This window comes from Anolis sagrei, chromosome 4 (genome assembly GCF_037176765.1).
Source record: "Anolis sagrei isolate rAnoSag1 chromosome 4, rAnoSag1.mat, whole genome shotgun sequence".
Lineage (NCBI taxonomy): Eukaryota > Metazoa > Chordata > Lepidosauria > Squamata > Dactyloidae > Anolis > Anolis sagrei.
In genome coordinates, this window is record NC_090024.1 from 76,280,960 (window position 1) to 76,402,855 (window position 121,896).

The 121,896-nt window shown below is 40.6% G+C and overlaps 1 protein-coding gene across 1 annotated transcript; it reads left to right on the forward strand.

Moving 5' to 3' along the window:
* Positions 1 to 24,325: 24,325 nt before the first annotated feature.
* On the forward strand, positions 24,326 to 121,650 carry KCNG2 (potassium voltage-gated channel modifier subfamily G member 2). Its single transcript, XM_060774939.2, has 3 exons — positions 24,326 to 24,946; positions 96,380 to 97,212; positions 119,599 to 121,650. The coding sequence occupies exons 2-3, from the start codon at positions 96,457 to 96,459 to the stop codon at positions 120,406 to 120,408; spliced, it is 1,566 nt and encodes a 521-aa protein (XP_060630922.2). The 5' UTR covers positions 24,326 to 24,946; positions 96,380 to 96,456; the 3' UTR covers positions 120,409 to 121,650.
* The last annotated feature ends 246 nt before the right edge of the window (positions 121,651 to 121,896 follow it).

Here is a 121,896-nt window from a genome sequence, read left to right on the forward strand (position 1 = left end):
TTCCATAAGTTATTTATGTGCTATATGACAAAATTGTTCCTTTTGCCTATCCTGAACAGTTTGTCAGCCAATTTCCTTGAATCATGGCCTTGAGTCCTAGTACTTGAAAAAGGAATAAAATTCCCCTTTGCGTTATTTTTCTTTTATACATCTCAAACATTTCTCTTCTCTTTTCTTTTGAACTGAAAAATCTTCAGTCACTTTAACCTCTCTTGTAGGGAAAATGTACCAACCCCTGACACATTTTAGTTGGATATCTGCATACTTATCTAAGCACTCTCATAGTCTTCTGTTGTTTTCCCACTTGCTGGGTTGCTGAAATCTATCTGCCCTCCTGCTTCCTCTTTATGAACATTAGTTCGCAGTAAAAAGGTCACAGAAGGCAACCTTGGATCAGCAAATGGATCATTACAATACTCTTAACAAAGAAGAGGATGTGTATATCACAAAGAATCTCTCTATATTTTAGTTTTAAAAGCTCAAAAGTCTCCATCAGATTAATGATCCCTGAATGGAGAGTGTCCTGCATTGCTTTGCAACATGAAATAGTGGCTTTCAGGAAATACTTATGTTTTCTGGTTGCAGATTAAAACCTAGTAAAGAATGCATAGTCTTTTCAGAAAATAAACCTTGGCCATGGCTGAGTTTTAAGTAGTTGTTTCTACTTTATTGCAAAGAGTATTTTAAAAATCTGCAGCCTTGGAAAACATTGTTTCAAAGTGGGGAGGCTGGAAGATGGTTCTTCAGTGGATGGGTTGTGTTTTTATCCCACCCACTCAACATGATTTGGCTGTGTAGCCCACTGAATTCCCTTATGTAATTTAGGACTTTATTACATGATGCCACAATCCTGCACTATTCATGCAGTCAGGAATAGTGGCAGCTTATCCACATGGGGACAATAATTAACAATTGCTGCTAGCATCACACAACTGCCGCTTTTTCCACTGCCTTCTGTTTTACCAAAGATTACGGTCAATTCTGGTGAGCCATGTCTTCTTAGGATGTGTGATGGCATGCCGGAGTCTTTGGGGAAACTATAATGTCTGGCTTTACTCAGGGGCTATCTGTATACCTTCTGTTAAAATTAAGAGCCCTTAACACAAAGAGGCACTTTAGGCAAGGTGAAAAGATAACCAAATAGGTTTACTGCAAACAAGATGAATAAAGGGTTAACTCTGCCCGGTACTATCACTTAAAACAATATTTTACAAAATGATATTTTGCTGGATGCAATCATCTCTCTGGAGTCTTGGAAAGTTTCCTGCCTCTGGTGCAAAGCAATGATTATAAACTGTCTCAATCTTCTTTCTTATGAAGCATAAGCTGGTCATAAGCTTCTGTTGTCCTTTGGACTGCTGGTATAAAAATACTGCTAAATGCAGGTGCTAAGGATGCCTGTTTGAATTGCTTGGGCCTAGGATTACCACACAATCCCAAGCCTAAGTCACAGTACCTCTGCCGTAGAAAAGTCCAGCAAGGAGCTCTATACAGGGAACTGGAATAGACCAACTAAGGCTGGCCTCTAGCAGGTGTTATGCTCCACCCAAAAACTAATACAACCGAAGGTATCTACACTATTGGGAAAATCTATGAAAAGGGGGAACTAAAGCAGAGGAGAGGAAAAGGCAGAGCCAAAACTTCACAGGATGTGACCAAGGTACGACAGTCTCGGGGCACATTTACATTGATGAATTATGGGTTGGAAATTTAAAATATATAGCAACAATGTAAACGGCCTCAACTCCTCCAATAAATGAAAAAATTGCACCAACTAAAAAAAGGCAGTTATGATGTGATTTCGTTGCAGGAAACACACATTTTACACAAACACATTGCCCATCTAGAGCAAAATGCACTGGGTAAAATGTTCTGCACAGCTGGACCCCACAAAAATGGTATAGTGATGTATATAAATGAAAAAATACCATCAAAACTAATGTTCAGGGACCAGGAAGGGAGAATACTAGGGATAAAAGTAGAGATAGAAGGCAGAGATCTTTTGCTTTGCATCATATACGCTCCAAATACGACAAAAGACAGCTTTATCAATAAACTAAAAAAATACATAGAAGAACAAGAGTATAAAGAATTGATAATTATGGGTGAATTTAATGGTGTATTAGACCCAGGAAGAGACAAATCTATAAATAAGACAAAGGCAACCCCAAAGCGATCAGGAATGTTACCTATAAACTTTGTAAACTTAAAGGAAGATTTAGGATTACACGATATTTGGAGACACCAACATGAAAGCGAAAAAGACTTCACCTTTTTTTCTCACAGGCACAAAACCTGGTCCCGCATCGATATGATCTGGGGAACTAAAACATTACTACCAAATATAACGAAATCCAGGATATTGCCGATGTTAAATTCCGACCACTCTTAATGTAAAAGGGCCCCAGATTTGCTCTATGGCAGCCAAACACTGCACAGAGCTGATCCGGGGTAATGTGGGCCAAGGCCACCATATGTAGGCCAAGACCTAGCCCCACATTGACCAAAGTTGGGGAATACTCCGAATTCTGACTTTGGGTTTGTATAAACAGTTGGACTGCTTCTGAGACAGAATCTGCTGTTTCCCACTTTTATGTTCCAATTGCCAAGAAGTCATACCTTGATATGTGCTCTATTTCCTTCTGGGCTCCACCACAGAATCTTTCGATTTCTTCCTCCTCCTCTGTAGCTGGAACATAAACTTCATTATTTATTTATTTTTATTTATTTATTTAAAATTTTTCTATCCCGATCTTCTCTACCTCCGTAGAGGGACTCAGACCAGCTGAGTGATCAGTTTTATTTAAATGATTTGTTTAAACTTTTTTCCTATATCCTTTGACTGCCTTTGCTTATTATTGGATAGAACATGAAAACTTTGTGTGCCAGAAACTTCATGAAATCGGTGGAGGGCACATTTTCTCCGGCCAGGACAAAGTTGTCAACCGGTAGTCAATGTTGTACATCTTTTCACAATAAGAGCAACCAGGAACAGAATATATTACCCAGGAACAACACCCTGTCTGCACAGATGGCTCTCAGCTTATATAACCCAGGAACGAAAATAATGATATGCATCTTAAAAAAAACACCAAAATTTCTGCAAAATTCTGCAACAAAGCAGCAAGTGTCCCATTTTTGTTTGTTTGTTTTGTTTTGTTTTGTTTTTTGCCCCTGACTAAAGTGCACAATTTACTAATGTCTGGAACCACCCCATAGTTTGTGAAACTAAAATTCCCAGAAACACCCCTCGTCCTAACTAGCACATACCCACCAACATTTCACAAATGTAAACTGGACACATGTGATTGGGCAACATCAGAATATTGTGAAGATGGCACAATGCTCTGATGTTCTTAATGAGAAAGAACACACAAGCTAGAAGAGTTTGCAGCAGTTTGTTTTTGCCTGACTCCAAGGAAAGAGCAATATTCTGCCCCCTTCACTCTAAACTTCTTGCTGTGTTGAATGAAAACCACTTTTGCAGTAAACTGAGCACAAGGGGAAGAATGAAGAAAACTTCAGAAAAACTGAAACAATTTATAGCAGCTGAAAAAAATGGGATGATGCTTTCTGCAAAACTGACAATTGTTCCAGTTAAAGAGAGTCCAGCCTACTCCAGAAATATATGGAAACAAGAATTTGGACAGAAAAAGCTTCTTTATGCATTACTATAAAATAAGAAGTTCTGCTTGCACTGTCCTCCCCTACCTTAAAACTATAAAGAGCACAAGAGACCAGTTTAACCCAGAAACTGTTATTCCTAAATGCTTGGTATGGGAATCTAATCACAAAGGGTAATTGGTTTTGTTCAATTATTTACTTGAAAAAATGAGATAAGGAACAGGAGGAGGAGGACAGAGATTTTTTAAAACCTATTTTATATATTTTTTTCCCCCTTGACTCATCACATTTTCCTGTATCCGGCCTATAGGGTCATAGCGGGGCATTCGTTTAGTGATGTTTCAAAGTACCCCAGCAGACTTCGTGTACATTTTTCATATACACAAGTTGTTTTCTAAATTAACTAGTGCTTTTGAGCAGCTGATTTTATGGTAACTGTGAACAGTTCGATGAAGATGTCTGCTCAATCTTGCAAAAGTAGGTAAAAATAAACCCCAGGTGGAATAGATGGATGCATTTTAAGGACGCAAACATAGCAGAAAACCATCTTAACAATATTGCTTAGATTAATGCTATGGCTGCATATGATACGGCTAAGTGCCTTTTCCCCAAGGTCAATAGTTGAACTTCAGACCACTGTAAACATAACAAGAATTTATCAACATCTAGGACTGATGGTCTAAGCATAATGAACTAGGAAGCTTGGTAATTATGCCTTAAAGGCTTTATTTTCACATGAAGAAACACTGAAAATACATTGAGAATAACCAGGACCATACCCAAAGGAAGTATTATTGCTCATTGCAGAACAAAAGTGATGGTAAGCTTTAATTCACTCAGCTTTGGCCATGTTCATTTCTTGCAGGACTGCAATCTTTTGCTGGCCAAACAATTAGAGCAAAATAAAGTATGTCCTTTATTCACATTTTATGCAAACTGGCCATCCAAAGGGGCAGTAGGCAATGGGAAGCCATGCTTGTGCATTAATTACTCGTCCTGGCTTTTCTTCCATTGGAAGGCTGATTCGTTTCCAGAAAGCATTGCTAATCTGAAATTCTGGCCAGTTCTGCCATTAAAATAAAAAATGTGGGAAAAGTGGAATGCAAAGTATATTCCAAAGGGTCAAGTCTAGCTTGTGTGCATGTTCTGTTGCAAAAAGGGTTGTGCGGAGAGCTCATTTGTTTGTATTGGTCATCAGTGCTTCCAATAATGCTCTGCCCAAAAAGTTGACAAAGTCAATAGTATCTTTTGGTGGGGATGAGGGAGAGGGCCTTCTCGGTGGTGCCCCCCCCCAGCTTTGGAATACTCTCCCCAGGGAAATTAGGCAGGCCCCCACACTGTCCTCCTTCCGTAGGGACTGAAAACGTGGCTGTTCAAACAAGCTTTTGAGAATGTGTAGTCCCTAGTTGTTCTATGCAATAGTTATGCAGCCTTGCATTTCATCCCATGCCCTCCTTCCATGGTGACAGCTCTGCACTTATCCCATTCCCTTCTCCTATTGTTTACAGCCTGGCCATGTTTACAGTAGCTTGCGGCCATTGGAGGATGAGTGCTTTTTAAATTGAGTCTTAAGTTGTTGTTTTATATTCCTATAAGTTTTATTCAACTGTATTTTATATGATGTTTTGTTTTATGCTCTGTTTTTGGACAACTTGTGCCATGTGTAAGCTGCCCTGAGTCCTTTTCAGGGAGATGGTGATGGAATACAAGAATAAAGTTGTTGTTGTTGTTGTTGTTGTTGTTGTTGTTGTTATTATTATGTTGTCAAAGGCTTTCACGGCCAGAATCACTGGGTTGCTGTGCGCTTTCCGGGCTGTATGGCAATGTTACAGAAGCATTCTCTCCTGACATTTTGTCCACATCTACAGCAGGCATCCTTAGAGGTTGTGAGGTCTGTTGGGAACTAGGCAAGTGGGGTTGTCTGTGGAATGTCATGGGTGGGAGAAAGAACTCTTGTCTGTTTGAGGGATCCTCTCACCTGTGCAGGAGTCTACCATATACCATGGCTACCAGCATTAAAAAATGCTAAAATCAGAACAGGAAAGAAAGAACAACACTCAAAAACAGACAAGAAACAATCAGGGCAAGCAAATCACCTCCCAACAAAAGATTCCCTCAGGCAGGAAGCAGCCAAGCCTTGAAGCTACAAGGCTTTTCAATGCTAATCAAGGAGAGAATGCTTCTGGAACTTAGCCATATAGTCCGGAAAACTCACAGCAACCCTATTATTATTATTATTATTATTATTATTATTATTATTATTAACCTTTCTTACTTTTATAGGGCCATTTTAACCTTAGCAACAGTTGAGAAATGGAGCAATACTCAGGAATTTGTTTTCTGATTCTGTCTTCTCTCTCTTTTGGCAAGAATCTCAGTACATATTAGATCACTTGGTAACTAAATTTTTTAATGAGACATTTGTTAAAGATACATTATATCCCCTAGTTCTTTACACCCACAAACCCTCTATTTTCACTATTTATCAAACCCCATATATCATTTGTCAAAGCAAAGTCATTACAATAGCAACAATCAATGCAAAGCATTAGAAGACAATTTGAATAGCAGTACAAATTAAGCCACTATACAAATAATTAATAGCCATAGGAATTTGAATCCCCAAGTCCATCACATCTTTGCTGATTCATATAAACCACATTTCTCCTTAATGGCCATAAAGTCATACAGACCTTTTTCTAAAAAAGAAAATGTCACAATATTAATTAGGCTCCTTATGAAGTCAGTTCCACATTCTGGCTGTTCACTCACATAATAAGTACAAAGCTTGCCTTTGGTTTGAACAAGCTGTTGTCCCTCTTCTCTCAGACTGCAAACTACGGAACAAGGGTAATTCAAGGTCAGTGTTATCATTAAATTCCTCACAACTGTCCAAGTGCTTCTTTTTCCACAAGCAAAATAGCAGAAGCCTCAAACAGTATGTTGTGTATTTGTGTCAGATCTTCAGAAGTAAAAAAAAATGGAAAAAGTAAAGTGTATCACACAACAAGCATATTTGATATTGAGCTGAATCTTTTCCAATTAACAAAATAACAGGATAGTTTTGTAATCTGATCGGGTTTAGCTCATGGACTTTGGCCCCTTAGTGGAAACTTGTGAAGGACAGCAAAGATAGACAGCTAGATAGTTAGATAGTTGAATAGTTAGATAGATAGATAGATAGATAGATAGATAGATAGATAGATAGATAGATAGATAGATAGATAGATAGATAGATAGATAGATAGATAGATAGATAGATAGATAGATAGATAGATAGATAGATAGAGGTGCACACAGAGATACACCCACCTTGGACCGAGGAGGGGGTGGGCAATAAAGTTCAAGACACACACACACTATAGACAAGCAAAATAATATCATTAGACTACTATGCGGTCAGTCTCACCAGGGAATTATCAATTAGAAGTATACTAAATAATAAAACACACACACAATTAAGGCCACTGTTGTAGTTGAACTGTCCCAGCAATATCAAAGGCTGTATACAGGCTGTCCTAGATGCATTTACTTGGAGTAAGCTGTTCCGAATACATAGAGAGGACTTCTCCAGTCAAGCCATCATAACAGCTAGCCGAATAGGCACATTTATCATCCATTAGCATTCAGTATTAACACTTTTACAAGGCATACTTAGTCTTGATACAGAATGCTAATGGATGATAAATGTGCCTATTCAGCTAGCTGTTTTGATGGCATGACTGGGAAATTCAGATCCCACTAGGTAGATAAGATATATGACATTCTTCCAACTATCTAATATGCAAGAAAAATGAGTTCAAACAAAATCTGAAAATAATTATTAGTTGGGTGGCTTTCCTACCTTTGACAGCCCTAAGGTGAACCTAACTTGGGGTTGTCTTGGCAAGATTTGATCAGATGAGGTTTGCCTTTGCTTTCCTCTGGCAGGGATTTGAATCCTGTTCTAACACACAAATTACTGTACCAGAATGGCTATCATAAAAAATATCTTCCTTAAAAAGAGTATCAGCCTTACTGACAAAATGTATGCCATTTTAAAGGTCAGTTCCAAGAATTCACTATCAGTAAAGCTGGTATTCAGTGCCATTAAAGCAAGTTATACTGTATATACTGATACAGAAATATTGGTGACTATGTGAATGTGTGGGTACATATTTTCACATTTGATGGTCATGTATGAAGACTTCTAGGAAGGTAGGAAAATTACAAACCAACCCTAAACCTAATCCCCTTGCATGGGAAGAAATAAAAAATCATGCCATCAAATTCCAGTCTCATGGTTGATAGCAGTGTGATTTGGAGGAATCTAGAAGTCAACCCCCACAATTTCAAGTCAACAAGAGATTGCTGATATTTATGAGAAAATTCATAATCCAAATAATAGCAGACTCTTAATGGATATTAATTTCTAGTAAAGGTTTGCCTTGACATTAAGTCTAGTAAAGTCTGACTCTAGACGGTGGTGCTCATCTCCATTTCTAAGCTGAAGAGCCAGTGTTGTCTGTACATGCCTCCAAGGTCATGTGGCCGTCACGACTGCATGGAGAGCTATTACCTTCCCACCAGAGTGGTACCTATTGATCTACTCACATTTGCATGTTTTCGAACTGCTAGGTAGACAGAAGCTGGGGCTCACAGTGGGAGCTTACCCTGTCCCATAGATTCGAACCGCCGACCTTCCAGTCAGGAAGTTCAGCAGCTCAGCAGTTCGGCCCGCTGCAATTCTACTTATGTGAAAATGATGTCCATCCAGCAGACACATATAATAACTTTTGGTGGAATCTGTCTGTATAATTGATCTGATCAAATATATATGTATTCCATTGCTGCTATTATATAACATTTTGAGTTACATTTTATTATATTAATTATAGTTTGTTTTTAGATAATATTGTGGCTTTTTAAAAAAATAATAACAAGGCATTTTAAGTTTTATAAAAGTTGTCAGACACAAGATGGACTTCTACCTGTTCCAGTGATTCAATTAAGGCCTATGTTAATTTGCTTGCACATAACTTTCTCCAGTAAATAAGTGAGTTTTAGAATTTTGGATGATTCTACTGAACTGATAATTTAAATACAGGTTTTAATGTTGATTGAAGTCTCCAATGCTTTTTTTTTTTCAAGTCAAGCTACATACTGTATTTATTCTACATGCAATATTTTTGTCACCAACAAAAATAGCATTTTAAAATGGACGACAGAATGCTGACTGGTATTTAATAAAAATCACAGAGATTGGCATGTAATGATTGATTGATATGCAGTTCTCTGTTTCTGAATATAATCACAGACAAAGTGAAGCTTAGGGAAAATCAAGTCTCCTAGCAAAGATGAACAGTTTAATTTTATTATCATGTTTGAAAATTCAATATAATATTGAGTATGGTGAAGTGTACTGATTTCAACTAGTTTAAAATAAAAATATTATTAATATTTTGTTTTCATTTAACCAATATGTGCCGCCAGAAGCACATTTTCATGGTAAAAGAGCTACTATGTATTTGGAATGGAAATGCTTTGAATTATTTTTATTTAATTTTTTGCAGATTCTGTTCCCTCTTAGTGCTTTAAAATGGGTTGAGTTCCAATTAGATGTGCATTCACTTCTGTTTGTTCTTATGTTGCATGCGAGTGGGAAAGGATGCAGAAAATTATGCCATGCAATTATTCTCAGCAAGGTACCTGTATGATCAGGTATTTGGCAGGCATTCCTTGAAGTAGATTAATTTCCAAGAAGCATAAAAGTGAGTAGTTTCATAAGAATTATTTGAAATAGTTCACTTTGAATATAAAAAAGCATTTATCATAACTATCAATTTACATAGTTACATAGTTTATATATAGCTGCAAAAAATAACTTTGTCTAGGTGACATGGAAAAGTATGAGCTCTGTATGAATATTTTGTTCGGGAACAAGGAAGGCTTGAAGAGACAATAAAGGTAAAGCTTATTACAGGAATCTGCACTTTTTTCATAAATGAGTACTGCCCAGGGCTATGGACCTTTGTTTATTCTGTGGTTTTAATTTTAACTTATTTTATTAGACTGAGTAAGAAAAATATATATATTATAAGTAGCTGATGGTGCTGTAAAATCTTCCTTGGTTGCTTCAATCATATTCTCAGGGACCTCAAGAAGGAAAGTTCTCAGATTTCTAAGCAACGATTAAGTTGAACAAATTTATTATGCACTTCTTTTTTTGTTTCTCAGTTTTTCACTGATTTGAATATTTTTCTTTTTAACCTATTGCGACTGCTCTGAAGACAGTTGTTGGAATATTCTGTTATGATCATTATGCAGGCAGCCTGCTGGTCTTTTTATGTGTAGCAATGAGAAGGAGCCATTACTAAACAGAAAATAAAAATTCTAGGTTTGGATGAATATGGTGATTGTTTAAACTAATGCCATCGGGATACTATTATGAAGCAACTCATCCCAGAATGGTGATCGAAGGCTCCAACATTACAATTAAGGATGATAGTAGGATGTTCTTGGGAACATGTCAGAAGCAGACAGTGTCTTTGATACTTTAGGACCCTTCTCCGAAAGCCCAGAGGCAAAATCCAGGGCAGGTGGATAGAGGCCAAAATAACACACATGGCCACACAGGATTTTAGCTGGTAATGACCACAACTTTTATTGCTTACAGGTGTGGCATGAGGCAAAGATTCAGTCTCCAATAAACAAATAACTCCAAATATTCACCACTCACCAGAATCTTGATCCAGATCAGGAATTGGGAAAAGGAGATGGCTCCTGTGAAGCCACTATGACAGTTGTTCTCAGCCTGTGGGTCCCCAGATGTTTTGGCCTTCAACTCCCAGAAATCCTAACAGCTGGTAAACTAGCTGGGTTTTCAACACCTGGGGACTCACAGGTTGAAAACCACTGCACTAAGATGTGTGGTGCTCATCCATTTGAGAGGGAAGCAGGTTCACACAAGCCGGAGCCCCCAGTGGCACAATGGGTTAAACTCTTGTGCCGGCAGGACTGAAGACCGACAGGTCAGCAGTTCAAATCCAGGGAGAGCACAGATGTCAGCTCCAGCTCCCCATGCGGGGACATGAGAGAAGCCTCCCACAAGGATGGTAAAACATCAAAAACATCTGGGCATCCCCTGGACAACGTCCTTGCAGATGGCCAATTCCTCCACACCAGAAGCAACTTGCAGTCTCTCAAGACACTCCTGACACACACACACACACAAAAAAAAAAACCCAATAAACCCATACCTGTGCCATCCCTCAATGGGGACTCATGAATTTATTTACTGTATTTATATACCGCTTTTCTCATCACTGGGGGGGGGGGGGGTCAAAGCAGTTTCCAACATACTTATAGCAAAAACTTAATGCCAAACATACATGTGAAAAACAAAACATAAAATCAACCACAATATAAACTATGAATTAAAACTATAAAACCATATAAAACCATAAAACATAAGCCACATTTACACATTAAAACATAACATTAAAACATATTAATGTAAAAATTAAAACCAAAAACTGTAATCTGAAACCATTCCAAATGTCAACTATACATAACCCCTGTTCATTTCTTGCACTGCTTACTAACCATGCATTTATGTGGCTTCTGGGCAATGAACTGATGGGCAATGTGCTACATGGCATAACTCCTGCAGCAATGGATTCCACTCTGTGCTTTTCCACCCCCAAACATTGTGACAGAGGGCTAACAAGTGAAATCACATCAACAAGTATGCATTAAGAAAGAGGAAAATAAAAACACATGACAATTCCAACACTCCAGCAAGCCAAGGAGGGCAGGTGGGAAGCCTGTTGAAACAGAGTGCAGCACTCCTGCTTAAGTGCTACTCAGGAGGACCTGAGAGAAAACTGCATCCTTCAAGTTGCATGTTTGAGAAGCCCTTCCACCTTTAGGCCTTGCTACCTCTCCCAGGCATCCAAACAGTGCAGAGGAAAAGAAGAAGAAAACAATCTGTGCCATTGAAATGGTGGTTTTCCCCACTTGTGGCATTACTACAGCTAACAAGCTTTTATTAGGTAAGTTTGGGGAGTGCCTCTTTCTTCTAATTAAATAAATAAATAAACTTTATTTTTATCCTGTCCTATCTACCCGAGGGGACTCCCTCTAAAGGGGCAACAAAGCATGCTAAACCTAGAGCTGATATAAGTATTTCACTTTTTATTTAAACTAATGAGAGTGGGAAAAAATTGAAAAATAACTGGGAACAGAGGAAACTGCCCTTCTCCTCTAGTTACTGTGAACTCTGCAAGGTTTAGCAAGTGATATTTCCTCTATGACTGAAAAAGTACTTCTACTTCCTGGCTACATATGTAAGAGAAAGAGATGAGTAGTGTTCTCATGAAATTCAATGTTCTTCATATATTTCCTTAATTCATTGGTGTTGCTCACTAGGGGATTGTGGAAACTGTAATCCAAAATGTAGCTTTTCTAAACTCTGTTTTAAACTTCTTGAATTAAATTTTAATTGATTTAAATCTGTCTCTGTGTAAATTATCAATTCCATTCAATAAGGATAGACTTCGTTACCAGCATTGATCCCAATGCTTTGAAACCAGGAGGAATCAGTCAAAGTTGAAAGTTATAGGGCTGCCATAACATATAAAAGTACATAATGATCAAAACGCCATTGTTAATCCAACTAGAGTAAGCACATTATAAATGAGATTTAATTGTGTGTTGATTCTCCAGTCAACAGTTGATTCAGTGGTTTATTCCAGATAGAACTAATGGATTGGATTCAGACCAGTATGTCCAACTTCGGCAATTTTGCAACTTTCTTTAAAGCTTCAGTGTATGAAACTAAAAACTATTTAAACTCATGTCAAACCAGCTACTTTTGGTGGTTATTAATATTTTAATAGTTTATTCTCAACAAAGTGACAAAACCTGATAAATCTGGATCTGACCAAATTTATTTAACAGGTTATATGTCATGTAAAGGAAACCATAGGCACCAGTATGTTCATATAAATTTTATGTACTGCTGAAATTACAGTCTTCGTACTTCTGGACTGTTGACAGGTACCTAGGGTTTTTGGTTCTCCTGTTCACATGATAAGCACAAATAACTAGAGAAGCTACACCTGGAGATGTTATCTGTTGCTGAATGGCAAACCATCTCTCAGTGATCTCATGTACAGTAAAAAAAAATAACATGTCAGGGAAACTGGAGAAACAGTGTGGCTTTTTAGATATTTCACAACTGCAAAGAAAAAGGAACAGTAGGGACAAGGTTTTTGTCTGAATTTAAAACTGCAGCTGCAACAGAAAGATTATAGTATGAATTCCTAGTAGAGAAGAGCTTCCAGTATCACCATCCACTCTGTGATGGCACACCCAAGTCTTTGACAAAACTATACTGTCTAGTTTTACTCAGGGGCTATCTGTATATCTCCTGTTAAGATTCAGGCCCTTTCACACAGAGGCACTTTAGGCAGGGTGAAAAGATAACCAAATGAGTTTACTGAAACAAGATGAATAAAGAGTTTACTCTACTCAGGACTATCAAAAAGTAACTTAAAACAGTACATTACAAAAGGAGACTTTGCTGGTCGTAGTCATCTTTCTGGGGTCTTTCCTGCCTCTGGTGCAAGGCGATGGTTATAAACTGTCTTAATCTTCTTTCCTGTGAAGCTTAGGCTGCCCAAAAGCTTCTGTTGTCCTATGGACTGTTGGTACAACATACTATTAAATGTAGCAGCAGAAGCAGGTGCTAAGAATGCCTGTTTTGGATTGCTAGGCCTAGGATTCCAGACAGTATCCAAGCCTCTATAGCTCTACTGTAGAAAAAAGGAGGAGTCCAGCAAAGAGCTCTGTGCAGGAAAAAAGGAATAGACCAACTAAGACTGGCCTCTGAGGGGTATTTAAGCTCCACCCAATACAGAGGAAGATAACTACACTATTGAAAAAGCCTATAAACAGGGGAGAACTAAAGCAGAGGAGGGGAAGACAGAACCAAAACTTCACACACTCTGAGCTCCAACAAACAAGAATGGAAAGACTCGACAGAAATACTTTGGACCATACATTCTCCATTTGTCAATTTCTAGAATACTTTTATTTTAGATAAGCTTTTTTTTCGCCCACTCCAACCCCATTATAAAATGCAGTGAAAAGTATCCAAGTACTCCCCCCTCCAAACATTTACATAAGGGAGAGAATGGACTTAAAGCATCAGTAGCTTAAGTCAAAGGGAAATGAAGTTGTGAGAGTGCAGGCAAGCTTCATTAAAATTACAACACAGGGTCAAATGGTGTTGTTTTATAGACTCAAAAATAATGTGTCCTTCATTTCTTTCCACAGACCAAATTGGCTTGAAACTAAAAAGAAAAATCAATCTACCACCATGTAAATAGTGTTATTCATAAGGAACACAATGCTTTATTTTAACAAATGTGTGTCTCTTCAATGTAAACACACCATTGAACTGTATGGGGAAGTTACAAATCAGAAACACACTGAGATTAAACAATACACGAACCAAGGTAAGTACAATAGTCTACTATAAACAAAACAAGAATAAATAGAACTAAAAGAGACAAAGGCCATGATTCGCAAATATGTAGGCAGACAGAAGAAATGGGCATGCAGCCTAAACTTTGTTTACATTTGTCTCTCCAGTGGTTTGCTCTTCTAAACAGGCAGTGTGATTTTAAAATCCATAGTAGCCCCTATTGTAATGAAAGATCGCTTTGATTCAACATGCAGTCCCCTACCAACCAAAATGAAGCGGGACGCAGGCTGATAGAATTTTGCCAGGAAAACTCGCTGTGTATAACGAATACTCTCTTCCAACAACCTAAAAGACGGCTTTATACATGGACCTCACCAGATGGTCAACACCGAAATCAGATTGACTACATCCTTTGCAGCCAAAGGTGGCGGACATCCATCCAGTCGGTGAAAACAAGACCTGGGGCTGACTGTAGCTCAGATCACGAACTCCTTATTGCCCAATTTAGAATAAAACTAAAGAGATCAGGGAAAATACACAGACCGGTTAGATATGATCTCACTAACATTCCTAGCGAATATACAGTGGAAGTGAAGAACAGATTTGAAGGACTAGATTTAGTAAACAGAGTCCCAGAAGAACTATGGACAGAAGTCCGCGACATTGTTCAGGAGGCGGCAACAAAGTACGTTCCAAAGAAAAAGAAAACCAAGAAGGCAAAATGGTTGTCTGCTGAGACACTGGAAGTAGCCCAAGAAAGGAGGAAAGCAAAAGGAAACAGGGATAATGGGAGATATGCCCAGTTAAATGCTCAATTCCAGAGGTTAGCCAGAAGAGATAAGGAACTATTTTTAAACAAGCAATGCATGGAAGTGGAAGAAGACAACAGAATAGGAAGGACAAGAGACCTCTTCCAGAAAATTAGAAACATTGGAGGTAAATTTCAGGCAAAAATTGGTATGATAAGAAACAAAGATGGCAGGGACCTAACAGAAGCTGAAGAGATCAAGAGAAGGTGGCGAGACTATACAGAAGATCTGTATAGGAAGGATAACAATATCGAGGATAGCTTTGACGGTGTGGTGAATGAATTAGAACCAGACATCCTGAGGAGTGAGGTTGAATGGGCCTTAAGAAGCATTGCTAACAACAAGGCAGCAGGAGATGACGGGATCCCAGCTGAACTGTTTAAAGTCTTAAAAGATGATGCTGTTAAGGTGATGCATGCCATATGCCAGCAAATATGGAAAACACAAGAATGGCCATCAGACTGGAAAAAATCAACTTATATCCCCATACCAAAAAAGGGAAATGCGAAAGACTGCTCAAACTTCCGTACAGTGGCCCTTATTTCTCATGCCAGTAAGGTAATGCTCAAGATCCTGCAAGGAAGACTCCAGCAATACATGGAGCGAGAGCTGCCAGATGTTCAAGCTGGGTTTAGAAAAGGCAGAGGAACGAGAGACCAGATTGCCAACATCCGCTGGATAATGGAGAAAGGCAGGGAGTTTCAGAAAAACATCTACTTCTGCTTCATTGACTATTCTAAAGCCTTTGACTGTGTGGATCATAATAAATTGTGGCAAGTTCTTGGTGGGATGGGCATACCAAGCCACCTTGTCTCTCTCCTGAGGAATCTGTACAAGGACCAAGTAGCAACAGTCAGAACTGACCACGGAACAACAGACTGGTTCAAGATTGGGAAAGGCGTACGGCAAGGCTGCATACTCTCACCCAACCTTTTTAACTTGTATGCAGAACACATCATGCGATGTGCGGGGCTGGATGAATGCAAAGCTGGGGTGAAAATTGCTGGAAGAAACATTAACAACCTCAGATATGCAGATGACACCACCCTGATGGCCGAAAGCGAGGAGGAGCTGAGGAGCCTTCTAATCAAGGTGAAAGAAGAAAGCGCAAAAGCCGGGTTGCAGCTAAACGTCAAAAAAACCAAGATTATGGCAACAAGAATGATTGACAACTGGAAAATAGAGGGAGAAACCGTGGAGGCCGTGACAGACTTTGTATTTCTAGGTGCAAAGATTACTGCAGATGCAGACTGTAGCCAGGAAATCAGAAGACGCTTACTTCTTGGGAGGAGAGCAATGTCCAGTCTCGATAAAATAGTGAAGAGTAGAGACATCAGACTGGCAACAAAGATCCGCCTAGTCAAAGCCATGGTATTCCCTGTAGTCACCTACGGATGTGAGAGCTGGACCTTAGGGAAGGCTGAGCGAAGGAAGATCGATGCTTTTGAGCTGTGGTGTTGGAGGAAAGTGCTGAGAGTGCCTTGGACTGCGAGAAGATCCAACCAGTCCATCCTCCAGGAAATAAAGCCCGACTGCTCACTGGAGGGAAAGATACTAGAGACAAAGTTGAAGTACTTTGGCCACATCATGAGGAGACAGGAAAGCCTAGAGAAGACAATGATGCTGGGGAAAGTGGAAGGCAAAAGGAAGAGGGGCCGACCAAGGGCGAGATTGATGGATGGCATCCTTGAAGTGACCGGACTGACCTTGAGGGAGTTGGGGGTGGTAACGGCCGACAGGGAGCTCTGGCGTAGGCTGGTCCATGAGGTCACGAAGAGTCGGAGACGACTGAACGAATGAACAACAACAACAACCAACCAAAAACACCATGCTCAAATACAAATAAAAAGGAACCTGAAACAAGTTTTGGAATTGTGTTAATCCCAAATGTTTCAGCATTTAGGAAAGATTCGGTTATTCATTAGGATTTTAAGGTCCAATTGCTACCTACTTCACAAAATGTAATGGTGTATCTAGCAATTGAAGCTATGTTAAAAATGTATGGTTCAGTTGCTATAGGGGTTAGATGTTGGTCAGCTGTTTTAATTTTAAAATACAGATCACTGTGTGTTTATTGAGCAAATTGCCAAGGCTTGGCAACATGCACTCCTCCCTCCCGGCTGCAGGAGGAACAGACTTATCATAGCTGCAAGTGTCAGTGCACATGGCTTAGCAGTTAAATGTTTCGCTGTCCCTTGGCCAGTCCAACATCCAGACGGGGCTACAATTGTAAACAGCTGGAGAAAAGAAATGGCTCAGGCCCCTTCTACCCTATATACCAGGATCTGTTCCCAGATTATCTGCTTTGAACTGGATTATATGAGTCTACACTACCAAGTAATCTGGGATAAGAAGATAATCTGGGATCAGATCCTGGGATATAGGGCAGTGTAGATCCAGACTCAGTGGCATTTAAATGACATGTAGATGCTCTGAAATGTTGAAGAATTTTATAATGACTTGGGCAAAAATGCTAAATACGGATCCAAAATTCTGAAAAAGGGAAGAAATGGCAAACAACCAGATTTGAGAATAGCTGATATTTTCATAGAAATGCAAAGAATAAGAGAGAAAAAAAGTCAAATAAATAACTAAACCAGGGGAAATGTTATCTTTCACACTCTGGAACTGTTGTGCCCCATGAAGACCCTCAACCCTAGTTAAGCCCTTTTTAGTTAGAGGGATTAATATTTTATGTACAGTTTCTGGGAGGTCAGTCCAGACAGCCTTTTTGCATTTGAAGCCTCCATCTCCCTGCCCCTTTAAGAAACACCTCAGGGGCAGAGCCTCAGGCAAGACACTTCTGGTTCTTGGAAGAGTCTGCATTTTTTGTGACTGGAAGGCGAAGAGAGCAGAAGGCCAGAATGTCTACAAAATAGCATGTCCAGTCGGAGCTGTATTCAACTCCAGCCAGAGTTAAATATTGAGACCATCTTAGAGACAGTTGAACACCATACAAGAAAGAGACAATAAGAAGAGCCTCAGTTCATCCAGAATTGTATCTATTTCTCAAAGTCTTTACCTCTCTTCATAAAGACTTTGTAGTGAGACTCAGGAGGAGAGAAATTCTTGTCAGTTAATAAACTCTTGTTTGATTCAACTATATAGTCTCCGATCTGTTCCCTGTGTAGCCAGTTCACCTTCCAATTAGTTAAGATAGCATGGGGGCAGAACAGGAATAATATATAACATGATTAGGTAGAACAGTACCTTCTGTAAAGTTAGGTTTATAGAGTCATGACTATAATACATGTTGTACTTTTAGACTAGATAATTTAATTATTTTTAATTTTCCTTCCTTTGAGTCTTTATTTTAGATCCATAAATACAATTTTCAAACATCTTTCTTCAGTTACGCAAGAATAGTAAATGTCCTGATCCAGCTGTCCCCATGCTCTTAGTGCTCTCATGTTGTCCTTGATCACCCAACACAAATTATGGTTTTCTGCAATTAGTACATAGGTTGGCATCTGCAGAAGCCACCTACAAGATTCTAGCCTCTGTCTACCAGGATGGCAGCATCCTTATAATGAACAACTAAGGGAACTGGGTATGTTTAGCTTGGAGATGAGAAGGCTGACAGGCAACATGATGGCTATTTTTAAATATCTGAAGGAATGTCTTGCAGAAAAGTGAGCAAGCTTGTTTTCTGCTGCTCCAGAGACTAGCACATGAACCAATGGATTCAAAATACAAGAAAAGAGATTCCACCTAAACACTAGAAAGAACTTTTGGGGGGTTACGAATCAGTTTTTGGTCAACTTTAGATTCGGTTTGGTTATTTGGGGTGCTGATTCAGAAAATTGCATTGGATAGACCACATCAGCTCTAGTTTCTGATACAGAACACATTCCATCCAGTAGCCGACATATTTAATAATCTAGAGCTGATGTGGCAGTAGCAATCTTTCATGAGTAGTCAGCCTCTCCCCTGCTGACATCCCTGCTGCCTCGGCACTATAAGAGGGTTTTGAGAAACCAGTTACTCTCATTGCCACATGGTTTCAAGGCAAAGGTGTAATAATGGTGAGGCCACGGACCATATTTTCATTCTTGGGGACCACTGGTGGTCCATGGACCACAGCTTGGAAACTACTGCTGTACAGCAAGGGATTGGAGTAGATGGTATTAATGGACTTCCAACTCTAAGATTTGATGATTCTTAATTTTCTAGCCTGTTTCTGTTCCAAATAAGATATGTGTGAAGATTCCAATTGGTTGGTTCAGTTGTAATTTTGCCTTTCTTTGAAGAACTTGGAAAAGCTACTTTTGTAGGTTGCACTACCCAGAATCCACCAATGTCTCGAATTGGCTGGAGCATTCTGAAAGTTATACTCTCAAACTCAAATTTTCCAAGTTTTTGTTTTACCTTAAGGAACTTTAAAGGTAAAATATTTAAAAAGTTAAATAATATATCTCAAGTAGGTATGCTGAAGTGTTGTAAGTACAGTGCTTCACGAGCAGACTTCTATTATGCGTTTGGAGCTGTCTTTTGATACAAATATGCTGGTCTCAAGTGGCCATGTTTATGTATTTATCAAAACAGCTAGGTGTTGCACATAAATTAAAGATTAAAAACTCTACCTGTAGACTTTGCAGCCTTCCAGTAGTGAAGACACTTTAGGTGGGAAAATAATGAAAATAATAAGGAAGAAGAACCAGTCTGGATAAGCTGCAGTGAACCAATGGGTTGAGGTACTTAAATTCTACATGACTTCCAGTTTTCCCATCAATGGCTTTAGGTGATATAAAATTCTGCTTTATCATTACATAATATCAACAATATTTATTATTCATACTACTTGTATATATCTTCTAATCCTGCAATGAACATTTTATCTTTTTTGCCTAGCAGATATGCAGTGAATGGTTGCCACTGTTTAACTCTTTCACAAAATATTATCTCTTGTTAGAATAGTTAATGTGTACATTTGAGCTAAATCAAAAAAATTATCAACCAGTCTGTATTCTTCCACTTTGGTACAAACAACAATCTTGAGACCATGATTTAGCAATCTTCCATTAAACTTTTCTCATTGTTCATCCAGTGGTCAGTTCCGGCTTCAACTGAACGTTTACCTTAAGAGTCATCTGCATCATGTTGTACATTTTATTCCAGAATTATTTTGCTTTCTTTCAGGTTCACCGCATATGGTAAAAAGTCCCTTTCTGTTGATTCTATTTCCAACATGCATAATATTTTAGCCATTTTTTGAGCCAAGTATCAACAGTACAACATTTTATTAAAAAATTCTCCTTACAGTCATAACATGGGGGTAAACTTTAATCTTTTCTCCCATTTTTCCTAGTGACAACTGCTTGAAGAGTTCGGACTGTGATAGCTGCAGCTGCAGAAAATCTTGCCATCTGGAAGGTTAGCAGTTCAAGCTGTGGGTCAGGGTGAGCTCCCTCCATGAGCCCTAGCTCCTGCCTACCTAGCAGTTCAAAAACAATAATTTAAGTAGATCAATAGGTACCACTTTTGTGGAGAGGTAAAAAGGCACCCTTGCAAACATGCCAACAATTCAATCAGGAAGGCATCCATGATCAACAGACTCCTAGGCATGGAAAATAGAACAAGAGCACCTCCCCATGGCTGGAGTCAAGCACAGCCTTCAGATGCTGGAGATGGAAAGAGGAAAGCCTTGCCTCTGTCTGTGTACTGTCTGTCTTTGTTGTTAATTGTATAATGGCACTGAATGTTTGCCATATATGTATTCTGTAATCCACTCTGAGTCCCGTCGGGAAGATAGAGTGGAATGTAAATAAAATATATTATATTATTATTATCTATAATCCATTTAGGCTTTCTTTATTTTTGGCTACTGATAGTATCTTTTAGCATCCCTGTCTGACAACATCTCTGGCTTCAGTCCAGTGGCATTCTGGCTTCTGGACAATTAGGGTTAATAGTGCAAATACATATTTTACATATTTTAGTTTTATGGGAATGTAGTTTGACAGAATTGTAGGTTTGGTGTTTTCCTTTAGTTTTACTCTAATTTTTGGTAACTGCCTCACGTGAGCATATCACCCCACTACTGTGGAAATGTAGCATCATTGGCAGGAGAAAATGAAGAGAAGATAGAAATAGATTAACAAGATAATGAAGATGAGTGGGTTGGGTTCATAAGTGCAACATCAAAGAGAAGAACAGGGACACTGTAATCATCAAAATGTAAGTCATTAGTAAATTATCCAATTGGTTTCAGTGGGTGTGCTATGAATATGAGTAGACATAACCCATTAAAACAAGAAACTCAAAGATGTATGAAAATGGAGGATATCCCAACAAGAAAAAAATCCAAATGATTAGGACTGGTATATATACTGCAAAGTTACAGCAATTCAAGGCCACTTTAGCTTCTATGGTTTTGACTAATTGAATCTTGGGATTTATAATTTTGAAAGGGACTTCTATCTAATGCCCTGGAGTAGCAAAAAGTTTTGAGTTCCTCAACAAACTACAAAACCTAGGATAGCATCATGGCAGTGAAAGTGGAATCAAACTGCTGTAAGTGTCTAATGTGGACACCCTCTCAGAAGTAGAAATGGCAAATAAACAACAGCTTCCCAACAGAGGGAAGACTTAAGAGTAAAGAAAAGGTTTAAGAGTAAAGAAATGGACCCCCACAAAAAATCAGTACATAAGATAAGAGATAAATCAACTAAAAAAATTAACATTTCTGGAATGACAAGATAAATGAAGTCTGGGAAAGAATAGAATCAAAATAATCTCCTATGACCCAGAACAAACAGAAACATTACACGAAGAAGAGAAGCTCACACCATGAAGCTTCTTTTTAAGAAGAGAAAATCAAGCCAAAGTACATTGTTGGGTTGTCGTATGTTTTTAGGCTATATAGCCATGTTCTAGAAGCATTCTCTCCTGACATTTCATCTGCATCTATGGCAGGCATCCTCAGAGGTTATGAGGACCTCACATATGAGGACCTGCCATAGATGCAGATGAAACATCAGGAGAGAATGCTTCTAGAACATGGCCATATAGCCCGAAAAACCTACAACAACCCAGTGATTCCGACCATGAAAGCCTTCAACAATACAAAGTACAGTGTACTTCTGTAGAGAGTTTCATCCAGCCTGAGAGAAATCTGTTCTGTTTGTCTGTTTGCTTCAGTATAACAAATTATAAACTGCGCTTGTAGCCTTGGCATTATAGAAACATTTTGAATAAACAGACACAAATATTGTCAGAAAGTGATGTTGACAAGACTGAGATGCAGAAGAAAATACAAAGCTGGATTTTTAAAAAACAGATTACAGGAATCAAGGTGAAACCTAATGTGTCAATATTGATTTTAAGAATCTTGAAGGTGAAATAGCTTTTGTAGGTTGCAAAATCTTTTGATGACCCCAAACATTATTTTGACATGATGGTATTAATATGCTTCATCCTCTACAATTATGGCATAGGCATTCAAGGTTTCATAAACAGCACATATGGAACATATGGTTCACCAGAGGAATGAAAGCATCATTTCTGCTGAATTGTTCAAAAAATTGGCTGCAGTTTTCTCATACCAGATTATCCAGTGTAGTACCTTGAGAGGTCAAAAACAGCTATTTAGTATTTCTTGTTTTTATGAAAAAATAACTCACAAAACCCCATGTTTTCAATTTTTGCCAAAGTCAAATGAAGGACCGCATGATCCCAGCTGCAGAATTTTGAGATAACGTTTATAAGTTTAGTCTAACTTTGATGGTGAGAAAAGCATTGTGAGAGCAGAGGATACTGAGCAGTTACAGGAAGAGGGAAGCTCACAGGGCCAACCCATATTGAGGTGACTGCCACAGACAAGGTGTTGGGTGAGCAGGGAGCAGTACTAAAGGACTTTCTTGTGCTGCCTTGAGTTCACCTACTACCTGGATGATTGTTGTAGGTGTTGTTATGTGTCTTCAAAGAGACTTCAGCAGTGTAGTCAGGTGCATTCCCTTTCACTTTGACTCAATGTGGGAGAGAAGCAACCTGCACATTCTAGCCCTCGTGCTTCCTTACCTGCCTCTGAAGCCACATAGGCAGCAGCAGGCCAGGGAGGCAGGCCTTCCCCACTGGGCCTCAGGCCACTGCTCTGCCAGGGCAGGCCTAGGGTGGCATCGGGACCTTCAGCAGGCTGTGTCCCTGCCTGGACTGTGGAGGAGGACAAAGCACGTTCGTTCGCAGCCCGAGCCACTGATAGAATGAGCAAAAAAAGTGACAGGACATGAGGGGCCACACACTGGCCTCTTTTTCTGATGCCCATTGTAATATAAATATTTTATATAAATATTTATTTAAAAATCTGCAAATCAGTGAGTTCACGTAAAGCGAACAATGAAGTAGCGAGGGAGTACTGTATTGTGGACTTCCTGCCTTGATATTCTGGGTGATATGGCTGTGTGGAAGGACCCATAAGGTTCTTGCCAGCCCCGGTAGTGAAGAAAAAACAGTGAGCAAGGGGGGGGGGGGACGGAGAGAGGGGGGGAAGAAGGGAGAGGGAAAGAGAGAGACAGGGAGAGGGAGGGAAGGAGGAAGGGAGGGAGAGGGGGGAGAGAGGGGGAGAGAGGGGGGAGGGAGGAAAAGGGAGAGAGAGAGGGGGAGAAAGAGAGGAGGGAGAGAGGGAGGGAGGGAGAGGAGAGGGAGGGAGGGAGAGAGGGGGAAGAGAGGGAGAGGGAAGGGAAAGAGGGGGAAGAGAGGGAGAGGGAAGGGAGAGAGAGAGGGGGAGTGAGCAAGGGAGAGGAGGAGAGAGAGGGGGAGAGAGGGAGCGAGAGCGAGAGGGAGGGGAGGGGGAGAGAGGGGGAGAGGAGGGAGAAAGAGGGAACGGGAGAGGGGGAGAGAGGATGGGAGGAGAGAGAGGGGGAGAGAGGGGGGAGAGGGGGAGGGAGGGAGGAAAAGGCAGAGAGAGAGAGGGAGAAAGAGAGGAGGGAGAGGGAGAGAGAGTGAGGGAGGGAGGGAGAGAGGGGGAAGAGAGGGAGGGGGAAGGGAGAGAGGGAGGGAGAGAGAGCAAGGGAGAGGAGGAGGGAGAGGGAGCGAGAGCGGGAGGGAGGGGAGGGGGAGAGAGGGAGAGAGAGGGAAAGGGAGAGGGGGGAGAGAGGGCGGGAGGAGAGAGAGGGAGAGAGAGGGGGATGAGAGAGAGGGTAGGAGGGAGAGAGAGGGAGAGAGAGGGAGGGAGGAGAGAGAGGGGGAAGAGAGGGAGAGGGAAGGGAGAAAGGGAGGGAGGGAGAGAAAGCAAGAAAGAAGGAAAGAGAGAGGGGGAGAGAGGAAGGGAGAGAGGACGAGAGGGGGGAGAGAGTGGGAGGAGAGGGAGAGGGAGGGAGAGGGAGAAGGGAGAGAGAGAGGAAGGGAGAGAGGGGGGAGAGAGGGGGGGAGAGTGAGGGAGAGAGGGCGGGAGGGGGAGAGCGGGCATTCTGGGTCCCATTTTTAGCAGCACCATGGACTGCGAAAATGCGTAGAACTTTCCTCCAGCACCACATTGCCAAGGAGTTGATTTCCTTCCCATCCGCTTTCCTGGCTGTCCCGCCTTTCCCCAGAAAGCGGGGCAATAGTGCCAGGGACCCTTCCTAACTTCCACTGCTGTCTTATCCTCGGTTTGGCTCCAGTCTCCAGCGAGCGCAGCAACGCGGGTCCGCTTCCCCGCCTTGGGGCGCAGGCAGCCTTAGCGACGGAGCGGCTGATCCCAAGCTCATTCCCAGGAGGAAGCCCTCCAGGACAAGAAGAGCCTTTCTTGGGGGTCTTAGGCGCCCAGAGGGGCTCAGAAGGGGGGCTCAAGGGGGCGGCGCCTCAGGAGAAGCAGCAGCAGCAGCAAGGGCGGCACTCCTCCTCCGACCCGCCTGGTTTCTTGGCGGCCGCCTTCCTCTCTCCTCTTTCCCTGTGTCTTTCTTTCTTCCTTCCTTTCTTTCTCCTCCTCTGCCGGGACTTGGGAGAAGCCGGGAAGCAAGCCACCTCCTTCCTTGCCTCTCCATCCCTTCTCTTCCTCGTCTTCGGGGCAGAAGAGAAACTCCGTCCTTCTCTGGGGAGAGAGAAGAGCGTCTGGCGAGGGGAGGTGAGGCTGGGTCTCAATCTCTTGGCAAAGGCGAGAGGGAGGGAGGCAGGGAGGCAGGGAGAGCGGGGGGAAGCTTTGCCCTGCCAGGCAGACCCTTTGCCATGGAGCCAAGCCGTACATGGGGCTACCCTGGAGAAGTGCAGCTTGACGCCACTTCCATTGCTCTGAGGTTTGCACGCTTGGGCAGAGAAGGCGAAAGACCTCGCCAAGCTATCCTGCCCAGGATTTCAAAGCACCGAGCCCGGGCGTTGGAAGTAGTGTCAAGGCTGCCTTCACTCTGCTGAGTTTAGAAAGCGCTGGGAAAATTGGATAAAGAGTCGGGATAGAATCTCTTGTTTCACCTGCTTGCATGGGCAGAATGAGCATCTGCAAACCTAGATTCCCTCTGGAGGTTTACCAAACCCTTCTTGGCTTGGCTGCTCATCTTGAGCTTCTCAGGGTGCAGAGTTTGCTCCTCTGACAAGGGAACTTTGTCAGGATGCCTGCCATAGTTGCAGGCGAAACGTCAGGAGAGCATGCTTCTGGAACATGGCCATACAGCCCGGAAAACTCACAACAACACAGAACTTTCCTCTGTCGCCTTTCCTTTTCCTTCCTCCTTTTTAGCTACTGGTTCTTGGCTCCCTTGCTGCTGGGGATCTGCTTGCATCCTACCTCCAAACTTGGGACACTCTTCTCTCACCCCGTTATCTTGTGCTCTTTATTGGCAAGAAGGAAGCAAACTTCAGGGAAAGTCTGAATGCTATATTTATCCTTCCTACTTTGTAAAGCAAATAAGAATGAAAAAGTGAGATGGTTTGCTTATCTTTCTTTCTCCAAAGGTCCAGGCACTCTCTTATTGGGAATCTACTTCCAACTGGTGTATCCTTACTGTTGGAGCTGAACCCCACACTGCCCAAGTCTCAGGTCCTCATTGAGGAGCAGTTTAGTTAACTTAGAATAGGCTAAGGCAGCATTTCTCAACCTGGGAGTCGGGACCACTGGGTAGGTCATGAGGGAGTGTCAGAGGGGTCTCCAAGGCCCATCACAAAACACAGTATTTTCTGTTGGTCATGGGGTTCTGTGTGGGAAGTTTGGCCCAATTCTATCATTGGTGGGAGTGTAGAATGCTCTTTGATTGTAGCTGAATTATAAATCGCAGCAACTACAACTCCCAAATGTCAAGGTCTATTTTCCTGAAACTCCACCAGTGTTTACATTTGGGCATATTGAGTATTTGTGTCAAGTTTGGTCCAGATCCATCATTGTTTGAGTCCACAGTGCTCTCAGATGTAGGTGAACTACAATTCCAAAACTCAAGGTCAATGCCCACCAAACCCTTCCAGTATTTTTGTTGGTCCCAGGAGTTCTGTGCGCCAAGTTTGGTTCCATTCCATCATTGATGAAGTTCAGAATGCTCTTTGATTGTAGATTAAGTATTTATCCCAGCAACTATAATTCCCAAATGACAAAATCAATCCCTCCCGCAACCCAACCAGTATTCAAATTTTGGTGTATTGGGTATTTGTGCCAAATTTGGTCCCGTGAATGAAAATACACCCTGCATATCTGATATTTCCATTACAATTCATAACAGTCGCAAAATTACAGTTATGAAGTAGCAACGAAAATAATGTTATGATTAGGGGTCACTACGACATGAAAAACTGTATTTAGGGGTTGCGGCATTAGGAAGGTTGAGAACCACTTGGTTTCCCTTCCCACATGTCTCCTGTTTGACAGTTAAGAAGGTGTCTATTTCTTCTCTCCTCTCTGTTACTGCTCTCATTCCAATTGGTTGTGTATCAAATGGACACTTTTCTACTGCGAGCCTTTATTTGGACTTCTGTTTCTTACATCTTAGTATGGAGAGTGTGAGCTGTGTGCTTTGAGATCTCTTTCTTCGTGTGTGTCAAAGAGATGTAGTGACTGGTGTTTTTCCCTCTCTTTGAAACCTTAGAAGAGATGGGTGCTAGAGGGCTCAGACCCATTTCTTTCCCATTAAGAAATGCAGTTATCCTTTCTGATGTAAATAAATCTTTTGTGATTTTTTAAGATTGGACTCTGCATCTTTGCCTTCCTAAGCCGCCACAACCAATGGCACCTCGTATTCTGCTGGCTAATGAGCTGAATGCTTAACTTTTAGTATCCTGTTTGTGTTTTGGATGCTCTGCTATAGTTTAGGGTAGTCTTTTCCTAACACTTAATACGTTCCTGGCCAAACATTTGGAAGTAGGTGTGCAGCATTGAGGAGTTTTATTTGACACCCAGCAAACTCCCAGCAGAATCCTAATAATTTCCTCCTGACCTATCATGACGTTGTTGGCATTTATAGTTGCCAAATAGTGTGTTTTGGAAAGTTATCCACATATGCATGGCATTATAATAGTTGTGTGTGTGTGTCATTTTTTGTTATGATATGCTTTGAGAGCCGAGTTCAAAAGAGAGGGTTTTATTCTCTTGCATGTAGAGAACACACCAGATTATGTAGCGTAATTGATAGTCCCTGATTTTAGCTTTCAGGTTCTTTTTGTTTCATGGTGGCAGATCCTAATGGTTTTCATCCCTGAACGATTCTGCCTCTCTGCATTTCTTTATGCAATTGTATCTTAAGCACATGGATAATCAAGGGAGACCTTTGGGGAAAAAATTAGGGAGTACAGAACACATCAGTGAGCTGTGTGTTGTCAAAGGCTTTCATAGCCAGAATCACTGGGTTGCTGAAAATTTTCCAGGTTGTATGGCCATGTTCCAGAATAATTCTTGCCTGATGTTTCGCTCACATCTATGTCAGGCATCCTGAAGAGTTTGCGAGGTCTCACAACTTCTGAGGATGCCTGCCATAGATGTGGGTGAAATGTCAGGAGAGAATGCTTCTGGAACGTGGCCATACAGCCCAGAAAACTCACAGCAACTCAAATCAGTGAGGCTTTGCTCTTAAATGCTCAATATGTGTTTCAAGTAATCCGCGTTTTAAATTAATAACTGGACCTCTTATATAGGGACTCTATGTTCTTTTTACTGCATTGCAATTATTTCGTTTAAGATTTCCTTTCTGTCTGAATCTCTTGCCTGTCGCCTATTGCTTGTCGCTCTTTTTAATGCCTGGCATTAAGTTCTTGCTTGTGATAAATATGATTTGTTTTCTTTCTGTCATATGCTAAGAACTGAATGTTGCAGATGCAAAAGCACAAAGTACTTTCTTCTTATATTTAGAATAAACTTATTTCAGTTTTATGGTACAGCGTATCCTATACAGAATATATTTTTCGTAGGATTTACATTAAAGAAATATGATAAAGAAGCAGTCTTTAAATGTGTCTCTTGTATATTTTTTGAGAGAGGTCCTAATTGAGTGTATGTTTAAGTGAAAATCAGTCTAGCCAAAGTTTGAAAGATAAGATTCTAGTTTGTTGCAAAGCAGATGTCAACCTCTATTATCAGCTTTCTCTGAATTCTGATGAGATTTCCCTTTCTGTGTGTGTGTGTGTGTGTGCAGCGTTGCTGGGAGTCTCTCTGCAGCAAACGACCCTGACTTTCCATTACTTGGATTTCCACTTCAGCCTCTTCATATCTCCGCATACTTGGTTGTTAAGTTCCATTGTATAGTGTAGTCAAAACAATTGCTATGATACAAGACATTTTCATTTGCAGTAATTATTTAGTACACAAAATGCATTGTTTTATTTGTTTATTTCCATTTCCCCCGATGAATCTATTCTGTGAAATAGGTTAGATTGAAGCATGGTGCTTGGCTCATAGCTTTCCAATGGTTTTTCAATCTGTTCCAGGACTTATCTAGTAACATATTGATCCCCAGTGACCCTATACTGGTTTTCAACTAATGCTTTTCTAAAAAAATTCTTATACCATGAGTACGGATACATATTTAGTTTAAGTATATGCATTTGCACGAGTGGTTCCCAGCCTTTTTTTGACCAGGGACGACTTTGACCAGGGACCACTCTCCAACATTAGTACCAAAAGGATTACAAATCAGTTTTTGGTCAACTTTACATTTAGTTTGGTTATTTGGGGTGCTGATTCAGAAAAATTGCATTGGATAGACCACATCAGCTCTAGTTTCTGATACAGAACATATGCCATCCAGCAGTCGCCATTTGCTTGCTCACAGAAAACCATATTTTATCATCTAGAGCTGATGTAGTGGTAGTAATCTTTCATGGGTAGCTAGCATCTCACATCCCAACATCTGCATTGCCTCGGCACTATAAGAGGGTTTCGTGAGACCAGTGGTTTTGAGGCAATGGTGTAGTGATGGTGAGACTGTGGACCATCTTTTTATTCTTGCAGACCACTGGTGGTCCATGGACCACAGGTTGGGAACCACTGATTTACATAGTAGCAGAAGAGCCTGTATGGTATACTACTCTGAGTATTGGACTCCAGGAAGCCAAGACTCAAATAATCCAAGCAGGATTTTCATGACTGAACAGGGTTTAGTCATGAAAACCCTACTTGGGTGATTTTGAGCAAGTCATGCTATCTCCACCTAAAAGGGTGGCAATGGCAAACCTTCTATGGAAATAAATTCGGAAGTTAGTTTCATATATTTATACCTCCCCCCCCCCCCCCGCTTCTGCTCCCTCACCCCCTATTGTATTTATATTTACATTTTTATTTATATACTAAATGTACCAAGTTCATATGAGAATGTGACTTTTATTTCCTGTGCTGGTTTATGACTAAAATAAATGATTTGATTTTATATCCCCCATTGGTGAATCCTCAGTAGAGTTCTAAGATAGGGACAGTCACACTTGGAATAGAAGACAACAGTTAGGGTCCCCCCCCCCTTGATTCTACCTTTTCCTCCAGACTCTTGCAAATCAGAAAATCCATCTCTGAAAATTAGCTCCAAAGGTTGGGGCAACTTTCTGAGAAACGTTAGGTTATTATGCAAAGGACTGCTCAAAGAATTTCCTCCGTTGTGTTGTCGAAGGCTTTCATGGCTGGAATCACTGGGTTGCTGAGAGTTTTCTGGGCTTAATGGCCATGTTCCAGAAGCATTCTCTCCTGATGTTTTGCCTACATTTATGGCAGGCATCCTCAGAGGTTGTGAGGTCTGTTGGAAACTAGGCAAGTGGGGTTATATATCTCCTCCTTCTTCAATGGTGGTGGAGAGAAGGAAGGAGGAGATACATAAACCCCACTTGCCTAGTTTCCAACAGACCTCACAACTCAGTGATTCCGGCCATGAAAGCCTTCGACAATGCAGATTTTCAGTGTTGGGTTGCAGAAACATGTATGTGATTTTTTATTTTAAAAATCCCATAAATCTTTAGTTGGGAAAGAAAAGGATTATGTGTTGTAGCTGCATGTGCCTGCCAACAGCAGGCAAATTCATACAGCCATTGCCAAAATCACATGTATGAACAGCCAAGCATAGGGAAAGGGGAAAGGGGATAAGCCAGGATCAGCATCTAACACCCACCATTTTTTTAAAAAAAAACCTAGATAGTCTGTCCATCAAAATAGAAATCATAAGTGGAGATTGGTGGAAAAAACTGTCCCTGGGAGATTTCATTTGGTCTCTAGAAAGTTCAAAATATTTTGTTAACTTATGCAAGACTTACCTGACCTGGTTGTTTAATTTCATATGCACATATTCATTCGTTTTGCATAGAATGCTTGCTGAAGCATGTTGACCTGCTCTTCTTTGTGGTGTAGGAACTTGTCCCAATCCTTCCTAAGGTATTTCTGCCTCTGATATCACATTGTCTGTTAAAGAAGTCATGCCCAGGAACTCATCTACTTTTAAAAAATCTTAGGTACATCTGTATATAGGCATGACTCACTTAACAAAGCCTCTGACAAAGAAGCTTCTTTTTATATAGTCTTTTTATGCCAGTCTAGCTCCCCTTTTCTTTCTCGTCCTTTGTCTAGTTCAAAGGCATTTTTAAAGGCTGAATCCGCATTGAGAGAATGGCACAGGAGAAGTTCCAGTGCCAGGTTGTAAAAGTATGCCTATAGTAAACAATGGAATAAATCTTCATCTTGGAAAGAATGAGATTTTACTCCAACTGATCTTCCTGTATCTGTATATGCCTGCCTAAGCCTGGTAAGGTAAATAGCAGCTGACCCCAGCATCTTTTACTGAGTTGTATGAACTACAATACAGAAAGAAAAATATAGACAGATAAGTCTGCCTGATCAACTCCACTTAAAGTAGTGGTTCCCAATCTTTTTTGACCAGGGACCACTTTGATCAGGGACCACTCTCCAACGTTAGTACCAAAAGGGTTACGAATCAGTTTTTTGACCAACTTTACATTTGGTTTAGTTATTTGGGGTGCTGATTCGGAAAATTGTATTGAATAGACCACATCAGCTCTAGTTTCTGATACAGAACATATACCAACATAGTCACAATCTGCTCGCCCACAGAAAACCATATTTCATAATCTAGAGGTGATGTGGTAGAAGTAATCTTTCATGGGTAGTCAGTCAACACCCCCATTGCCTTGGCACTTAAGAGGGTTTTGCAAGATCGGTTGCTCTCATTGCCACGTGGTTTCGAGGCAATGGTGTAGTAATGGTGAGGCTGCAGGCCATATTTTCATTCTTGCGTATCACTGGTCGTCCACAGACCATAGGTTGGGAACTACTGACTTAAAGCATAGATCTATGAGTTTCACCATCAAAATGGTAGTAATCACCATTTGCAGTTTAAAATATCTAAAGAGATGGCTATATCTCCATGACGATATCTTTTGGCTTGGCACCTCCTTGAGTGCTGATGAAGTTGAAGGCTTATGAAGTGCTGCTCCACATTTGGGGACAGCGGTGGGCACTGGTAATGTGTAGTCTCAGATAAGAAAAATAGAATTTGATGAACAAAACAAATGTCCCTGGATGCATTTTGGGAGATGGCTACAAGTGGTCTCCAGAAGGTTCCAAATTTTCTCTTTTGCTTATACAAGGTTTACCTGACCTGGTTGTTTCACTTCACCTGTGCATATTATTAGTTTTGAGTAAATAACTTTACAGAAGTAATTTTCTTTTTTTGTGGTGCAGAAAACTATCCCATTTCTTTCCATGTGCTTCTGGTGCCAAATGTTATGTTAAATTGAAAGAACGTAAAAGAAGGGATCTACTTTGTTACTGAAATTTAGTGAGCCCTTGATATTTGCAGGCGTTTGATTCCAAGACCCCTGTGAATACCATAATCCATGGATGTTCAGGTCCCATTATATACAATGGTGTAGTAAAAAGATGAAAGTCAAGGTTTGTTTTTTCGAAATCTTTATACATTGTTTTCAAGCCATGTGTAATTGAATCTGTGGATACTGAATTTGGATACAAAGAACCAACTGTAATAGAAGCTCCAGGAAAAAAAAGTGTAGAAAGAAGGATATGCTGCTCTTTTCTCTGAAAGTTAATGATAATTTACAACCTAAGTAGAAAGATGCAAGGCAATAATTTGTCACAATGTAAATGGTGACAGATTAATGGGGAATAATAATTTTCTTTTGGTGCTTCTTTCAGCACTTAAAGATGGGCATTTATAGCCCAGTTTTTGTTGGTCATGGAGGTTCTGTATGCCAAGTTATGTCCAGGGCCATTGTTAGTGGGGTCCAAAGTGCTCTTTGATTGCAGGTGAACTATAAATCCCAGTATTTACAACAGCTATAAATCAAACCTCTCCAATATTTTTCTTAGGTCATGGGGGTTCTGTGTGCCAAATGTGGTCCAGGTCCATTCTCAGTGGGGGTCACAGTGTTCTGACTTGATGCAGGGTGAACTGCAACTTCCATCATGTGGAGCCAATTCCTCCAGTATGTTTGGTCACTGATTAGTTCTGCTCTGTTTGTTTGTTGTGCAGACAGAGTTGAAAAGAGTAGGAAAGTGTTAAGGGAGAGGCAGTTGGCGGGTGCATGCAAATTCCACATCAATGGAGAGAGTAAGAAACACTGGGATATCTGTGGTGGAGGAAACATGTAAAATTTAGGCTGTAATTGTCTCCAAATGAAAGCATTCTTTGGGCGGTGGGCAGTTTGGTGTCTGGGGAGAACATTGGCAGGGTTTTGGCTACATGTTCATGGCGCTCGCTATAACCTGAAATGTCATTGGAGGGAGACTTTTGATGGCTCCTCAGCACTGTGAATTAAGGCTGTTTGTGGAAGTTGGAGCCTGTCTGTGGAAGAGGGCACCTCAGCCACACACATACATACATATTTTCACTTTTATTATGTGTATACATTAAGATCTTTTCGTAACATGTAACTTTTCCAGGCTCTGAAAGTGGGAATAAATATGATAATTTTAAATTCAGTTGATGTTTAGTTTAATACTATTACAAAGTCAAAACTCAAAAGTGACTCATGCTATCAAAAATTATTACCCTTTCTTATGCCTGGAACTATGGAGCTGTCTAAAATGTTTAATCCTTTTCTCAGAACAACTCTGCATATTTGGTGTAGGTGGGCTAAGTTTTTAGCTATAGCTCCATCACTCAAATTGTCTTTTTATTGATCACCCAATGTTTGGGCTGATAAAATGAAGAGGCAATGAAGGAATTGGAAAAAGGGGGATTCTGTAGACATAAAGATCTTGTAATGCCAATATGTCCATCTCTTTAGATGTTATACAACACAAATTATCTCATTTCCAAATATCACAGTTGAACCATTTTTAAATCTATAGGTTTTTGAGGGATTTGTCTAACATGCCAAGAACAATTATACCCGGCATTGGTCTCTCTACAGGATTTGATACTAATGGCTTTTAGATCATGCTTATAACTTTGCAGGATACTGTTAATCAGAACTAAAATCAACATTCACTGAAGCTGAATGTTACTAGAAGGGACCTTATGGATTATGGGTTCCAACCCCCAGTTTACTGCAAGATCTCCAGCTAAAGCACCCCTAGCAAGTCACTGTCAAATCTCTTTTTGAAGATATTCAGAGGAGACCCCGCCGGCACTCTAAGAAATTGGTCATTGGCAAACATCTTGAACTATCAAGAAGTTTCTCCTAATGTTCAGTTGAAATCTACTCTCTTATAACTTCAAAACACTAGACTTAGTCCTACCCTCTGAAGCAGCAGGTAGTCCATCTGCATCCTCCTCTTTCTGGCAACCTTTGAGTTATTTAAAAAGTTTGATCATAGCACCTCTTAGTAAAGAGGTGCCATGATTGCCAACATAGTAAAGAGATGACATGATCCCCAACTTAGTAAAGAGATTTTCTTTTACCAAGTTGAACATGCCCAGCTCTTTCAACCTCTTCTTCATCATCATCATCATCCTTATTATCATCTTTATTACCCTCCTCTGAACTTACTCCAACTTGTCTCTATCCTTTTACAAATGGGACACCCAAAAATGTTGTTGAGGCCTAACCAGTACATAATACAGTGATACCTTGACTTAAGAGCTTAATTCATTCCATGACTGAGCTCTTAACTCAAAACACTCTTATCTTAAAGTGAATTTTCCCATTGAAATGCATTGAAATGCTCTTAACCCATTCCAGCCCCCTGAGCCCCCCAATTTTCATTACATGTTTTTAGATAAAAATATACTTCATAAATAACAAATAATGCATAAATGTACATTCATATGGAACAATAAAAAAGAAAGAATAACTTTGAAATAGTAGAAGCACAAAGCTGTGGTAAGGAAGCACAAAGTGAGGAGGCAGAAGCATCATTTTCTTCATACTGTGCTCATTCTAGTCTCTCTCCCCCTCTCTTCCCCCCCTCTCTCTCTTCATGAAGCCAAACATACCAGGGATAAAAACTACACAAAATCAACTAACCCAAAGTTCTTCAAAGTGGGGAAGAGCATGAGGTACGGTGACTGCTCCCTTGAAGCCCTAAAGCCCTGTGCCCTGGCGCTAGCATTCCCGCTGGTGCTACCTCTTAACTCAAAATTCTGCTCTTATGTCAAAGTGAAACCCATGCCAAGCAGCAGCTCCTAACAGAAAATGCTCTTAAGTTGGGATGCTCTTAAGTAGAGGTGCCACTATATAGTGAAGTAGTTGCTTCCCTCAATTTGGAAACTATGCTGGCTATGACAGCATTTGCCTTCTTTTTCTGCAGAATCTGACTTCTAGCTTCTGATCAATTCTACATCAGCAATAATTCCACGGTCAGGTTTATTTTTAATGTGTTTTAGATATGGAGAAGGGAATGGATTTTTTTTTTTTTGTAGATAGTAATAATTAGGTATAGAATATTGTTGGTGTGGTGCATGCTCTATTATTAATGTTTTCAAAAACTGATAATAAAACTTTTAAAACAGAAAGGGAAAAAACAATTCCAAGGTCTTTTTTCACATGTAGCACTGCAAAGCAAGTATTTCCCATTGTATCCCTTTGCATTTGGTTTTTTGTGACCTGTATGTCCAATTTTGCCATTTTTGCGATTAAATTTCATTTAATTCATTTCAGCCATGTTGGAGGTCCTTTTGAATTCTGTTGCTATCTTCAAATGCGATAGCTTCCCCTCCTAGTTTTGAGTCATCTGTACATTAGATGAGAATTCCCTCTATCCCATCATTTGAATCATTTATGAGGAGTAAAAAGGCTACTGTTCGGAAGGTAGGAGTTGAAAATATATTCATGGAACACTGTATGCCACACATGGATTCCTAACCCACATATTGGTCCTAGTATCATGGGAATCCTGGATCTTCTCTTGATTTTGTAGCTGTTCCTCCTACAGTTGTATCAAATAGTACAGGAGGTCTATCAGCCTAGAAACTCTGAAGGAAAAAAACCCAGCACCCAAAGAGCTCCATTAAGTCCAGAGCAAACTAGCTTTGCTGTACCCACAATGGCAGGTCCATTACTTTCTCCCAGTCTTTGAGTGATACAATAATTGGGTTGTTGTGTGTTTTCTGGGCTGTATAGCCATGTTCCAGAAGCATTCTCTCCTGGCGTTTCACCTGCATCTATGGCAGGCATCCTCAAAGGTTGTGAGGATGCCTACCATAGATGCAAGCGAAACGCCAGGAGAGAATGCTTCTGGAACATGGCCATACAGCCCAGGAAACACACAACAACCCAGTGATTCCAGCCATGAAAGACTTTGACAATACGTGATACAATAATTCACAGGCTATTTTATACTGCAGTATGATTTCAGGCTGTTCCTCTCTAATACACAATTGCCTTTGTCAGGCAATTAAAGCCACGTGTCTCAGAGATGTATGTCTTGTACTTAATGACAAACAGCATTTTCATAAATGATACCGAGAACGGCTTTTAGTCTAAACACATCATGTTTTAGTGTTGTTAATGTCAGATAGAATGTCTTTTTTAAAAAATGAGTGTACACTTCTAGCCAGTGAAAGCTTTATAACTTGAATCACAGATGTCAAGAGTTCATAAACTAATAGAAACCATACTTGTGAAAGTGGCGAGAGGCTCCATACTGCCTGAGGAAATACAGTTGTCAGTTAAGAGTGCTTGAGTCTGTAAAATCTCACCGCAGTGCATGTGTCAGGGATGGATAAGAGAGTTGGTAGATAAGGGTGGATGGGCCAGCGAAGCATATAGGAAAGCATGTCGAGCAGAGAAGGAGAGAGATTTTCTTACAATGCATTTGCTGAATAAGTAGGTAGTGGCTGAAGGATTGTGGAGAAAGGAATTTACAAGCCAACACCATGGCTGCAGGCTGCTATTTTTATTTTGACGTTTGTTTAAAAAGGTGCTATGATAGCACAAGTCTCATGGAAGTTGGCATGACTTGGGCCAACAAAGAATTTTGGCGCTATACAATGTTCTTGGCTTACAATGCTATTCTGGAAATTGTTTAAGCATTATACTTTTTTGTTTTGTTTTGACATGCTTTTAAAAACTTGTTCATAATATTCTTGAGAGACGGATTGCCATTTTTGTGAGCATTCTGCTCTTGCTACCACTGTTTAGAGCAGTTGTTCCCATGGACCACCAGTGGTCCTCAAGAACTAAAAGATTATCTGTGGCATGACCATTACTATATTGTTGCAACGAGAGCAACTGGTCTCGCAAAACCCTCTTATAGTACCGAGGCTTATTAAATATGGTTTTCTGTGGGCAAGCAGATGGCAAGCAGATTTCTGATACAGAAAGCAGATACTGATTTCTGTATCAGAAATTAGAGCTGATGTGGTCTATCCAATGGAATTTTCTGAATCAGCACCCCAAATAACCAAACCGAATCTAAAGTTGTTGAAGGCTTTTATGGCCAGAATCGCTGGGTTTGTTGTGGTTCAGCGTGATTCTGGGCCTGAGATGTTCTCTGATGATGAGGATGATGGGATTCAGATTCCTGCCTCTTTTTCTGTGTCTCAGATCTCTAGGCCTGCTCCTAGGTCTTTTTCTGAGGCTCCCACAGACAGTGCAGAGTCAACACAGTGGTTCTCAGAAGAAAGGAATGTTAATGAAGTAGATAGTGAACAGGTGGAGAGGCCTTTGCCTTCCCACACTGATAGTGAAAGTGCAGAAAGCCTTGATAGTGACCTGACCCGGCAAGCCCATCTTGATTTGTGGGTCAGGAGGAGTTCTCGCCTAGCCAGCAGATGAGAAGCCAGCTCAGGGAAAAGTCATCGCAATGCTTTCATGTTGGTGAGAGTATAATGTTTCATGTTAGCAAAAGGTATTTAGGCTTCTTGCAAGCAGAGGGAAAGTGTCAGTTCAACATAGCTTGTTAGCCTGAAAGCTTCATGGAATAACCTTAGCTGGAAATCAGCACGCTTGGGGTTTCTTGCATTGTGATTCTTGGGGCAATTGTTTCACTGCTTGTACCATGGACTCTGTTTTCAACTTTGCCTATAGGATTGTACCTCTTGTTTTTACCTGAAGATCTTTGGAACTATATTCTGCATTTAACCTAAATCTTTGGAACTTTGCAGTGCTTATTCTTTATTTTGACTTGGACTTTTTCCTCAATAAACTATAAAACTACAGATTTTGTGTGGTGGTGTTTGGAAGCAAGGCAAAGCTTACTCTGAGTTGCAACAGGGTTGTTGTGAGTCATATAGCTGGAAAACTCATAACAAACCCAGAATCTAAAGCTGGCCAATAACTGTTTTGCAACCTTTTTGGTACTAATGTTAGAGAGTGGTCCCTGATCAAGTGGTCCTGGTCAAAAAAGTTTGGGAACTACTGGTTTGTTGTTGTTTATTTGTTCAGTTGCTTCCAACTCTTTGTGACTTCATGGACCAGCCTGCGCCAGAACTCCCTGTCGACCGTCACCACCCACAGCTCCTTCAGAGTCAAGCCAGTCCCTTCAAAGATATCATCCATCCATCTTGCCCTTAGTCGACCCCTCTTCCTTTTTCCTTCCTTTTTCCCCAGCATCATTGTCTTCTCCTAGCTTTCCTGTCTTCTCATTATGTGGCCAAAGTACTTCATCTTTGCCTCTAATATCCTTCCCTTCAATGAGCAGTTGGGCTTTATTTCCTGAGGTATGTATTGATTGGATCTTCTTGCGGTCCAAGGCACTCTCACAATTTTCCTCCAACACCACAGTTCAAAAGTGTCTATCATCCTTCACTAAGCCTCCCTTATGGTCCAGCTCTCACATCCATAGGTGACTACGGGGAATACCATTGCTTGCTTTAACTACTACTTTGGAGAATAACAAATGGAATTGTATTTCTAAAGAATAAGACTGTTATTATTTGTGGGGGGTTTTTTTGTGCAAGTCTGTGACTGAAATAAAAATTGTACTTGAAATTTATTGGTTTATTTTACAGATTTATTCTAACTTTTTAACTACAACAGTTGTCAAAGCAACTGTGAGAAAAAATGTTGCTCTTATATTAATTAACATTGGCATTAGCTATATTACTGCACTTTAAAAGCCTTAATTGGAATTACTGACTATTAATAAAGAGGGCCTGATTCCATGTTTCTCTAAAAAGTGATATAAATCAGCATATTCATCAGTGGTCTTAGCTGCTGATTTGCACAAACTAATTAGCAAATAAACAATAAGATCAATAAACCTCACCTCAAAACTCTCTGTTATCCACTATTAACGCATCTGCTCAGAAGAAGTCTCAGTGCAGAGTTATAGCCCAAGCCTTTGGACACTTTTTCGGTTATAAATGAAATTAAACTCAGCAGGACTCATTTTAGAGTAAATGTAGATAGAATTCAACTATATATTGAGCAAGCAAAAGTCAGTGCCTAGTGAGTTTAAAGTAGACAGTACAACCTCTTCTTTTTAAACGGTTTTAAATTGTGTATTTTAATATTTTGATAAATGTTTTTTAATGTTTATGTATTGTATGTGAATCTGTGTCCCGGCATTGAATGTTTGCCGTGTATATGCTGTGCTCCGCTCTGAGTCACCTTCGGGGTGAGAAGGCGGAATATAAATGTTTTAAATAAATAAATAAATAAATATTGAAACTTTGAGGGAAGATTTAAAAGGATAATCTCTTCTCCTCCAAATGATACCTACTGTTTTATATTTGAGTCCACCGCCCTCCAAAGTAATATATTCCACTGTTGAACCGCCCTTACAGTCAAAACATTCTTCCTAATGCTCCGGTGGAATCCCATTTCTTATCATTTGAAGCCACTGGTTTGTATTCGAGTCTTTGAAGCAGCAGAAAACAAGTTTGCTCCATTTTCCCTGTACTTTACAAAGACAGATTGCTGCTGATGGAGTGGTCAGAGTATGCACCTGCCCTGTAGAATTAATGTTGTTTGATACCGCTTTAACTGCCATGAGTCAATACTATGGAATCCTGCGATTGGCAGTTTGGTGAGGCCACAGAACACTTTGGGAGAGAAGGGTAATTATTATTAGTAGTAATAGTAGTATTAATAATAATATATAAATATAATTTATAACATTTATATTCAACCCTATCTCCCCATGGGGACTCAGGGTGGATTCCAGTATACAAAGGCAAACATTCAATGCCATCATAGAACAAACAAATACAGACATAATAATCCCAGAAAAACCCCACATATGAAAACAACATTAGAACCTAACATCATTAAATTAAACAAAACGTAATCAAACAAAAATTATATAACGACATAAAATCTGAGCATAAAGCATCCACATTGATTTACAAAAACCAACTAAAGTTCACAACATTATGTGGGTTGGTTGTGTGGCCAGTTATGGTAATTGGGCTAGCATGGACTAGCAGAGCCCCTATACAATAATAGTTTTCAACCAGAGGCCCGGTAGTGGTCTCTCATTGTATAATCCTCCTTTTCTCCCTATGCTAGTGAGCAAAGTAAGTCTTCCATTGTTTTTTGAAGGACAGGAAGGAGGGGGCCAGCTCTATTTCTTTAGGGAGGGAGTTCCAGAGGAGGGGGATGGCCATGGAGAAAACCCTCTCTCGTTCCCACCAGCTGTTCTTGAGGTGGAGGTGGGCCCGAGAGCAGAGCCTCCTCCGCTGACTGTAATGCCCAAGCTGGTTTGTAAAAAGAGATGCAATCGGTTAAGTAGCCTGGACCCAAGTCATTAAAGCTAAAGGCGTAAAAGTACAATTCCTGTGATTCCATAGCATTCAGCCATGGTAGTTAAGTTGGTGTCAAACTGCATTAAATCTACAGTGTCAATGCACCCTCAGTCTATAAAAGCTTATGCTACAAAATTCTTTCTCTAATCATTTTCCAAGGTTCATGCTTTACATAGTGATTCACACTAACACACTTATATCTTTGAATTCTATGACATCCCTTCAGATTTTGAAAGATTGCTGTCATATCACCTATCATTCCTGTCTTCTCCAAACTAACACATATCCAGGTCCACAGCTTACTTCTTTTAAGGGTTGGATTCTAGACCTTTGATCTTCTTGGTCATTTTTCGCTGGACCTATTCCAACCCATTAATATCCTCATTGAACTGTTGTTCCCAGGACTGGACACAGTATTCCAGGTGAAGTCTGACAAAGGCAAAATAGATACTATTGTTTCCCTTGATCTTGACACTATATTCCTATTCATGTAGTCCAGAATTGGATTGGCTTTTTTTAGCTACCTCATCACACTGTTGACTCATTTTAGCTTGTGATCTACTGAGAGCCCTGGATACTTTTTGCATGTACTACTTTCAACTCTTCCGAAACTTGTGCGTGTTGTTTTTCCTGCCTATATGTTACATTTATCCTTGTGTCATTTCTTTTGTTAGTTTTGATCCAGCTCTTCAATGTATCAAGATCATCCCGAATTTTCTTCCTGTTCTGTAGAGTCTTAGCTATCCCACACTAATTTGGTATCATTTGCAAATTTGATAAGCATGTCCATCATATTCCATAATCTAAGATGTAAAAAACAGTGGCCTCAGGACAGAACTCAGAGGCACTCCACAAGTCACTTCCTCTTGAGTTCAATCTGTAAATAAATTACAGATCCACCTAATGTAACACTGTTTAGCCCACAATTCACCAGCTTGCCCTCAAAAACATCATGAGGAGCCTAGTCAAAAGCCTACTGTAATCAAGATATACTACATCCACAGCACTCCCTTTATCTACCTAGTTTCTAGTTCTATAAAAAGAGAGAGATAAAATTAGCTTGTCATATGCTGGCTCTTAGTTATAGCATTTCTTCTGAAGTGCACACAGACCAGTGGTTAAATTGTCTGTTATGGAATCCTTCCTAGTAATATCAAGCTGGCTGATTGGTCCTGATTTTAGCTTTTTTTGAAGGCAAGGACAACATTTGCCCTTCTTCAATCTGCTGAAACCTCTTTTGTACTCAAGAACTCTCAAAGAGGCTCTGAGATTACATCTCCAAGTTCTTTTAGTACTCTTGAATGCAGTTTATCTATTTTCACCAATTAGCATACTGTTATCTTGTTGATAGAAGACTGAAACAAAGAAAGTATTAAACAGTTTCCCCTGCCTTCTCAAAGACTGTCTCCCTCTCCTATGTAACTCAATATAAAGCCCTGTTGATCAGCTTTGCAAATACATTTGTTCCAGTTTACAAAGTCCCACCTATCTCTTGCCAGACATCTTTCTTTATGGAAGAGCAGGGCAGATTAAAAATTAAAATCTTTCTTGAAGGCACCATCAAGAGCCAGTGGTCCCAGCATGCTTTTCTTTGTCAGTTACATCCTTCTGCTGGAAGTAGTGATAAAATAATAACCTACACCCCAAGATCTTTTAGCTTCCTCTGTAGAGACTCATAGTCTCTTGTAATATGCTGAAAGCTCTATCTTGTGATATCAAAAGTATGGTAAGAAAAAGATGAAAAATGCAACACAGGAGGGCTTCAGATTGAACATCTTAGCCTGAACCCTATTGTTAGACCCAACTAGAGTAGATTCATTAAATCAGTTCAATTTATATAGGTTTTTTATCTATTATTCAACACTTGATTCAGTGGGTGTACTTTAGGATTTTGGCCAGTGATGATGGGCCTTCTATAAACTTTAATGAAATAGTGGCATTGCACAGTAAAAGCATGAGCAGACACAAATTTTGGAAGCATAGGTTAGTTAAGTAGGCGACACATATTTGAAACCTGACCCTAAGATAAATTTGCATATTTATGTTTCAAGAGATGTCCTAGTAATACAAGAGCTAGCAGATTGTTGGTATGAAACCTTGGTAGTCTTCTCCTCAAATAGCTGGTAATGTGCTTGCATTTGAGTGAAGGACAAAAAGGACAGATGATATCCCATGTTTCATTTAAAAGGTTCTATTTGTATGAACGTCTTTTGAAAAGAAATACTTTTCCATGTCTTTCAAGTCAAACTGTCTCTAAGAACAATAGTATACCATATCTCCTGGGATGTGTTGAGTGTATTAATAGTTCAGGGCTCTTTAAAGATTTTTATACATCTGGTTTACATTTCTGAAGTTTTCCTCGCAATTGTGCCATCTAGAGACTTAATTATTTCTAAGGAAAACTCGGATGGTGAAGAATAAGGCGTTTGCTTCAGAGAAGTGTTGATATGCTATACTGCTATGCACTGGCTGCTTCGTTCCCTTGTTATACAGAGAGCAAAGAACAAGAAATACAGATTAAAGGCAGAACAGATGGCCTTTGGGAGACAATTTGGATGGTGGTGAGGGCAATTTCTTTTTTTTTCTTTTTTTAAATTTTTAATTAAATTTTATTTCGAAAAGATAATACACCAACCATATATGTTGCAAAAATGTACACATACACAAACAAACACACATACACAAACAACCCTCCATACAGTTACCCCTCCACCCACCCCCAGTGCTACCCACCACCTTGACTTCCGTCACTAATCCACGCAGGATTTATGCACAACTTATTTAACCCTCTATACTTGTAATTCAATAAATTCCTCTTGTTTTTATTTCTTTAGCTCTCCCGTCAAGTATGCTAAGGCCAGCTTCCAGTTTCTTTCAATTATTTCATTATTTTCATATTTCAAATTGCTTGGTGAGGGCAATTTCATCAGGGTGTTCGGACTACTGAGACTACAGAATGGTGTCCGGCAGTCTAGTCTGGTTATAGGATCATTCATTGCACAAGTTAATATATGTAACAATTCAGGAATCCTATAGGTATTTCTCGTGTGTTCTATTATCCTATTTCTCCACTGAGTTAGATTTTTTAAAATAATAATGACAGTCCATAACCCACAGCAGTATACTGAATTAGTCATTTTAGTCTATCATAGTAATTTGTATATTCTATCAGTAGTTTTCCTTCAGCTGGTACCCCTCAGATATCATTGAATCATAGGGTTGGAAGAGATCACAAGGACTATCCAGTCCTAGCCCTTGCCTTGCAGAAACACACAATCAGCATTTCCAAGAAATGGCCATCCAACCTCTGTTTAAAAACTTCCAAAATAAAAGACTTGATCACTCTCAGAAGCAGTATATTCCACTGTCAAATGGTTCTTACTATCAGGAAGTTCTTCATAATGTTTAAGGATCTCTTTTCCTTTAGTTTGAATCTATTACTCAGTGTCCTAATGTCTGGAGCAGTAGAAAACATGTTAGCACCATCTTTATATGTCATCCTTTCAAATATTTAATCATGGCTGGTATGTCACCTCTTAACCTTCTCTTCTCCAGGCTAAACATATTCATACCTTCTACCATGCCAGCCACCCTCTTCTGCATACATTCCAGCTTAACAGTGTCCTTATTGAATTGTGCCCAAAATGGTCACAGAATATCAAGTAATGTTCAACCAAAGCAGAACAGAGTGATACTATTCCTAGACACTATATTTCTATTGACACAATCTAGAATCACGTTTGTTAGAATTTGTTAGAATCACTCATGTTTAGCTTGTGGTCTACTAAGACCCTTAGGCCCCTTTCACTTGTACTATTGTCAATCAGAAATCATCTATATGTTGGAATTCAACTCCCATAATCCAGCAGAACTGTAGAATAAATACAGTGAATAAACAATAATAATTAAGAAGACTCAAGTTTAACCATTCTTGATTCTGTGTTGCATTGAAAGTCATGAAAATAGCCAGTGATTTTACTGTGTAAATCTCTATAGACATTAATAAACTCAGTGTTTCTCCAGTAACATATTATATCAGTATTGCTTATGTATAATTCAGAATCTAAATTTCTTCATCATACTTTTGGAGCCATATCTTTCAGATTTAGCAACAGTGAACTATAAATATAATGTTCTGTGGGACTTGTAGAAGGGTGGTCCAAAGGAATTTGTGGATTTTTTTAAGCAAAGAGAAATTGGTTTAACCAACTGCTTTAATTAGTATATGTGATAATATTATTTTTGAACTTAAAATAAAATGACCATATAGAATAAGCACAAAATAATAATGAAAGTTAGAAAATAAGGTGTTCTTCTATAGCAATGGTTCCTAACATTTTTTTGACCAGGAATCACTTGACCAGGGACCACTTTGATCAGGGACCACTCTCCAACATTAGTACCAAAGGGGTTACAAGTCAGGTTTTGGTCAACTTTAGATTCAGTTTAGTTATTTGGGATGCTGATTCAGAAAATTGCATTGGATAGACCACATCAGCTCTAGTTTGTGATACAGAACATATGCCATCCAGTAGTCACCATCTGCTCACCCACAGAAAACCATATATGATAAGCCTTGGCACTGTAAAAGGATTTCACGAGACCAGTCACTCTCATTGCAACGGTGTAGTAACAGTGAGGCTGCGGACTATACTTTAGTTCTTGCAGACCACTGGTGATCCACAGACCACAGGTTGGGAACCACTGTTCTATAAAGACATATTTTTCAGAATATAAAACAATAAATTTCCAAAGTTGTGTTCTGCAGATTACCCATTTTTGACAGGCTCTGGAAACTTTTAATACCATTGATTCTTCCTTGCTTATTGGTGCAATAACCTAAGTACCCTAAAGGCACCAGATTCCATCTCATCTTGGAGGGTGAACAGGATCGGTCCTGGTTAATACTTGGATAGGAATACCAGGTGCTGTAGCCTATATTGCAGTGGAAGGAACTGGCAAAGTGACCTTTCTTGTCTAAGGAAATTCTGTGAAATTCCCAGAATTGCCATAAATTGACAGGCTACTTGAAGGCACATATACACACACAATAATTTTGTCTGGAGCAAATATGCCCAGTTTTAATACAACAATTTAAAACATTGACATGTCATTGTAGTCATCAATTTCTGAAGACACAGACACATACCTTTTCAGTTAAGGGTCTGTGGTTTAATTAGAAGTCTGTCTCATGGACCAAGCAACTAATTTGTAAAACTCTATCACAGATACGCCTGTTATCCTTGATTGTAAAAACAACAGCTTTATTTTAGATTACTGCCACAACTGTCCTCGTGCATCCTTTCCCCATATCTTTGCCAGTACATCCCCTGATGGAGGCAGATGAAACAGGAAGGAAAAGGCTAGAAGCACAAATGGTTCTCATCTTTCTCTGAAACAAGCCAATTGCTGTATATATAATTCTGAAAAGATGGTGCCAATAACACTGATGGCTGCCAAGTAACCTTTCTCCTTGGCTGTCAGTTTGCCGGCAAAGTCTTGTTCAGCAGATCTGTTTTGGTTGCTCAACAACAACAAAAAACAATCCCACCCCACCCGAAGATAAGACCAAATACAAAGAAACAGAAGCAAGAATCAAAGTGCCTAAAATGGAAAGGTAATTTAATCATACTTTGACATGACAGACATAGTTTGGTCAATAATGTCTTCAGGAGCAGATAGGAAAGTTGTTTTATTAGTAGAACTGTATTGTTCAACCTTTGAAGAGGTTTTCTATTCTTTTATCAAATTTTGTATCTTTCCCTCAATTGGATGCCTGTTTCTTTTTTTTCATGTGGTGAGTGAACTACCTAATAAAACAGGTATTTCCCTTTGAATCATGAAATAGATGAATTGTTAGCCACCTTGAGTTCCCATGGGGAGAAAGGTGGGGTATAAATAAAGATGATGATGATGATAATGATGATGATGATGATGATGATTTACTGTATTTATATACCACTTTTCTCACCCCCCGGGGGGGGGGGGCTCAAAGAGGTTTACAACATAATGTTGACAAAATTTAATGCCAACATACATGTAAAACCAAATAATAAAATCTAAACAAAAATCATATAACTATGCGTTAAAATCAGTAAGACCATTAAACAGAAGATATAAACAGCATTAAGACATGAAAACATAGAAGTAAAAACACCTAATATAAATGTTAAAATCACATGATTCAAAATCCTAGTCCAGGCCATTCCAAATGTCAACTGCATATATTCCCTATTTCTTTCTTGCACCGCATTACTTTACTGATATGGATGTTGCACCCTGTAGTGTATATGAAATTATTTTGCATTCAGTTCAACTTGGAAATTGCAATTTCTAATCCAGGGTTTGAATATCCAACATCTCAATTTTTGTCTTGTTTCTTCAGAAAATTTCCAGTTAGTTAGTCAATCAATCCTTCCAAAGCAAAATATACACTTAATATGTACCAATATGTACCAGTAGTTGTGGGAGGGTGGCTCTTCATTAATCTCTCTTGAGAAAAATGTCAGGCAGCCATAATTTGCATGGGTTTCTGCTCAAACTTCTGTTTCCGCCCTTACCTTCTCAAAAAATACCATTGATTGCTTTTGAATCTCGTCTGATTTCTCAAACTGTAGTATATTCATTTTCGCACTGAACAAAGAAGCCTCATGTTGCATTGAGTGATGCTCTGACTTAACTCCAAAATCAAATCTTTGGTTATAGAAGAGTGTTATCTCAGTGGCATTTCAAGACACCTTAAAAGGTAAACTCAAAATGACATGAGTTCTACATTTTCAAATGTATCTCAGGGTTTTGTACAGAAGTGTACAGCAGAAACTGCTTTCCATTGAATTTTCCTGCAGTCTTCATGCCATTAGTCATGGCATGTTAGTGATACAACAACCGCACATTCAGTGGATTTTTCAGTGATTCTGCTTGGTTAGAAAATCTAGAGTAGTGATGCAGGCCTGGTAGACAACTCATTAAGATGTTTCTTTGTGTATCATGCAGAGATATAGCCTGTGACAACCTTGTTCTTGTATACTGGTGCCATCATTAGTCTCCTAATTTTCTCTGAGCTAAGGCATGCGGTGGACTACAAATCAAATACATTTCTTAACAATCATCTAAAACACATCAGATCTCCACTTCAGGTATACAGCAGTTGTTGACAAGCTGCCCATGGGCTTGTCTCAACTAGCTGACAGACCAAAACAGCATGCTATTCTTGCAACTATTGCCCATTTCAGAAAGCAGCCATCAACCACTCACAGAACTAAAGCCAATCTTTAACTGCTATTTTCCTTCCCTTCTGAAGTGCTTTTTTTGTCATGAGCAAAATGCTTATTCCAGAAGTATTGGCTGTACTCAGCACAACCAGGTCTTCGGCATTTTCCTCTGGGAACCCATGAGAGCAGGAGATAATGTATGTTTTCTAAAAACTGCCATTCCAAATCTCTATAACTTCTATAATCTTCTGAGTCATCAAATGTATCTAGCTGAACAAGTCATATAGATAAGCAAAGCTTCTTTGAGTATTTTAATAAGACAGCCTAAAGTTAGTTCTTCAGTCTAAATAGTCATCACATTTTAACTTCTTTATCAAAACCAAACACTTTGAGAAAATTAAAATACTAGGCATCTAAGAGCCACATGTAATAACGTTACAATGCTAGGATCTAAAAAGATTCAACAAAACTTTTTAGTAATTGCCCATATTTACTTGAATCTAAATGCATCATCGAATCTAAGCGCACCTCAATTTTTCAAAACACTGAAACCAAAAAAGCATTTGTTGTCAAATTTAACATGCAGCAGCAAAAAAAAAGTGCTCTCTTTGTCATTTGGTCAAAAAAGGTGCGCATTGTGGTGGCTGCCTGCTTAGAATGTCTTCATGTTAAACCAGTGGTTCCCAACCTGTAGTCCGTGGATCACCAAAATGTAGTCCGCGGCCTCACCATTACTACACCATTGCAATGTGCCGAGGTTTATTAAATATGGTTTTCTGTGGATGAGCAGATGGTGAGTAATAGATTGCATATGTTCTGCATCAGAAACTAGAGCTGATGTGGTCTATCCAATGCAATTTTCTGAATCACTACCCCCAAATAACCAAACTGAATCTAGAGTTAACCAAAAGCTGATTTATAACCCTTTTGGTACTAATGTTGGAGAGTGGTCCCTGGTCAAAGTGGTCCCTGGTCAAAAAAAGGTTGGGAACCACTGTTTTAAACAATTATGTTAGAACACCAAAGCTTCCAGCAATGGAAAGCAAACCTTGGGATGCATTTCTGCTGTAGAATTAATCCATTTTAATTCCCTTGATTCAATACTATGAAGTCCTGCAGGCTGTAGTTTGACAAGGTTTTGAGACTTCTCTGGTTCCTCGCTAAACTAAAAATCCGAGGATCCCATCACATTGAGCCCTGGTCATTTAATTAGATATTTCTTCCCTCAAAGAGGAGCTCCGAGTGCAGCTCCTGAAACACCTTCCCTTTTTGATTTGGCTCAACACTAAGATTACTGTATGACGTTAATCTAATGCAAACCCCAATTTTGGCAAGGTCATTTAGCCAAAAAAGGTGAGCAAATACAGTAGTTTTCCAGTTTTCTGTTTTCATTTATTAAGAAGAGCAGCTAAACGAATAGATTGCTGACAGTTTATTATGTTTGGGTTGCTGATACTGATTTTAAAAATCTAAAGGTTATTTTTAAAAAAAAAACAAAAAGGTGAGAGGAGACATGATAGAAATATGTGAAAAAATGTCATAAGGAAGAGGGAGTAGACTTGTTTTCTGCTCTCCTGGAAACTAGGACTCAGAGCAAAAGGGTTCAAATTACAATAAAAGAGATTCTTGAACAATAGGAAGAACTTCCTGACTGTAACTGTGTGCCTTGGAGTGTGGTGGAAACTCCTTCTTTGGAGGCTTTTAAACAGAGGCTGGATGGCTATCTGCCAGGGGTACTTTGATTGTGCTTTTCCTGCACGGCAGGGGGCTGGACTAGGTGGCCCATGTTGTCTCTTCCAAATTTATGCTTTCATGAATTTAAGAGAGTATAGCTTATACAGGAGGCCCTGAGTGAATCACTAAATATGGAAACCATGGATAAGTGAAGCATTATATATTGGTTCCTCTATAGCCTTGCAGGATAATTTTCTGGGCATAGATTTCTTTCCCCGTGACTCTGAAATCTTGGCTTTTGACCAAGAATGCTTAGTCTCTTTGCACAAAATGCCTTTGATGTATGTATTATTGAATTTTTTAAAAAGAAAGTTAACTCTTGGGAAGCAGAAAGAGCCTCCTTGGAGGCTATTTGAAAGTCTATTTAGCTTTTAATTTTGACACCTAATATACTTTCTTATAGACTTGCCAAAGCTTTCAGCTAACTTATTTTTTCTTCCTGTTTAACAAGCATGCGAAGCATAATTATTTTTATAAGGAAGATACAGAAAGACCTACATACCTTGCTATGTTGAAAGCTTCTTTGTGTGTATCCTTTTCCCTTGAAATATCAGGCTCACGGGTTTGGGAGAACGGTCCTGCTCTTCTGTTTGATTATACAACTGTTATGGACTCAGTGTGCTTTTGTGAAGTTCCCTCTTGTTTTCTAAAAGTCCCATCTTTCCTGGGTGTGATCACTCATGCATTGGTCACAGGAAGGTGAGATTGACATAGAAAAGTAGTGTGGGTGCTAAAATGTTGTCTTCAGGATCCCCCCTTTAAAAGGGGAAAAGGGAGCTAGTCTTTAAAGATGAGAGTTAGAGGTGGGGTACCAGAAAGATGTTGTAGGCTTTGCCACTGTCAATGGATTTATTTTGTATCAAAAGATTTGCATAAATTAGAATAAAACAGATAAAAGTAGAAGGAGCACAAGTGGTTAAATATTTTTTGACCAAAAACAGACCACAGCAACGGCATTGTCTGTAGCCTCAAACAGTTTTTCCGCTGTACATGACGCTGGGCATAATGGACAAGCATACAGATGCGGAGTTGTCTGTTCTGCTCCACAGTCACACAGGTGGGGAATTATTTTAGGTAGTGCCATTTTGCCAGGTTGTCTTTTGAATGACATATGCCCATACCATGGAGTCTGGTGAGCAATATGGCAGAGCTAAGGAAGGGAGTGTTTGCTTTTCAGGTGCATAAGACAAGTTGCCGCAGCCATTCTGTTCCTCAGACAACCTATGGGTTGTTGTTTTGTTTAAAATCCGTATGCAATACATTGAAAATATACTAGAGTATAATGTGGAGACATCAAAGAAACATAAAACACAAGAAAAACACAACAATCCAACAAGACTTTGCTCTGTTTCCAATTCTGTTTTAAAGCCAACTACAGTAGAGTCTTGCTTATTCAACCTTTGCGCATCCAACATTCTGTATTATCCAACGCAATCTGCCTCCCACCTGAATCCACAGCTGTTTCAATACATTGCAATGTTTTGGTGCTAAATTCATAAATACAGTAATTACTACCTAACGTTACCATGTATTGAACTGCTTTTTCTGCCAATTTGTTGTAAAACACAATGGTTGATGCTTAATTTGTAAAATCATAATGTAATTTGACATTTAATAGGATTTTCCTTAATCCCTTTCTTATTATCCAACATTTTCACTTACCCAACTGGCCCGTTTATGTTGGATAAGCAAGACTCTACTGTATCTTCTAATCAGACCTGAAAGAAAAGTGGTTTTAATAAATTCTGGAATAATATAGCAAGAAGATAAAAAAGGACAAGTCTACAGATAGTCTATATTTAACCTATAGAAAAATAACTCTATAATAACCAGAGAAAAAATGTCATAACAGAAAAATGTTAGTTGATAAGCTGTTCACAAAAGCTTGGATAGTCATCTGTTTTGGATGCTTTGACTACAGGGTGACTTGAAAAAGGGGTTCTACTGAACCTTCCTCAGCCAACTGCTCACTAATAAGTCTTACTGTATGTGACATCATAATCATATCTCTAAGAATCAAAAGTACAAAGGCAAGTTACATAGAGTTATTTCCGCTCTTTCTAATAAAGTGTTTGGATTTTTTTTCTAAAGCTAATGTGCTGGGTAAGCAAAGCAAGATGATAACTCAGTCATTTATTTCTTCCATTTGCTGCAGTCAACATCACAGTTTTTTTGCATGAAATCACAATTGCATGGACTTTTAAACTTGAAAAGGCGTTTTCTGAAGGAATAAATTATTTACCAATCTTACAGCTGTAAATTATTCAAAACCCTTAGGTTTATTATATCAGTAAGTGCATTCAATACTTTTAATAAGCATTGTACTTATTTAGGATTTGATGAAGCATGATTATTTAAATCCCAGAGCATACATATTTCATTTCAACTGTCAATAAAATATATACTAAAATATAAACAAGGTCTTATTATGTAACTGTGTGTGTTAATGTTTAAAATTCTCTGTTGAAGACTATTTTATCATATTATGTAAAATAATAAATACACAGCTTTGATCTAAAACCCAATAACTGTACATTTCAATGGCAGCTCAGTGCTAAGGTTTGAAGAGAAGTTACAGTGGGGCCTTTGTATTGGAGTATGGTCCAGAAGCCCCCCATGGATAACAAACCATGGATATGCAAGTCCCAGTATATCCAATAGCATGTTAAAATGGCATCCTTTATACAAAATGACAAAATTAAGGGGGTGGAATTCATTTTTTTTTCAAATGATTGAATCAGTGAATACAGAATCCATAGCTATGGAGGGATGATTCCATATTAAAAACATGTCCTAAATTTGCACAAAAAGTAAAGGTTATATTTAGCTAGGGTGAAATCTGCCATCTCATCAGTAGTTATAAGAAACTGCAGTATTCCAAACACTTTGTGTCTTGACCCTTGCAGGTTGTAAATTGGTAAAGGAGACCTGTTCAGAGAGTTTTAAATTATGAGTTTTTACATTATGAGTTGATTTTATTTAATATGGCAAGATTTTCTGTAGCTGACAGTTTAACAAACTGTGCTAACTGCAGCTAACTAATTAAGTATTTTTCAATTAGCATTTGAGTTTTTAACTGTTACACAATAGACTCACAGTTAACTGAAATGCAAGCAAACAAAACTCTCAAGCAACAGGCAGGCAAAAAAAACCCCAATACATTAAATTAAATTAAAATGATGTTACATTGAGTTAAATCTGCCTTTATTTGTCTTTATTTACTTTTAATTACTGTATTTCAATATTAATATAAAGTAAATACAGTTTATGGTATGGTATAGCATTAGTTAAGCCTATTTTTAACTGTAACTCTCAGACAACTAGAAACTACATTTCTCCAGCATCTGCCAATCCCGTTGAGTGCCAGTTAATTTGAGAGCTTACTGTATGTCTCTTTATGGCTATATTTCCACAATAATCCATAGGGAGAGGCAAGCAATAAATAAATGGATGAGGATGATTGCCCCATGGAATTGCCAATTAGAAATGAGCTAAAAACGGAGTTGTGTGGGACCAATTAACAGCTTCTCTTAACTATAGGTACTTTGTCCATCAAGAACAGCAGTGATAGTTCTCCTAAATGTGCTCTTGTTGATAGTCTCATTGGAGCTTTATATTGATTCATTCTTGGTCTTCCATGAGACAGAATTAAGACTTTCCCCAGCAATTTCAGAGATGATAATGATGACAATGATGGTGGTTAGGTTATATTTATTTCCCACTTTTCTTTCCCACATGAGACTCAAAGCAGCTGACACTAAAAATCATACAATATGTAAATTAAAACACAGAGAATGCAAACATTAAAATAGAATTAAACTCAGGAATTGTTTTAAAATGCATAGTTAAAACCAATAAAACCATTTTAAACCCCATTAAACTACATAAAACTCATAGATTAGAAGTATTTATTCATTCAATCCACCCATGGATTTATCTATGGCTATTACTCGCTTCTAGTTCATCTTGCAAGATGTCCAAAAAGAATAATCACAGAATAATGTTGGGGTGGTTAATTTGGGCAGTCATCTATATACAGATGGTATAATTGGCATTCGGCCTGATGCAGATTTACATGAAATTCACATTGTTTTCTTGTAATCATTTAGAGAGGGGGGGGGGGAATTAATGCTAAAAATGGGTTATGTGGCAATTTCCTGGTCTTACTTTGATTAACACTGTTCTGTTTGTCCAGCCATGTTTAAATTTTTTTAAAATAACTTGTTGAACAAAGAGCTCCACAAAGATATTGGAAATCGTTGGAAGCCATCTGTGGCACTTCTTGGAACTGGGATTCTTGTTTCTGCCAAATCCAAATGAAGACCTAAGTTTTGTTTTGTTTTTTTCGTGTCAGGAGTGATTTGAGAAACTGCATGTTGCTTCTGGTGTGAGAGAATTGGCCGTCTGCAAGAACATTGTCCAGGGGATGCCCAGATGTTTTTGATGTTTTACTATCCTTGTGGGAGGCTTCTCTCATGTCCCCGCATGGGGAGCTGGAGCTGACAGAGGAAGCTTATCCGTGCTCTCCCCAGATTCGAACCTCTGACCTGTTGGTCTTCAGTCTTTCTGGCACAAGGGTTTAACCCATTGCACCACTGGGGTCTCCTACTTAGGTTGGTGAGGGGCAGCTATTCGTTGTGTCTCATCAGCTTTAGGCAGAGCCTTCATGTTTGTTCCATGCAGTTAAATCTGAAACTGTGACTGTTTTCCTGCCAAAGTGATATTAAATAATAGCTAATAAAATCCTAAGTATAACAGATCAAACACTAAAATCAAATTAATCTGCTTCTGATAAAAATACATCGGTTGGCTCTGCTGATTAACTTCCACTGCCCCCTTTTAAACTTACACATTGTTCCCCCAAGAGAACATAGAGCATGGTGATCCATAATAGGTTTTCACTTACTAATAGCTTTAAAAGTGTGAACTTAACCTTGATTTCTGAGAAATCCCACCATTCTTCTCAATCGTTTTTGGAAGTGCCTGGCTTTGCACATTAGGTATTGTCATTAACTTCAATACAAAAACTAGGGCTTATTTGTTCCTTTCCTTTTTTAAAACAACCTGGTTATTGCATCTCTGTCGTCCTTGGTTCACGTTTAGCCATCTAAATCAAATCTACTGAGAAGAGACAGTGTACAGATAATATTATAGACAAAGTCAATAAGATAACTGTGACAGATAGAAATCAGTTTTGGAGGGATGGTTTATTTTGTTACACAAAATGAACTCCTGTCCTGTGGACAAGTGACAGTTCTTAACAAGTATAGGATGTTGTCTCGCTGTTTCCAAGCAAGGAATGAGATAAATGGTACAGGCTGCAAAGACCAAACATTAAATAGTTCTATACTTTATTTTAATCAAAACTGGTTTTTTTTTTCTATTATTATTATTATTAATTTCTGGGCTCTCCTCATGGCTCAAGGTGGGTTACAACATAGGCAACAATATATTATCATCGTAAACATTATTTAAAATACACGTATTAAAATGTATTTCTGTAAAATACTTATTAAAATACACAGAACAAATATTAAAACACAAGACACACATTTAAAACTCATGATTAGAACTGAGTGGGTATACATGCATATACATGTGTGTGTATATGAGTGGGTATACATGCATATACATGTGTGCGCACAGAACCTTGTGCCCACAGGTTCTGTGCGCATTCAGAAGAAGATCTACAAGCCACTCTCAACACCTTTGCAGAAGCATACACAAAGCTTGGCCTGTCACTGAACATCGAGAAAACCAAAGTGCTGTTCCAGCAGTCACCAGCCATCCCCTCTCCAATGCCAGAGATACAGCTTAATGGTGTAACATTAGAAAATGTCGACCATTTCCGCTACCTTGGCAGCCACCTCTCCACCAAAGTCAACATCGACGCCGAAATACAACACCGCCTGAGCTCTGCAAGTGCAGCATTTTCCCGAATGAAGCAGAGAGTGTTTGAGGACCGGGACATCCGTAGGGATACTAAGGTGCTTGTCTATAAAGCTATTGTCCTCCCAACCCTGCTATATGCCTGTGAGACATGGACTGTCTACAGACGTCACATGCAGCTCCTGGAACGATTCCATCAGCGCTGCCTCCGGAAAATCCTGCAAATCTCCTGGGAAGACAAGCGGACAAACGTCAGCGTGCTGGAGGAAGCAAAGACCACCAGCATTGAAGCGATGGTCCTCCAACATCAACTCCGCTGGACAGGCCACGTTGTCCGGATGCCTGACCACCGTCTCCCAAAGCAGTTGCTCTACTCCGAACTCAAGAACGGAAAACGGAATGTTGGTGGGCAGGAAAAGAGATTTAAAGATGGGCTCAAAGCCAACCTTAAAAACTCTGGCATAGACACTGAGAACTGGGAGGCCCTGGCCCTTGAACGCTCCAGCTGGAGGTCAGCTGTGACCAGCAGTGCTGCAGAATTTGAGGAGGCACGAGTGGAGGGTGAAAGAGAGAAACGTGCCAGGAGGAAGGCGCGTCAAGCCAACCCCGACCGGGACCGCCTTCCACCTGGAAACCAATGCCCTCACTGCGGAAGAAGATGCAGAGCAAGAATAGGGCTCCACAGCCACATGCGGACCCACAAGGAAACCCATGATGGAAGACCATCTTACTCGTCCAACGAGGGATCGCCTAACAACAACAACATGTGATATACATAAAGAGGAAAGTGTGAATCTTGTGATACAAGAAAAAATGCACCTAGAATAAGTTAAGCAGTTGACTATATTATACATTTATTCCTTCTTTCTGTGCGTGTGTGTGTATGTGTAAGCATCTGGGTCTTTTCCACCATCTAACTCAGTTCTGTTTTAAATTCCTGCTGTGGCAGAATTGTTGCAGAACTTATCTTCTCTACAAAATAGTCTTTGCCTCCCGCTAGGACCACTTACCAGAATGTGTCCTACTGCTTCAAATAAGCGATTTATTGATTTATTGTATTTTTCTTATTATCTCCCAGCTCACAAAGTCTTCTGATGCAAGGGACAAATAAAAAAGTGTTTTAATATATATATATATATATATAGAGAGAGAGAGAGAGAGAGAGAGAGAGAGAGAGAGAGAGAGAGAGCACATTAAAATATTATGTAAAATACCCTAAAAACAATCCTTGGATACAGTTTTGAAACAATTAAAAGAGTGATTTCAGACACTGAATGCCATGGGAAATAACATGGCTTTCAGTAGCTACCAACTGGAAACATAAAAGGAAAGGGACCAGCCTAACATCCTTGAATAGGGAGTTGTACAGTTGAGATGTTGCTGCAGTGAAAGTCCTATTGTGTGTAGTCACCACCCAAACTTCACAATGTGTTGTGAGACACAACAGGAGCCCCTGTAAAGATCTCAAATTTTTGAGGGACTCACGTGGAAGGAGTAGACTTTCAGATATCCTGGCCCAAAGTCATTTAAGGAGTTTTTAGGTCACCACCAGTACCTTGAACTGAGCTCAGAAACAAATTAAAAGTCAGTTTGCTATTGTTGTTGCTTTTCTGTACCAGGAATTGGTGACAGCTGTAAACAAGAAGAAATTCTAACATTTTTTAAAGCAACAACAAGCACAAAACTGATTTCACCTTTCATTATTTATTAAAACAGAAAAAAAATTCTTCTGATTGTAGATATAAAAGAAAAATTACATAGATTTTCAATGTTGTATGTTGGTCATTTCAGGGGAAGAAGTCAGTTACAGTGCTGTACTATATGCATAATTTAGTTCCTTCCAAGTGAATGAAAAGAGATGCTATTTCAAGCAGGGAAGCAAGTGGCAACATATTCAGATTAAAGCACAAAAGACTAGTTTTCATCCATATTTTTTTTAAATAACCCTAATCATTTTAGTGAAAGGTGTGGTGTGTCTGGAAACAGAATAGCTATCTTCACCTTGATTAAGGGCCCATCTATACAGGCCTGTACAGGGAGGGGTGGCCTACAAAACACAATGATAAATGATAAAAAGGATTGCATAAAATCCGATATCAGGTGAAAATGCCCGGCTACAGAGCACTGTATATCCTAGCATTCCCCCCAAAAACAAGAATTCCTTGCTGTATGCTGGTGTGAACTGCTTCAGTGCTTATATTCATTTTAAAATCCTGAAAAATCTGACAGATGGATGGAAACATATGGGGCCCGAGACACACAGGTGGCTAAATGGAAGCACAAGAGGAAAGCAATTCCCATGAAAACACTCTCTAACTACTCCTTTGTTCTCATTTCCTTTGTATTACTGAAAGGAATCAGAGCTTGAAATTACACACTGGGCAGCAGCACATTGCAGGCAAGTGACCCCAAAGGGAAATGGGGTTCAAGAGGGCAAACATGGAGGCACTAGGATTGAGGGAGTGTAGAAATAACAGAAAATCTGCTTGTGCGTACTTTATTATATCTGCATCAGCGTTGTAATTTTGACAAAATGCTTATGAGGTGCAGCAAATCTCAGAGCATCAAAGAGGAAAAAATTAAAAGAAAACCGTACCTTCTGCAGTTTCCTTCAATCTCCATTAACTAAACCTTTCTGGATGCCATGGGACCATTTCCTGGGACTAGGAGTTCTGTGTGTTACCAGGATGTTTAATCCTACTTCCTTCCCACAGATTAAGTGGCTAAGTCTGGATCTAATCCTGTTAAATGTATTTTATAACATAAAATGGTGTATTGTTAACTTAATATTAAATAAGTGGTGAACTACTTATGTCAGGTTCAGATAATTGAGAAAAAGTATAAGAAGAGTCCAAAGTAAAACTATTATATTTATAAGTTTGTGGGTTCTTTGAGGAAAAATCCCACTTAGCTGTAGAAGTTCTATTTTAGTCTTTCCTAATCTTGGTGCTTCCACATGGCAGAGGGTCAGGCCCGTAGCCAGGATTTTGATTCGGTGGGGGGGGGGGGCTGAGTTTGATTCGGAGGGGGGCTGAGTCTGAGTGAAAGAGGGTCTACCCTAGCAAACCTTTTGTATCATTATTCCAATACCCCCATACATATGGGATATGTTGAGTATGGTGATCAGATCATGATATAAATAAACATAACAGTTTAAATAATGCACCAGTAAGGCCTTTTCTCAGACCACCATGAGAATTTCGGGGGGGAGGGGCTGAAGCCCCCAAAGCCCCCCCTCCCCCCCCCCCCCCGGCTACATGGCTGCAGAGGGTGATGGAGTTCATAGCCTAATACACTGTTATATGACAGGGTAGGAATGACTGCTTAACTGAAATACATCTGATAATTTCAATTAAAAGGAAGAGGAATTCATCCCAGCTTGTTGTATGTGCAGGATACATGATGAAGCAACTACTTGATGAATTCGGCTTCAAGAGAGACTTTGCAATTTAACCATTTGATGGCTGCTAGGTAATAGCAAAAGATAACCAGGATTCGGGAAGACTGCCAGAAATGAGAGATGAGTGAAAATTGTGATGTGTTTAAAATTTCCCAAAGTTTGTGAAACTTAATAAAAATTCAGTGCAAAGAACGTCAGATATTTTAAAAATATGAGGAATAATAAAACTGATAGTTTGACTCATCTAGTGTTTGGTTTGTGAAAGTGTGAATCCCAATGTTTTCTATCATGTTTAGGATGCCTCCCCCTTTCTTACGGGGACAATCTGTTCCTTTTCTAGAAATAGCTGTATGTGTTGAATTTGGTTATTGCAGGTAATTGAGAATTTATTTTAGTTTATTTTTTATTGAAACTTATCAGAATTTCCAAATTTCTTTCTAAATCTGACAGGGAAAATTGCAAGCTTTAAAAATTAATATAGAAAAAGCAAAACCAACTTTGCAACTTGAAAAAAACAAATTTGTCTTAGTGCTTTGGAACCTGCAGCTAACTGAATAGTAAAATCTGGACTGCAATGTCATTTTGTATTTTCTTGGAGGCCAGTAATATTAAACAATCACAGGGTTATCTCAGTTTCTTATTTATCAACTATCTTTTCATGCAGACTTGATTTCTTGTTAAAGTATAATGCATTAGATATGGTCAATGGACTTGGGTGCTCCTTTGGGAAAGATCCAACTCAGCATTTGATCTAGTGCATTATATAAGGTTTCTTAAATCAAAGAGTTGTTTGTTTTTTTGTAAAAACCTTTGAAAGCCAAAGCCACTGAACTATGAAGTACTGTTTATGAGAAAGTCAGCTGTATATTTTGGTTTTATAAAATTGTGACTCTTGGTATTTCTCTGCAGTCCTACTCAAAATGATTGTACAGGTATAATGGAAGAATATGCATGGAGAACAGTAGGGTAGCATTTGACCTGCAGAATTGTTGTTTCCAATAGTGATTCCCATTTGATGTGAAGAGTCTTCAGGGAGTTTGCAGAAATTACAGCTGGAGAAAAGCAAGACCTTGTTTAGAAATCGCGTTCCTTTGAGATTGCAAGGACATACAAACAGTGCTATATGGTGTTCTATTTATGAAGCCAATTTCCAGTATGTTAGTTTGGTTTTTCAAATAAAACAACAGCATGCATTTCATCCACTGAAAGATACCATTGAGTGAAATGAATTGAGATCTGTAGTGCCAAAATTGTATTGTTGCATCAACAAGAAACTATTCAAAAAGCCTTTCCAGATACCAGGGACGTGATTAAGGTTTTTCAATGCGACAGCTATAGCAAATTGCCATAAAACATACAACACCAATTTGAAAAGAGTTTTGTTGGCTCCCAACAGGTATCTGAAATTTTGGCATTCAAGTCTATAGCTGTTCCAGGTTCTTAGCATCTAAAGTACTACTTTCTCCGATATAAACATCCTTGCTCTGTTCAGTATATTCGTACCAAGTGAAGAATGGTGGCAAGGTTACCTAAGACAGGGCCTTTTGACCCTGGGATCAAAACTTTGGAAAATATTCTTAGCTGAGAATTCAGTCTATGCCTCCAGCCTTCAACACTTAGCAAATGCTGCTCACTTCTGCAGAAGATAAACTGTGCTCTGAATTTTGGATAGATTCAATAACGCTGTCCCCTCGGCTATTTTTGTTTAGTAAAAGGTAAAGGTTTCCCTGACATTAAGTCCAGTCATGTCCAACTCTGAGGGGTTGGTGCTCATCTCCATTTCTAAGCTGAAGAACTGGCATTGTCCATAGACACCTCCAAGGTCATGTGGCCAGCATGACTGCATGGAATGCCGTTACCTTCCCGCCAAAGCGGTACCTATTGATATACTCACAGTTGCATGTTTTCTAACTGCTAGGTTGGCAGAAGCGGGGCTAACAGCGGGAGCTCATGCCTCTCCCCGTACCTTTTGATCAGCAAATTCAGCAGCTCAGCTCTTTAACCCACTGCACCACCAGGGGCTCCAAACCGGGATAAGCAAAGTTTAAATAGAGCCTGTAATGTGCAGCAATGTGGAAAGCACATTGCAAGGTAAAACAAAAATCCTCCATGACCATAAAGCTGTGGATACTGCGTATCCTGGAACTGGTTGAAGGCCAGCCTCTGTGGCCTGTGAAATCACCATCCATGTCTTGAACTGGTTCCAGGAGTTCTACACATTTACGCTGACTTACGTTGGCTCCAAACTAGAGTAGCTGAAACCAGTTTCACAGTGAGGATTATTGAATTGACTTCCATTGGACCTATTCCAGACCCGAATGATGATTACACAAAATACAAAAGCTAGCCTCAAACTGGTGACAGAACCTCAATATACACACTTGACAGCTACAAAGTGTGGCACTTTGAGTGTCTGCACAGCAATTCACATTCTGTAGAATGATGTGATTTTATACTAGCATGCGCTGATGTGCATTGCTGACTCTATTTTTGCCTCTCCTCTGAATTCGATCTCAGTTTAAAAGGCTTAAAGCCCACTACAGCCTGCTTTTGCAGTGTGTGTTCTACAGCCACCACACTTTGGCTACAGCTGCATTAGATGGTCAGTTGATCATTAGATTGGAGCCCCCGGTGGCGCAGTGGGTTAAAGCCCTGTGCTGGCAGGACTGAAGACCGACAGGTCGCAGGTTCGAATCCCGGGAGAGGCGGATGAGCTCCCTCTATCGGCTCCAGCTCCTCATGCGGGGACAAGAGAGAAGCCTCCCACAAGGATGACAAAACATCAGAAATCATCCGGGCGTTCCCTGGGCAACATCCTTGCAGACGGCCAATTCTCTCACAACAGGAGCGGTTGCTCCTGACACGACAAAAAAAAAAAAAGATGGTCAGTGCAGATGGGACACTACATGGTCAGTGTAAACTTCCCCAAAATTTGAACATTTCCAAAAAACATTACAGGATCACTTAATGTGAAGCTTAAACATCAGCACAGAATTGGGATTTTTATAATCTGTTATGTTTCCACTTTAATAATTGGATTGATTGACTCAAAATTATATTAACTCAAAATAATATAACTCAAAGCTGTAATTTATTATTCCAATTGCTGTTTTCCCCCAAGGGACTTGTAATGTGTGTGTCTGTTATATCTGAAAAAGTTAAACAACACCATATTTGATTAGACTCAGTTTTGAATTACATGTCTCTGCATGTGGGTTTGTTTGCAATAATTAATCTCTTTTCTAATGAACCATCTATTTATATGTTTACAATGTGCATATGTTTGCACTGTGCATTTATAAACAGCTATATGTGAAAGTATGTATGTGAATGCATGGAAGTGGAAGAAGACAACAGAATAGGAAGGACAAGAGACCTCTTCCAGAAAATTAGAAACATTGGAGGTAAATTTCAGGCAAAAATTGGTATGATAAGAAACAAAGATGGCAGGGACCTAACAGAAGCTGAAGAGATCAAGAGAAGGTGGCGAGACTATACAGAAGATCTGTATAGGAAGGATAATAATATTGAGGATAGTTTTGACGGTGTGGTGAATGAATTAGAACCAGACATCCTGAGGAGTGAGGTTGAATGGGCCTTAAGAAGCATTGCTAACAACAAGGCAGCAGGAGACGACGGGATCCCAGCTGAACTGTTTAAAATCTTAAAAGATGATGCTGTGAAGGTGATGCATGCCATTTGCCAGCAAATATGGAAAACACAAGAATGGCCATCAGACTGGAAAAAATCAACTTATATCCCCATACCAAAAAAGGGAAATGCGAAAGACTGCTCAAACTTCCGTACAGTGGCCCTTATTTCTCATGCCAGTAAGGTAATGCTCAAGATCCTGCAAGGAAGACTCCAGCAATACATGGAGCGAGAGTTGCTAGATGTTCAAGCTGGGTTTAGAAAAGGCAGAGGAATGAGAGACCAGATCGCCAATATCCGCTGGATAATGGAGAAAGGCAGGGAGTTTCAGAAAAACATCTACTTCTGCTTCATTGACTATTCTAAAGCCTTTGACTGTGTGGATCATAATAAATTGTGGCAAGTTCTTAGTGGGATGGGCATCCCAAGCCACCTTGTCTCTCTCCTGAGGAATCTGTACAAGGACCAAGTAGCAACAGTCAGAACTGACCATGGAACAACAGACTGGTTCAAGATTGGGAAAGGCGTACGGCAAGGCTGCATCCTCTCACCCAACCTTTTTAACTTGTATGCAGAACACATCATGCGATGTGCGGGGCTTGATGAATGCAAAGCTGGGGTGAAAATTGCTGGAAGAAACATTAACAACCTCAGATATGCAGATGACACCACCCTGATGGCCGAAAGCGAGGAGGAGCTGAGGAGCCTTCTAATCAAGGTGAAAGAAGAAAGCGCAAAAGCCGGGTTGCAGCTAAACGTCAAAAAAACCAAGATTATGGCAACAAGAATGATTGACAACTGGAAAATAGAAGGAGAAACCGTGGAGGCCGTGACAGACTTTGTATTTCTAGGTGCAAAGATTACTGCAGATGCAGACTGTAGCCAGGAAATCAGAAGACGCTTACTTCTTGGGAGGAGAGCAATGTGCAGTCTCGATAAAATAGTGAAGAGTAGAGACATCAGACTGGCAACAAAGATCCGCCTAGTCAAAGCCATGGTATTCCCTGTAGTCACCTACGGATGTGAGAGCTGGACCTTAGGGAAGGCTGAGCGAAGGAAGATCGATGCTTTTGAGCTGTGGTGTTGGAGGAAGGTTCTGAGAGTGCCTTGGACTGCGAGAAGATCCAACCAGTCCATCCTCCAGGAAATAAAGCCCGACTGCTCACTGGAGGGAAAGATACTAGAGACAAAGTTGAAGTACTTTGGCCACATCATGAGGAGACAGGAAAGCTTAGAGAAGACAATTATGCTGGGGAAAGTGGAAGGCAAAAGGAAGAGGGGCCGACCAAGGGCAAGATGGATGGATGGCATCCTTGAAGTGACTGGACTGACCTTGAGGGAGCTGGGGGTGGTAACGGCCGACAGGGAGCTCTGGCGTGGGCTGGTCCATGAGGTCACAAAGAGTCGGAGACGACTGAACGAATGAACAACAACAACATATGTGAAAGTAGACAGAGCCCTAATTGACTGCAAGTAAAATAAATCTGCAATTCTTACATGAGAAAGTCAGACAGCTACTTATTTAGAAGACTGAAAAGTTTTCCTAGATGTGTTTTCTGCCATGAGAGATAATAAGGAATCTTACTGTTATTGTTCATATGGAAGGAGATGCACAATATCATACTAGTGAACAAGCAGAAAAAGTAACAATATTGCTTGGAGTGTATTGTGAATTGTTTTTCTGGCCCTTGCAAGTGATGCTCACAGAGCCTGCTCAATCCAATCCTCACAGAATTATCATGAAATATGTGTCACCAGGATTATTGTTCACTTCCTAGCAAAAATGCCTTCTTCTCTTTCCAAAACATGTTTTCATTTCGGCTTTTTACAACTGAGTATCCAATTAAAAAACAGTGTTATCAAAAGGCTGTTTGTCAAATGATATTGTTTACTACGTTTGGTTTTTTTTTTTTAAGTGCATAGATTGTTTTCATCTAGGATTTCATTTCTGGAGTTCTATCTGAAAGGATTTGAATCTCTTCCAGTGACTCACTCTGTTCAGCATCTGCTGCTGAAAAATTGAGATGAGAGCATTTTTATTTCTTTTCAGAGATTTCTGGCTTCTAGTACATTTTAAATCCATTCTACGTAATTGCAGAGACAGTGTGGTGTAGTAGTTGGCTCGTTGGGCAACAATTCTGGAGACCAGCGTTCAATTTCCTTCCCAGCCATGAAACCCTCTGGGTGACTTGGGCCAGTCATGTACTTTCAACCTTAGAAAACCCTGTTAGGATCATCATAGGCCAGAAAGACTTGAAGGCACACAACAAACGACCGTATCTAATTGGGCATCACTTGAAAGGGTGAGAGCTAGGAAACTCTGATGGTAAGTTTTGATAGTGTTTCTTCTAATGCATGCCATCAGTTTTAAATGGAGCTATTTATTTTCCATTATACAATGTTGATACAGGACTAATCTAAACTGGGCAGTTTAGAAGTTAATTGAGGTAACCAATGGAAACATTTGGAATTGTATCTCTATAATTTGAACACTATACTTTGGGACTTTGTTTAAGAACATTTGTACAAAAATCTACATGGTTTTGTTTGTTTTGGTTTGTGCATACAAATTGTTAGGGATATACAGTTGGTACAAAAATATTTTTTTCTGCACTGATTCATGCACTAAATAATATCGTTTATTCCTTGCAGGCATTAAACCATTACACTTACATGGCATAACTGAGGGCTTTTCAAGTATTGATGTGGCAGACTGGCAATTTCCCTCCAATTTGTCAGAAACTAACACCATAGTCGCCCTATGTTATTGTCGTATTGACTTTATTTCCTGGGAATCCTCCATGGCTCAGCATGAGTCTTCAGCCTACCACTTGGAGTAACACTGCTATAATATGTGTTTGGGATTGCTTAATCCAGTTGCTTATATAGATATACTTTTTTAGCCATTACCAGGGAACATTTTACACCTGAAAGTGGTTTCTTTTGACATTTTGCATCTTTTAGCCTTTGACTTTAATGCCCTGCCACCATCATGGACAGGGGATGTTAGATATCTTCTAGGTTAACTAAGGCCCCATCTACACTGCTATATAATGTATTTCATAATGCAGTTTAACTGCATTGGACTGCATTATATGGCAGATTAGGATCATATAATCCTATTCAATGCAGTTAACTGCATATTGAAAATTATATGGCAGTTTAGCTGCAGCCTGGGTTAGGGTGTTCAGAACTATTATCTGATGTGTGACAAGTAACAAGAAATTAAAGAGATGTAACTTTTCCTGGCATATGAAAGTGGAAGCAGCACTTGCTGGTAGCCTGTCTGTATTTCTTCATGACAACCAGAACAAACTTTTGAAGCTCCAGGAGAAATTTTACCTGCAGAATTTTCAGTGTTACTCAGATATTACAAGTCCAAGCAGAGTAGAAGATAAGACAAGCGCAGCTGGTGGGGATGAGGGAGGGGGCCTTCCCAGTAATGACACCACCCCCCTCCCCGGCTTTGGAACACCCTCCGCAGGCAGATTAGGCAAGCCCCAAACTGTCCTCCTTCTATAGGGATCAGAAGATTTGAATGTTTAAACAAGCCTTTGAAAATGTCTAGCCCCAATGGTCTGCAATCAATGACGTAGCACTGCACTTTCATCCCATGCCCTGTTTCTTATTTCCTTGTCTTGGTAACAGTTTGGCCATGTCTTATGATAGTTGTCACCATAGGTCAGTGTTTCTCAACCTGGGGGCCGGGACCCCTGGGGGGGGTCATGAGGGAGTGTCAGAGGGGTCACCAAAGACAATCAGAAAACACAGCATTTCCTGTTGTCATGGGGGTTCTGTGTGGGATGTTTGGCCCTATTCTATTGTTGGTGTGTTTCAGAATGCTCTTTGGTTATAAATCCCAACAATTACAACTTGCAAATGTCAAGGTCTATTTTCCCCAAACTCCACCAGTGTTCACATTTGGGCACATTGAGTATTTGTGCCAAGTTTGGTCCAGATCCATCATTGTTTGAGTCCACAGTGCTCTCTGGATGTAGGTGAACTACAACTCCAAACTAAAGGTCAATGCCCACCAAACCCTTCCAGTATTTTCTGTTGGTCATGGGAGTTCTGTGTGCCAAGTTTGGTTCAATTCCATTCTTGGTGGAATTCAGAATGCTCTTTGATTGTAGGTTAACTATAAATCCCAACAACTACAACTCCCACATGACAAAATCAATTCCCCACACACAACTCCACCAGTATTCAAATTTGGGTATATCTGGTATTTGTGCCAAATTTGGTCCAGTGAATGAAAATGCACCCCGCATATCAGATATTTACATTATGATTCATAACAGTAGCAAAATTACAGTTATGAAATAGCAACGAAAATAATTTTATGGTTGGGTGTCACCACAACATGATTACGTTTATTAAGGGATCACAGCATTAGGAAGGTTGAGAACCACTGCCATAGGTCTTTGGGCGTTGTTTTGAGTTTTAAATTGCTATTTTTACATGCTATAGTTTTTACTTTGTATTGTACTGTGTGTTTATTTTATGCTTTGTCTCTGCACTTTGTATGCCACACCGAGTCCCTTCAGGGAGATGGAGGTGGGGTACAAAAATAAAGTTATTATTATTATTATTATTATTATTATTATTACTTTTATTAAGGTTTGGTTTTTTAAAAGACAAATTAATAAGGAATCAAGAAACTGTATGTGGATCTAAACACCATATTAACATTTTCCAAATAAATCTGCCCAGGATTTTATTTGGAGGCTTTTCTGGAGCAGACCAGAAGCTTAGGACCTAGGAGAAGCCTTTTCTGGAATTGTGCCCTACCTCCGTAACTCCTTCTAAAGCATCAAGTCTGATAGTCTTTCACACTGCAGTATAAGTAGGATTTTTTGATGCATCCTGGCCATTAATGCTGTGTGTGTCTTTTCTGCTTTTAAGAAATATATTTAATGTGTTTTGCTGTTTCAAAATTTATGCTGATGGACACGTTGAAAGACCTTGCCCTGATAAAATAAGAAACGTTTGTAAAGCATAAATTATTTAAAGATCCGGCAGCTACAAATTTAGTGATAGGAAGAGGAAGAGGGAGATGCAGGTGCCAGGGGCAATGGTTTCATTCTCTCTTTTTTCAAAGCCCCCCCCCCCTCCAGTTTATGAAAAGAATGATTGTTCGATATCTTCAAATTAAACTGCTGTTTCATGAAAAGTTATTGGTACATCTGCGAGCTCCATTGCTTTGTAGGTTCTGTGTATTTCCAAGACATTTGTGTTGGATATTAAATTCAAATCTTGCCCTACTGGGGCTGCCTTTTGCTTACTTTTTCTCTGTATTTACTGAAGAAAGAATTGCATTTACAACTTTCAGACTGGTTTTTTAAAAAACAGAAATTGACATGATAAAATTAAATGCATTTCTCATAGCCAAAACAGCCCTCGTGTTAAGAAGCAAAGGCTTACTCTTAAATTATGTAAACGTATATGATGGCTAAGTTTTAAGACTAGTATTTCTATCGTCAAGCTGCTTAAATGCCCTAAAGGACTTCAATTTAGTCTATTAATTTAGCATGAGAAATGTAGATATTGGGGCAGAGGGCTGGGAGATTAACAAATGAGGGCATTGTCCTCCAAAGAAGAATTCTACCCTCTACATTAAATTTTCCTTCATTTATCAACTTGTAGTAACTTCATTTTTCAGCTAAGCATTTAGAAACACAATAAGGCACCCAAATAACAAACAGTCATGGAACGTTATTGTTTCCATTTGATGTTTGATGTTTTGTCTTATGTCTATTATATCAGGCTGTGTTTTTATTTAATTTTAGTTGTTAAGTCATAATTCGTGTTTATATGTTGGGATGTTTAAACTTTGTTAGTATGGATGCATCGTTGTTGAATTCGGGCATTGAATGTTTGCCTCTTATGTTTAGAATCCACCCTGAGTCCCTTTGGGGAGATAGAGCTGAATATAAACAAAGTATTATTATTATTATTATTATCCTTGAAGTGACTGGCTTTTTACCTTGAAGGAGCTGGGGGTGGTGACGGCCAACAGGGAGCTCTGGTGTGGGCTGGTCCATGAGGTCACGAAGAGCCAGAAGCGACTGAACGAATGAATCATAGAATCAAAGAGTTGGAAGAGACCTCATGGGCCATCCAGTCCAACCCCCTGCCAAGAAGCAGGAATATTGCATTCAAATCACCCCTGACAAATGGCCATCCAGCCTCTGCTTAAAAGCTTCCAAAGAAGGAGCCTCCACCACACTCCGGGGCAGAGAGTTCCACTGCTGAACGGCTCTCACAGTCAGGAAGTTACACAACAGCATTATTATTATTATTATTATTATTATTATTATTATTATTATTATTATTATTATGTCTCAACATTAACATTTTACAGTCTTACTAAAACATGGCATAGGTCCAGAGACGTCTTTCTGTTCATGTGTACATTATATATACATTCTACAATTCACCTCTGATGTATCTACAACTTGTGTAAAAATTTATTCTCGATTTTGACATATATGCCCTCACCATATAGGCATTCATTGCTTCATCAGAGAAAAATCAAATTATGTAATTTTGGCTTTTCAAAGTAGAATTGCCAAGTGTGCACCAGAGGTTTTCATGGTGCATTAGCTTTTATTAACAATTCAAATCATTATACTACAGGAAGGCGAGCTGCACAATATGTTTTTATTTCCTAGTCATAATTATTTAGTTTAAACAATTAATGCATGTGGACAGCATTATATTTCAAATTGATATGTGCTTTTTGGAAGCTTTTCAACATGCTTTCTAATTGAAATGCATTATTTGGCACTTATATTTTTCACTACCTGTGAAAGATTTTTTTTAAATGTATTTTAAAGTGAGTGTCTCCTTATTTTTGCCTCTGGAAGCCCTTCCGTCCCTGCAAATCGTCTTACTATTTCTTTGTCAACATTATGGGCTCTTATGAGGATGGAATCAAATTAGCACTAGTATGGAGATAGTGTGAGAAGACATGATTCTTTAAAGAAACAATGATGCTTAGTACAGTATGACGGAAAGTGGTAGGAAGAGAGGAAGACCACATTCCATGCCTAAGAGATATGATCATGGTTGTGGAAGATGGGGTGGTTTGGGGTGCATCTCATTCATGGGACCGCCCAAACAATTGTTTAATCATATCAGAAGCAACTTGAAAAACTGCAAGTTGCTTCTGGTGTGAGAGAATTGGCGGTCTGCAGAGACGTTGCTCAGAGTATACCCGGATGTGTTACCATCCTGTGGGAGGTTTCTCTCATGTTCATGAGAGAAGTCAAAGTTGACTTGATGGTAGTTAACACCTAAGTCATTGTCATAAGTGTGGTAGTGGTTATAATAATTTTTAGTTGTGTTGATCACTGGAAAGATCAACAATGCAAGTAATTAATGTTAAATAATAATAATAATAATAATAATAATAATAATAATAATAATAATATCACAACAGTCCTCGACACTTGGGGAGTGATCAACTTGTGATTTTGTGATACGAAATCCAGCATATATATCTCGTTTGCTGTGGCATACTGTGTTTTTGTGTCACAATAATAATAATAATAATAATAATAATGTTGGAAGTTGGCATTTCCCACTTTATGGTGCATTTCTTTGCAGATTTTACTGAGTGATGTGAATTTTATTCCAAACTAAGTGTATCTGCTACTATATACTGTGCAGATGTCTTATTGACTTACACATGCTGTATTCAGTTCCATTCAACAGTAGAGCAGACCCATTCAATCCATTAGAAATATTAGTAGACTCACCATTTAACAGTTGCTAGAATAAATCTACTCTTGGGAGTAAACAACAGAATGCCAGCTAGATTTTGTAGATAAAACTTAGGTCATTGAGATCTAGTCATTAACACATTGGCTTTATCAGCATTAAGCAGAAATCAGTTATAACTAGGGCCATAGTTACTCCACTGAGCAGATTTCAGGAGCCCTTTAAAGTCCACTGTAACACTTTAGCGTTTATGCTTATATTATGTTCATTTGTTAGGAAATCAATTTAAACTAAACTGAAGAGTGTTCTTTGAGAGGCAAGATTGTGAGAAAGAGACATTTTTCTTTTCTGTGAACCGTAAGATAAATGACATAACAAGGAATGCTTGTTTCACATTATAGCAATGTGTTGCAATTTGCTAAAGATCAGTCCTTAGAGTTTCATAACTGAAAATATTAGACTATAGATCTTACAGTCCCATCCCTAGTACATTTACTAGGAAATATATACTGCTGATCTAGCATCAAACATCAAGTTGCCTCTATGTATCATCTGTATTTTACTGTGCTTTCTGGCTGTACCTGTTAAAAGTCGTTTCTCAATTATATATGCATTTGAGAATATTGCAAGGAATGACCTGTATTTCAATTCAACTCTCTAGTGCTTGAGAAAATGTAGTGAGAATAACGGAGGCACCCACACACACACACACACACACACAAAACAAATACAGAGAAAAAATCTTGTTCTTGTTGTATACCTTCAAGTAATTTCCAACTTAATAATGTGGTGAAATTATAACAACTCTACCATGGGGGTTTCTTGGCATGATTTCTTCAGAGGGCGTTTGCTTTTTCTTTCTCTTAGAGTAAAGAATATTAACTGATTGAGAATTAGGACTTCATCCCACAAGAGAGGGAAAGTGGGTGGTATCATTTTCTTTCTGTGGCATTTCATAGGGTTCCATTTTTAAAGATGCCGGATACTCCCCATCACACAGGATCGCCTCCTCCCCCTTCTAGCTCAACTATTTCAAGGATCTCAGCACCCTTTTATAAACAGGCATCCTTTTTGAGACACTGCTTTCTGTGGGATCATTTCCCCTTTTTTTGGTCATGTCAGGAGCGACCTGAGAAACTGCAAGTCGCTTCTGGTGTGAGAGAATTGGCCGTCTGCAAGGATGTTGCCCAGGGGACACCCGGATGATTTGATGTTTTGTCATCCTTGTAGGAGGCTTCTCTCATGTCCCCGCATGAGGAGCTGGAGCTGATAGAGGGAGCTCATCCGCCTCTCCCCGGATTCGAACCTGTGACCTGTCGGTCTTCAGTCCTGCCAGCACAGGGGTTTAACCCACTGCGCCACCGGGGGCTCCTATCATTTCCCTTAATCTCCTACACTAAAGGAGTCAGGCACACATTTTAGAGCACTTCTTTCAATAGGACTCACACCATCTTTAAACCACTAATGGAAACAGATGGAGCATTAGCAGATCGCCCTCATGAATGCCCACACTGAAAAGTCCCAATTAATCAGATAAATCCACCACTTCACATCACAAGGAAAAATCCCTGTTTTGAGGCATTTCTGCACAGGAAAAGGAATAGTTGATTTCTGCCCATTTTTGAAATCCTTCCATTTCTACACGCAACTACTGGAAGCAGTCCTGTGTTGTTTGATAACCTCCCATAGGGTCTCTTTGAAGTATGTGGAAATGGGAAGAAATTGAGGAAAACTTTCATATGATGAGGTCTTTAAACTACACAATATAGTACATTAAATAAATATTGGGCAATTAACAATGCTGCTCATTTTTACTTTATGGATAATTTGAGTGACAGGGAAAGAAAACTAGGAAAAAGGGATGGAACTGCTGAAATCATAAAGATAAGGTGTCTATGCCCAATCTTTTTGTTACAGAGTCCCACTTAGTCTTTGCATATCTGATGTCCAGGTGCTGTTGGTTTTATGGCATAATAGCATAGCACACAAACCGGCAGGAGCCCCCAATGGCGCAATGGGTTAAACCCTTGTGCCGGCAGGACTGAAGACTGACAGGTCAGAGGTTCGAATCCGGGGGAGCGTGGTTGAGCACCCTCTGTCAGCTCCAGCTCCCCATGCGGGGACATGAGAGAAGTCTCCCACAAGGATGGTAAAACATCAAAACATCTGGTTAACATCATTGCAGACGGTCAATTCTCTCACACAAGAAGCAACTTGCAGTTTCTCAAGTCATTCCTGACACAAAAAAACCCCCACAAACAGGCAGGAAATGTTTGGGAAAGCATCTATCTTTGCAGAAGTATAAAAAATACTATCTACACAAGTGGAACCCCAATAATGATATCACAAGGAGTAGCTGCCATAGATTCTATTCTGGGGAAAAAGCTGGATATAAATTCAATAAGTAAATAAGCATTAGGCATTTCTGTTGGAGAGGGGGTGATGGAAAAAAATAGGTGATGGAAGCAAATATTGGAAAGGGAATAATTTTGTTCTGCAAATTTCTGTTGCAAGTTTGTTCTTTATTTCCTGACTGACCATGAAAGCTTCTGAAAATATGCCATTAATCACCAGATGATCTCAGCTTATTATCATATATTATGTAAAAATTTCCAGTTCACATTCTTTAGTTGACCACCAGGGGTTTAGCTGAGTGCTTTTTCTTCCCACTCTCTTTTGCAGTCAGTGCAAGCCTATTTGCTTTTATCTTCTATTTATTTCACACTTTGCTTCCCTCATAGATCTTATAGCTATCGTTTATCACCACAAAATTGGCCCTGTGAATACTACATGAAAGTAGTAATTTAGTGTATGAGCAATGTGAATTGTAAATACGGGAAGGAATTCTTATCCACACCTTGCCTTTTATTTAACCGCAGACATTTCAGTTTTTGTTATGCCTAAATGGAATGGCAGCAGATAATATTTTTAGTATTTTTCCCTTCCCCATTACTGAAATATTGGGGTATTATTAGTAACCTCCTATTCTGCTTTGGTTAGACCCCACTGGGAAAACTTTGTCCAATTCTGGTTGCCACATTTCAAGAAAGATATTGACGAACTGGAATGTCTCCAGAAAAGGAAGACCAGCATGGTTAAAAGTCTGGAAGCCAAACCCTATGAGGAGTGGCTTAGGGACCTGGGTATGTTTAACTTGGAGAAGAGAAGGCTGAGAAAGGGCATGATAAATAAAGATAAAGATTTCCCCTGCCATTAAGTATCCAACTCTGAGGAGTGGTGCTCATCTCAATTTCTAAGCTGAAGAGCCAGCATTGTCCTTAGACACCTCCAAGGTCATATGGTCAGCATGACTGTATGGAGCACTGTTACCTTCCCGCAGAAGCGATATGTATTGATTTACTCACATTTGCATGTTTTCAAACTGCTAGGTTGGCAGAAGCTGGGGCTAACAGCAGGAGCTCACGCCACTCTATGGATTCGAACCACCAACCCTTCAGTCAGCAAGTTCAGCAGCTCAGCAGTTTAACCCGCTGTGCCACCAGGGGCCATGATAGCCATGTTTAAATATTTTAATGGATGTCACATTGAAGAGGGGGCAATCTTGATTTCTGCTGCTTCAGAGACTAATATGTGGAACAATAGATTCAAAGTGCCGGAAAGGGGATTCCATCAAAACATTCAGAAGAACTTCCTGATGGTAAACGTTGTTTGGCAGTAGAATATGCTGCCTCAGCACGTGGTGGGATCTCCTTCTCTGGAGGTTTTAAACAGAGGCTAGATGGCCAATAGTTGGGAGTGCTTTGAATGTGTGTTCCTGCATGGCAGGGTGTTGGAATGGATGGCCCTTGTAATTTCTTCCAGTTCTATGATCCCATGGTTTTGATCATCCCATGTGAGGCTTTCCGATCAGATCTCATTTGTTTGCAACAACAAATTATGTTTATGTATTTGACAAAAATTGAAATATCTGCAGCTTCTATTTAGTTTTTCAAGTTATCCTTTTCAACTCCTAAATCCTTTCCCATTGAACTTATTCTTATCAGGAGTATGAAGAAATAGCTTGCTAAGTTCTCTCCTTCTAACTAGGAGGCATCCGTGAGTTACCATCTCTTCACACGGAGCATTTTTGCCTCGTTTTGCCACTTTGCTTCCCGGGAAGGACAGGATCTGCCATGCACCATCACTGAATGCATGGCAGGTTCTGCCCACTTTCCTCCCAAAGTCGGGGGGGGGGGAAGCGCCAAAAGGAAGGAAAGTGGTGTAGCTTGGGTTGCTGCCCTTTCTGCCGTCTGATGACGGGAAGGAAAGCACCCTCTCCCATCTCCTCCATGTAATGAGAAAAAGAGAGGGTGCACGGGGTGCCACGAGCCACCCCGTGAGTGCGCCTTCCCTTATGTGCTTATGTGGAGGGGAAATTCCTCCTGCTTATGTGGAGGGGAAATTCCAGCACCTGTAACACATAGTGTGGGTCCAAATCCAGAGTTCTGCAACACAGCAACAGCACATCTATGCTTGTTATTAAATTCACAAGGTCACTAAGGACCCCTTCACATGGTGTTTTTGGACTGGCAACCACCAGCAAAAGGGAAGGCGCGCGGGGTGGCCTGTGACCTTGTGAATTTAATAACAAGGGGTCCTTAGGGATCCTTAGTGACCTTATGAATTTAATAACAAGCATAGACATGCTGTTGCTGTGTTGCAGAACGCTGGATTTGGACCCACACCATATGTTACAGCTGCTGGAATTTCCCCTCCACATAAGCAAGGGGATTGTTCTGTAGGTAGTATGTGAGATGGCCATGCAAAAACTATGACAGTAGTAGTATGAGACAATTGGTTTATATATGAATGTGGGCAGTAGCTAGAATATTTTTGTTCACTGGTTTGTATCCCTGCCCCCCATCCGCCCCGAGGTCTTGTGATGGTAGCAAGGAAAAGCAGAAAGAAAAATCTGACAGCCTATTACTCCAGTGCCTTATTTCCTTTGTAGCAGTTGCGCCAGTTGCATATTCCTTCCCACCGCCATTGCGTATGCCAACATAATTAACAATGGCATAGTGCACCAAGAGAATTTCACTTGCATCCAACATAGCCACAGTTAATTTTTTTTTTTAAATGAAGGACAGAATTAGAAGCATCGAATCCATTCTTCCAGATATTTCTTCCAGATATTTCTTCCAGATGGTGTCACACATCACAAAGATACCATAAATGTGCCTAAAACTGTGCTGCTATGATTAAATGGCAGCACCAAGATGACTATAAAAGATGAGAGATTTCTTTTTCAAATGCGAAATGTCTTGCCTGTGTGTAAGAAACAACAACAAAACAGCATTTGGCAAAAACAGATCTAATGCTATCCAGAAGTAACTTGAAAATGGATGAAGGTCTTAGTTTAACAGCTTCAGTTTTCATTCATTTCATTGCTTAAGTGAATCCATTTAAATTAGTCTGACTCATCAAACAGCAGATTTAAACATTTTGGTCAGACTGTCTACTCAAACATACACCTCCCCACACATATCATCCTAAGTATTCTTGAGAGGTTTCCCTTTCTTCTTCATACAAGAAATAATTGTTGTTGTGTGCCTTCACACAGAATGTTTCCAAATTACAACAACCCTAAAGCAAACCTATCAGAGAGCTGTGTTGTGGAGATTTGCCATAACTTTTCTCTGCAGCTGAGGGGCCTGCCACATGTCACACAGTGTGTATCCATGGCCAAACAGGGATTTGAAACCTGGTTTCCAGAGTCCTAATCCAAAACTCCAATCACTACACCGCACTACCTCCCCACAAGTTGGAGCCCCTCTTCTAAAATTCATCTGTTGTCTTATACAAATTTAATATTAAAAAATAAGTATTTTTTCAGAACTATGGTTGACTTGTTTGCAAACTACCAATATACTCATGTGTAATACTAGAAACATTCATTGCAAATCAACCCCAAAACATGGGTTGACTTATTCATAGATCAATGTGAGTACTGTACCTTAATTCTTAGGAGCCGCTGTGGCGCAATGGGTTAATTCCATTGTGCCGGTTGAACTGCTGACCTGAATGTCGGCATTCGAATCTGTGAGACGGAGTGAGCCCCCATCTGTCAGCTCCTGGTTCCTTTGCAGGGAAATGAGAGAAACCTCCCACAGGATGGCAACACATCTGGGCGTCCCCTGGGCAATGTCTCTGCAGATAGCCAATTCTCTCATACCAAAAGTGACTTGCAGTTTCTCAAGTCACTTCTGATATGATTAAAAACCTTTATTCTTATCACAAAAGAAACCACCCCTTTTGTGAAAAGCAAATTAGTGAAATGCAAGATCAGCTAAATAAAGCACCAAGATCAGCTAAACAAAACACCAACCCCCTCAACCCTCTCTTGGCCATGGCACCGCTTCTGACCTCAGTCAGGGCTGAGAAATGGCAGCTGGTCCTGAGAGCTGTCATTGGTCCTTTCCTCTCTCTGTGACATGACCCTCTACGTATCCACAATTTTAGCCCCAAACCCTGTTCTTGACTAATACAGGAGTATATATGGTAAGCCGTCATAAGATCAATGGCATCTACTCCCAAGTATGCTCTATTTATGTATTTTTTTGCAGTTTTATACACTGCCCTTCTCACCCCGAAGGGGACTCAGAGCGGCTTTACAGAACACACATATGGCAAACATTCAATGCCGATAATACAGTAACAAGGAACAGACAACACAACAGAGGTAAAGACAGTTTTCCCCATCTTATTTCTGGCATCTTGGAAACTGTGCTCGACTCTGGCAGATGGGGCGGGGGGGAATGCTGTGACTCCATCTTCCATGCCGAGGAGTTTTCCTCCTATCGATGTGTCCTTAAGGGCTCATTTATTACCTGGAGGGAAGGATAGTAGAGGCAAAGATGAAGTACTTTGGCCACATCATGAGAAGAAAGGAAAGTTTAGAGAGGACAATTATGCTGGGGAAAACGAAAGGAAAAAGGAAGAGGGGCCGACCAAGGGCAAGATGAATGGATGGGATCCTTGAAGTGACTGGATTGACCTTGAAGGAGCTGGGGATGGGGATGGCCGACAGGAAGCTCTGTCGTGAGCTGGTCCATGAGGTCACGAAGAGTCGGAAATGACTGAATGAATGAACAACTACAACAATTTTTAGCTACTCGCATTTCTGCTTTCGACCTGCTAGGTGGGCAAGTGTACTGGAGCTAACAGCAGATGTTCAATCCCAACCCGGGCTTGAACTGTTGACCTTCTGATCGGCAGGATTTTTCTGCAGCACAGAGGTTTAGCCTGCTGTGTTAAGCCCAGCCCCACAATTGAGTAACTGATATGTTTATAAATTGTTCCCATGCAATTAATTAAGATTCTTTTAAAATTGAAAAACTGCAATGTTTCTTTTTCTGCTTGTGCATCCCTTTGTTCATTGATAATGAAGTCGGTTTTAGGATCTGGAGAGTATGTGTACTGCAGTCTGATCCTTTGTCTGCTCAAGCTTTTGGTGGAATAATCTATATCTCTCTGCCTTCAGAGATCTGATTGAGCCATCTCTTGGTCCAAACTTGACGTATGTTGTACAAGAAATAAGAGAAACAGTTTCTAAAAACATTTGAGACTGGTTCCGATGGGCCAGAGATTTGCCAATGCTTAGTGGCAGAATGGATCTATGCCTTTGGCACAAGATCATGAATTAGGCCTTACATTATGGCGCAGCATATCTCTCAGTAACATCTGTTCAATGTAAGGTGCTTGGATGATTTTCTTCTGAAGGAATTGAAAGCAGAGATTATTTTTTCCAATTGCAATGGGATTATTTTTTAAAATGACATTTGATGGGGTGAGGAGAAGAGAATTCTTGGCAAGCGTGAAGGGTGTCTGAGGTGTTTTGAACTAACACATGGTGATTTTAATATGTGTGGCAGAACAATATATGCTTTATGAGCAACAGCTTGCCCTTTGCAGCATGAAAATAAATGATTGGAAACAAAAATCTGTCACTCATGATGTGTGTGTGTGTATATATATATAGTGGCCTTCATAATGAAATAATGTACATGCAGGTGTGTGTGCATGAAGACACATGTGTATTTTAAAAATATCATTGTTATGTATGCAATGTCATTTCCAGCTAGGAGTTTATAGGAAATTTTTCAAAAAGTTATGTTGCTCCAAGCAAAGGAATGCTCCCTGTATAGAGGCCATGCTCACTTAGTAAAGAAAGCTTGCAAATCATATGTGAAGTGTGAATAAATCAGCTGGTGTTTTGTGAAAGGGCTTGGTTATTTTTTGAACCAGAAGATCTCTTTCGAAACTCATCAGTTGCTCAGTAACCTTCCTCTTTCAGGGGTCCCTGGAGAAGAAGATGGGCTGACAACTAATACCCGGTGTACTTGTTAGAGCGAAGTACCTCTGCCATTTACAGCAACAAGTTATTTTGCCCAGAAATGCTTGCCTGAAGCATTTTTTAAACCTTTGGCCCATTGACATTCTGCAGGAATACATCAGTGACCTCTTCTCACTTGTTACACAAATTATTAATTAGCCTCTGATTCCAATTCCAGCAATTCAGTGCTTTCACTGCGGTTGAAACATGGCCTTTTGGAAAGGGTTTTAGTGGAATAAATTAGACATTGCAGTATAGTGAAGTGCTGTGTTTTGCTATTGCTGTAAAACCACTGAACACACTCACATACCTTGGTCTTCTTTGTTCTTGTTCTTCGTAATCTTTTGGCAGTGTTTCTCTAATATGTATTCTCCTTCCACATTGATTGTGTATATTCTTGATAGAGGATAAAATATTATTATTGTTAGTAGTAGCAGTATTCATAACCGGTCTTTCCCCCAGAATTGGGATCACAACTTTAAAAGAGATACAAAAGATAACTATTAAAATAGAATTAAACTAATTCAATTATTAAAACAATTAAATTAAAATACAATTATAAAATATATTTAATTTTTAAAAGCAATTCCATTAAAACAATGCACTCCGACCCGTCCTCCTGTCCTGCATCCTATCCTGTTTTTATTTTTGTTTTTTAATTTTATTGATTTATTGTGTACACAGGAAACAAAACAGACAACAGAAAAACAAACAAAAAAAAGGAAAAAAGAGATACAAAAGAGTATGCAAGTCCACAGAATGGTACATAGTCCGTGCTCGTCAAACACACCAAAAACCAACTTTGACTGCACAGTTATTATACCCTAACATCTATTGTCCCTCTAACCCCACACCCATGAACCCAACCCCCGTGACCTCCGACACCTCTCAATATGGATCACATAATTAATCCACAACTACCCACATGTCTTCTTTCACTAAATCCCCTTTATGGTAATCTTCAAATTTATTTTTGTCTTCTTTTCGAAATACCCAAGTGCCAATCTCCATTTTTTTTTTTTACAAATTCTTCATTATTTCCTGCTCTGTTTTTGTTTTAAAATCTGCCTGAATGATGAAAAGATTTTAGCTTGTCATTGGAAGAACAACAGGGAAGGTGCTATACCTTATCAATTAAAGGCACAAAACCAGTGTTTAAACGGTGGAAGCGCTTATTTGAATTTAAAGTGGAATTTTCTCAGTAGAGTCAGTTTACTCATTCATTTGTCAGTCAAACACATGCAAAAGAAAGCCCTTAATGTGAGTCAGTACTCCGTGGCTAGTGTGATCACCATCTGGCCCTCAAACTGGTTTCAGCATTTCCTATGTAATCATCTACAAAGAGAAACCATTTTCTTCAATAACAGTGCATTAAATGGTCAGTGTTGATAGGGCCTAAGTCGCTATTAGATATTTATGGCATATGATGATGAGGATGATGATGATGATTGTATCCTGCCACCATCTCCTCGACGGGACTTGTGGTGGTTTACATGGGGACTAAGCCCAGTCAAACAGAGTTAAAATATAACACGTTAAATTTACAAAACAACATCATAAAACAATAACAGCATAAAACAACAATCGAACAAACAATAAATAGCCTAACATGGTAAACAATACTGAGCTACTGGGCAGGCTGGTGCAATTCAGTTGCAAGGACAGGGCTGGTGGATAAATTGCAGGAGCCAGGTGATAAGTTAGGACTAGGAGGGCAATATGGAATAGTACATTATGTCTATAGGGCAAGGGGTAGTAATAAAGTGCAAGGGCAAGACATTGATTTATGGTCGGTTGGGCCAAAGTTATCTTGTGAACTGCTTAATCAAAGGCACAGTGGAACATCCCCGTTTTTAGGTCTTTACAAAAAGTGGACAGGGTGGGTGCCAATCTAATCTCCCTAGGGAGAGAGTTTCAGGGCCAGGAGGCCACAACGAAGAAGGCCCTCTCTCTCATCCCCACCAACCGCGCTTGTGATGGAGGTGTGAGCGAAAGGAGGGCCTCCCCAGAAGATCTTAGAGATTGCACAGATTCATAGGGGAAGATGAGGTTGCAAAGATAGGCGGGTCCCGAACTGTTTAGGGCTTTGTAAGTGATAACTTGCACCTTGAATTTACACCAGAAACTTATTGGCAGCCAGTGGAGCTGATATTAAACGGGTTGACAGATTGATTTTTTTTTTCGTATCAGGAGCTACTTGAGAAACTGCAAATCACTTCTGGTGTGAGAGAATTGGCCATCTGCAAGGACATTGCCTAGGGGATGCCCTGATATGTTACCATCGGGGGGGGGGGTTCTCTCATGTCCCCGCATGGGAAGCTGGGGCTGACAGACAAGGGCTCACCCTGCTCCCTGGATTCGAGCCGCCAACCTTTCGGTCAGTAGTCCTGCTGGCACAAGGGTTTAACCCATTGCTTCACCGGGGCCAATGCTCTTACCGATAATAAAGACACTATGTATTTGTGACCAAGTGATTGCATTGATTACTTACTGAGGTAGCAAGTAATAATCTCATGGCTATAAATCTCTTTCTAGCAGGAAGACGTCTTGTTTACTTCCATGCTCTTCAGATTTAAAGTGTAAAATGTCAGCTTTCTAGTAGAAACGTTTGCTATATATTTTTAAATTTTAAATATCTTTTGGGAAGTTTTTTAAAATGGGAATGTACACTTTCCTGTTTTGATAGAACATTTTGAGAAGAGCGGTCATTTAACAATACTAGGATCAGACAGTCTGAAAGCAGCCAGTGACTCACAGGAGTTTTGCAAATGTGCTTGACTTGGTACAAAGCACAGCAGTTTGCGTTTTTTATTCTTTTGAAGCAGAGTAAGATAAAAAATGATGTGCAGGTCACATCATTTTTTGACCATTTTGCAGTCCTGTGGTCTCTTCACCGCAAATTTGCTCTTGTATTTTTAAAATCCTTTATCAAAAACGGCAATTTCCTTTCCGAGTCACCAAGTTGGAAGAGGTTGCCTTTGAAAGCAAACCATGTTCTCTGATGTCTTCTAGAAGAATTTTAGTTTCAAAGCAAGGTGCATTCCATACATAGCTTATTTTCATTGGAAATTTTACCTTTTTTTCTTTTGTGTCCCCAAAGTTTGATAATGCAAAGTCTGGTGAGTTGCATTATGGGAATCATCTCTGTAGTCTCAGTGAAAGTTTGTCACTCTGAACACAAAGTTTGGAATGTATAACCTTGCATACATATTTTTGGAACAAGCATTTAGCGTCTTGGTTGCAAGTAACAGAAAAATGCCCTCTCCCATGTTAATGTATAACACAAGCATATAATTTTATTGCTTTTAATTTAGGATGTACACTGGCCTAAATATAGTAGAATGGTCATGAAGTGTAGATGGTGCAATCAACCTACTGCTCTTAAAAAAAATACCCTGAAATTTTTCCTCTTGAGATAAGTGTTAGGAGACGTGAGAAAACCAAAAATAGACCTGGGGATGGAATTATCACAGGTATCTCAAGTGTATGTCATTAGAGACTTTTTCAAGGAATTAAGCCTGCGTGGTTAAAACACATTTATGATGCATCCAAAATACTAGCTACGATTTGTAGTTATCTCATATGATAGCTTGCTTTCATGATATGCATTAAGAAATATTATGCCAAACTGACCAAGAATTTGCTTTTTGGTGAGTAGTAGAATTTCCTAATGTTAGTATTTGTACTACATCCCTGCTATATATATTCTAAAATGGAGCTACATAATAAGGTCTGGCCAAGGACACAGAAATGTTAGCTAGAAACGCCTCTCTAGAGCAATCCTACAGTTAGCACATGTTCTGAATTCCATTAATGCCACCACTTGGTGTGTCAAGATTACTGATGAAAGTGTTGGGACACAGTTGAATATGCCTTCAGACAATGCTCTTTCCTTCCCAGCATGTGGGCCTGCAGCTAGTAAATAATGCATTGAATGCCACTCATAGGAAATGTCACCTTTTGGGCAAGGATTGATCCACCTAATGCTTCCCTCAAGACTTTCTTAAGTAGGTGCTTGTCTGAGACATTATTAACATTATTATTATTATTATTATTATTATTATTATTATTATTGACCCCACAACCTCTGAGGATGCCTGCCATAGATGCAGGTGAAACTTCAGGAGAGAATGCTTCTAGAACATGGCCATATAGCCCGAAAAACCTACAACAACCCCATAATTACCTTTTGTTTAAGCCAATTATTAAGTAAGGTCTCTCAGAAAGTCCAGATTCTTTTTTTCTTGTCAGGAATGACTTGAGAAACTGCAAGTCACTTCTGGTGTGAGAGAATTAGCTGTCTGCAAGGCTGTTGCCCAGGGGACACCTAGATGTTTTGATGTTTTACCATCCTTGTGGGAGGCTTCTCTCGTGTCCCTGCATAGGGAGCTGGAGCTGACAGAGGGAGCTCATTCCTGCTTTCCCCAGATTAGAACCTCCAACCTGTCGGTCTTCAGTCCATTGCACTACTGGGGGCTCCAGGAAGTCCAGATGGACAACTGAGAAAAAAAGTGAAAACATGACTATGTGATCAAGCCTTGTAAAAACTTGTGCAATAGATAAATATGGACTTACATGCAATAACTATTGGAATGGCCTGGGGTATGATTGTGGATAGCATGATTAATAGTGAAGGCATTGTTTAAAATGTTTTACATTTTTAATGTATTTTATAATTCTTTTTAAAAATGTTTATTTTAATTGTACATTGTTTTAAGGCATCAAATAATTGCCTACGTGTAAAGCTGCCTTGAGTCCCCTTCGGGGTTGAGAAAGACGGGGTAGAATTGTTGTAAATAAATAAATAAAATGTGTTTGTTTTAGAGTGCTTCTTGAGTTCATGGCCATTTCCCTGCCTGAGATCTTTTAATAAGGATGCCCCATTCAAAGATAGTTTACTCTAAGAGTGGGATGTACTTGAACCAAGAATTTGAGCCATTTACCTCCTCCTTCTGGAGGCCTCTTCCTGGAAATCACTGGTTTGCTTTGGTCCTCTTCTGCTGAAATCAACCCACAGATTAAACTTTTCTCCTCTTACCCAAAATTACTCTCATGGGCACTCCAGAATCAAGGATTATGGCCAGAGAAACTCATAAGCTCATTCCCTTTCTCAAAGCCCTAGTTATAGCACAAAAAAACCTGTGTTTAGTCTGTCCTGCCTGTCCCCAGTCAGGAACACCCTGTTGTTGTTTATTCGTTCAGTCGCTTCCAACTCTTCGTGGCCTCATGGACCAGCCCATGCCAGAGCTGCCTGTCAGCCGTCACCACCCCCAGCTCCTTCAGCCAATTACTTCAAGGATACAATCCATCCATCTTGCCCTTGGTTGGTCCCCCTTCATTTGGCCTTCCATTTTCCCCAGCATCATTGTCTGGAGTGTGAGCACCTCAATGACATTACGAGTGAAACCGTGAAGGGACACCCAAGACGGGAAGGTCATGGCGGAGAGGTCAGACTAAATGCAATCCCTGGGAAGGTCATGACAGACCACCCCAGTATTCTTTCCATGAAAACTAAGTAGATCATGAACACCCTAGCTTCTCAAAAATCCAATGAGATCAAGGAGAAGAAACCTCTGGTATCTCTAAGATCTATCTTTCGGGGAGTACAGTCAGCCCTCCTCATTAGGTATGGGGCAAAAGTGAAAAACCACATTTTTTAAATACTCCTTTAGGATTTTCTAGATTCTACAGCACAACTGTATGGGCAACTTCTGCTGGAAGCTGACCATGGAATCATATTGGAAGACTCAGGACCCTTCCAGACAGGCCCTATATCCCAGGACCTGATCCCAGGTTTTCTCTTTATCCCAAATTATCTGGCATTGCAGACTCATATAATCCAGTTTAAAGCAGAAACCTGAGATCAGATCCTGGGATATAAGGCCTTTGAGGGCTTGTCTGGAAGGGCCCTCAAAAACTCCCAGAGAAGAGTTCTCTATACATTCTAGGTTCTCCATTATGACCAAAGAAAGTTGACAATAGAGTTGTACTGGCGACCTAAAATTTCCAGAGAGAACATTTTGATCAAACCGGTGAATAATTCAAAAGTCAAACTTGCAAATGTGGAGGGATTGGCTGCACTTTCCATGCACATTACAGTACTCCAAAACTGCACCCTCTTTCTCTTTCGGTGTTTGTGTGTATACATATGTATGTGTTGGGGAAAGTATTATACTGCCCTTACTTTAGAACCTCTTTCTTTCTCCCATCTCTTCCTCCTTTTAGCAACTCCTACAGATTAACTCCAAACCCTTGCAGGCTTACAAACTTGCTCATTTAGTGTTAGTATCTCCCACCGAGGCACTAGCCTAGCCTAGCCTCGGTCTGGCCCTCTTAATTCACCTAGGACCATTCTGAATAGGGTAAGATTGGTTTTTAATGTATATGTGTTGTTTTGATAATTTTATGTTTTTGTTTTGCTTACTCTGTATGCTTTGGTATTTTGTTAGAGGGAAACCGCCCTGAGTCCCCTAGGGGAGATAGAGCGATATATAAATAAGGTTTTATTTATATTATTTATTAGAGAGCTCTGTTTGAACATGGTTTGTTGAGATCAACTTTCCAAAAAATGCACTGTTGGCCAAGGTCACGAGATCCCTGATAGGGATGTGGACTCTGAACAGGAAAGAATTCCTGTGCTTTGAGGTCGTACTTGATGCCACTTTCTTGTCCTGTTAGATGTCACTGATCACTGTAGGCAACTGGATTCTCTATGTGAACTCTTCTCTGACATCAGAGAGTGCTCTGCAAATTCTTTTTTCTCTGTGTTTCCCATCAGTGCTTTTGAACTGCTTCATAAAAAGGTGTGTTATATTTCTTGAGAGTTCTAGAGATCACACATTCAAAGTATCCTGACAGTCTTATACTGTCTCCACATACTTAAAAAAACGCTGTATTTATTATTTGCTGTTTTAGGTGACAGCTTTTAAAGAAAAAATGAAACTGTTGATTTAATAGAAGAAAATTGTTTGTCCGCCAACCCACGAAGTAACACCCGAAATAAAGACATAACAACAATGTTTGGATTCAAATTGGGCAACTTTTATTTAACGTTACCTATTTAAGTTCTAAACTAACTCAAGGGTGTAAGGAACTGATGTAACCTAACCCAGGTAGAGTCTCTACCCGATAACAACAACTTCCGGGCGAAGCACCTGGGTTTCGGTAATCAAACCGTATTACCCTCAAGGGAAAGGAATAAGGAGTCTCTTCCAGAACTCTTGTATCGAGACTCCTTCCAATTAAAGGCCATTTAACTACACGTCCCCCTTTAAACTGGAGGCGAGTGTTTAACTTAACGGCCTTTCACCCCTTAAAGGGGTGCCCTAGGTGCACACCGACTAAAGGGAATTTTCTATCTATTTACGTCTGGCCTATTTAAACATAGCCGACCAACTCTATCTAGCCCCTAAACAGTATAGGGTAGGCAAAAAACCTCCCCCATGAAACAAGAAGAGGAAAAAATTCCTACCCGGTTCCACAGGCAACCGTGATATACTGTTAATGGGCGGGAGTGGTGGGCCAACTTCCAGGCTGGAATGAGCCTGGGAGGGCCTGGCCTGTGTTTTACAGGCCACGCCCCCCGGATGTTCTGGAGGGTTCCAGCTGAACTCCTCCCTGCCTCGTGTGAGGCAGACAAATGTTTTTCTCTCTCCCCATTTCATGGGGAGAGGAAAACTATTGTCCGCCAACCCACGAAGTAACACCCGAAATAAAGACATAACAACAATGTTTGGATTCAAATTGGGCAACTTTTATTTAACGTTACCTATTTAAGTTCTAAACTAACTCAAGGGTGTAAGGAACTGATGTAACCTAACCCAGGTAGAGTCTCTACCCGATAACAACAACTTCCGGGCGAAGCACCTGGGTTTCGGTAATCAAACCGTATTACCCTCAAGGGAAAGGAATAAGGAGTCTCTTCCAGAACTCTTGTATCGAGACTCCTTCCAATTAAAGGCCATTTAACTACACGTCCCCCTTTAAACTGGAGGCGAGTGTTTAACTTAACGGCCTTTCACCCCTTAAAGGGGTGCCCTAGGTGCACACCGACTAAAGGGAATTTTCTATCTATTTACGCCACGGATTAGGGGCAAATGTCTATTTCGCCCCTATCCCCCACCAATTCCTCTAACACCCTTCTGATACCGTCTTGCAAATTTAGCAAGATTAGTTGGTTGCCCAATTCAGATAGGTGCACTCCATCACTACGATATAACCTCTCATCATCTCGTGTGATATTTGGATGTGCTATAAAATGATCCCTTTGGTGGATCATGAACACCCGCATGGCCCAGTTCACTTGCTTCCTGGCTTTTTCGAGCCTACCCACGTCGCCTCCTCCGAGCCACCTGCGACGAGGTATGATAGCGGACCACACGACGTGCCCCCGGGCCATGTCCACCAAATTTTCCGGATGTCTGCCCGTGCTTGTAAAAAGAGGGCTTTGCCTGTTAACAGGCCCAAATCGTTATCACCGAGGTGGATAACCAACACATCGGGAGGCAGAACCCTCCCGGCATTAAACAACAAAGGGCACAAACCGTCCTAACGCAGGCCTCTCCTTCCTCTCCAATCCACCGCTGTCGTGGAAGCGAGCCCCAAATGCTGGCCATAGGCAGTCTTGAGGGCCTCTCTCCCTGCCCAAAAGACATAACTGTGTCGGCAGACCAGGACCTGTCTTCTATGGGCCCGCCCGGAGAGACCTGCAACGATAACCACATCTAGGATGAAACTGACCGTACGTAACCTCTGAACACGCCGGACCTCCATCTACCTATGGTTTTATCTCATCATTGCCATATCCCATTGCTGATGCTGCCGTGGCAGCACCAATCCTAAAGGAATGGGTCCCAAATTTAAGGTGACCCAATCCCAGCAGGTCCAGCGCCTTAGCTGTGACGGTCCAGAATGGTAGTTGTTCAGCGGCTTCCCCTCCTGATGGGAAAAAAGGGTAACCTTTCTCAATGCCCCTGATTGCCATAAACTGCGTCATGGCCACCACGGGGCAAAGGTCCTCATCGCTGCACCTTAGCAGCCTGAACACCTGGCCCTTAGATTCTTGGTCAGTTTTGGAAGTTCTGATTCTGATTTCCATGCTATCGTGAAAGACAAAGATGTAGTCAATCACTACAATACAACCTCTCGTCGTCACGTGTGATGTTTGGGTGTTCAATGTAATGACCCCTCCGCTGGATCATGAACAGTTGCATGGCCCAGTGCACTTGTTTACTGGCTTTCTCGAGCCTTCCCACGTCGCCTCCTTCCAGCCACTAGCAACGAGGTATGATAGCAGACCAAACGACGTGCACCCTGGGCCATGACCAACAAATCCTTTGAATGTCCACCCGTGCTTATCAAAAGAGGGCTTTGCCTGCAAACATGCCCACATCGTTACCACCGAGGTGGATAACCAACACATCAGGAGGAAAAAACCCCTCCCGGCATCAAACAACAAAGGGGGGGGCACAAACCGTCCCAACGCAGGCTTCTCATGCCTCTCCATTCCACCTTTGTCGTGGAAGAGAGACCCAAGTGCTGGCCATAGGTAGTCCTGTGGGCCTCTCTCACTGCCCAGAAGACACAACTGTGTCCGCAGACCAGTACTATTCTTCCATGTGCCAGCCCTGCGTGAACAGTCGCATGGCCCAGTGCACTCGTTTTCCGGCTTTCTCGAGCCTTCCCACGTCGCCTCCTTCCAGCCACTAGCAACGAGGTATGATAGCAGACCAAACGACGTGCACCCTGGGCCATGACCAACAAATCCTTCGAATGTCTGCCCGTGCTTATCAAAAGAGGGCTTTGCCTGCTAACAGGCCCACATCGTTACCACCGAGGTGGATAACCAACACATCAGGAGGAAAACCCACTCCCGACATCAAACGACAAAGGGGGCACAAACCGTCCCAACGCAGGCTTCTCATGCCTCTCCATTCCACCGTTGCCGTGGAAGAGAGACCCAAGTGCTGGCCATAGGCAGTCCTCTGGGCCTCTCTCACTGCCCAGAAGACATAACTGTGTCCGCAGACCAGTACCATTCTTTATGTGCCAGCCCTGCGTGAACAGTCGCATGGCCCAGTGCACTCGTTTCCTGGCTTTTTCGAGCCTTCCCACGTCGCCTCCTTCCAGCCACTAGCAACGAGGTATGATAGCAGACCAAACGACGTGCACCCTGGGCCATGACCAACAAATCCTTCGAATGTCTGCCCGTGCTTATCAAAAGAGGGCTTTGCCTGCTAACAGGCCCACATCGTTACCACCGAGGTGGATAACCAACACATCAGGAGGAAAACCCACTCCCGGCATCAAACGACAAAGGGGGCACAAACCGTCCCAACGCAGGCTTCTCATGCTTCTCCATTCCACCGTTGCCGTGGAAGAGAGACCCAAGTGCTGGCCATAGGCAGTCCTCTGGGCCTGTCTCACTGCCCAGAAGACATAACTGTGTCCGCAGACCAGTACCATTCTTTATGTGCCAGCCCTGCGTGAACAGTCGCATGGCCCAGTGCACTCGTTTCCTGGCTTTTTCGAGCCTTCCCACGTCGCCTCCTTCCAGCCACTAGCAACGAGGTATGATAGCAGACCAAACGACGTGCACCCTGGGCCATGACCAACAAATCCTTCGAATGTCCGCCCGTGCTTACCAAAAGAGGGCTTTGCCTACTAACAGGCCCACATCGTTACCACCGAGGTGGATAACCAGCACATCAGGAGGAAAAACCACTCCCGGCGTCAAACAACAAAAGGGGGGGCACAAACCGTCCCCAAGCAGGCTTCTCATGCCTCTCCATTCCACCGGTGCAGTGGAAGAGAGACCCAAGTGCTGGCCATAGGCAGTCCTGTGGGCCTCTCTCACTGCCCAGAAGACATAACTGTGTCCGCAGACCAGCACCATTCTTTTATATGCCAGCCCTGTGTGGCCTGTGACAGTAATGATAACTAGGCTGAAACCAACCGTATGTAACTTCTGGTCTGTTTGGAAGTTCTGCCTCTGATTTCCACACTATCTTAAAATTTTTGATGTCGAAACCAAAAATGCGCGGTGTGAGGTATCGTTATTGGCTAATGTCACCAATTCACTCACACGTAGCTGCAAAACGTGCATTCTATGCCGCCGCCTGGGCACATGGCTCAAGGGCCGGGATCTGAAAATCCTCCTAAAGCCGCAACGCAAGTAATTTGCTGCAGCTCTGCAAGGCCAACTTTCCAGCCAGCAACTAACCGGACCCGCTTTGATCGGGCTGGGGCCCTTTTGAAACATTAACCTATCCTGGGTTCCATCTACTGAACTGGGCGCCTCTTGGCCAACCTCTTGTGGGTTTTCACTTGTAACAACTATTGGTTGCGTGGTTACCCTGGCATATTGCACAGGCGTGCTGATATTTACAGTCATCGCGGGCGCAAGCTCCCTGGTCCGACAAGTATAAAGCGCCAGTAAAACAAATTGACAATGTTTTATCACTTATATATATAGGGCAATGCAGAACTGTTTAAATCTGTGCCTAACCGACTCTTATATAGTTATAACGTAATAGTCCGAGGCTCACCCTAAGCTCGCCCTTCAAGTGACCCACTGTTCAAGCAACTAATATGCTATTTACCTGTGTTTGCTTTACCTAAAGGCAGAGCTCTCAAAATACCATGCAAGGGAAGCCAGGGCTAGACCGGGCATCTTGATGAAATCCCGTTTGCATTGCTTCTTGCTGCGAGGTTATCCCAAGTTGTGGCTGACACCAGGAGCTCACCCCACACCCAAGTAATCAGAGCCTATTGCTGTGACTATTGATCTATTCACATTTGCATTAAGTCTCACTGTGAGGCTATCGCAAGCTGGAGCTAACATCAGGAGCTCACCCCACACCCACGCAACCAGCGCCCATCGCTGGGCCCATTGATCCATTCACATCTGCGTCAAGTCACACTGTGAGGCCATCGCAAGCCGGAGCCAACACCAGGAGCTCACCCCGCACCCGAGCAATCAGAGCCCATCGTTGGGCCCATTGATCTATTGACATTTGCATTAAGTTCTACTGTGCGGCCATCGCAAGCCGGATCAAACATCAGGAGCTCACCATGAGGCCATCACAATTTGGGGCTGACTTCCGAGCTCGCCAGCACTTAAGCAAACAGAGCCCACCGTTGGGGCCTATAGATCCACCCACATTTGCCTTCACTGCTGCTTAAGTGTTGATTTTTATTTTATATAAATATGCATTGAGTCTTACTGCGATGCCATCACAAGCTGGGGCTGACATCAGGAGCTCTCCCGCACCCAAGCAGCCAGAGCCCACCGCTGGGCCTATTGATCCATTTAAATTGTATTTATTGATGTTTAATTGTTGGTTTACATTCTATATATCTATGCATTGAGTCTCGCTGTGAGACTATCCCAAGTTGGGACTGACATCGGGAGCTCTCCCGCACTCGAGTAGACCGAGCCTATCGTTGGGCCTATTGATCTAATCACATTTGCATTTATTAGTACTTAAGTGTTGATTTTTATTTTATATACATATGCCTTGGGTCTCACTGTGATGTTATCACAAGCTGGAGCTGACCTCAGGAGCTCTCCCGCACCCAAGTAGCCAGAGCCTACCGTTGGGGCCTATTGATCTACTCACATTTGCATTTATTGCTGCTTAAGCGTTGATTTTATTTTATATATACATATGCATTGAGTCTCACAGTGAGGCTATCACAAGTTGGGGCTGACATCAGGAGCTCTCCCGTACCCAAGTAGACAGCGCCTACCGTTGGGGCCTATTGATTTTAGTCCCGTTTGCATTATTGCAGCTTAGGTGTCGGTTTTTTATTTTATATAAATATATCTATACAAACATATACATATGTATACATAAATACACACAAACACACCCATGTATATAATATACCTATACACAAACCTATATATATATATATATATATATATATATATATATACATACATATATCTATATATATACACATTTTTAATTATTATTAAATGTAACCGGTTGTCCAAAACTGGCGGCAGCGCCTACCACAAGATGGCGCCGCGTTCACGCCATGGCGGCCGCGTTCGCGCCCAAATCGGCTCTCGTTAGCAGCCGATAATAGCCGGGCCCATTTATAATATAATTTAAGATAGCCATCACGAACTACTGTATACAGCATAGGTAAAACCTTCTACTGGCAGCCGGGTCAGCAAGCTCTGTGATCTTGCTCCCTATTAAACGTGTTAAAGACTGTCCCTAACCTTAAGTCCAGTCATGTCCAATTCTGGGATGTGGTGTTCATCACCTATTAATGAGCTTGAGAGACAACATTGCTCATAGACACTTCCAAACTGGTGGCTGGGCTCATTTACGCTTGTCGCCCGTATGATTGACCCAAACTGTAGCCTACCACCAGCTCACCTCTCGCTGGGAGGCTATCACCAGCTGGAGCTGACACCGGGAGCTCTCCCTCATCCAAGTAATCAGAGCCTATCGTCAAGCCTATTGACCTAATCACATTTGCATTGAACTTCCAGTGAAGCTATAACAAGTTGAGGCTGACATCAGGAGCTCTCCTGTATCAAACAGCCAGAACCTGCCATTAAGCCTATTGATCTATTCACATTTGCATTACTCGTTGATGCGAGGCTGTCACATGCTGAGGCTCTATTAGTTTACTTATATATAACTATATATAGATATATCTAAACATAAATCTATATATATATATTTAAAATGGCGGCCGCACCTGGCCAAGATGGCGCCGCGTTTGCGCAATAGCGCCGCGTTCGCGCCAAAAATGGCCAAATTAGCGGCCGCTAACGTCAGGGCCCAGTGCCCGATTAAAAGGAAAAAACCCGGCTGGGTATATAAACTCGCCTCCTTTTGGCTTTTATTTTTCCATTTGTTTGTAGTTAACTATATCTATAAGATATTTTGAAAGTATCAACAAACATGACTATCCCTTTACAAAAGATGGCGACCGCATCCGCCCAAACTTGGTCTCCTACGAGGTCCCGCCCTGGGCCAAGCACGCCGAAAAAACAGCGGCATCAAAGCTAGGCCCCGCGCCAAGCCCCGTGAGGAGCACCAAAAACCCCCACCAAGAGACCACATTGCATTGTATCGGCGCCATAACCTCTCGGCATCCCCACAATAATAAGGGATTTTCCGGGCCGTAGCCCGCAACCACCACCGCCACGAGCGTGTGCGCGCGCAGGCCAACGGCAAGCGGCGGCACCGCCGCCACGCGGCGAGGGGAGAGGTGGGGAAATGTCCGCAACAAAGGGAAAGCACCCCAATGCGACGGCCCCCCAGTCCCGCCGCAGCGCACGCAGCAGCGCCCGCCCGCACGCCCCAGCAAGGAATACCAGGCTCGACCAGGCCGCAGGCGGGGACGAAAAAGCGCACGCCGGGGGAGGCGGCGCAAAAGAACCGCCCCCCCATCCGTAAACAGCGGCGTCCCCGGTCCCGTCCGGGCCATGGCGACAAGTGTGCGGGGCCAACTTCACGAGAAAAAAGGGGGGGGGTGAAAAAGGGGGGGGGAAGAAACCGGCGAGGGCCCCTGTCCCTCGTTCCTGGCGTGTTCCCCTACAGGATAAAAACGGGAGGGAGGGAGGAGTGCAGGCCCCCCAAGCCCCCGGGCCTCCGCAACAGACCTGAGACGTTTACCAAGTCCGTCTCCCTCTGGTCTGCATACTTCTTCCCTCAGCCTTTGGTCTTCTTATCTTTTTCCCTCCTCTCGTTCTTCAACTCTCAGGTTCGTCTTCTTTTTTTTTTCTTTTTTCCTTTCTGTCTCCACGCTCTTCACTCTTCGCTCCTGGCGTGCGTCCTTCTTCCCCAACTTCCAGGCTGGAATGAGCCTGGGAGGGCCTGGCCTGTGTTTTACAGGCCACGCCCCCCGGATGTTCTGGAGGGTTCCAGCTGAACTCCTCCCTGCCTCGTGTGAGGCAGACAAATGTTTTTCTCTCTCCCCATTTCATGGGGAGAGGAAAACTATATTGTGCATACATTTCCTTTGTGAAATGTGATCTTTTTGTAGAAAGAAGATACGATACATGAAGATGATAGAGATATGGCAGTACAATTGATTACGATTGCAAGGTTTCTCTGCATCCCAGTGAATTGTGTGTCTGCATCTTTTGACAGTGATATATATGAATATGTGGTGAGATAATACTGTAAGGTTAAAGTAGAGTATTCCCTGATTATTAATTTGTGTACACATTTTTTAAAATGGCCTATGTTGCTTTTCGTACACACAAGACAAAGACTTGTGTGTATGTATGCATATGAAAGAGAGAGTATTAAGTTTGTATTTTATAATTTAGGAAAAAAGAATGTTAACATATGTTAGAGAACAATGTTTGTAGAGTGATGTTGCCAATACCATAAAACATGTATAATAAGTGAAACCTACATACAGGAAATTACTTTTGCAATGTACATGTACGGATAGTGCTGTAGTTTCCTTAAATAGCAGTGGTTCCCAACCTGTGGTCCGTGGAGCACCAGTGGTTCGCAATAACTAAACTATGGTCCATGGCCTCACCATTACTACACACTTGCAACACCCCACGGATCACACCCACTTCCTTGTGGCTATGCGCCCGTGCTGAGAAGATGAGAGAAAGCCATTAGGAACAGCCTCTTAGGTCTCACACTCCGCTTTTTGTACTTTTTCAACCTCAGCCCCCTCCCCTTCTTTCTTTTTTTTACACAAGCATTAACAAAATCCATGGATAATAACACAGCCCAACAAAAAAAATTCTTGGTGTCTTCATTTTTAGGCCTCTTTCTGGGGTTATTTGGGGGTTCTGATTCAGAAAATTGTATTGGATAGACTACATCAGCTCTAGATTATTAAATATGGTTTTCTTTGGGTGAGCAGATGGCAACTCCTGGATGGCACATGTTCTGTATCAGAAACTAGAGCTGATGTGGTCTATCCAATGCAATTTTCTGAATCAGCACCTCAAATAACCAAACCAAATCAAAAGTTGACCAAAAACTGATTCGTAACCCTTTTGTTACTAATGTTGGAGAATGGTCCCTGGTCACAGTGGTCCCTCACCAGAGACCATCAGCAGATAGATCTGGGACTAGCATTGATCCACAGACCAGCCCTTTAAGTAGCACTTACGTAAAGAACAGCATGGAAAAAGGTGGGAACCGCTGTTATACAGTGCCCATCTTTACGGTACATTCAGCATATTAAATTGACCAACTGCCTGTTAAATTTTCATTTTTTTTTTGTTTTGTCTCCTTTAAAAACAGGTAATCCAAGACTGATTTGAGGCAGGGAAGATAGGACACAAAACCATTTCTAGTCTCCCAGAATCTCATTTTTTTTCTTGTTCCTATGCAGAATAGCCCCCAAGCTACAGGTTGGGGGTGGATTCCCATCCCAGTTATTTGTCAAGAGATTAAATTTTACTTCCCACCTTTTTTAAAATTCATACTGAGGAGAATATTTGGTGCAAGCAGCCCACTATTCGCAAATGGAAGAAATGCTTCAGCCACCTGCAGCATTTTCCATATTCCAGTGTCTATATATTTAAAATACTGGATATTTCTCATTGTTACTCTAGATGTATTTATTTGTTTACCTGTATGTAGCAGAAAAAGTATATATACCACTGTTTTGCAATATGGAACCCAAAGTAGGTCACATCATATGTTAAAATAAGATTTCCGGTGAATACATGACACAGCTGAATACATGTCATTTAGTTTCTGTGGTATTTATAAAGTGAAAGCCTATCATCACAACTTAGATTCTAAATTTTAGAGGAATGAGAATGGCAAGTCAGAAGCATAGTGAAATAATATATATTTCTGTGTCTCTATGTGTGTTCAAGCCAAGTGGGGTGGGGAGGGGATACAGAATGTGCTCACTTTGAAATATTACCAGGAGCTGATTTAAGTGTATGGAAAAGGGAAGAGCCTTATTTGACTTATTGTCACAGAAGTTTGACTTTGGTGTAATGTAGTCTTTCTTAAGCTGATGTGGCGAATGCCAATTTTTCCCAGTGCATCAAGAACAGTAACATATTCATGCCCATATTTGTGCCCGTTGCTTATAATTCTTTCTTTCTTGAAAGCTCACCAGAGACCATCAGCAGATAGATCTGGGACTAGCATTGATCCACAAACCAGCCCTTTAAGTAGCACTTATGTAAAGAACAGCATGGAAGCATGGCATCTGCCACTTTCGCTCTGAATCTGTTATCTTGTTAAACAGAATGTATAACTGTATACAAGTTGTTCAGCTGAAGTAGAGGACATTAAGATTATTAGAAAGAATGGAATTAGCATTTCTTCTCTTTTGAGAGTCTGCTTCATAAACATCACTGTGCTGAAGTCACAAAACACACATTCATTTTGCATAGTTTAAATAATCACATGTGTTATTTGGATAAGTTTTCATTAAATTACATGAAATTATTTTTCTATAGTCATGCAGATATGTTCTGAGAACCTACCTCACAGACATACCTATGGATGCATAACATTGTCTCCTTTCCTGAGCCCACTTTCCACCCAAATGGTTTGGGAGTTTCCTTATACTGAATCCATATAGATGCCTATATTTTTTCTTATTTTCCAAGATTTTTGCATATAATACACAGAGGAGAAATACTGTGTATGCAGCAATGATAATAATAATAATAATAATAATAATAATAATAATAATAATAATAACAAAAAACACCCCAGTAATAATAAACATAATTGAGCAAAACTCTCAAATGTAAATTTTTCAATTTTTCTAGAAATGTGAAATCCCGTCATTACCTTTATGAACATTTTTATATATCTTCCCATGTAGATTATTGGTTTTTCTTCCATATGATGTGTTATTACCTGTATTTTATATGTGTTTCATAGAAAAGCTTAAGACTCTGTCATCCCAGTCATCTTTCATAAGAGCAATAGGAAACTGTGGGAAGTTAGAAACAGCTCAATAGAACTTCTCAAGTAGAAATATATATTTAAGTAGGTCAGAAGTTGCAGGAGACGCTTGCTTTGCCTTAATTACAAAATGCTAAGTCTGACACTCTTGCTTTATGATTATTATTGTTTTTTAGACTGGCCTTTTGTGTCCCAGCTATCCAAGACTCTACCATTTCTTTGACTAGGCCGGGCACCCCCATGAACGTGACAGATGTATCAGGAAATGGCACTACTCCCTGGGAATGCAGATCCCGAATTCACCTCATACACTTACAACAACTTGGAGACATATTGCGAAGTGCAGACAAAGAAAGGCTTCTTCTACAAAAAAGCCAAACTTCTGCACCCTGGAGAAGACTTGTATTGCTTTGCCTGCCGGGAGGACCGAACCCGGTACGTAATCATCAATGTAGGTGGCATCAAGTACAGGATTCCCTGGACTACGTTAGAAAATTGTCCCTTGACCAGGCTGGGAAGGTTGAAATCATGCAACAACTATGATGAAATAATGGATATCTGTGATGATTATGATGTCAACTGCAATGAGTTCTTTTTTGACCGCAACCCTTGTGCCTTCAGGACCATCATGACGTTTTTGACAGCGGGGAAACTAAGGCTCCTCAGGGAAATGTGCGCCCTCTCATTCCAAGATGAGCTGGTTTACTGGGGGATAGAAGAGGAACACCTAGAGTGGTGTTGTAAAAAGCGACTGCGGCAGAAAGAGGAGGAGATGGCGGAAGCTGCTTTGTTTGAAGAGGAAATGGCTGCTGATGAAGTGCCAGAGTGTGCCTTCGAAGACACTAGCCGTTTGCGTTTGTGCATGAGAAGGCTCAGGGATATGGTGGAGAATCCTCACTCGGGGATTCCTGGAAAGATCTTCGCTTGCATATCTGTTTCTTTTGTTGCCATCACTGCAGTTAGCCTCTGTATTAGCACCATGCCGGATCTCAGAGAAGAAGAAGATCGGGTAAGTGCACAATGATGAGAAAGAAAGTTTACATGGGTATATCTCAAATGCAAAGAACCAGTATGTATAGACAAATCTTGTAGGACATTTCTCTGCATTCTTTCATTTTAATGCAACATAACAATGAGAATAACATGCAGAGTCCGTGCACTCAGTACCTCATTTCAAGCATACGTTCTGGTTGCTTTTCATGAGTGCATTGAATGGAAGTTAGCACTCTATTGGAAAAAGGGTCACTTTTTGGACATTATCTTTAACAATTGCTTCACAAAGTCCTCCATTCTAACAATTGTCCCAGATCCTCTCTTTGTATCAGGAACTTTGCCTGGATGAAAAGGTTCTGTTCTTCTGACAGTATGAGGTTTTAATAATAAAAAACACATACTATCAGATAAGACTTTTTCCAAATCTGATGAAAGGAAACTTTGAGCCCACACTTTAATAATGTTTTTATTTTTGAAAATAAATAGTTATATGCTCAGCCATTAGTCAGAGGCCTGATATTTGTCTCATTTTTTCAATCTGGGTTTAATTTTGTTCAGTCCATTCGGATGGCACAAAACGGGAAGGCCCTTCTGGAATGAAAATTAATATGAAAGCAGGCAAGAGTGGGCACTGGCTCCAAGCCTGCTTTTCAGCATCATAGAGGGAAGAGGGAGTGCTCTGAGGTCTCTTCATCAAAGTTCCTTGGCACGGGGCTGGCTCTTAGCGGTTGCCGGGACTTGCCCTCCAGTGCTTGGCAACTGTGCAGGTGCAGAAAGGCTCTGGCAGCAGGTCCTCCAGGGTCTGCAGTTGAGCGCCGGGTAATGAACGCTCCTTATTTGGTGCTCAGTTGCGTGCCCTGGCAGCAGGCACTTGTGGTTTAGGTTTTGGTTCTCCAGATTCTCAAGATTTCCCTAAAACTATGGGGAAGGGGAGCATTTGTATAGGATCGCCTACCCATTGCGGCATTTGTATGAGAGACAAAAAAGCTCATTCGGAAAGGCACTGTTTTCAGAAGCAGTGCTCGAAAATGAAAGTGGGGCCATACAAATGAAACAAACAGAAATGGATAGCGAGCCTATACAAATGCACAAGACTAACGACCATCCACTGCTATTGCAATATCTCTTTTAGAATAGAATGTTGTTTATTACTTTCACATAGGCTTGCTACTTCATAATCCAATAATTCAGATTTTTCTGTTTGTTTGCCCATGACATCAAAGCTATTTGTGTGTGTTTTGGGTTGTCCTGAAGGAATTTGAGTTTCCCAATTCCACCCTCAACTACCTTTTCCTTTTGAAAAATCTCTCCTTTTGAAAGGAAATGCAGCTCTGTTGGATATCCTGAATATTTCCTCTACCCATGTATAATTATGTTAGAATGTAGGATTTCTGGATCTGGGGTGTAGCAAAGGCTTTGTGGAAACAATAAGCACTTTCCTTTAGAAAAATTGAATACCCTGTGGCTAAGACAGTAAATGGAGTTCAGAATATATATATATATGCACTATGAAACCAAGTTTATGACCTGGTTTAAAGCATGTTCACATAAAAGTACCTTCGATGCACCACAGTGTAATTTACAGCCATTGTAGACCCACAAGGAACAAAGGGCAGATGGACTTAGAAGGTTTTTGAGAACATGCCTGACAAAGACCCATATGGGTTTCTATGGGTGTTATGATTCTCTGTGTTTTCTATTGTTCTGGGAAATCATAGTTCATAGTTTACAGCGTTGGATTGAATATCCTTTGCAGTTGTTTTAACTTAATAATAATAATAATTGTCTTAATAATTTTTCACATCTCCTGATTTCTAAACAGCCTATAGTAATGACCTAGCTCCATTCCCATTTCCTTCAAAGTTAGTTCTATCCCTTCCCTCCAAGATTTTGCAGTTGCTCAAAGAGCATGATCATCAAAGCGTAAGCTGAATGTAATAGTGTTTAGCTAACCTTTGTCACTTCTGACACGACCATATTATTTTCATTATTCCTGATCCTCCACAGCATGGTTTCCATTATGATCCTCTTTGTCCACACTCATTGTTCCCTTTTTAATGAGTACTTACACTGTTGGGTATAGTCAGTTGTTGGCTCTGGTAGCATTATCTGTAGTCAGTGAGGCACATGAGATCATGAGATCAAACTATGGCAGCTGTAGATGAATTGAGGTAATGAAACGTATGTTCAGGAGTGAATTCTCTAAAGTACTTCATATCTATGAGTTTTGAAGCTCACAGCTCATGTGTAACGAGACAACTCTGTAATTTTCCAGACCAACAATCTTGACAAAACGCACTGCCAATAACACTTTATTTGAACGCCACTATGCAGTTTCATACAATTTTGTCCTATTGGTGGAATTGCATTGCTGTGCCTTCTTGTTGGTATGGTTTTCATGGAAATAACTTATTTATTTATTTATTTATTTATTTACAATGTGTGGACACAGGACTCTCTGAAAGATTATTTTGAGGAGCTAGACAATAGGAAGGTGGATATTCATAATAGAAAGGCATGTATAAACTTCAACAACATTTTTCTCAGTTTTTATAGAATTCTTGCAAAATTGTACACTTGGGTACACAACACACAGGTGTAGTTCATCTCATTATTAAGTATTAAATACCTTTAAATATTATATATTGTATCGTTAAAATATTTGATAGTTCTTTCATTTCAATGAGAAACTTGCTTTTAAGCTCTGCCACCTCCTGTGAAAACTAATGGATCTTAAAGTGCTTGACTCCAGCAAAGGGTCACCGCCTTGTTGTGGCGCTGGAGCTTGAGCACCTCAATGATGTCATGAGCGAAACCGTGAAGGGCCACCCAAGACGGGACGGTCATGGCAGAGGTCAGACCAAGAGTGATCCCTGGGGAAGACAACGGCAAACCACCCCAGTATCCTTTCCAAGAAAACTAAATGGACCAGTACAACCAGAGATATGTCGGTATGCCATTGGAAGATGGGACTCCCAGGTCGGAAGATGGCCAAAATGCTACTGGGGAGGAGCAGAGGATAAGTTCAACTAGCCCCAAATGTGATGACGCAGCTAGCTCAAAGCCGAAAGGAAGGCTAGCGGCCGACGGTACTGGAGGTGAACGACAAATCCGATGCTCTAAAGATCAACACACCATAGGAACCTGGAATGTAAGATCTATGAGCCAGGGCAAATTGGATGTTGTTATTGGTGAGATGTCAAGACTAAAGATAGACATTCTGGGGGTCAGCGAACTGAAATGGACTGGAATGGGCCACTTCACATCAGATGACCACCAGATCTACTACTGCGGACAAGAGGAACATAGAAGAAATGGAGTAGCCTTCATAATTAATAAGAAATTTGCTAAAGCAGTGCTTGGATACAACCCAAAAAAATGTCAGAATGATCTCAATTTGAGTGCAAGGAAAGCCTTTCAACATCACAGTGATCCAAATATACGCCCCAACCACAGCTGCTGAAGAAGCAGAAGTAGATCAGTTCTATGAGGATCTGCAGGACCTACTGGATAATACACCAAAAAGAGACATTATTTTCATTACAGGAGACTGGAATGCCAAGGTGGGAAGTCAAATGACAACTGGGATCACAGGCAAGCATGGTCTGGGAGAACAAAATGAAGCAGGACGCAGGCTGATAGAATTTTGCCAGGAAAACTCGCTGTGTATAACAAACACTCTCTTCCAACAACCTAAAAGACGGCTTTATACATGGACTTCACCAGATAGTCAATACCGAAATCAGATTGACTACATCCTTTGCAGCCAAAGGTGGTGGACATCCATCCAGTCGGTGAAAACAAAACCTGGGGCTGACTGTAGCTCAGATCACGAACTTCTTATTGCTCAATTTAGAATAAAACTAAAGAGATCAGGAAAAATACACAGACCACTTAGATATGATCTCACTAACATTCCTAGCGAATATACAGTGGAAGTGAAGAACAGATTTGAAGGACTAGATTTAGTAAACAGAGCCCCAGAAGAACTATGGACAGAAGTCCGCGACATTGTTCAGGAGGCGGCAACAAAGTACGTCCCAAAGAAAAAGAAAACCAAGAAGGCAAAATGGTTGTCTGCTGAGACACTGGAAGTAGCCCAAGAAAGGAGGAAAGCAAAAGGAAACAGTGATAAGGGGAGATATGCCCAGTTAAATGCGCAATTCCAGAGGTTAGCCAGAAGAGACAAGGAACTATTTTTAAACAAGCAATGCATGGAAGTGGAAGAAGACAACAGAATAGGAAGAACACGAGACCTCTTCCAGAAAATTAGAAACATTGGAGGTAAATTTCAGGCAAAAATTGGTATGATAAGAAACAAAGATGGCAGGGACCTAACAGAAGCTGAAGAGATCAAGAGAAGGTGGCAAGATTATACAGAAGATCTGTATAGGAAGGATAACAATATTGAGGATAGCTTTGACGGTGTGGTGAATGAATTAGAACCAGACATCCTGAGGAGTGAGGTTGAATGGGCCTTAAGAAGCATTGCTAACAACAAGGCAGCAGGAGACGACGGGATCCCAGCTGAACTGTTTAAAATCTTAAAAGATGATGCTGTCAAGGTGATGCATGCCATATGCCAGCAAATATGGAAAACACAAGAATGGCCATCAGACTGGAAAAAATCAACTTACATCCCCATACCAAAAAAGGGAAATGCGAAAGACTGCTCCAACTTCCGTACAGTGGCCCTTATTTCTCATGCCAGTAAGGTAATGCTCAAGATCCTGCAAGGAAGACTCCAGCAATACATGGAGAGAGAGTTGCCAGATGTTCAAGCTGGGTTTAGAAAAGGCAGAGGAACGAGAGACCAGATTGCCAATATCCGCTGGATAATGGAGAAAGGCAGGGAGTTTCAGAAAAACATCTATTTCTGCTTCATTGACTACTCTAAAGCCTTTGACTGTGTGGATCGTAATAAATTGTGGCAAGTTCTTGGTGGGATGGGCATCCCAAGCCACCTTGTCTCTCTCCTGAGGAATCTGTACAAGGACCAAGTCGCAACAGTAAGAACTGACCACGGAACAACAGACTGGTTCAAGATTTGGAAAGGTGTACGGCAAGGCTGCATACTCTCACCCAACCTTTTTAACTTGTATGCAGAACACATCATGCGATGTGCGGGGCTTGAGGAATGCAAAGCTGGGGTAAAAATTGCTGGAAGAAACATTAACAACCTCAGATATGCAGATGACACCACTCTGATGGCCGAAAGCGAGGAGGAGCTGAGGAGCCTTCTAATCAAGGTGAAAAAAGAAAGCGCAAAAGCTGGGTTGCAGCTAAACGTCAAAAAAACCAAGATTATGGCAACAAGAATGATTGACAACTGGAAAATAGAGGGAGAAATTGTGGAGGCCGTGACAGACTTTGTATTTCTAGGTGCAAAGATTACTGCAGATGAGACTGTGGCCAGGAAATCAGAAGACGCTTACTTCTTGGGAGGAGAGCAATGTCCAGTCTCGATAAAATAGTAAAGAGTAGAGACATCAGACTGGCAACAAAGATCCGCCTAGTCAAAGCCATGGTATTCCCTGTAGTAACCTACGGATGTGAGAGCTGGACCTTAGGGAAGGCTGAGTGAAGGAAGATCGATGCTTTTGAGCTGTGGTGCTGGAGGAAAGTTCTGAGAGTGCCTTGGACTGCGAGAAGATCCAACCAGTCCATCCTCCAGGAAATAAAGCCCGACTGCTCACTGGAAGGAAGGATACTAGAGGCAAAGTTGAAGTACTTTGGCCACATCATGAGGAGACAGCAAAGGCTAGAGAAGACAATTATGCTGGGGAAAGTAGAAGGAAAAAGGAAGAGGGGCCGACCACGGGCAAGATGGATGGACGGCATCCTTGAAGTGACTGGACTGACCTTGAAGGAGCTGGGGGTGGTGATGGCCGACAGGGAGCTCTGGCGTGGGCTGGTCCATGAGGTCATGAAGAGTCGGAGAAGACTGAACGAATGAACAACAACAACAACAACAAAGTGCTTGACTGTGACTGAATAGGGCCAGGTGTATTCTTTTTAAGAGCATGTGTTTTGGCAAGCAAGAGTTCTATGTTAACAGTAGATTATATTAGATTTGTTTGCAAAGCTGAAGTTCTCATTCATTGCTGATAACTGTGAGTGAAAGCATTCTTTATCACACCAAGGAAAAGCACTTCTGATAGCCATACATCATCCAACAACATCCTTGTTGTTTCTAGGAAACAGATAAATATAAATATAATACTGCAGAATGATTACCAGTCCTGAAATGAAATCATTCAAAAAGAAAGATGCATGTTTTTGAAATTACATTAAAATGACAACTCATCACACAGGGTTTTGTGATCCAGGGTAGAAGTAGAGCACCATTGCTTTCTCACTCCCCATTAATCACAGCCAGTATATATTTTCCTCCCAGGGACCAGTGCAAGGAAGCAGGAACCACTATGGCTTTAATTCAATGATGCCAACCTTTTTTTGACCAGGTACCAACTTAATTAGGTACCAACTTGACCAGGGACCACTCTCCAACATTAGTACCAAAAGGGTTACAAATCAGTTTTTGGTCAACTTTAGATTTGGTTTGGTTATTTGGGATGCTAATTCAGAAAATTGCATTCAATAGACCACACCAGCTCTAGTTTCTGATACAGAACATATGCCATCCAGTAGTCATCATCTGCTCGCCCACAGAAAACCATATTTAATAATCTAGAGCTGATGTAATAGTAGTAATCTTTTGTGCGTAGTCAGCCTTTCTCCTCCCGACCTCTCGGTTGCCTCGGCACTATAACATTAAACAATAAGTTCACATTCACAAAATGTTGTAAGTTTTCTACAAATCTCGTAATTTCTTCTTAGGAATGATATTAAATTAAAGTTCAAACTCTGCTTTTTCTAGAACTGGATAACATTCCATAGACAAAACAGAGTTTGAACTTTAATATCATTCCTAAGAAGAAATTATGAGTATTTGCAGAAAACTTACAACATTTTGTGAATGTGAACTTATTGTTTAATGTTGATTATGTATGTTTTCATAACCTATTAATTAATTATTATATCTACTTTGCCCATGATATTGAAACAAATAATAATTGAATTGTACATATCACATGCACTGTGTAAACCTGTGTTGTAATTGATATAGTAATACACCAAAATAAATATACAAATTTAAAGAGAGACTGAAAAATATACACAGTATATATACACAGTAGAATGCAAACACAGACATATTTACATTGTTTCTGCACAATTATCATAAAAACATACCTATCTACCCAATACGTGGGCTACTTAAAAAAAGAGTCTCCAATTGCAGAACAAAAATTGATTGAATTTGAGAACTGAATCATAGGATGATTTCCTTCAAAATACAATTAAAAATTAAATAAATGAATGAATCTTGATTTTGTTTGTATGGATCTAGACGAATATAAGCAGAGATATCTTTTTACACCAGGACTGTTTTGAGTTCATCTTCTCTTTCCCTGAAAAAAAGTATCCTTGTGGGTTAATGACTTTCTAAAATTGCATGGCAGACTGCAGTGAAATTACGAGCCACCTGTTGTACTAGCAGAAGTACCTCGGGGTCATGGAAGAAGCTTTTTTCAATCCCAGTTCATTTAATTAAAGATGTTGTTGTCATCATCATAATCAACACTGTCATCATCATCTTTTCTTTTTGAGACTATTAATTGGGTGCTACATTTGTGTCATTTTGCTAACATGAACATTTAGTGTCTTGATAATTGGGACCAAAATAGCCAAGAGTGTTTGAGCACGTTTACAAGATTCACACATTTAGTAGATCTTAAGTTTTCACAGTATATGCACAATACACATGTAGCAATAAGCAAACTTCACTGCAGTCTCATCTTCCTTCTGCATTTATATACAGTGTCCATGAGACACAAGAAAAAGTTTAAAGCAACTGATAAAATAGCTGATGAAAACTCGTGTTTCACTAAAGTTAATTGGTTTATATGAACCCCGGTGGCGCAGTGGGTTAAACTGCTGAGCTGCTGAACTTGTTGACCAAAAGAGTGGTGGTTTGAATCTGGGGAGCGGGGTGAGCTCCCACTGTTAGCCCCAGCTTCTGTCAACCTAGCAGTTCAAAAACATGCAAATGTCAGTAGATCAATAGATACCGCTCTAGCAGGAAGGAAGTGGCATTCTATGCAGTTATGCCAGCTACATGACCTTGGAGATGTCTACAGACCACACTGGCTCTTTGGCTTAGAGATGGAGATGAGCACCACCCCCAGAGTCAGACATGACTAGACTTAATGTCGAGGGGAAACCTTTACCTTTACTTTACTCTTTCTTGTTTTTGTCACAACATACCATCATGGCAGCTGCTTTGGAAACTGATCATTGTAGGGTAATTATTGTTGACCACTTTACTGCAAATTTTATTATATCATCTTCATCTGGTTAAAAAAATATTTGCCTCTTGAAATCTTTGCACAAACGCTGTGACAATTTGGTCATCCTGATAGGCTCTGTTGTTATTTTCATTTTGCAAACACAATAGCTTGTTGTACCAGTGAACAACTATAAATAAAAGTTTCAGAATATGATTTTGTATTTCTTTTCACACTCCAGCACTAATCTTACAGCATGGCCCTGCTGCTGTAAAAGTCACATTCAGTTCAGTGGCGCTTGCATAGAAGTTCTGGGCAGATTGTGCCCTTCATGTATCCTTCCTCCTCCATTCCAAATTTGAGAAAGAAAAGAGAAGTCACAAAAAAGTGAGATTAAAGATTTTTTAGGTTTACAGATATCCTTTTAATGCTGTTTTATATGAATGTTCCAACTGTATTAAACAACATTAGAAGGATATCTATAAACATCTGCACGCTACTATGCATTGCACTACACACACAGAAAGGAATAACAAAGCATAAAAAGATATTAAAATTTAAGGGAAAGTAAATTAATCTATTCTTTTAAAACTGAGATACAGTGTTTATTTTTATTTTTTCAGGATTTATTAAACATATAATGTGTATAGTTAAGAAATCAGAGATTTCGATCAAGTGCTTGAGAAGTGAATGTGCTGCTGCAGTAGTCTTGATGGAGTTGGTATAATCAAAAACAGCTCCTAAGAAGTGATTTCAGGAGATAACATGTCTTTTGAGGCATGTGATAATCCGTCAGTATCAAAATGTAATCTCATTGAAACAACATTTTAATGTGGCTAGGGATGGCAAGCAAAGAAGACAAATAGCCAATTCTCCAGAGAAATTTTGAATTGCTTATTAATATGCCAAAGCAAAAAAAAAAAAGCATAGCAGAGAATAAATAGGGTCTCATTTTAGCACACACCGCAAAATCCTATTCTGCTGTTGCAGTATATGTAGGCAAGGTTATTGCAATAGATGGCTGGCTAACACCTGTAGATATGGAACTCTAGGAAGTATTGGCTGAACTTTAAAAGTGGCAGGCAAGGCTCATTTGGCTTTACAGCCTAACCAAGTAATATCAAAAGAACCAAGTAATATCAAAACAGTATTAGGAGACCAAACTCTGTTGCATACTATACAGTAGCAACCAGATTGGGGGGGGGGGGGGGGGCAACTAAAGTAGAATCCAAGACTCCGTCTCAGAAGCTAGAGTATTAGTAGCTACCAATGCTACTAATTACTACAAAATCTCATCAGATCATATTATCATTAGAGGGGGAAACAGTTTTCTACATTAGGTTGTACATTATGTTAATATTGGGTGAAATGGCTAGACATATCTCAGTGATTTTAAGCAGACTGTAGCTTCTTGTCCGTTTCACTTGGATAAATAATTAGAGCTTGTTCTGAACAGACTTCTATAATACCAATATTTAAACATTTAAAGATGAAACGGGCATGGTTTCTCCTGCTGTAGAGAATAGGACCTGAAGCAATAGACTCAAGATGCATAAAAAAGGAATTCTGGCTAAATATGGGTATAACTTCCTGATGTTTTTTTTATTATTATTATTTTGTGTTGAAAGCATTGCATAAATAAGTATAAAACTGGTTAAATAGAGGAAGGACAAGTGGCTAAATAGTTTTAGAACAAAAACTGGCAACAGTGACCGCATTGTCTGTAGCTAAATAGTCCTTCCTCTGTGCATGAAGCAGGGCATTGTGGGCAAGCATACAGATGCAGAATTGTTTGTTCTGCTTCACAGACATACAAGGTGGAGGATTCTTCTAGGTAATGCCATTTAGCCAGGTTGTCTTTTGATATGCCCACTCCACTTCTGAGTCTGTTCAGGGACTTCCATGTTGCCCATTCTTGGTTTGCCCCTAGAGGTAGACCCCCATGGAGGCCATCCAATTGAATTTCCTGGTTTAACCACTCAGAAGGATACTCTTGCTGTTGCTGGGGGGACATTAAGAGGAGTGGTCATTCTTTCTTCTTCTTCTTCTTCTTCTTGATTTTTAAACTTTTATTGAAAGAATATAGAATTACAAGGAAAGTGGGGGAATATTATGTAGAAGATAGAAAAGTAGGAAATGGTAGAAAAAAGAGAAAAAAACATAGTTTGTTGACTTCCACTCTTCCTTCTTGAGCTGTTCATTTTGTTGTATTACCATTCTTAAATTCTTCTCTCTTAAATAATAAGAGTGGCAATTCTCATTAAGCTTTTCCTTGATCTGAGTCTACTGGGAGGAGGCTGATAGCCATGCAGTGTGTGGCTTTCACAGTGTTCAGCCTTATTTCTCTCACAGTTAGCAGCAACTTTCTTTCACACATTTTTTTTGCGGGGGGGGGGGCAATGCTCTCCATAAGCATTGCTTTCCTTTTGGTAAGAACTGCTCTGTAGTGGTATAGACTCTCTCAGAAAGGTTAGAGGTTTGCAAACAAAAATTGGACAGATACTTGACAGATATGTTGACTTTTGATTCCTGCATTGGTAAGATGTTGAATTAAAAATAACACTTGGGTCCCTTCCTACTCTATATGGAATAACTATCTTAAAATATATAGACCAGTATGTGGACAACTAACTATTATTCATTGGATGCCTTCTCTGCACTTTTATTAAAAGTGAATTAACATTTGAGATAACACTAAAACAGACTTATTTCAGTCATTTGTAATGTTGATGAAGGAATATGTTGATGTGGTGTGTCACGATGTGGTGTATATATTCATCTATAAGTCTAGAAATTTTAGTCAAAACATTGTCCCTCAAAATCTGGGTCAACTTATTCACAGATCACTGTAAGTACAGTAACTCTTACTAGAAAGGAATCATCCTCTTCCCTGAGTTGGGTGGCAAAAGGCAAGACCTTAAGTCTGTCTGAGGAGCAGGAATAGGAGGAAGCGAAGAAGGCCCCTATACTTTCACTACCACAATGCCTCTTCCGACCTTTTTGAATGCCAAAATGGGAAAACGAGGAGGAGTCTCTTTCCATTTTTGTGGAATGTCTCCAGATTTATGTATGGAAAATATAAAAATCCACAGTTTTGGCAAAACCTGACCTGGAGTAATACTTAAGGTCATATTGTACACAAGTATATATGGCAGATATTAACCTCATCTGCCTTAAACAAACTAATCACCTCTAGAGTTTTAATATTTCCTACTAGCTTTTATCTTGGAGGATATGCATTTAGTTACAGCTTGTTAATTTTGCTGTACTGGTTGAGTACTGAGATAGCTGCTCCTTACTGTTTATATAATCAAATAGACAGTTGGATGTCTTCACTATTTTAATGGTGCACAGTCTGAAAAACCAGTGGCTTTTATTAACACTAGAGATAACACAAAAACCTATTACATAATTTAGAGTGGCAATAAAGGGGATATAGGAAAGCATTGTCAATGATGCTTTCATATAAATAGAAATTTTATTAGTGAGGCCCTAGTGCACTTTATTAAACATTTGCGAATTTAAGAATATAACACATATCGAATGTTGATGTGTTTAAACTTCCCCTCTTAAATGGACATTAATATCATTATTGCCTTTGCCAAGACCTTCATGCAAGCCATTCCAGGAATGAAATTGCAATTCTACTGGTTGACTGTCTATTGGGCAGCTTGTGAAAAGTAGGCATCATGGACAGTGGGCTGATAGAATGGCCACTTCCCTCCTCGTACCTATCACAAGGGTCCCACAGTCAAACCTAGATGCTATCTGCACTGCATATCTGTGTAAGAAAAATCTTAATAGGGTTCATTACTACCTCTGATCTTTGAATTTAAGATTGATACTGCAATGAATACTGGACCAACATGTGGGGAGCATGTAAGGAATCAGTGTGCCAATAATATGCATGAAGCTGATTGGTCGGGCAATGCCCAGGGAGCAGGCTGAGCCTGGGACTTTTGGATACTGTTACATATTTGTTCAGGCTTAAGCTATGCAAGTGCACAGAGAGAAGAAGAGAGATGCAGAGAGAGACCGGATTTTGAAGTGTGCTCTTACTTCATGAACTGCTAAAGGAATCTATCCACATGGACAAAACAAAGATCATTTTAAATCTCTCATAAAATAACATTATGTGAGTTGATGCAACTGATCACATTGTACATATGTTATTCTGAACTACTACTTGTTCTTTACTGTTCACCTGTGTGGCATGTTTTCTTTCTCTGGCAAAGCAGTGTGTGAGATGATCAAACGTGAACTACACGTGTTTTATTTTACATTACGCCACACAACATAGGTTCTTTCCTAGCCATGTCTGATAAAATGCTCCAGTTTGCTTTTGTCTACATCAAATCATGTAGTTGTTCCTCCTCTCATTGGCATTCATGTTAAAAGCGAAATGCCATGTATTATTTTTCCATAGACATTTCCCTCCCATACTCAACTGTAATGCAGCTAGTACATTGTTAAAGTTGCCTTCCATCATCCTCTTGTTACAAAGTAATTTTCTTTAGTGTGATGGTCTCTGTGTTACCATTTTCACTAGTGATTCAACCTTGTATAAGCCTGATATCAGGAGTGGGAGAATATATTGACCATTTGTCTACCTGTCTTTTTAGTGTTGGATCTTCCATGGGGCCTGAATGAGACAGGCCCCAAGATGAGATTAAATCATCTCATCTTGGATCATAACTGTATGAGATGTGTGTGAGCACCTTTCATAAGAGGGAAGTGTATCAAACTGAAGCCATTCAGAGTGTGGCAGCCTAATATTTTAGGCAAGTGATTGCCTCGTAAGCAGTTTTGAGAAGGCTCCTGTGAGTGTGTATCCTTTTAATGTAGCACTGGAACTAAAAGATGGGGGGGAGGGATGCTTTCACCAACATTGGCGCAGAAGGGCAATACTAAGCCAAAGCTAAATTTAATGGTATATTTCCAATCAGAATGATTGGTTGCTGCTAAATCTCGAGCAATAGGTCATTTGTGAGCCAGATGACTCGCTTGAAGCAGACTGCATCCAAGAGAAATATCACTGGCAGGAAGCAGGGCTCAGACATTCATCCTTCCTGCTTCGACAAACATCCGAGTGCTAGATCTACACAGAAAATAGAAATGCTCTCACTTGGATAGAGAAAATACTAAGCATAGATCTTGACTAGCCCAGGAGGGAAGTAGTTCTAATATACGAGGGAAGTTTGAAATAGTATGTCTGGAGTGCAGCATACTGTGATGGATGTGTTGACAGCAATCGCTATTGTTCCATCCCTTAACAGCTTTTCTTGGCAGTTTTATTGCAGTGCTTTTTCTTTTATTTCCCAAAGAAGTGGCCTTCAGCTTCTCAGTGTGTGTCCAGACCACCCCAATCACATTTTGGAGCAAACAATATTTGACCCCAGGGCCTTGGGAGTCATGCTTTGCTTACTTTTTAACTATATAGATACTCTATATATTAGTCAAATTTGCCATTTTAAAAAATTGACTTTGATAGTGAGGAAAGGACAGAAATGGGTAACTGGGTTGTTGTAGGTTTTTCAGGCTGTATAGCCATGTTCTAGAAGTATTCATTCCTGACGTTTCTCCTGCATCTATGGCAGGCATCCTCAGAGGTTGTGACGTCTATTGGAAATGAGAAAAATTGGGTTTATATATCTGTGGAAAGTTCAGAGTGGGAGAAAGAACTCTTGTCTTGTCTGTGTAAATGTTTCACTTGGCCACCCTGATTAACTTTTGATGACCTGACAGTTTTTTTGCCATGGCTTATTACTGCCTGGGGGAATCTATCTTGTTTGTAAGCTGAATTTGTCTGTAAGTCAGAATAGGAACATTTTAAGTGTAGCTCCAGGTAAATGTGTGTGTGTGTGTGTGTGTGTAGGTAAATAGATAGGAGTGTCTGTGTGTGTAGGTAGGTAGATGTGTGTGTGTGTATCTATCTATCTATTGATGGCATATGAAAGGGTTAGTGCCTCTGTGATGTTTGTTTTTCTGTTTGTGAGATTTCACCTCACTTTCTGTCCCTGTGATGATAGGAGAGTTCACAAGACTTTGCCTCAAGAGTGGTGCTTGTGGATAAGGTCTTGTTAGAATATGAAGTTCACTTCTGTTTCTCTGCCCACCTGCCCACCCACCCTAAACAACTGGCTTTATGGCGTTTAAAGACAAAGATGCCTCTTCCTACCTCATTTCACCTTCTCTCATTCCGTCCACATTCCACTTCATCCATTTGATTGCTTTGTCTGTAGCAATTGGAATTGGTTCTTCCCCTGGTTTCTGTTTTGTTCCTTAATAGTTGTTCAGTGTCGATAAGGCAACACTATGGTGGGGTCAGCTAAGCAAGGTATAACTTGGAGGGAACGAGTAACCTAAAAATACTTTGCACCTGGCTGGTTTTTGGATTTTGTGTTAGGTGGGAAGATTTTTATCAGTCCTCCCTTCTTTTCTCACCAGAAGTCTAAATATGTTTTCCTGTAAACATATTTCTGAGTACCTGTGAAATATTTCTTGTTCATATTTGTCATGCCTATGATTGATACCTTTTTATCAGTTTTGCCTCTTTCATTACCCTATAATATAAACGAGCCACTCTCTTGTGACTTAAGGTAATGGTAAACATTAAGTCCAGTCGTGTCCGACTCTGGGGGTTGGTGCTCATCTCCATTTCTAAGCCAAAGAGCCGGTGTTGTCTGTAGATAACTCCAAGGACATGTGGCATGACTTAGGATCTCCTAAATAAGTATTCATTTTAACTTCTAAGAGATTGTCAATTGATTACATGTGTATAGGGAGCCCCCAGTGGTGCAGTGGGTTAAAGCGCTGAGCTACTGAGCTTGTTGACCGAAAGGTCACAGGTTTGAATCCGGGGAGCGGCATGAGCTTTCGCTGTCAGCCCCAGCTTCTGCCAACCTAGCAGTTCGAAAACATGCAAATGTGTGTAAATCAATAGGTACTCCTCTGGCGGGAAGGTAACGACGCTCCATGCAGACCTTGGAGGGGCCTACAGACAACTCCTCCTATTCGGCTTAGAAATGGAGATGACCACCACACTCCAGAGTCGGACATGACTGGACTTAACATCAGGGGAAAACCTTTACCTTTACCTACATAGATTGGAGTAGGGTTTTCTCAGGCAAGGACTAGTCAGGAGTTCCTAGTCGTCTCCTCTAAAATGTAGCCTAGTGGTATTCATATCCCATCCGAATATTAACCAGAGCTAATCCTACTTCCCAGATCAGGCAGGATCTTGTACCTTTAATGTATTTAGGCCTTTTACTGAGCCATATTGATTCTTTTATTCCTTTTTTGCTCAGAAGTAAGCACAAAACAGAGCTTTTCTCACTGAGCTCTCAGCATGCATCAGCTCCTGTTTTCAGTCAGCCAGTGCTGGTTTCCAACACCAGTGCTATAGCTAGTAGTGAGACTGATAATGCTATGGTTTTACATCTCTGCTTGATCAAAAAAAAGGGTGAGTCTGGATGGCCAATGGGGTTTCCATTTGAAAAAGGGGAAAAAATAAGGAGAAACTGGTTTTCTCCATCTGTCAAAGACAATTAGAAAAGCACAGAGATTTATTGGAGGCAAAGAAGCTTGCCTCCTTTCTTACTAATACCAACCAATTAGAAAAAAACACTTTTGCCAGGTATGAACCAACTAAAGGAAAAAAAGAGCTTTCATTACATACAAATATTCACACCTTGTTTTATTTTAATTTATTGATGAATCAATGAAGTAATGTTGTTTGTCATAGCTTTTCTGTAAATACACAAAGTTAGGAATTCCTGTTCACATCGCTGTACTAAAAAAAAAAACACCACTTTAGAAACTTTTTTCAAAGACTTCTTTTTCCATTGCAAACATGAGCTGGCAAAAATCAACTAACTCAACCATGTTTAGAAAGTATGCCCAGTATGCCATTCAGGAAGAAACTTATAAAACTTGGATTGATTTGTCTTGTTTGAATGTTGCCATGGCAGTAAAAGTGAAATCATAGCACTATGACTGTATAATGTGAAAACATCTCACCAGAAGCCCTCCAAGTAGCCAGCTACTGGTCAAAGGACATTTAATAGAATGCCAAGTTTTTTAAACTTTGTGTTTTCTCAAATACATTGGTTTGCCCCTGATACGATAAATAAATCTTGACTGTAGAATTTGCTGGTGCAGGACATTCCTCATCGGGAGAAGGAGCAGGAAAGCTATTCTGGAAGTACAGGTATTGCCTGAATCCTGTTGGCTAACACTACCAAATCCAGGACCAGCGATCCCTGCCAAATGAAGGGGATTAATGCCAGACACCTGGTATAGTTTCTAGTTCTGTTTGAGGGCATACGGAAGCACTTACTGAGAGCCTGCACATTTTCAGCCAACCTGACATGCCCTCACACTGCTTCTGTAAGTGTGCTTGGTGAGACAGCAGTGACTTTGAAACATTCCTTTTGCTTCCCCACGTTTGTTTATCCCATCATCAGGATTTTTGCAGAGTCAGGGGCAAGTTAAGATAGCAGAGCTCCTTATGCCTCAGAAGAGAGAGATAATAACATATATAGCAGCTTTTCTCAAACTGGGGGTCAGGACCCCCGGAGGGGTCGTGAGGGGGTGTCAGAGGGGTCACCAAAGGCCATCAGAAAATGCAGTAGGGGTTCTCTGTGGGAAGTTTGGCCCAATTCTATCATTGGTGGGGTTCAGAATGCTCTTTGATTGTAGGTGAACTATAAATCCCAGCAACTACAACTCCCAAATGTCAAGGTCTATTTTCCCCAAACTCCACTAGTGTTCACATTTGGGCATATTGAGTATTTGTGCCAAGTTTGGTCCAGATCCATCACTGTGTGAGTCCACAGAGCTCTCTGGACGTAGGTAAACGACAACTCTAAAACTCAAGATCATTGCCTACCAAACCCTTGTAGGATTTTCTATTCGTCATGGGAGTTCTGTGTGCCAAGATCGGCTCAATTCCATTGTTGGTGGAGTTCAGAATGCTGTTTGATTGTAGGTGAACTATAAATCCCAGCAACTACAACTCCCAAATTACAAAATCAATCCCCCTCAACCCACCAGTATTCAAATTTGGGCATATTGGATGCCACATTTGGTCCAGTGAATGAAAATGCACCCTGCATACAGATATTTACATTACAGTTCCTAACAGTAGCAAAATTACAGTTATGAAGTAGCAACAAAAATAATTTTATGGTTGGGTGTCACCACAACATGAGGAACTGTATTAAGGGATCACAGCATTAGGAAGGTTGGGAAAAACCGATCTATAGCATCTAATTTTTATTCCTTCCATCTTTACGTTTCCTGAAGAATCCCAGAGAAAGTAGAACATTGCAGAGAAAATAGAGAAACCAGTAAATATTCTCTATATACTCCTGATGTTGTTGAACTGCAATTCTTAGCACAGACAGAGGTAAGGGGAGATGGGAGTTGCCATTCAGCATCAGCAGGTGAGGCACAGGATGCCCATAAGGTTCTTCTTTGCAACAGAGCCATAGAAATAATAATAGTATCAGGTTATATTAAATGTGTAATGGAAAACAATTGATGCGTGTCCTAATAATCTTTTTCTATTGTGTATCCTGTTTACTTGCTGGAGGTGATGAACACTCACAGGGAAGCTCATAACAAAAAGGCAATAGCACTATATAACATGATTTTTGTTCCTGAGTTATAAATGTCATTTTCTAATTGGTTCTATCATAAAAGCATGGAAAAATTGTATTAAACTACAAAACCTTTGTTTTTGAGAGACATCCTACAGCACATTGTGCTATAGTTTTTCAATAAATATCTCATAGAGTCTCAACCAATTCAACATAGTTTGTGGTAGCCACAAAAAACAAAGTTTCCAAAGTATAACAACTACTTTCAAAGTACCACACAATTAAACCAGAAATAATACTTTCAAACCAGGAACAGAAATTTCAAAAAAAAATTACACAGTGTAGTAAATTTGCAAAGTTTGAGACAAGCAATCAAACAAAACTCATCATTATTATTCACTAGCTGTGCCCTGCCACGCGTTGCTGTGGCCTATAGTAAAACTTATCAAAGTTGAGGTAGATATCTGGACTATTATGAAAGAGAGGTACCTACCTATTCCTTCCCCCTTTTCCTCCCCCTTTCTCTCCTTTCTTCCTTCTCTACCTCTTTCTTTCTTTCACTACTTGGTTTCATCCTTCTCTCTTTCCTTCATTCCCTCCCCCTTTCCTCCTTTGCCTTTCTTCCCTCCCTGTTTGCTTCCTTCTTTCACTTTTTATTTCCTTTTATTTTACCACCATCATAACAATAACAATAATGCAATGCATTGCCTCTGGGACCTGACACCTCTCCCATTCCCCCTAAAAGGGTCTCATAGGAACAATAGCATAATAACAATAATAGAAATAACAACCTTTACCCACCACGTGTTGCTGTGGCCAATCTTCCCTCTTTCTCTCCTTCTTTCCCTCCTTCCTTCCTTCCTTCCTTCCGTCCCATCTTTCCTTCTCCTCTTCTTTCTCTATCTCTTTCCTTCCTTCCCCCTTTTTCTTTCTTTTCTGCTGTCTCTCTTTTCTTTCCTTCCATCTTTCCTTTTCTTTCTTTTCTTCTTCCTTCTTTCTCTAACTTTCCTTTTTTCCCCCTTTTTCTTTACCTCCCTTTCTCTTTCTTCCTTCTTTCCTTCCTTCCTGTCTTTCCTAGATTTTGACAGGGCGGGAAGGGGCGGGGTGGGGTTTGGAGGTGGCGTGAAGGAAAAGGAGGTAAGATAGGGGTGGGGGAGTGATGGAGCTTGGGGTTGTGTGTGTGTGTGCAGCGGCGGGGGGAGTGATGGAGCGTGGGGTTGCGTGTGTGCGTGCGGCGACGGGGGGCAGTGATGGAGCGTGGCGTTGTGTGTGTGTGTGCGGCAGCGGGGGGAGTGGGGTTGCGTGTGTGCGTGCGGCGGCGGGGGGAGTGATGGAGCGTGGGGTTGCGTGTGTGTGTGCGGCGGCGGGGGGGAGTGGGGTTGCGTGTGTGCGTGCGGCAGCGGGGGAAGTGATGGAGTGTGGGGTTGCGTGTGTGTGTGCGGCGGCGGAGGGAGTGGGGTTGCGTGTGTGTGTGTGCGGCGGCGGGGGGAGTGATGGAGTGTGGGGTTGTGTGTGTATGTGCGGCAGGGGTGTGTGTGTGTGCGGGAAGCAGCGCGGCGGGGCTTGGAGTGGGCATGGTTTCCGCAGAGGGAACGTTGGCCGGAAGGGCATGTGCGTGCGCCAGGGAACTTGCGGCTGGGCGCCAATGCGCATGCTCAGTTGTTTTGCCGTTTTGTGAGTGTGTTGTTGTGTTGTTTTTCATTTTGAGTAGATATGTTTGTACCTTGTGGGTTGTGTTATGGGCATGGGAATTTTGGTTAAGTTTCGTTGGGGTTTTTTTGAGTTTTATTCTTTTGCCGTTTTGTGAGTGTGTTGTGTTGTTTTTCATTTTGAGTAGATATGTTTGTACCTTGTGGGTTGTGTTATGGGCATGGGAATTTTGGTTAAGTTTCGTTGGGGGATTTTTGAGTTTTGTTGTTTTGCCGTTTTGTGAGTGTGTTGTTGTGTTGTTTTTCATTTTGAGTAGATATGTTTGTACCTTGTGGGTTGTGTTATGGGCATGGGAATTTTGTTTAAGTTTCGTTGGGTTTTTTTTGAGTTTTGTTGTTTTGCCGTTTTGTGAGTGTGTTGTTGTGTTGTTTTTCATTTTGAGTAGATATGTTTGTACCTTGTGGGTTGTGTTATGGGCATGGGAATTTTGGTTAAGTTTCGTTGGGTTTTTTTGAGTTTTGTTGTTTTGCCGTTTTGTGAGTATGTTGTTGTGTTGTTTTTCATTTTGAGTAGATATGTTTGTACCTTGTGGGTTGTGTTATGGTCATGGGAATTTTGGTTAAGTTTCGTTGGGTTTTTTTGAGTTTTGTTGTTTTGCCGTTTTGTGAGTGTGTTGTTGTGTTGTTTTTCATTTTGAGTAGATATGTTTGTACCTTGTGGGTTGTGTTATGGGCATGGGAATTTTGGTTAAGTTTCGTTGGGGTTTTTTTGAGTTTTATTCTTTTGCCATTTTGTGAGTGTGTTGTGTTGTTTTTCATTTTGAGTAGATATGTTTGTACCTTGTGGGTTGTGTTATGGGCATGGGAATTTTGGTTAAGTTTCGTTGGGGGATTTTTGAGTTTTGTTGTTTTGCCGTTTTGTGAGTGTGTTGTTGTGTTGTTTTTCATTTTGAGTAGATATGTTTGTACCTTGTGGGTTGTGTTATGGGCATGGGAATTTTGGTTAAGTTTCGTTGGGGTTTTTTTGAGTGTTGTTGTTTTGCCGTTTTGTGAGTGTGTTGTTGTGTTGTTTTTCATTTTGAGTAGATATGTTTGTACCTTGTGGGTTGTGTTATGGGCATGGGAATTTTGGTTAAGTTTCGTTGGGGGTTTTTTGAGTTTTGTTTCCTCGTTGGATGCCCCTAACAAATTTATATATATAGATTGCTGTTTGAGTGCTATGAAGGTGAATTTGTTTACAGGATTTAAAATGAGGATTATGTTTATTTTCCCATTGGGAACTGATAAATGCTCATACAAACAATTCTGTTTAATAAAAACAAATAGCAGTGATTGCTTTTGAGGAGAGAAATTGTTTCGTAAGATAGGTCTTTGTTTCTCCTACAGACGTAGCTTTCCAAAAGCGCAATTTACTGTAGTACAACAAAAATCTAAACATCTTGTAGAGAGACCTTTATTGAACTTAAAGTGTAAAACACCAGCTTGACTGGGTTCCTCATAATATAACAAGCATGCAGGGGAAATAAGTTGACATTATTACGCTTTAACATATTATCTGTATGGTTCTTTTCGTATCAGGAGCGACTTGAGAAACTGCAAGTCGCTTCTGATGTGAGAGAATTGGCCATCTGCAAAGACATTGCCCAGAGGACACCCAGATGTTTTGATGTTTTACCATCCTTGTGGGAGGCTTCTTTCATATCCCTGTATGGGAAGCTGGAGCTGAAAGAGGGAGCTCAAGCTGCTTTCCTCGAATTCAAACCACTGACCTGTTGGTCAGCAGTCCTGCCGGCACAAGGGTTTAACCCATTGCACCACCAGGGGCTAGGTGGTAATGATACAGGAAGTATATACAAACAGTGACCAAGTTATGAACAAGATAAGCTTTCTCACCCCCGTTCTTAACTATGAGTCATTTGTAAGTCGGATATTTGTAACTTGGGGACCAATTGTATAGACATAAAGTTTGTTTGTTTTATTTGACAAAGAGTTGGTTTCGGTTCCTGAACAAGGCAGGAAGCTCATTATTTCTTTGGCTATGTTCAAATAATCAAAATACGTTATGTGGAGTGGCAAGGACCATCTAGTCTGGCCCCCTGCTATGCTGGAATACACCAATACAGTACTCTCGACAGACGCCCATCCGATCTCTGTTTAAAGACTTCCAAGAGGGAGAATCTATCACCGTCCAGCCAATTTATCCCAGTGTCAAATAGTTCTGACAGTAAAGAAATGTTAGGTGGAATTTCTATTCCTAGTGAATTGTGTGTTGACCTCTGGAAGAGCAGGAAACATGCTCATAATATCAATGAGACTTTGACTTCTATCACCGTATGGCATTCATCAATATCCTACCATGAAAATAATGTCCCACCATGATCCCAATACCCCACTGTGCTAACTGTGATAACTGGGAATTCATCAAAATTTAGGGCAATCTGGACATAATTTTCTCAATTTTATTTATTTTGGTGGGATTTTTGTGAAATTAAAATATTTACCGGCATATTGATATGTCATGTTGAATTCAGAGAACATGGGGCACAAAATGGATAAAGCAAAGAATATGAACAAGGACGCAGTTGTCTATGCAGGTTTGTGCAATTAGTGAATCAGTTGGTCCCCAAATATCACAGCACAAAATTGTATCCACTCTGGCTTTCTAATTAAAGTTTTAATGCTATAGCAAATTACTGGCGTATTAAACTCAAAATTCACATATGGGCATCTCTGTGAAAGCAGCATCCTACTTATTTGGGCAGGGTTTCTAAGACACTGTTTTAATTTTCTGCCTTTCTCACAGGGTGAATGTTCCCAGAAGTGCCAAGACATCTTTGTGCTGGAGACCGTCTGTGTGGCTTGGTTTTCCTTTGAATTCATCTTGCGCTCCATTCAAGCAGAGAGCAAGTGCGCCTTCTTGAAGACCCCACTCAACATTATAGACATTATGGCCATCTTGCCTTTCTACATCTCTTTGATTATAGATTTGGCCTCGACCAAAAACAATGACAAGCCCGGAGGCGGAGGCAGCGTTGGAAACAAGTACCTGGAGAGAGTGGGCCTGGTCCTCCGCACTCTACGAGCCCTTCGTATCCTGTATGTCATGCGGTTAGCCCGGCATTCCCTGGGGCTGCAGACTCTGGGGCTGACTGTGCGCCGTTGCACACGGGAATTTGGACTCCTCCTTCTTTTCCTCTGCGTTGCGATGGCGCTTTTTTCTCCACTGGTGTATCTGGCAGAGAGTGAAATGGGAGCCAAACATGAATTCACCAGCGTTCCCAGTAGCTACTGGTGGGCTGTAATATCCATGACGACTGTGGGCTATGGCGATATGGTGCCTCGTAGCATTCCAGGACAAGTGGTGGCCCTAAGTAGTATCTTGAGTGGCATTTTGCTTATGGCTTTCCCTGTCACTTCCATCTTCCATACGTTTTCCCGCTCCTACATAGAGCTTAAAGAAGAACAGCAGCGAGCCGCAAGCCGGCAGCTTCACCAGGCGGAAAACAAAGTCCCAACTGATGACAGCTCCCAGGAAGGAGATTCCACGTGTCCACATGGGAATGATGGAGAGATGGTTCATCCTGAGACACAAACGGAGACTAAGGGTTGCTGATTTAAACTAAATTAAAGACTTTGTAGAAGAGAATGTGGCCAACTAGATATTTACATATCTGATATAATCACTAAACCACTCCAATTATGGTAGTAAGCCACCGAGTGAAGGAGAAACTACTTTATGACCAATGAATTCAGTGATCAACGAGGACACTGAAATATTATTGAGGACAATTTTAGCAACCTTTGAACACAAGACTGTTTAGGAGTAAAAATGTTGCTGTTTGGTTTTTAAAAGAGCAGCGATTTTTAGACAGTTCTCCACTGTGCATCTATGGGTGAAAATAATATTGTTGAAGGGTTTTTAAAAAAATAAGTGCCCCAAATCCACAGTGAGATATGTGTGCCATTGAGTACAAATGAGACTGGAGCAGAGTAGATTGCACAAGGTACCTTTTCTCCCCAAAACCTGTACCAGCAACAGATTCATGTTGTACGACCTCATGGAATGTGCACAGAAAGGGTCAAAGGTTAATGTGGAAGCACAGGGATACAGGGCCTTTTCTAGCTAACTTAACAAAACTATCCCTAGTTTACCTCTGTTGTAGTTTTTCTTCAATAAAAACAAATCAATAACCACGATTTTGGCTGCCTGCTGACAGGCCTGACGTGTGCTTTAGCTCTTTATGCATTATTTAGTGAACATGCAGATTTGCCACAGTAAGCTTTTGCATCCTAGCCTGGATGACGGACATATCTACAGTCTTTGCTAAGATTTGAATGTACATTCTTTTACAATGACATTATGATGATTAGTCTTTCAGCATATATATTCTCCTGCTGCAGGCCATACTTTTTGAACTGGAAAAGAGAACCACTAAGGAAAAACAATGGCTTTCTGACAGGTAGCCAATGTGCTCTGGTCCCTCAGCAATCAAAACAAGAGTTTGGCTTTCTCTTTTCTCCAGCAAACACACCCTGCGGCCATAGCTGGGGGAGATGGGAAAGCTGCTCTTGCCTCTTTTCATTCCCAGAAAGAAGAAACACTGAGATGATGTTACAGAGAGTAAGTGATACAAAAGCAAGTTGCACATACAACTATGGGACAGAGATCAGAATATGCAAAAGCTGAATTCTGAACATTTCCAAAAAGGAAGCACAAGACACTTTCTGTTTCCCCAATACCATCTAATAGTTGCAGCCTCTTGGGCTCTGCTCTCAGGCCTTCCTCTCACAGGCCATCCTATCCTTCCTTCTTTCTCTCTTTTCTGCCTCCTTCAATTCCTCTTTCTCCTTTCCTTCCACGCTTTCATACTTCTTTCTTTCCTCTTTCCTTTCTCCTTCCCTTCCACCATTTCCTCCCCCTCCCTCTTTCTCCTTCCTTCCTTCTTTCCTTCTTTCCCTTTTGTCTTTCTTTCCTTCTCTCTTTCCTCCCTTCCCTCCCGCTTTCTCCTTCCAACCTTTCCTTCCTCCCTTCCTTCCTTCCTTCCTTCCTTCCTTCCTTCCTTCCTTCCTTCCTCCCTTTCCCTCCTTCCTTCCTTCTTTC

Bases quoted from the DNA above. Each gene is read 5' to 3' on its own strand.
- KCNG2 (XM_060774939.2), top strand. From the start codon at position 96,457: ATGTATCAGGAAATGGCACTACTCCCTGGGAATGCAGATCCCGAATTC. The intron at 97,213-119,598 runs GTAAGTGCACAA...CCTTTCTCACAG, and splicing joins TCAGAGAAGAAGAAGATCGG to GGTGAATGTTCCCAGAAGTG.